The 120,849-nt window shown below is 34.3% G+C and overlaps 6 protein-coding genes, 1 non-coding gene and 2 pseudogenes across 7 annotated transcripts; 5 read left to right on the top strand and 4 right to left on the bottom strand.

Moving 5' to 3' along the window:
• Nucleotides 1–13,414: 13,414 nt before the first annotated feature.
• Nucleotides 13,415–21,386, bottom strand: LOC131619101 (uncharacterized). Its single transcript, XM_058890239.1, has 13 exons — nt 21,299–21,386; nt 21,152–21,208; nt 20,940–21,035; nt 19,897–20,768; nt 19,616–19,799; nt 16,853–19,516; nt 14,873–14,960; nt 14,569–14,818; nt 14,191–14,268; nt 13,983–14,092; nt 13,765–13,846; nt 13,596–13,660; nt 13,415–13,478 (listed from the first exon to the last, which is right to left on the bottom strand). The coding sequence occupies exons 1-13, from the start codon at nt 21,384–21,386 to the stop codon at nt 13,415–13,417; spliced, it is 4,698 nt and encodes a 1,565-aa protein (XP_058746222.1).
• A 1,952-nt stretch (nt 21,387–23,338) lies between these two features.
• On the top strand, nt 23,339–29,429 carry LOC131619100 (uncharacterized). Its single transcript, XM_058890238.1, has 14 exons — nt 23,339–23,426; nt 23,517–23,573; nt 23,700–23,795; nt 23,967–24,838; nt 24,936–25,119; nt 25,219–26,026; nt 26,120–27,970; nt 28,025–28,221; nt 28,405–28,484; nt 28,575–28,652; nt 28,752–28,861; nt 28,998–29,079; nt 29,184–29,248; nt 29,366–29,429. Exons 1-14 carry the CDS (start codon nt 23,339–23,341, stop codon nt 29,427–29,429), a joined length of 4,632 nt encoding a protein of 1,543 aa, XP_058746221.1.
• Nucleotides 29,430–46,604: 17,175 nt separating this feature from the next.
• LOC131619099 (uncharacterized) lies at nt 46,605–47,180 on the top strand. Its single transcript, XM_058890237.1, has one exon. The coding sequence runs from the start codon at nt 46,605–46,607 to the stop codon at nt 47,178–47,180; it is 576 nt and encodes a 191-aa protein (XP_058746220.1).
• Nucleotides 47,181–51,103: 3,923 nt separating this feature from the next.
• LOC131620597 (uncharacterized) lies at nt 51,104–54,824 on the top strand. Its single transcript, XM_058891727.1, has 4 exons — nt 51,104–51,250; nt 51,339–51,397; nt 53,188–54,121; nt 54,323–54,824. The coding sequence occupies exons 3-4, from the start codon at nt 53,861–53,863 to the stop codon at nt 54,725–54,727; spliced, it is 666 nt and encodes a 221-aa protein (XP_058747710.1). The 5' UTR covers nt 51,104–51,250; nt 51,339–51,397; nt 53,188–53,860; the 3' UTR covers nt 54,728–54,824.
• Nucleotides 54,825–55,085: 261 nt separating this feature from the next.
• Nucleotides 55,086–57,329, bottom strand: LOC131619097 (uncharacterized; annotated as a pseudogene).
• On the top strand, nt 57,175–59,477 carry LOC131619096 (TPR repeat-containing thioredoxin TTL4-like; annotated as a pseudogene).
• A 5,805-nt stretch (nt 59,478–65,282) lies between these two features.
• Nucleotides 65,283–65,389, bottom strand: LOC131621165 (small nucleolar RNA R71). The gene has a single exon (XR_009289493.1). It is a non-coding gene; the product is annotated as a small nucleolar RNA R71 (small nucleolar RNA).
• Nucleotides 65,390–73,862: 8,473 nt separating this feature from the next.
• Nucleotides 73,863–75,146, top strand: LOC131619095 (uncharacterized). Its single transcript, XM_058890236.1, has 2 exons — nt 73,863–73,966; nt 74,774–75,146. Exons 1-2 carry the CDS (start codon nt 73,863–73,865, stop codon nt 75,144–75,146), a joined length of 477 nt encoding a protein of 158 aa, XP_058746219.1.
• Nucleotides 75,147–108,399: 33,253 nt separating this feature from the next.
• Nucleotides 108,400–108,831, bottom strand: LOC131619094 (uncharacterized). Its single transcript, XM_058890235.1, has one exon. It carries the CDS (start codon nt 108,829–108,831, stop codon nt 108,400–108,402), a length of 432 nt encoding a protein of 143 aa, XP_058746218.1.
• Between the last annotated feature and the right edge of the window lie 12,018 nt (nt 108,832–120,849).

Raw genomic sequence — 120,849 nt, 5'->3', positions numbered from 1 at the left:
ATATCTTCCAAAGATAGCTCAGAGATAATCAACACATATATCTAAATTCTGATACTTAGTTTCGGATATCTTCCAAAGATGGTTCAGATATAATCAAGACAAAGATTTAATTCTGATACTTAATTTTGGATTTCTTCCAGAGATAGTTCAGATATAATCAAGACAAAGATTCAATTCTGATACTTAATTTTGGATATCTTCCAAAGATAGTTCAGAGATAATCAAGACAGAGATTTAATTTTGACACTTAATTTTGGATATCTTCCAAAGATAGTTCAGAGATAATCAAGACAGAGATTTAATTTTGACACTTAATTTTGGATATCTTCCAAAGATAGTTCAGAGATAATCAAGATAGAGATTTAATTGTGACAATTATTTCGAAGATAGTTCAGAGATAATCAAGACGACGATTTAGTTCTGATATTTAGTTTCGAGTATCCTCCATGAATAGTTCAAATGACTTAGATCTAAATTCAATCACTATGAACAGTGCTGACACGATCAATCTCCAATAAACTTTCTCTCAAGGCCTGGATGGCATCTTTAATCCCATCTCCTACAAAGGTCCCTACTTCAGCGAGGGCCAATTTCTGGGTATTCTAGTGTTCAATCCTCTTCTACCTTCAGATTCCAACAGGCACACACGCCAGTCTACATCTTCAGGTTTAAGAAGATTGAACAGGGGCAGCTGTCATACCCCAAAAATTGCCCTCCAGATTTTTTTAAGCGTGCAAATAGTAATGAAGTCCATTAAACTTAAATTGATCCAGGCCCATGACCTCTAAACCCACCTTGCAATAGCTACATTATTTATTTTATTTGTTTTGGATTTTATTTGTTTAAATACAAATTAAATAAAAAATAAATAAATCAAATAAATATACATTAAAGAGGGAGAGAGGCGCATGATTTGATTTATTTAATCAAATATTTATTTTAAAAGGCCAAAGAAGATGATTGGAGCTGATTGGGATAATTGGATACAAAATCAGAAAATTTTGATAAAATGTTAAAATCTCTTTCAATCATATTTTCAATCTCCATAATTGCAAGGATTTGGACCAAGAATAGTTAACCTAATGGACTCCAATATATAACCGTAACAGAGGACGAATTTACAGAGGATTTTGGTGGCAGAACTCTGTGAAAAACAAGAAAAAAAACGTGAAGAAAAAGCATACTGAATTCCAAGCCGAGTCAAATCGTTCCAAGCATCAAACAAGATTCTTGGGCGTTTTCTGAAGCCAACCGGATCAATATCAACGGTCAGAGCTTTCCGGATTGACTCATTCAACCCTCACGGTTTGCAATTTTTATAATTTTTCGATTACGGTCTTTTATGCATCATAAACGAATTCTGGTTATGTGTTTATGTTCAGGTTAATGTTTAGATCGTGTCTTTGTGTTTAATTTGATTCTTGTTGCGATTAGAGTGATTCGCTATTATTAGGGTTCATGACCTTTGATTTGGGAACCGTAAATAGGAACAAAATTAACCAAAATTAATAGCCTCATCATGTTCAGGAGGTAGTTTCTACTCGATTTATGTGTTCAATTGGAATTTATCTGGAATATATGGCGAGTTTGATGATTGCAGGTTTTTAGTTAGTCATGAAAACCGTGGGTATAAGCATCCACGTTATGCAGAAAAAAGGCCATGAAGAAGATGACTCCTTGGCTACTGCGCGCGAGTTCATTTTTTTTTATTGTTGTTTTAATTTGATTGTTTCATTATAATATTTGCGAAGTACATGTTAAGCAACGAAACGCATCTGGCTTGATGGCAAGTGGGAAGCGCTAGTAACCTTAAGGGAACGGGTTCGATCCCCAGTCTTCACGTTCCCTGTTATTATTTTTCTATCAAGGGCATGACTCGAAGATCCAACGCTCCTCATTGATCAGCGCACACGGTACTCCTCACATATCCACCGTTGGATCAACACCTACTTCAGATCTGACGACCAGGAGGGCGCAAGTCCATCATGTTCCATCAGCATTCAACCACACATAAGCAAAGCTGAGTTCTTGCTTTTATTTTTTAATTTTTATTACTCTTATTTGTTTTTTTACATAATTACTTTTAAATTGTTTTTTTTTTGTCAAAAAGCATATCCTTATTAAAACCAAAAACAATGAAGTACACGCCGATCGCAAGGATCCCGGCTATCCAATAATTCTATTAGTACTCACATCAATGTGAGATCTAATCTTACTTTTAAATTGTTTTTATTATAACTAAATGTAATTTAGGTTTGTAAATTAGTGTTCTATGTTTTTCATATAAAATTTGGTAATTAGTTTTTTTATTATTATTATTGTTAAATTTGATTTAAAATTGGTTTAGATAAATGGGTTTGATAATTAATTTTTTTTATTCTTGCCGATTTAATTAATTAGGCTGAAAACCAATAATTAATTAAATCAATTTGTTATCTTATTTAATTTACGCCCTAATCAGGATTTACAAGGATCCTTCCCACACTGAGAATTTTTCTTTCTTTCTTTGTGCCTTTTCAGGGTTAACCTCAAGGCTACCTCCGACTACGAATCATATCAAATCAAATTAAAAGCTAAGTCATATTTCGTATTTATTTTAAATAATCATTCTATTTTAATTTTGTTTTTTTTTATCAAATTAGGGTTAAAATTTGATTGCCATTGAATTAGCCATACACTCACTGCTTGCTTTTTTTGTCAATTCTCAGATGGTCAAAGTCAATGCTTCATACACGAGGCAAACCTTTTCTCATACTTTTACTTTTGTTGATTAGGGTTAACCTTGTTTATAGTTGAACCGATAATGCACTCACCCCTTTTTCTGTTTATTCTTTCTTTTCAATTTTCAGGGTTTGTCGACCGCCAAAGCTACGTTTTGGTAACCCTAAACCCTAGCCTTGATATTTTTCTTTGTTTATTATTACTTATGTCAAACCCTATTAAGGGATCCGCTGGTTTCATTTCCCCCTTCCCATAATTGTTTATATACTGCGTGGTTAGTAATTTAGGGAGTGCAAATTTAAACTGGATTAGAGTCACTAATTACAAGATAAATAATTGAACTGAACCACATGATTGTTGCACACACACTCTTTTGGGGTAACCTCTCTGTTGCCTTGTTGCCTTGTTGCATGTTGCCTTTGTGTTTTTTGCAGAATAAGCCATGTCCCTCGAATACGAGGATACCTCAGCCATGCTGCCTCGATAACTAAAGGTCATACGACCCTAAATGATGCTGCCTTCGATACACAAATATGACCTCGACCCTCGGAAGTTGCCTACGGAAAAAGGCTGAGGTATCTTCTGGCTGCCTACGAAAAAGGCTATTCTGGTCTTTCCCTCAGACTACCTGCCTCTCTATGGCATGGGTCAGTCTTATGGCGAACGACTCTACGACGACCCTTTAACCTCCAAATGAAAGGCTTCCTGCCCTCTTATGGCAAGGATAGACCCTTTCACCTCTAAAAGGCTAAAAGAACAGATTCTCAAAATTATAAGGTAAATTGCCCTTAATTGCTTTGCCTTGCTCTAAAAAACATTTTCAATATTCTTTCTCATAATTCTTCAATATGGCTACGCTCATTTACGAGCTAAAACCCGTATTCACTTCTTCTACATTTCTGAAATAAAAAAGAGCAAAGCAAATTAAGAGCCCATGGAAAACCATGGATGCAAAGGGTGCCTTACACCTTCCCTTTGCATAAATTACCCCCCGAACTTAGATTTCTTTAAAAGGTTTTTTCTGTTTCTTTTAGCCTTTCTGAATTTGTTTGGATAAAATAAAAGTCGGTGGCGACTCATGCTTAACCGCGACATTTCGATATAAAAAGTCAGTTCACCGTATTACACTTAGCATTCGAAGGGACTATCACCATTTTATCGAGGGACGAGATCATATTTATCGTAGGTGTAACTCGGTGAACTGACTTTTATTTTTAATCGCAAACAATGTTGTGGTGAGCAAGATTCGCCACCGACTTTTATTTTGTCCAATGTTAGGAAAGGTAAAAAGTACAGAAAAAGACCTTTTTGAAAGAAAACGGGCTCGGGGGGTAAGTTATGAAAAGGGAAGGTGGAAGCACCCTTTTCATCCGTAGTTATCTACGGGCTCTTAACTTGCTTAGCTCATGTTTGTTTGTTTTTGAGTTGAAAATGAGTATAAGGACTTTAGCGTAAATGCGTAGCCTTAGTTTTTTTGAAAGAATATTGAAAAGATGTTTTTATTGAGCTAGGCAGTTTAAGAGCACTACCCTAATTGATTGGTCTTTTTTCTGTAATTTTTAAAGTTCCCAGGACTATCCATACTATATAGAAGTAGGTAGTCCTTGTTTTATTGGACGTGCGGGTCATCGAAGGGTCATCGAGGTCGTTTTAAAGGCAACAGGTAGAGATACCTTTAGCAAATTCGAAGGGACAATCATCTTTCGTTAGGCAACCATTCGAGGGACGAGATCATGTATTTATAGGCAACATCGAGGGACCATGATCTTTGATGATTTTTAATCGAGGGACTTTTGCTAATAGGTACCTCTATATTTCGAGGGACGCGACCTTATTTTCGAAGGCAACCGAGAGAGGCGTACCCTAAGGGTGAGTGCGTGCAAGTGTGTTGTATTCGATTATATTTATCTTGTTTTTAATGTGAGCTAACGATTTATTTATCTTTTCATACACACCCTATTTAGCATACATCTAAGCAGTATATAATAAAAGTACAAAAATTAAAAATGCGGAAAAATAAAGAGATTCACTATAATATTTACATTTGTCCTAGGTACATTCTAATATCTGAATAAATAAAAAAAAAAAACACGCGCCATACAAGGGTTTTTAGAGATGAGAGAAGAAATCGGGAGAAGTTTTAAAAAAAATTGTTAAGTAAAGTTAATTTTAAATAAATTTGATTCTAAATTAACCTTAATTAATTATAGATGTCTAAATTTTAAGATGTTTTAGAAATATACTAAATAACCAAAATTTTGTTAATTAATGAATGACTAAATTAATTTAAATCCTAAATTAAACTAATATTGAAATTTAAAAAAAAAAAACCTACAAATTTAAAAGACATAGATAAAATAAATCAAATTCTAAAAACTAAGAAAATATTACTCTCTTTTTGTTTTTATGTTTTTTTTTCATTATTATTATTATTATTATTAATGGGGTTAGTTGTCAATTAGTATTTTTTTATTTAATTAAAACAAATAATTTTGGAGAGAAGTTGAAAAACAAAAAATAAAAAAAAGGTTGAGGGATCCCTGGATCGAACCCAGGTCCCTTTAGTCGCTGGTGTGTGTGTGTTACCATTCCTACTGAGTTGGTTTGCTGCAATACCAATGCAAATTAATTATTAAGTACAGATGCCTATTCAAAAAAAAATTATTAAGTACAGACTAAAACATTAAGTGAGAATGGTCAAACTGGGACCCACGGCTGCGCGCGGAACCAATCAGCGATGGGGAGAGGGGTTGAATTCGCTGACCCACCAATGAGGGACGGATGCACGTGGTCAAAGAAGACATATTACTATTCATCATCTTCTTCAGATTTCCTGCGGATTTGGCCGCGGAATCTGTTGCGTTTTTTGCTGCGAATAAACCTTTGAATCTTAAAACCTGCAAAAACAACATCAACACGAATAGAAAACAACCCAGATCTAATTAAAATCTCCTCCTGAATTCAAATTTGAGGTTATTTTTATCTTTTGGGCACCGTAACTATGGATTCGATCGGTCTTAAAGGTTGAGCCCTAACCATGGCCAACGCCGATTTGGGTTCTAAACTCCCCATGTTTTACGTTTAACCTGCTGTATCAAACCTCATGAACACAATAAAACTATTAGTTTCCATTAACACCTAATAATGATAAAGAAACAAAAATTTTCACCATGGATGAAGAACAAGTTCATGATTCATGCGTTCTAAATGTTTTAAAGCATGTAATTTGATTGATACATATCCTTTGATACCTGAATAGGATTTTAGGATGATTGATTCGGCTTGAGAATGGATGCACCAAGGATCACGATTTGCACTTCTTTTTTGATTTTTTGTAAGCTTTAGAGGGCTCTTGGAGGCTAGGGTTTCGTGTCTCATGAGGCTGCAAACTTATGAATATATAGTAGCACATTAGGGTTGAGAAGAATTTGGAAAGAATCAATTGACTTTGATTACAAATAATTTGCTTTGATTTTTTGTGCAAAACTTTCTTTTTTAAGTCCAATTCTAATTCTTGCATCTTTTCCACGATTCAATGGCCCTTAGATGGAGTTGGATTTGATTTGGATGAGTGAGAATATTCCATGGTATTTTCCAAGATTTTATTTGATATTTTTTTGAATTTTAAATGAATAAATTCAATAAATAAAAGAATAAAATCATGAATAAATATATATGGAATTTCTTTATGGGTCCCAACATGACTTTTAGCTTGATTTAAAAAAATAAAAAATAAACACATGAATTTTTTATCATTTAAATATGATTTTATTTGGTTTTATTTGAATTTAAATGAATAAATTCAAACTAAAAGAAATAAAAATCATAAAATAAAGATAAATATATTTATGGGCCTATTATAAGCTTTGAATCATGTGTGACATAAAATCATGGGCCCATTACTTAAAAGTATGAAATTTGTCAATTGAGGCATTATGCACTTTTCAAATTTCGCCTAACTTGCGCTACTCATATCTTCTTCAATTTTTATCCTATGAAGGTGTTCTTGTACATTTTAGAAAGCTCGAAGAGTCTTCTAAAAGACCCTTTTGGTTTCACCTTCATTGAGTTTACCAAGCTCATTTACCATCCTTTGAGAAAAAACGTCTTTTTGTTGACTTTCAAAGGGACCTGTAATGTATTAGCTTGTATCATCCAACTGGTGCATTTCTTGACTTCAGACCCAACATCAAAGTTGTAGAAAATGAAATTTCCTTGAGAATAGGCTTTGGTTGGGCAATTTTTGATGAACCATGTAAGAGTTATGATCGGTCAAAGTTCCGTTGACTTTCCTTTTAAAACCCTAATTTAGTAACCTCTTCCTTTGATGATTTTTGACCTTTTTCTTGATGAATCATGATCAAATTTTGATCAAATGATGAATATGACATAGAAATGTTGATGTTGCCCAAAAATCAGGAGTTTTGACTGAATTTTGACCATAATTGACTTCTAGGTCAACTAGTCAATTATTGATCGTTCGGGCGTTTGAATGGACAATCCTGTGGATCAAGTCTCAAAATTTGTCATGAGAGTCCTTTGAGACATATGAGAGGCCATGGTGCCCATTTGGGGTCTCAGCCTTTGATTATCTTTGAGAAAGAATCAAACCCTAGTTGGAGGATAGTTGATTAGGAGAGGATGTCTTTGAACATTGTTCCTTGATTTGACTTATGAATAGGAGAAATAGTATGGACAAATTTTGGGGTATAATAGTAGGCAACTCGAAGGGACTATGATCTTTTATCGGAGGGACATGGCGATTTTGAATCGAAGGCAGCAAGCTAAGGTATCCCTATATCCGAGGGACTTGAGTATTTTTTATCGAGAAGGCAGCATAAGAGTGGTTACCTTAAAGGTGTGTGTAGCAATCACGTGATTTAATTCGATAATATTTATCTTATAATTACAGTTATTCTAAATTAATTACAGGCTTGCACTCCCTAGGATTATTAACCACAACAATTAATATTATACAGAAATTAAAGGCAGAGATTATAAGTTCCTACGCTATTACAATAAACACCTGTGAGCAGAAAAATAAAGGCGGAAGAGGCAGAAAAGTTAAACTAAACTATTACAAAAACCTTGCAAGCCTATACACATTTTCTAAAAATTAAAATAAATAGTAAAAGAAAAATTTAAAAGTAAATAATTAAAATTAAAGGTACAAATTTAAATAAAGGCAAAAATTTAAATAAATGCAGAAATTTAAATAAAGGCAAAAATTAAATAAATAAACGAGTTTTACCCCAAGGCTGAGAATTAGCACAAACATGCGACAATCATAGAATATGAGGTGAAAAGAGAATGCGCGTTTGAAGAAATTTAATGATTGAAGGCAAATGAGGTGTTCATGGTGATAAATCCTAAATCTTTAAAGGTTAGCCTAAAATTAGCTTAAGGCGAAATAAACTATAACCTAAAAATGAAAACAGGGTTAAAAAATAACAAACTTCAAAATAAATTAATTAGCCTAAACATTTATTAAAATAAACCTAAATTAAATTACAAACCTAAATTAAACATTTAACTAATTTACTAAACCTAAATTAATTAATTTGTTTTTATTATAAATGATTTTTGTTTTATTAAAAAAAAGATATGTAATTAGTTTTTTTTTTAAAAGAGAAAAAAAAAAGGAATAAAAAAGTTATATAAATAAATAAAAAATAGAAAAACCTGGGCGCTAGGGATTCAGTATGGTGCTCCATTGAGGGTGCATGGTGGACCTCCATCCTTGCGCGCGTTGGATCTCGTGGTGGCAGGATTTGATGGTAGCAAGCTGAGGGGGCGCATCGTAGGTACGTGCAGGCGTATGTACCAGATCTGAAGGTGAATCAAATGTTAAAAATTAATGTCATGACCAGGGTTCGAACCCAGGTCTGCAAGATGATTGGACTCCCACCTGCTAACTGTGCTACGATTTCAAAGTCATTAGATAATGAACAAAAAATTAAATATTTTAAACATGGTCAGCAGATTTCAAATTCAACGCTAGTCAACTCATGCCCACTTTCACTTGCGTAAGCCAATTGCAACGCATCCACATGCCACGCAATTAGTCAATAATTCAGAGTTACTGTTCATCACCCCTTTCAAATTACCTGCGGATTTAGTTGGAGGCCTTGCTGCGGATTTTCCTGCGATAAATCCTTCGAGATTTAAAGCCTGCAAAAACAAGATCAAACAAAACAACTAAACATTCAGATCAGCTAAAAACCGTGCCCTGAGCAAGAATACAACATCCATTTGATCTAAAAACCATGGGAAGCATGAGCCTGATCCCATTCTTGACTTATGCCCTAATCATGTCATCACCTTGTTTACGCACCAAAATTCGTCCAAGACGATTCCAACATGTTCTAAACATCAATAGGAATTCACATGTATGGTTAGTTTTAATTAAAACACAGTAAAGCATGAGATACAAGAATCCAAGAAAGTATATGAATATGTGAAACCTCGTGTGCACCGTATGAATGTCATGGAAGCCTAATAACGGATCATACTTATCCTATATTACCCGTAGAAGAGGTTAGGATGGTCATTCAGACTTGGAAAGAGCTAGAACCATGAAAACGAACTCCTCCATTATCCCATGGTTTTTTTGAAGCTTGAAACCCTAATTCTTTTTCCCTTTTTTTCGTTCTCCCCCTGGCTGCAATGTTTGTGTGAATATATATGAGTAGATTAGGGTTAGTAACTTAGGAAATAATCCATGATTGGCATGAGCAAATATTTGATTGAGAAATCATGCAAAAACATGCTATTTTGGCTTAATTTATATCTTTTTATCTCTCCACGAAATTCCCATGATTTGATCACCATGTAGTTCTCAATATTTGATAGAAATATAATTCCATTCAAATCTTTGATTATTTTCATTATTTTATTCAAATTAAATTGAATTTAAGTGATTAAATTCAAAATAAAAATAAAAGAATAATAAAAATGAATGTAAGGTCCGATGGGTCATGGATGGGCTTAAGATGATGTTAGAACAAAAAGAAATCAAGCCCACTTAGAAGAAGAATCATTTTGGACCATATTTCTCTTTGTACACCTCTTGAAAATTGCTCAACTTGCACATCTTGTAACTTTTTCAATTTTCCATATTTTTTAGTGTTATTGGACTTTTTAGAAAGCTTGAAGAGTCCTCTAACCATAATTTTTTGTCTCATGTCAAAATCTTTCTTGATGCTCAATATATGTCCTTTTGAAAAAATTGACTTTTGGTTGACTTTTCAAAAGACCTATAATGTTTTGACTTGTATCTCTTTAGCGGAAGCATTTTTTGACCTCGGGCCCAACATCAAAGTTGTAGAGAATTAAATTTCCTTGAGAATGAGCTCTGGTTGGGGAATTTATGAGAAAGTATGAGAGAGATATGATCAGTCAAAGTTGGGTTGACTTTCTCCTTAAAACCCTAATTTAGCAACTTATCCTTTTGTGGATTTTTGATCTTTTCTGGATGGATCATGATCAACCTTTGATCAAATTATGAATATAACATTAGAATGTTGATTTTGACCAAAAATTAGAAGTTTTGACTGTACATTGACCATAGTTGACTTCTAGGTCAAACTAGTCGACTGTTGATCATTTAAGCAATTGATTGATCAATCTTGTGAACCAGCACTTGAAAGTTGAGGTGGGGATCCTTTGAATCATATGAGAGGCCATGGGATCCATTTGAGGCATCAGAAGTTGATTTCTCCTTGAGAAGAACAAAACCCTAGTTCAGAGTTATTGTTTAGGAGAGTGTGCATTCAGTTAAGTCTCAAGCCTTTGATATTCAAATGAGCTTGAGTATGAAAATGTGATGGGAAAATTTTGGGGTATGACAGTATGCTTGGTAGCTTGGTTATTTGTGTGTTATTTCCTTTGAGTGTGCTTGATTCGGATCCTAGTCCATGTTTGTTTTGTAATTTAATATGTTCATTTACTGTTTTGTATGCATTTGTTTGATATTCTGTATGTGTCACCGTTGTGCATCATTGTTGTCCCATACCCTATTTTGCGCTTCCATTGCGCGTTTTGCATTTCTTTTTCCATCATTTGTTTCTATTTGGCCTCATAATGCAATTGTGCAACTTTGCTTGTGTTTCTTTTATTTTTTAATGATGTGTGCTAGTTTGTGCAAGGGACATTAAGTGAGATTTTCGATCGACGCGCTTTGCTCCGTGTTCCTCTTTATTTGCGGAACACGACGATGTTCTCTTTATTCCGATTCTCTCGTCTCACCCATTGAGACGTGGCATATATACTTGTTTGTTGCATGTCTGTATTGTGACTTCTTTTACAGGTGTATCACTCGAACGTGTTACCACACACTCTGATTCCAACGCGCGATTTATTTTCGTGTTGTCATTGCACTTTGTTGATGATATGCCATCTACCACATATTTGACACGTTTTGTTGCTTGATGCTAGCTTGCACGCGGATCTCAGGGTTTCTTTTGCTTATCTTATTCACGGATTACTATCTGTTTGGTATTGATTCTTGTTCCCTTTTATTCTCTTTCCCATATCATCAAATGCAATGAGAAGTAGGTTAGACATTCATTTTTCATTTTAAAAAATTGTATTTAAGTATTTAAATTTATATTCCCTCCTACGTGAGACTAAAATGAATCCTTTCAAAATCATTTCCATACTAGATCTTGCTTGTGCTCATTTATTGTCCATTTGATGTCAATAAACAATTCCAATTTTAAGTCCAAGTTAACATCATACCAAGATTTACAATAAACTATAACATAAGAAAATCTTTCTCCCATATAGCTTCTATGAACTAAAATGGATAGCCACACTTATTAACTATATATATATATATATATATATATATATATATATATATATATATATATATATATATATATATATTTTGTTTAATTATTTTAATCTAGGCGCATTTTTTAATGCATAGGTTTCACTTGAACATAAGAAAGATATACTCAAAGAATATGTAATGTAAGTTAAGCAAAAGAGAAATATTTCTAACTTAAAGGTGAATGTGGGAGACATATCATCCTACAAGTCACACAATTTCAATAATTTATATTTCATTTTAAATTTGAGTTGCATTTAATTTAAGTTTAGTAGTATAAATACTGATCTTGCTTTGTTTGCGAGTTTGAAGGGGAAGGGACGAAAAGATTTTGGAAAATAGGAAGAATTGAGTGAAAAGAATAGAAAGATTTTGAGTATGAGAGTTTTGGAGGGTTTGATTTTATGAATAACACCAAAAACCCCCCTAAAAGGGGGGAACTCAAAGATTGTATTGAAGGAGGGTTTTGGAGGACTTACATAAAATTTTCAAATAACTTTTAGGTTGTTATAGTGTTCTGAAAATTATTAATTTAGTAATGATAACGACTCTTTTATCATTCTAAACTAAATCATTATTTTCAAAAAATGTCAAATATTTTTCTATTTTTTAAAGTTGTCGTTTTCGAAAGTCTTTCCCTCTCCCCCTTCCAAACTCGCAAACATAGCCTAAGTTCTAGTTTAATAGAGAACTCATTTTTGAGAGTGTAAAAGAATTATAACTGAATTTTTTATTTGAAAGTTTGTTACTCAATTTTCTCTCTTCTTTCTCTACATTCATCTTCATGTTCGTCTTCAATCTTTTGCACCATCAACGTTTACACCAACAACGTGCTTGGCCCCTCTAAATTGTTTTTTGTCCTGTCATCTAAAAAAGTTTTTCTCGCGTAGAAATTAAAAGTTGTAAAATTAGGAGCGTCGTGGGGAAGAAAAACCTCTAAGATAAAGAAGTCTTTTCATACAATTTAATATTAGATATGAATTTGAGAATCGGTTGAATACTGTTTGGAAGTTTTATGAAAAATATTTTTTATTTATAATAGTAAAATTAAATTAAAATGTTCAAGTTATCTTAACAAAATAATGTATATTATTATGTATAAAATAATGTATAACTTTAAATGAAATCGAAGTAAAAAATATAATTATGTAAATAAGCAAACATATGTATCTTATAAAAATAAAAAGTTAATAATTTTTAATTGATTATAATTTTAACAGAAAATAAGAATTTATGTATTATATGATTTTATCATTAATTGAATAAAAACGTATATTATATAAAATCAACATCGACATTCCTTTGAAATTAATAAATTCACTTTAACTGGAGTTAAGTCACCATTAAAATCAGATTCATTCTCTTCACATGCGGATATCAAATGCTACATAAGAAAATAAAGAGAAGATCGAAAGAAAATAATAATAACTAGCGTTCAAACGGGCACTCCCGTGCCCGTTTGTCCGCTTTTTTAATGCGCACAGCAGTGAAAAATAAATGTCTGTACATCTTTTAAAGAGGTATTTATATTGTACGACACACTTAAAACAAATTAATAGTTAGACACAACATAAATGGCTTCGTTGCAAATTGTGTTATGAGCCATATCTTTTTCCTATATGACCTTAGGACACTAATTCAATAACACATGTATATTCCGAAGTTTGAGTTATACGAATGACCAAAAATAATTAATATATAGACAATATTAGTAGAAGTAAACAAATTTCAGATACCATTGAATGTATGATCTCTAAACATGCTAATAATATTCTTTGACTTTGAAAATGGGAAACAAACACATGTATTAAATAGTATCCAAAGACCGGTGCATACATTGCACCATAATATCGCTTGTAATCAATGACGCTCCTTATGAGGAAGGCCGAACATGAATTCTTCGTGGGAAGAATTATCTTTTTGCCTGCAATTTATTTCCACAGTAATGTGTAAAAACGTAAGACCCCAACATTATAATCTTTTAGAGAAAAAAGACAGTGTAGTATTAATACTAATTAGTGTAATATAGTATTTTTCATACCTTGAAAATAGTCGAATCAATTCTTCATACACCCCTTTATCAATGAAATCTTGAGTTTTAAAAAACTACAAATACATCACGAAATATATGATCAAGAAACTAATACATTTAAAACATGTTACTCGTAATGTATCATTTGGTTTAGTATAAAACATAAATAATATAATACCTGAAGAATAGAGATGTTTTGTTTTAGTGTAGATTTGGTAGAACAACAACTCTTTTCGATGCTTGAATTACATGGATTCTTGCTAAAAAACAGTGAAATAATTAACTTAAATAATATCCATGGTTTTATATCCAGAGATAAACTAATAAATAAACATTAAATCAATGACTCCAAAAATATGTTAGGACTAAAAAGTTGTAAATGTATAATATCAATACCTCTCCATCCTTTGAGATAATATTTCTCTTTTCACCATTTTCCAAAGTTGTGTTTTATCTGTTATGACGGTGGAGCACCAACCGAGAGAGTAAATCTGCAGACGTTTTACCTGTTTTAATAAGGATGATAAAAGTATTAGTGAAATGGTGATGAAAAATGCAACAAATAGTTTTTTTACATTTACTTTGCATAAACATGTAAATACACCTTATTATCGGGTTTGTCGATGGAAGAAATAGTTTGTTCGTCCTTCCATGTGCTCCATTTAGCTTCAAAGTGTCCCATCTAAAATTTATTGCACAATAATAGTGAGAGGAACAATGACCCAGTTGACATAATACAATGACATTAGAAAAATGATTCGGTATTACATACTTTTGTGTTGTAGTGAGGTTCAACATTCTTCTGTCTCAACTCCTTACATAATTGGAAGATTTCATTGTATTTTAGCTTGCCTGTATAGGAAACCAAAGGATAATTTTAGAGTAAGTCATTAGCAAGAAATATAAAATACTCAATCGTATTTACTGTAAAAAAATCAACGAAATAATGGAAATGAATTTTTATATTGTAGTTAGTAAATACCTGCGGGTGCGATAAAAGAATTTGTTTAAAGACTACATTTTTTGTATATTCACCATCTTCTCCCTGTAATTTTCCCTCTCTGATCAAAACTTTTGTCGTAGTCTGTGAGACACCTCTGGATAAAGCCACATATAACTGTCCATGACTGAAAACATGTCGTGGAAGATATATTCCAACATTTGCAATGGTTTGTCCTTGTGCCTTATTTATTGTGATTGCAAAACTTAGTCGTACAGGAAACTGCTTTCTACTTAGCACAAAAGGCAACCCATCACTTGCAGACGTTTTTATTTTAATTCTTGGCAAGAAAGCTCGTTTTCCTGCATTGCTTCCTGTCAAGATTTCCACATCCAACAGGTTCATAAATAAACCACGACATAATAACCGCGTCCAAGGTTGTCAAACTCGCGAGTCTACTCAAACTCGTAAAAGGTCCATAGACTCGACTCGCAGACTCGACTCGCAAACTCGTACGAGTCTATGGAAAATTAAAAATGACTTTAAAAAACTTGTAAGTGTTACATATATGACGCGCTCCTACATTTTTACACTTGTAATACCTAATATATGCATATACATATATATATATATATATATATATATATATATATATATATATATATATATATATATATATATATATATATATATATATATATATATATATATATATATATATATATATATATATATATATATATATATATATATATAGAGGAGGGATCAAATTACACCCGAAGAGTTACACCACGAGTTACACTCGTTCAATAACTACATCTCGAAATAATATTTTTTAAATTCAACCGTTGGATTGAAACATAATATCATATAGATCATTCCTATAAAGTTTGAGCTTAATCTATAATGATTTACTATGTCATTGAATAACATCAAAATTAACGTTATATGAAAGCTCATTTTGACGTTAATCTTTGGATATCTTGATGATATAGTAAATCATTATAGATTAAGCTCAAACTTTATAGGTATGATCTATATGATATTATGTTTCAATCCAACGGTTGAATTTAAAAAATATTATTTCGAGATGTAGTTATTGAACGAGTGTAACTCGTGGTGTAACTCTTCGGGTGTAATTTGATCCCTCCTCATATATATATATATATATATATATATATATATATATATATATATATATATATATATATATATATATATATATATATATATATATATATATAACACCAATTAACATTAAAAGTTTAATTTCATACTCTATAACAAATTTCTTAGCAAAAAAACTCGATAATAAAACAAATAAAATAACACAGTATGTAGTTAAAGACTTAAAGTACTAATATCTTCTTAATTGGCAACTATATAAAGCAGAAAAAATCATAAAAAAGATATGCTAATGGCTTCAGTCATCGAAAGCTCCAGTGAAATCATCACCATCTTATTCATCGGAATCTTGAGTATCATCATCAAACTCTACCCAGATGAAACAACTTCTTCATCATTAACCAATGTTGGATTGTTTGAAGTTCCACTACACAACATTAGTAACAACAACATCAGCTTAAACAATATTGCTAACAATAACATCATCTTGTTTAACATAAACTTCTGTTTCCACATTTTATTCATCAGGATCTTCAGTTATCAATTCATCATCTGAATGAATATCTTAAAATGAAAGAACAAGGCTCTTTACTTTTCCTTTTCTACTTTTCAAATTCATATTGCATATGACATAAACAAAATTATTTATCTTTTTTATGCAACATATCTTTTCTCTTTGAATGAACTTGCAAAGTAAATATTAATTCAACTCAATGTTTCTAAACAAAATAAAAATCAGGTCTATAAACAAACAAATAACAATTCATTATCATTTCAAAGGAATTTCAATTTCGTTCACAATCAGAGCAGCTACAAGTTAAACTTTGAACACGAATTGAAAACCTCTTTAATTCTAGAGTCATATCTCCATAGAAATCTCATATTAGAGACTAGAAGAGAGATATACTTTCTAATTCTCGTACAAGCAAAACAAAATAAGGGTTTTTTAAAAAATAAAATAAAATCTTTTGGGAAATTTAGGCCTTTATTGGTTTAAAAAACAAAATTAAAATATTTTATAGACTCGTAAACTCATGATAGACTCACGAGTTTATACGAGTTTGTGCGAGTCTACCCGAGTCTACTTGAGTCTATCAAAAATTGATTCTATGTGCGAGTCTACTCGTTTACGCTTCCTAAACTCGTAAACTCGTACGAGTTTACGAGTCTACCCGCGAGTTTGACAACCATGACCGCGTCCCATTACACAGTCCATATCTAGGATCTAGATTTCGCAGCAACATCAATGGTGCACCCTTTTTTATTTTTAGAATATGTGGTGGCAAACTACCCTGTGCAATTGAATTTAAAAATTCTTGCTGGTATAAATTATGAGTATCCCCCTCAACCTCGTCAAACGACAACAACTCATGCTCTTCTCCTGGAAACTGATCGATGATTATATCATTCAATTTTTGAACCTCGTCATTTGTTGGTGTCAAAATAGCTCTCTGTACCATATAAGGGGCATCCCATCCATGCAATTCTAATTCAGGGAAAATATGTTGGATAAGTACTTGTATAGAGTGTTCACCCTCCCACGGGATTGCAATTTGTGAAGGCAACCTCACCATGTCATCTGGTTTGGTAGGTTCAACACCATCACCAATGCGAATAAGAAATTCTGCAAACTCTTGGTCATGGAGTGACCGCATATTCTGACGCAACCGCAAAATCTTGGTATGAGCCCATAAATGAGACTGAACAATACACGCCGAAATCATTTGTGCCTTAGTACCTTTCTTTACAACAGGAAGAACTTGACGAAAATCTCCCCCCATGATCATAACCTTTCCACCAAATGGAGCATTGTTGCTACAAACATCTTGCAATGATCGATTTAAGGCTTCTAAACAATTTTTGTTTATCATTGGGGCCTCATCCCAAATTATTGCAGCTGCCACTCTAATGAGGTTTGCAAGATCTTTTTGCTTTTGTATACCACAGATGGAACCCGGCTGTATCTCGATAGGTATCTTAAATCGAGAGTGTGCAGTCCTACCACCGGGTAATAGTGTTGCAGCTATGCCGGATGATGCAGTTGCTAAAACAATTTCTCCTCTATTTCGTAAAGTTGCCATCAACGTTCTATAAAGGAATGTTTTACCTGTTCCACCTGGGCCATCAACAAAAAATATCCCACTGTATTTTTGGTCAATGACATTCATGATGGTTTTGAACGCAATCATCTGGTCATTATTTAATTTAGCAACAGATTCAATATCTTCATTTGGGATATCAACCGCTAACTCCTCTTGTATGACACCTGGGTTTAAATTCTCCTCCATTGCTTCAGGGGATAATGATGGGAGATCATAATCTTCAATTTTTTTGCCATGTTGGCCTAAGAGTTCATTCAAATCCTTCAACAACATATTAGTCAAGACTAATTCCACACCATTGTTCATTGCTTGATAATCCTCTGTCATATGTGTAAAAAACTCATTCCAAAGACTTCTAACATCAGTAGGTTCGCAAAATATTAGAATCGTCACGAATAACCTCCTTAAAGCATACGGCATTCGAAGACTCGCAACCTCAACCAAACAATCACGAATACTATGATCAGTCTCCAATAATCCTCGGTCCTCGGCTGACTTTTTAAATGTATTAAATGGGATGCCATTATTTGTAAGAAGATATTCCCAACTGGTTGGACATCTGACATGAGATAACAATAATCGCAAGTAGAACTTATCCCCCTCCGAAGGTGATACTGTATAGATTCTTCCAATAACTTTTCTCGTTGATCGCCTGCGATGCCATTCCTTGCCCCTACTGTTCCAACAGTAGTGCTCTGGTATCTCTCTATATAGATAACTCCTTGCCTCCGGATCTCTTTGATTTAGCGCAAAGAATTGTGTGAGCATTGTGTTGGAGTTGCGTTCATTATTTAAGACGTATGCAATTCTTTGATGTTCATAAAAGCGCACTTGATGGCGTTCTGGCAAGTGGATCTGTAGTCTTTCAACAGAAGGATATAATCGATAAAGAGTGAATCGGAAAATTCTCCATATTGCCTCGGGAGCACAAATCCATCTCGCATCAACATATTGCTGGACTTCGTCCATGTATGATCCTTTGTGAACCTCCATAGACACACGATCAGGGCCCTTGTACACATATTTGTATAGATACTTGATACTTTTAATACTACTGCAAACCTCTACATTGATGTGACAGTCATATTTTAACAGTAACCAAGGGTTATAAGGAACCACCCATCTATTATCAATAGACCTATCTCTACCTATAGATATAGGTTCGTCAAACCTTCTCCTATACTCTGGATATGAGTCAGTGCCTTGGCGTGTTTCATCACAAAATTGTTTGGGATACCTTTTTTTACATTGGCCATCTTTCATACATGGAGATCTTTGATTGAGTACGCCGCAAGGACCGTGGATCATATGTTTTACAACTACTTCATGCAACTGTGGTTCACATTCTAATTTAGGTATTTCAGTTCTAACCACGCTATCGTAATCTTTTGGGTCACGCAACTTGTCGTTACTTTCCAAGACCAACAACATATGCACATGCGGCAATCCTCGTTTTTGAAATTCAGTGACATACATGTAACTTTTAACCTTTCCTAAGACTCCTTTGTTAATGACATCATCCTTCAATTGCTCGAATTTAGCACGAAATATTCTCGTTAGTAAATCTGGGCGATCTTGTGGTGTTTGAAAAGGTAGAAGTTCTGATGTTATCTCACACCAAGAAGGATTGCACGTCATGGTCAAAAAAATATCTGGTTTACCGCTATTAAGTACAATAGCCATGCCATCTTCGTAACGTTGTGTCATGTCTCGGCGACCTCCAATAAATGATGATGGTAATATTGTTCTTTTTCCAATATTTTCTACGATGGTTAATGTAATGCGTTAAATTTAGGATATATGATTGGTTGTGATTAAACAAACAAAGAATTATCAATCTATAACTAAATACTAATGTGTACCTGCATTAGTTTCACCAACATGCAAAGCATCTTGTAAACCTTGGTACACTTCAGCACGTATATTTGACTGGTGTTCTCGAATCCACCTTAACCTCCCTGATTCAATTTTGACATAATTGTCTACGATATATTGTTGTAATAGTCGACCCGCATTTAACAACATTGATTGATCGCTTGGACGAATCTACGGGGGATTAGACAACATGTCGATAGTAAACCATATGTTTTTCAAATTATATTTATGCCATTATAATATGTAGTAAAAAATAACTTAAATGTACCTGAAGCATGTAGCTGTAATACGCTCGACATGACACTCTTCGCCCATTACAATTTGCCGTGTTAACATCCCAACCATGCGTCCCAAATGGAAACAATATAGGATACTGCAAGGGATCATAATATCCTTTTGTTTCTTGTACTTTCTTTAGATTTCCATCATGGCGAATGACATTAATGTCCCTTCCATATGCCATAGATTCAGTATCACCTCCAACAATAATTGCAGCGACTTGTTCCGCAGATGGAAGATTATATTGAGGGTGATTACTTGGACGCTCTTTGAGTATGAGGCTACAGTCACTGATATTTGGAAGTAAGGACAGTTGTTTGAACCTAATTACGAAAGGATTATACTGATGGAGCAAACGTTGTAGTTTTTGAACCACAGATTCATCTAGTTGTGGATTTTCCCGCATTCTATAATGTAGCTCGTTATCTGTGTCATAGATGTATAACTGTAGGAAGCGTGGCCTGTCACCCTCATTGGGATAGAAACTTCCGATGTTATGGTAAAAAGCTCCTTGAGCACGAAATGTATATATACCACGACCAGATGCAAGAATAGATTCATCGACGTGAACACCAATCGAAGTGAAAGATAAGACATAGTTGTAACTTCGAATATGCTGCCTAAAATGTTTTCCTTCTGCTGAACCATCCAAAAATAGTTCTTGAAATTCTGTAGGAGCATCAACCCTTGGAAACGATACTTTCCCACCAGAACAACATGTGTCACGTGATTCGTGGTGAAACAGTCTTGCGTTGCAACGTCTACAGGTAGTTGGATTAGGCAACCGAGATTTTGCCATCACCATGTTATTTTTGAAATTTCGAGCAATATTATATCTTGCTCGAAAAGGATGTCGCGAGGCTACATGAAGCGGATAGATATTGATTACTGAATATTATGTAAAATCTAAAATACAAATAAGAACTCAACGCACAGTGCATCAACATACAAATTTAATAGCGTATAATTTTCAATTTCACATCTCTTGAATGTAAGCGACATTTATTTGAGGGAGAAAGTTAATGAACATACATTGAGGATGACACGATGAGGCATTGTTTTCTCTTCCTTCCATATTAACATTCGATGTTGCTACATCCTCCAAAGATCCATCAACATGCATATCATCTGGTAAGAAAAAGATAAAATGTTCATATTTATGTATGTATATATATATATATATATATATATATATATATATGTTAAATTATTTATAGTATCTTTAAAACAATAACCCATTATACCTGTACTACCAGACTGAGTGTTGTTGATAGATTGATGGGGTGTTACGAACGTACGACCTGTGGGGTTACACACATACATTAAACATCAAATTAACAATCATGTTGTATAATTTTATGACAAAAATATTTATATTGATCACTACCAACCAAGTGCAACATCATTAACATGTGTAATTCTACTCGGGCCGGCTTCATGGTCATGAGTGCCTTGAAAGTGTGAACTTGGAAAAGTCATATTTGTCAAATTTTGCAATGGAACTCTCGATCGACTGGTTATAGTGTGTAATGTTTGAGGATGCTTCTCTTGTTCTTGTCGTCGCCTATAATTTTCCCGTCGTCTTAATAAATGATTTTCTCTTTGTGTGCTGTCCATAATTTGTTTTCTTTTGCGTTCATTTTCCGCCCTTCGTGCCCGTTGATGTTGACTTGATACTTGACGGGTATCATTCTCCATTTTGAGGATATAGCTGCCAAAACACTCACACGTAATTTAAAAGTAATTAATTACATTGATCACATTTGAAAAATAATATCAAATATAAAAAACTATATACTGTGTGTCTTAAAAATGTATTGTCGAAAAAAAAATAGGCGCAAAATCAGAGGACATTGAAGAAATAAATGACGATGTCATGCATGCATCAAAAAGATAATTAATGTATTAGAGATGGTAAACAGTATTCTTTTATGATATATATACAATACTTACATGCTTGTTACAAATTTTAGTAAAAAATTCAAACCCCTGAATTTTAGTGGATTTATTACTGCAATTGTAGATAGAGGTGATGAGATCATATGTGTTGCATTCTTATCAGGTTTTATAAGCAGTACGCAATATCTGGTAAGAATAAAAGATATGTGTTGCAATTGTATTCCTGTAGTCTAATATATTAAAAAGGACAATAAGGTTGCAATTGTACCCCCGAAAGGAATATTTAGAACATGCGCATTTAAAGATTTTTGTCATTTTTTTGGCATTTCTTCTCTTTTCTATTTATTCATTAGAACCACTCTTTCATACACACTGAAAAATGTCAAACACTCACCTACATTATTATACTACATACCTTTCTCTTTGTAAGTTGCATTATTATACTACAGTCACCAATCACAAATAAATGCATGTGATTTACTCACATATATGAGTTAATTCATACCAAACCAAACCATAGGAACCAAACCATCAGTATTCTTTTATGAGTCATTTTATGCTGACTCATAAAAGAATACTGATGGTTTGGTTCCTATGGTTTGGTTTGGTATGAATTAACTCATATATGTGAGTAAATCACATGCATTTATTTGTGATTGGTGACTGTAGTATAATAATGCAACTTACAAAGAGAAAGGTATGTAGTATAATAATGTAGGTGAGTGTTTGACATTTTTCAGTGTGTATGAAAGAGTGGTTCTAATGAATAAATAGAAAAGAGAAGAAATGCCAAAAAAATGACAAAAATCTTTAAATGCGCATGTTCTAAATATTCCTTTCGGGGGTACAATTGCAACCTTATTGTCCTTTTTAATATATTAGACTACAGGAATACAATTGCAACACATATCTTTTATTCTTACCAGATATTGCGTACTGCTTATAAAACCTGATAAGAATGCAACACATATGATCTCATCACCTCTATCTACAATTGCAGTAATAAATCCACTAAAATTCAGGGGTTTGAATTTTTTACTAAAATTTGTAACAAGCATGTAAGTATTGTATATATATCATAAAAGAATACTGTTTACCATCTCTAATACATTAATTATCTTTTTGATGCATGCATGACATCGTCATTTATTTCTTCAATGTCCTCTGATTTTGCGCCTATTTTTTTTTCGACAATACATTTTTAAGACACACAGTATATAGTTTTTTATATTTGATATTATTTTTCAAATGTGATCAATGTAATTAATTACTTTTAAATTACGTGTGAATGTTTTGGCAGCTATATCCTCAAAATGGAGAATGATACCCGTCAAGTATCAAGTCAACATCAACGGGCACGAAGGGCGGAAAATGAACGCAAAAGAAAACAAATTATGGACAGCACACAAAGAGAAAATCATTTATTAAGACGACGGGAAAATTATAGGCGACGACAAGAACAAGAGAAGCAGCCTCAAACATTACACACTATAACCAGTCGATCGAGAGTTCCATTGCAAAATTTGACAAATATGACTTTTCCAAGTTCACACTTTCAAGGCACTCATGACCATGAAGCCGGCCCGAGTAGAATTACACATGTTAATGATGTTGCACTTGGTTGGTAGTGATCAATATAAAGATTTTTGTCATAAAATTATACAACATGATTGTTAATTTGATGTTTAATGTATGTGTGTAACCCCACAGGTCGTACGTTCGTAACACCCCATCAATCTATCAACAACACTCAGTCTGGTAGTACAGGTATAATGGGTTATTGTTTTAAAGATACTATAAATAATTTAACATATATATATATATATATATATATATATATATATATATATATATACATACATAAATATGAACATTTTATCTTTTTCTTACCAGATGATATGCATGTTGATGGATCTTTGGAGGATGTAGCAACATCGAATGTTAATATGGAAGGAAGAGAAAACAATGCCTCATCGTGTCATCCTCAATGTATGTTCATTAACTCTCTCCCTCAAATAAATGTCGCTTACATTCAAGAGATGTGAAATTGAAAATTATACGCTATTAAATTTGTATGTTGATGCACTGTGCGTTGAGTTCTTATTTGTATTTTAGATTTTACATAATATTCAGTAATCAATATCTATCCGCTTCATGTAGCCTCGCGACATCCTTTTCGAGCAAGATATAATATTGCTCGAAATTTCAAAAATAACATGGTGATGGCAAAATCTCGGTTGCCTAATCCAACTACCTGTAGACGTTGCAACGCAAGACTGTTTCACCACGAATCACGTGACACATGTTGTTCTGGTGGGAAAGTATCATTTCCAAGGGTTGATGCTCCTACAGAATTTCAAGAACTATTTTTGGATGGTTCAGCAGAAGGAAAACATTTTAGGCAGCATATTCGAAGTTACAACTATGTCTTCTCTTTCACTTCGATTGGTGTTCACGTCGATGAATCTATTCTTGCATCTGGTCGTGGTATATATACATTTCGTGCTCAAGGAGCTTTTTACCATAACATCGGAAGTTTCTATCCCAATGAGGGTGACAGGCCACGCTTCCTACAGTTATACATCTATGACACAGATAACGAGCTACATTATAGAATGCGGGAAAATCCACAACTAGATGAATCTGTGGTTCAAAAACTACAACGTTTGCTCCATCAGTATAATCCTTTCGTAATTAGGTTCAAACAACTGTCCTTACTTCCAAATATCAGTGACTGTAGCCTCATACTCAAAGAGCGTCCAAGTAATCACCCTCAATATAATCTTCCATCTGCGGAACAAGTCGCTGCAATTATTGTTGGAGGTGATACTGAATCTATGGCATATGGAAGGGACATTAATGTCATTCGCCATGATGGAAATCTAAAGAAAGTACAAGAAACAAAAGGATATTATGATCCCTTGCAGTATCCTATATTGTTTCCATTTGGGACGCATGGTTGGGATGTTAACACAGCAAATTGTAATGGGCGAAGAGTGTCATGTCGAGCGTATTACAGCTACATGCTTCAGGTACATTTAAGTTATTTTTTACTACATATTATAATGGCATAAATATAATTTGAAAAACATATGGTTTACTATCGACATGTTGTCTAATCCCCCGTAGATTCGTCCAAGCGATCAATCAATGTTGTTAAATGCGGGTCGACTATTACAACAATATATCGTAGACAATTATGTCAAAATTGAATCAGGGAGGTTAAGGTGGATTCGAGAACACCAGTCAAATATACGTGCTGAAGTGTACCAAGGTTTACAAGATGCTTTGCATGTTGGTGAAACTAATGCAGGTACACATTAGTATATAGTTATAGATTGATAATTCTTTGTTTGTTTAATCACAACCAATCATATATCCTAAATTTAACGCATTACATTAACCATCGTAGAAAATATTGGAAAAAGAACAATATTACCATCATCATTTATTGGAGGTCGCCGAGACATGACACAACGTTACGAAGATGGCATGGCTATTGTACTTAATAGCGGTAAACCAGATATTTTTTTGACCATGACGTGCAATCCTTCTTGGTGTGAGATAACATCAGAACTTCTACCTTTTCAAACACCACAAGATCGCCCAGATTTACTAACGAGAATATTTCGTGCTAAATTCAAGCAATTGAAGGATGATGTCATTAACAAAGGAGTCTTAGGAAAGGTTAAAAGTTACATGTATGTCACTGAATTTCAAAAACGAGGATTGCCGCATGTGCATATGTTGTTGGTCTTGGAAAGTAACGACAAGTTGCGTGACCCAAAAGATTACGATAGTGTGGTTAGAGCTGAAATACCTAAATTAGAATGTGAACCACAGTTGCATGAAGTAGTTGTAAAACATATGATCCACGGTCCTTGCGGCGTACTCAATCAAAGATCTCCATGTATGAAAGATGGCCATTGTAAAAAAAGGTATCCCAAACAATTTTGTGATGAAACACGCCAAGGCACTGACTCATATCCAGAGTATAGGAGAAGGTTTGACGAACCTATATCTATAGGTAGAGATAGGTCTATTGATAATAGATGGGTGGTTCCTTATAACCCTTGGTTACTGTTAAAATATGACTGTCACATCAATGTAGAGGTTTGCAGTAGTATTAAAAGTATCAAGTATCTATACAAATATGTGTACAAGGGCCCTGATCGTGTGTCTATGGAGGTTCACAAAGGATCATACATGGACGAAGTCCAGTAATATGTTGATGCGAGATGGATTTGTGCTCCCGAGGCAATATGGAGAATTTTCCGATTCACTCTTTATCGATTATATGCTTCTGTTGAAAGACTACAGATCCACTTGCCAGAACGCCATCAAGTGCACTTTTATGAACATCAAAGAATTGCAGACGTCTTAAATAATGAACGCAACTCCAAAACAATGCTCACACAATTCTTTGCGCTAAATCAAAGAGATCCGGAGGCAAGGAGTTATCTATATAGAGAGATACCAGAGCACTACTGTTGGAACAGTAGGGGCAAGGAATGGCATCGCAGGCGATCAACGAGAAAAGTTATTGGAAGAATCTATACAGTATCACCTTCGGAGGGGGATAAGTTCTACTTGCGGTTATTGTTATCTCATGTCAGAGGTCCAACCAGTTGGGAATATCTTCTTACAAATAATGGCATCCCATTTAATACATTTAAAAAGTCAGCCGAGGATCGAGGATTATTGGAGACTGATCATAGTATTCGTGATTGTTTGGTTGAGGCTGCGAGTCTTCGAATGCCGTATGCTTTAAGGAGGTTATTCGTGACGATTCTAATATTTTGCGAACCTACTTATGTTAGAAGTCTTTGGAATGAGTTTTTTACACATATGACAGAGGATTATCAAGCAATGAACAATGGTGTGGAATTAGTCTTGACTAATATGTTGTTGAAGGATTTGAATGAACTCTTAGGCCAACATGGCAAAAAAATTGAAGATTATGATCTCCCATCATTATCCCCTGAAGCAATGGAGGAGAATTTAAACCCAAGTGTCATACAAGAGGAGTTAGCGGTTGATATCCCAAATGAAGATATTGAATCTGTTGCTAAATTAAATAATGACCAGATGATTGCGTTCAAAACCATCATGAATGTCATTGACCAAAAATACAGTGGGATATTTTTTGTTGATGGCCCAGGTGGAACAGGTAAAACATTCCTTTATAGAACGTTGATGGCAACTTTACGAAATAGAGGAGAAATTGTTTTAGCAACTGCATCATCCGGCATAGCTGCAACACTATTACCCAGTGGTAGGACTGCACACTCTCGATTTAAGATACCTATCGAGATACAACCGGGTTCCATCTGTGGTATACAAAAGCAAAAAGATCTTGCAAACCTCATTAGAGTGGCAGCTGCAATAATTTGGGATGAGGCCCCAATGATAAACAAAAATTGTTTAGAAGCCTTAAATCGATCATTGCAAGATGTTTGTAGCAACAATGCTCCATTTGGTGGAAAGGTTATGATCATGGGGGGAGATTTTCGTCAAGTTCTTCCTGTTGTAAAGAAAGGTACTAAGGCACAAATGATTTCGGCGTGTATTGTTCAGTCTCATTTATGGGCTCATACCAAGATTTTGCGGTTGCGTCAGAATATGCGGTCACTCCATGACCAAGAGTTTGCAGAATTTCTTATTCGCATTGGTGATGGTGTTGAACCTACCAAACCAGATGACATGGTGAGGTTGCCTTCACAAATTGCAATCCCGTGGGAGGGTGAACACTCTATACAAGTACTTATCCAACATATTTTCCCTGAATTAGAATTGCATGGATGCGATGCCCCTTATATGGTACAGAGAGCTATTTTGACACCAACAAATGACGAGGTTCAAAAATTGAATGATATAATCATCGATCAGTTTCCAGGAGAAGAGCATGAGTTGTTGTCGTTTGACGAGGTTGAGGGGGATACTCATAATTTATACCAGCAAGAATTTTTAAATTCAATTGCACAGAGTAGTTTGCCACCACATATTCTAAAAATAAAAAAGGGTGCACCATTGATGTTGCTGCGAAATCTAGATCCTAGATATGGACTGTGTAATGGGACGCGGTTATTATGTCGTGGTTTATTTATGAACCTGTTGGATGTGGAAATCTTGACAGGAAGCAATGCAGGAAAACGAGCTTTCTTGCCAAGAATTAAAATAAAAACGTCTGCAAGTGATGGGTTGCCTTTTGTGCTAAGTAGAAAGCAGTTTCCTGTACGACTAAGTTTTGCAATCACAATAAATAAGGCACAAGGACAAACCATTCCTAATGTTGGAATATATCTTCCACGACATGTTTTCAGTCATGGACATTTATATGTGGCTTTATCCAGAGGTGTCTCACAGACTACGACAAAAGTTTTGATCAGAGAGGGAAAATTACAGGGAGAAGATGGTGAATATACAAAAAATGTAGTCTTTAAACAAATTCTTTTATCGCACCCGCAGGTATTTACTAACTACAATATAAAAATTCATTTCCATTATTTCGTTGATTTTTTTACAGTAAATACGATTGAGTATTTTATATTTCTTGCTAATGACTTACTCTAAAATTATCCTTTGGTTTCCTATACAGGCAAGCTAAAATACAGTGAAATCTTCCAATTATGTAAGGAGTTGAGACAGAAGAATGTTGAACCTCACCACAACACAAAAGTATGTAATACCGAATCATTTTTCTAATGTCATTGTATTATGTCAACTGGGTCATTGTTCCTCTCACTATTATTGTGCAATAAATTTTAGATGGGACACTTTGAAGCTAAATGGAGCACATGGAAGGACGAACAAACTATTTCTTCCATCGACAAACCCGACAATAAGGTGTATTTACATGTTTATGCAAAGTAAATGTAAAAAAAACTATTTGTTGCATTTTTCATCACCATTTCACTAATACTTTTATCATCCTTATTAAAACAGGTAAAACGTCTGCAGATTTACTCTCTCGGTTGGTGCTCCACCGTCATAACAGATAAAACACAACTTTGGAAAATGGTGAAAAGAGAAATATTATCTCAAAGGATGGAGAGGTATTGATATTATACATTTACAACTTTTTAGTCCTAACATATTTTTGGAGTCATTGATTTAATGTTTATTTATTAGTTTATCTCTGGATATAAAACCATGGATATTATTTAAGTTAATTATTTCACTGTTTTTTAGCAAGAATCCATGTAATTCAAGCATCGAAAAGAGTTGTTGTTCTACCAAATCTACACTAAAACAAAACATCTCTATTATTCAGGTATTACATTATTTATGTTTTATACTAAACCAAATGATACATTACGAGTAACATGTTTTAAATGTATTAGTTTCTTGATCATATATTTCGTGATGTATTTGTAGTTTTTTAAAACTCAGGATTTCATTGATAAAGGGGTGTATGAAGAATTGATTCGACTATTTTCAAGGTATGAAAAATACTATATTACACTAATTAGTATTAATACTACACTGTCTTTTTTCTCTAAAAGATTATAATGTTGGGGTCTTACGTTTTTACTCATTACTGTGGAAATAAATTGCAGGCAAAAAGATAATTCTTCCCACGAAGAATTCATGTTCGGCCTTCCTCATAAGGAGCGTCATTGATTACAAGCGATATTATGGTGCAATGTATGCACCGGTCTTTGGATACTATTTAATACATGTGTTTGTTTCCCATTTTCAAAGTCAAACAATATTATTAGCATGTTTAGAGATCATACATTCAATGGTATCTGAAATTTGTTTACTTCTACTAATATTGTCTATATATTAATTATTTTTGGTCATTCGTATAACTCAAACTTCGGAATATACATGTGTTATTGAATTAGTGTCCTAAGGTCATATAGGAAAAAGATATGGCTCATAACACAATTTGCAACGAAGCCATTTATGTTGTGTCTAACTATTAATTTGTTTTAAGTGTGTCGTACAATATAAATACCTCTTTAAAAGATGTACAAACATTTATTTTTCACTGCTGTGCGCATTAAAAAAGCGGACAAACGGGCACGGGAGTGCCCGTTTGAACGCTAGTAATAATAATAATAATAATAATAATAATAATAATAATAATAATAATAATAATAATAATAATAATAATAATAATAATAATAATAATAATAATAATAATAATAATAATAATAATAATAATAATAATAATAATAATAATAATAATAATAATAATAATAATAATAATAATAATAATAATAATAATAATAATAATAATAATAATAATAATAATAATAATAATAATAATAATAATAATAATAATAATAATAATAATAATAATAATAATAATAATAATAATAATAATAATAATAATAATAATAATAATAATAATAATAATAATAATAATAATAATAATAATAATAATAATAATAATAATAATAATAATAATAATAATAATAATAATAATAATAATAATAATAATAATAATAATAATAATAATAATAATAATAATAATAATAATAATAATAATAATAATAATAATAATAATAATAATAATAATAATAATAATAATAATAATAATAATAATAATAATAATAATAATAATAAAGAGAAGATTAACAATATAAACGGTATTAACTTAAAAAAAAAAAGAAGCATAATTAAATGATTACTTGTTTACTTACCGCTGATAAATCAACATTTTCCTCGCTGCTTATAAGTAACCTTTGCAGCTTGCAATTTAGACTCAATATTATAAAATACGTCAATATAAAATATATTTGCAACAACAACATTAGTTTAGTTGGAAAAACCTTAATTATAAATATAAATATTATTTACTATAACTATTATTATTTTCTATAATAGTTATTATTACTATAATTAATATTATTTCTAACTGAGATATTATTATTGTTAATATTATTTCCACTTTATTTTAATATTATTTATTATTTATTATTATTCTTTACTTTTTTTTATAATTGAAATTTTTTATTATTTCTATAAATATAAATATTATTTTTTTATAATAATTATTTTCTTGACTAATATATATTGTATTATTATTTTCTATAATAATTAATTCGTTGACTAAAACTGCATATTTTAATATTATTAAATATTTTTATTAATATAAGGTTTTTAATATTATATACTATTTTATTAATATTTTTTTGACTAAAGTTGTATTTTTTTTTCTAAAATAAATAATAATTGAGTGGAATGTATATCGAATATATACCAGTTAGCTTCTTTTTCGGTGTTGTGTTGTTTGATTTGGTTATTTTTACGTGGTTAGAAACAGATTAGTGTAATAACGTTTTGTAGTATTTCAAGTACGTCTTGTACTTGAAAGAACTTTTGTTTTTGTTTGTTCGTAATATGTCTTTTAAGTATAAAATGAAAATAATTAATAGGGTTAAATATGTTACTGGTCCCTATAAATATGGTCATTTTCATTTTTATTCCTTATAAAAAATTTCTTTAAAGATTGATCCTACAAAAATTTTCATCTCCCTGTTAGCTGAAGATTTCGTTTAGAAAGAAATGTCCTTCGAAGGTCTGAAATTCGAAGGGGGTGGTTACTGATGACCATCTTTGAAGATAGAGAATGGCTACTGATGGCCATGCTTTGAGAATGATGTTTAAGTTGAAACAAAGATAGTAAGCACCGAAGCTAAATTCGATAAGAATGGTCTTTGGGACTTAGACGTTTTTGCGAAATTTGCGAAGTACTGAAGCTTAGCGTGTTTCGTGGCGTTCTCAATTATAATTATGTTGCCACGCGTCGAAGGAGGATTCAGGCGGGATGATTTGAATTTCGAAACAGTTTGTGTAACCGCACGAAGACAGATGGCATCCCTGAATTTTCTGCGAGCAACGTGGCATTAGATTAGTATAGGACCGTTAGGGTCGAAATTAGTATAAATAAGGATCTTAATGTTAGGATTTCGTGTGTTCATTTTGTACAAATCACTCACATATTGCTCAAGTATCAAGTGTTAAGAGAAAGAGTTCGCTGAGAAATGTACGTATGACACCAACACCAATTTAAATACATGTGTATTTTCCTTTATTCAAGTATCTTTCGATATTATTACGCTTTCTTTTATTTTCTGTCATTTACATTTCTGCACTCTTTATTTTCATGTCATTTATCTTCGAAGCACTTTACTTTTCTGCACTTTAAGATTCTTGCACTTTTACAGTTTTGTCTTATATTTTATCTTTAAATTACTTTTCGCTGATGTTATATTTACGTGTATAACAAGGTGATTGCTAATCTTTATTTGTTTGATCAAGTATTTCTTATTTCGAGACACGCCAATCACAGACATAATTTGAATCATCATGAATAACAACCTATTTGACTATGTCCTAGGATCAATCTAGTCGATCCTGCGAGAAACCAAATCATATTTAATATAGTTTGGAAGACTAGCGGTTGTTTACCGGAAATCACCGTAAACAAATTGGCACGCCCAGTGGGACAGTGTCAAACAGATTGTTATTAATCGATTGTTTTGTTTTGTCTAGAAAATATCAAGACCTTGTATGAACCTTAGGAACGGTAAATTAACAAACAGTGCACAACCAATTCCCAAACGAAGGTACAACAAGAGAATGGTCGCTACGGCCAGTGCAGGGGGAAATCAAGATCCCCCACAAGGGTCAGGAACCGGAGCGGCAAATTCCACGCATGTTTCGACTTCTACTCAAGGAGCGCAAGAGATACCGGGTCCGACTGGGTCAAGACCCATGGATAGTTCCCAGGCTATACCTGAAAATAATACATCAACGACAGGGACTAATCCAATTTCAATATCAACTACCGCGCCCTCATCTTCGAATGCTGGAAATCAGTTATTTACCCCAGGGTCATCCGCGTTCGAATGGAGAACAAACAGTCAATATAGCATGCCAAATCCATATATGACAGGTACACGGGGGGCAGGACCCACATATACCACAAATCCCACAGCATTTTCGCCAAATGTTGGTTCAGTAGGACGAAGCGCACAAAACACTGGTTTCTCCGCCCAAATACCTAATTTTACGACAAGCAATCAAGCAGCATTCCGACAAGAGATGGACGCAAGTAATCACGATATGTTAGGAACCCTGGCCCGAGAATTATTGTCAATCTTGCATCCACTAGCAATTAATATCTCTAATGCTAGTCGAGAGAATGTGGAAACTTTTAAAAAAATATCCTCTCAAATGAATCAGATGGTAGACTTCATGGGTGTTCCACAACCCAAACGGAGAAATAACCAATCCTCCTATCGAGAAGGAGAACCCGTTCTAGAACGTATCCAAAATGCGGTGCCTCCGCTTGGTGCAACCACTACTGGCGTGACTCCTCCGTCTGGTGCAACCACTGCTGGCGTAATCCCTCCACAGAGAACAACGACGGTCGAAAGGAATCAGATAATAGATTTGGAGCCTTCGAATCGAAGAACTATCCCCGTTCGGCAAGAGTTTGAGGAGGAAAGGCCCAGATTAAGGGTAGTAGGTAGGGACGAACACCCAGACGAAGTAGTTCAGAGAGTCAGAAGAGAAAACTTAGCCACAGAAAATAATCTAACTGCCATGATAGAGAGAGTTATGGCCAATAATGGCCTCAGTACTGGACTTCGACGTCCAAATTATACATCTCCCATAGCGGATTATATCATGCAAACAGAGTTGCCAAGGGGCACCAAAGTGCCAAAATTTGCTAAGTTTTCAGGGGACACGAATGAATCAACAGTAGAACATATTTCCAGGTATCTGACAGAAGCCGGAGACTTAGCAGGGAATGAGGATTTAAGGATTAAATACTTCCCTAGTTCACCGACAAAAAATGCGTTTGTTTGGTTTACTACTTTACCTCCAAATTCTATAGATGCATGGGCCCACTTGGAGAGATTATTCCATGAACAATTTTACATGGGTCAAACCAAGATAAGTTTGAAAGAACTGGCTAGCATCAAGAGGAAATTCTCGGAGTCTATTGACGATTACTTAAATAGGTTCCGTTTGTTGAAATCAAGATGCTTCACGACTGTCCCAGAGCATGAATTAGTCGAAATGACTGCACGTGGCCTAGATTATTCAATTCGAAAGAAATTGGATACTCAATACCTGAGAGATATGGCCCAGTTGGCAGATAGAGTTCGACAAGTCGAACGGTTGAAAGCAGAAAAGGCCAGGGCTAATAAGAGTTATAAGAAGGAAAGAGTAGCATACGTCGAAGCAGACGAAGTTGATGGCGAACCCTTCGAAGACTCATGCGACATGGAAGAGGTCAAAATAGATCTCGCCGAGTTAAAAGAAGCGCCACCCTATGCTTGCAAATTGCTCACCCCTTCTAATGGAAGGAATCCAGTAGATAATGATAAAAGTGATAGATTTCCCAAGAAAACTTATACGTTTGATGAAGAAGTTGCAAAAGAAGCAGTTGAATAGGGAAGAAAGTGTGGAAGAATATGAGGAATTTAAGCTTGACCTTTGCTCTGTATCAGTACTACTTTTTCCTACTGATAATGTTGTTAGTGTTGGTGACATGGATGCTGATGGTTTTGAGGTGAAGAATTTGATTGTTCTTGATGGAACTTTTTCCGCTCGCAGCAATTCCACAATAATAACACTTTCATCAGTGAATAAGCGCAACGGAGGAGGAATAAGCATCCGATTAAACAGTTTAGAAAAACTTCAAATTGCTTTTATTGCCCTTATTCCTACTTAAGAGGGTTGTTGGTTATTCTCAACAACTGCAGTTTGGACAATGATGACGGTGTTGGAATATTGCGCGCTGCACCACTTGCACACTAGTAGGTAACTATTTATGTTGACATATCTTGCTTGATGCCATTAAACAATAATGTTCTAAATTGTGTTTTCATATTTTCTATGCCAAAGTCAATGTCTCTAGTTCATCACTGAGTCTAACATTATTTATGCTGTGAACTTTCCAGATAAGCATAAACATGACGCCGGCTGGAGCTTACAGTAAAGATGGGTTGGCATAAGTTACAGAAGCTATAACAATTCATTTGAAAAAGAAGCCAAAAATTAATAAAACCTAATCCTCTTTTATTTTGATTTTCATTTAATTATAATTGAATGGTATTAAGTGTGTTAATTTTGGCAGTTATACAGTCATCTATCATTTTTGCCACATCATCAATTCATTCAAAGCCCAGTCAGCAAATATGGTAAAAGGGTTTGGTAAATTCAGGTTTTGGGTTTTATAAGGGGCGTTTGCTAAAAAAAATATTCAAAGGGGCCAAACCAAAACTCGTTATATTGGCAGGGGGTGAAGTATATTAAACCTTTTTTTATGACTTATCTTTTTTTTTTTTACTAATTATGACATATCTTTTAAAAAATGTAAATGGGTGTATTTGTTTAGAAAGAAAAAAAAGAAAATAGTGTAAAATATATGTGTGCGAGTTTGGAGGGGAGGGTAGCGCTGGCAATTCGGGCTACTCTGTCCACTTTGGACCGATCCATGATGGGCTCGGACTTTTGACGGGCCGAGTTTAAAGCTTGAAATTTAAACGGACTAAAATTAAGTTATCCAAGCCCGACCCTTCACGGGTTTCGGTTATTCGGGCCGACCCGGATTATATTTAATACTTATTTTTTAAATTAAAAAATTGATATACCATATAATAAAAACTAGGGTTAATGGTCATTTGCCCCATGCAATATATGTGTGTTTTGATTTACTCCATTTAAAAAAATTAAAAATTTCCTTGAAATATTAAAATTCTAAGTCTTTTGCCTCCCAAATGGCAAAATTACTTTGGTAAAAAAAAATTAATTTACCACCCTAGTTTTTACAAGTTTAGGGGATACGCCAAAATTAAAGAGGTATTTAAAACCAAATTAAAGAAGGTAAATCAAAACACACCTATATTGCAGGAGGTAAATCACTATTAACCCTAAAAACTAATATATATATATATATATATATATATATATATATATATATATATATATATATATATATATATATATATATATATATATATATATATATATATTGAGTATTAAAAATAATATATTTTAACTACATACATAATATCTAAAATAAACCATCATATAAATATACCATTTCAATCAAATAATTAAGATTCAAATATAAAGAAATACTCACCCTATTTAATTTAAAAATTAAACTTCAATAAAATTAATTTGTAAACTATAATTTATTAATTATAAAATATAGAAAAGAATTAACTTAATACTTAAAGGTAATCAAATGGATATTGCATCTATATAAATTATTTATTTAATTGAGATTGGTGTGAGTGTATTTAAAAAATTAACGACATTAAGTATGTTAAAATATATGTTTAAAAAAATTAAATTAAATAAGCTGACTATCTGCAACCTTGTCGGGCTAGCCCATGACGGGCTTGGGCTTTTAACGGGCCGAGCTTAAAAGTCTGGATAATAAACGGGCTCAAATATTTTTGTTCAAGCCTGGAATATTTTACGGGCTTTCGGACCGGCCCGGATAGTAAGTTCCGTTTTGCCGGCTCTAGGGGAGGAGAAGGCTTCCGAAAACGAAAAATTTAAAAATATTTTAATATTTGATATTTTATTAAAAAATAATTTTGTTTAGAATGATAAAAGAGTCATTATTAATATTAAATTAATAATTTTTAGAATACTATAATAATCTAAAAGATATTTGAAATTTTATGTAAGCCCTTCAAAATCCCCCAAATCCTTCGATATAATTTTGAGTTCTTCTATTTTAGGGAGTTTTTAGTGTTATTAATAAAATTAAACCCTCCTACTCAAAATCTTTCTATTCTTTTCATTTAATCCTTCCTATTTTCTAAAGTTTTTTCCTCTCTTCCCCTCCAAACTCGCAAACAAAGTTAAAGTTCAATATTTATACTACCAAACTTAAATGCAACTCAAATTTAAAAGGAAATGTAAATTATTAAAACTGTGTGACTTATAGAATGAAATGTAAATTGCTTGTTGTTGATGCTTGTTGTTGTTAATTGATTCAAAAGTGGTGAAGTGCTTTGTTGCTTGAATTAGATTGTTGAATGAACATAATTGTGGTCTAATAATTGTTGACAAATGATAATCAATGTCGAATAGTGTTCATAATTGTTGTGTAATTGCTTGGTTTCATGAGTAACGTTTTTGTGTCGCTTAACTTGAAAATGCCTTAATTTCTTAACTGTGACGAGTTTTTGAGAATGTGATTAATGTAACTTGAGTATGTTGATGATTCCAGAGCCATTGGTGAACTTTTTAGATGATTTTAGGAGTAATTTTTCCTACTGTTTCACTACTGCCACCCGACGAAATCAGCCAAAAAGTCCCACTTCTGGGCGGAATTAATTCAAACCGAATACGTTTTTAAGTCCATTGGCACGGTTCCGTTCAACCATGCGATTTTTGTTCAATTCTGAGCCGGTAATTTTTTACGCTTATTTTCTGATTTCGCATTTTTTAGTCTGATTATCTTGTGTCTTGTGTTTAGACTTTTGTTCGATTTGTATGCTTGGTAGCTTGGTTAATTGTGTGCTATTTCCTTTGAGTGTGCTTGATTCGGATCCTAGTCCATGTTTGTTTTGTAATTTAATATGTTCATTTAACGTTTTGTATGCATTTGGTTTGATATTATGTATGTGTTACCGTTGTGCATCATTGTTGTCCCATACCCTATTTTGCGTTTCCATTGCGCGTTTTGAATTTCTTTTTCCATCATTTGTTTCTATTTTGTCTCCTAATGCAATTGTGCAACTTCGGTTGCGTTTCTTTTATTTTTAATTATGTGTGCTAGTTTGTGCAAGGGACATTAAGTGAGATTTCCGATTGATGCGCTTTGCTCCGTGTTCCTCTTTATTTGCGGAACACGACGATGTTCTCTTTATTCTGATTCTCTCGTCTCACCCGTTGAGACGTGGCATATATACTTGTTTGTTGCATGTCTGTGTTATGACTTCTTTTACAGGTGTATGACTCGAACGTGTTGCCACACACTCTGATTCCAACGCGCGGTTTATTTTCGTGCTGTCATTGCGCTTTGTTGATGATATGCCGTCTAATAGATATTTGACACGTTTTGTTGCTTGATGCTAGCTTGCACGCATATATCTGGGTTTCTTTTGCTTATCTTATTCACGGATTACTATCTGTTTGGTACTGATTCTTGTTCCCTTTTATTCTCTTTCCCGCATCATCAAATGCAATGAGAAGTAGGTTAGATATTCATTTTTCATTTTAAAAAATTGTATTTAAGTATTTAAATTTGTATTCCCTCCTATGTGAGACTAAAATGAATCCTTTCAAATTCATTTTCATACTAGTTCTTACTTTTGCTCATTTATTGTCCATTTGATGTCAATAAACAATTCCAATTTTAACTCCAAGTTAACATCATACCAAGATTTACAATAGATTATAACATAAGAAAATATTTCTCCCATATGGCTTCTATGAACTAAAATGGATAGCCACACTTATTAACTATATATATTGTTTAATTATTTTAATCTAGGCGCATGTTTAATGCATAGTTTTCACTTGAACATAAGAAAGATATACTCAAAGAATATGTAATGTAAGTTAAGCAAAAGAGAAATATTTCTAACTTAGAGGTGAATGTGGGAGACATATCATCCTACAAGTTGGAGACATATCATCCTACAAGTCACACAGTTTCAATAATTTGCATTTCATTTTAAATTTGAGTTGCATTTAAGTTTGTTAGTATAAATATTGAACTTGCTTTGTTTGCGAGTTTGAAGGGGAAGAGACGGAAAAACTTTGGAAAATAGAAAGGATTGAGTGAAAAGAATAGAAAGATTTTGAGTATGAGGGTTTTAGAGGGTTTGATTTTATTAATAACAACAAAAACTCCCTAAAATGGGGGAACTCAAAAACTGTATTAAAGGATGGTTTTGGAGGACTTACATAAAATTTTCAAATATCTTTTAGGTTGTTATAGTGTTCTGAAAATTATTAATTTAGTAATGATAACGACTCTTTTATCATTCTAAACTAAATCGTTTTTTTTTTCAAAAAATGTTAAATATATTTCTATTTTTTAAAGTTGTCATTTTCGGAAGTCTTTCTCTCTCCCCTCCTCCAAACTCGCAAACATAGCCTAAGTTCCAGTTTAATAGAGAACTCATTTTTGAGAGTGTAAAAAAATTGTAACTGAAAGTTTATTACTCAATTTTCTCTCTTCTTTCTCTTCATTCATCTTCTTGGTCATCTTCAAACGTTTGCACCAAAAACGTGCATGGCTCCTCTAAATTATTTTTTGTCCTGTCATCTAAAAAAGTCTTTCTCGCATAGAAATTAAAAGTTGGAAAATTAAGAGCGTCGTTGGAAAGAAAAATCTCTAAGATAAAGAAGTCTTTTCATACAATTTAAAATTATATATGAATTTGAGAATCGGTTGAATACTGTTTGGAAGTTTTATGACAAATATTTTTTATTTATAAAAGTAAAATTAAATTAAAATGTTCAAGTCATCTTAACAATATAAAATAATGTATATTATTATGTATAAAATAATGTATAACTTTAAATGAAATCGAAGTAAAAAATATAATTATGTAAATAAGCAAACATATATATCTTATAAAAATAAAAAGTAATAATTTTTAATAATTTTAACAGAAAATAAAAATTTATGTATTATATGATTTTATCATTAATTGAATAAAAATGTATATTATATAAAATCAACATCGACATTCCTTGAAATTAATAAATTCACTTTAACTGGAGTTAAGTCACCATTAAAATCATATTCATTCTCTTCACACGCAGATATCAAATGCTACATAAGAAAATAAAGAGAAGATCGAAAGAAAAGGGATCATCAACCATTGTCTTAGTTTTGCAGTTAACAATGCTACTCCTCTTTACACTGCCAATATGCAGCCTCCCCACTTCGCCCTGTCATATCTCAAATCACATGCATTTGTTAATTTTTTTTAGTTTATGTGTTTGATTGAGGGCATCAGTTATCCTAACTTCCTTCGAAGCAGTTATTACGAAATTACCAAAACATGATGCAGTTAATAATGGAAAAAAACCAACATTAAAAACTTTGAGTGCATACAAGATAAGGTGAAAAATACCAACATTAAAGCTAAACTAAACACAATTTGGTTGGCCTTAATATGGTGTCTACTCTTATATGATGATTAACAACCTAACATAATTGATGACTTATAATAAAGAAACAAAAGGAAAATTGAAAACCAATTAGTTCCTAACTATGTAAATTTCGAGAATGAAAAACAGATGGTTAAAGAGATTGATGATGGGAATGAGAAAGAATAAATTTCTGTAAGAAGGAATAATGTATAGAGATGAAATGATGCAGTTACCCATTTTTTTGTCTTTAGTTTTTAAATTTTGGTAACTAAATTCTATCCATATCTAATGACTAAGTGGTTGTGCAGTTAGAGAGGACTTTTTGGAAATAACAATAGTTTTTTAAGGTTAAAATAGTAAAGAAAATAGGTCAGCCCAAAATTGTCTATCCCCTTTATATATTGTTATAGATATATATTGTTATAGATAATTAATATTATTTCTAACTGAGATATTATTATACTTAATATTATTCCCACTTTATTTTAATATTATTTATTATTTATTATTATTTACTTTTTTTTATAATTAATTAGTTGACTAAACTGTATACGCATATTTTAATATTATTAAATATTTTTATTAATATAAGATTTTTAATATTATATACTATTTTATTAATATTTTTCTGACTAAAGTTATATTTTTTTCTAAAATAAATAATAATTGAGTGGAATGTATATCGAATATATATCAGTTAGCTTCTTTTTCGGTGTCGTGTTGTTCAGTTTTGTTATTTTAATGTGGTTAAAAATAGATTAGTATAATAACGTTTTGTAGTCTTTCAAATACGTCTTGTACTTGAAATATTTGAAAGAACTTCTTTTTGTTCGTAATATGTCTTTTAGTTTTTTCAAATATTTTCTAATCTATTAATTCTCATAAGTATGTGTTAAAATAAATTATATTTTCAATCTAATCTATTAATTTTCAAAAATTTAAAATTAATGATAGATATTAATAAATTATTAAGTATAAAATGAAAATAATTAATAGGGTTAAATATGTTATTGATCCTTATAAATATGGTCATTTTCATTTTTATTCCTTATAAAAAATTTCTTTAAAGATTGATCCTACAAAAAATTTCATATCTCTCACGTTAAATCTCATAATCTACCTGCATATCTATCATATAAGAAAATCCATTGTTCTTAAAAAACCAATTTTGTCCTTCTTTGCATTTTAACTTGCCACGTGGCTAGCCTCTTCAGCAGGCTTTCAAAATTTGCCTTTTGCATTCCTACTTTTTCTATGCTTCTATACCTTTCTGCAAAACTACTTTTTCTTTTCTTTTCTTTTTTTATCAAAAACAGCAAATCTTTTTTCCATCATTTCCGATCAAATGACTACCTAGCAACTATCTACCTACTTTACTTGCATTTTTTGTTTTCCTTGCTTCCATACAAACCATTTGTTCTTTTCATACAACTAAAGCTACTTCATCTCTCTCTCTCTCTCTTCAATATCCCACCCAAATCTCTCTCTCTCTTCAATATCCCACCCAAATACTTCTTACCTTCTGTACTCATCTTCCATTTCTCCTCCACCGAAAATCTCCCTCCGTCTCTCTACCATGGCCAGACCATTCGAAAGAATCTCCTCCACCGAAATCTAACATTTTTCTACTTTTTCTTTCTTCTCCCTCAGATCAAGCATTCTTCTTGCAACTTCAGCTCAAAATTCCTCTTTTTCTTCTTCCGTATTCCTTTTTTTTATGTTACTTTTTAAGAGAAGGACATGTTTAATCTTATGGGTTTGATAGATCTGTTAATTTACCTTTTGTTAAATTTCTTCTTCTTCTTTCATGTATGTTTTAGGTCCAAATTAAAGAGAAGCATGCCCTCAATCTGAACAATAAAGGTAGATTATTTCATTGTTTCTTTCCTTTCTTCTCTATCTCATATCACTTGATCATTAATTTTATTTTTTATTTTTTAGTTTTTATCTTTTATCATTGTCTCATTTGTTTCCTTTGGGTTCATATACTTGGTATTTTTTCCACAGCCTCCCTGATTAAAATATAATTTTCATATATTATCGATTTTTGCAGATTTATAATTAGGAGGAACAAAATCTTCCAAATTTAAAATGAGACTATATAAAATTTCATGATGGTACTTTCAGATATGTTTTCATTTAATACTACTTTTAATTTGCTTATTTTTCATATCATTTGCTATTTGCATGTTTTTTTTAAGTTGTTGAGACATAACTATGAATGTTTTCTTAGAAATCTAAAGAATATGCAGATAAATATTTCTTTTCTTTCTATTTTATTTTAAAATTATTTTATTTTATTTTTTATTTCATTAATTTAATTCCATCAATATTAATTTACAAAGTTATTATTCTCGGTTTGTTCAACATTGTTCCTCTAAAAAATTTACATCATTTTTAGAACATAAAAATTGTAAGTTTTGATTTCGTCATTGATGACTATTTAAATTTTATTTTATTTATTTCAGTGTTTTAGGTTTGCTATTAACATGATTAAAATAATTTGAGGTATATTGCTTCTCTCTTTTTCTTGACTAAGATTGATTAATGCATTTATATGAATTTTTATATTTAAAATGATTGTAATTTTTTACTTTATGGATAATGCTTTATATAATCTAATGATTTATTTTATTCATCAATTTTATTGAAATTGCAGTAGTTGAAACTTATTGTAAAATGAAATTTGTTGTATTCTATTCGTAATAAAGTAAAAAAAATCATATGTTAGTGTTCACTCTAACACGTAGTAATGTCTTGGCAATGATGTTCACTGAAGCAATGATATTTTTTACTTTTTCTTTATCTTATCTCGATTCCTATTAGATTTTCTTTTACATGTAGCTTTGCACATACTATTAGGCCAGTACTTGCCATTAGAACTGTGTAAACCTGCAAAAATCACATCATACATTTTATCTTCACTATTATAGTACTAATTTATGATCTTGAACAGACAAATACTCAAAAGCAATCTACAAATGGCCAATAAAGAGCGGCAATCTGAAAATGGCCAATAAAGAGCGGACATAAGGTGAGGTGGCAGGGATGAAGATAAGGTTGGAAAGAGTTTTTTATTGGAAATCTTAGACTATGTACAATGGTTACATTATTCAACACCCTACTTTTTCACTTTTTATCTTCCACATCATCTTCTCTCTCTTCCACCTAATAATTCAACACCTATTCAATTTTTTTTCACTACAATGGTTTTGTTTAATAAAATTCAACACCCTACCCCACATCATATTCTTATTTTCTTTTAAAGTTTTGTTTTTATGATTATATATTAATATCTATTATCAATTAAAATTAAATTAAAATAATTAATATTTAAACTTTTTTTTTTAAAATTTAATAATTTATTTATTTTTTCTAATTTTCTATTCTTAATTTTTTTTCTTGCAAGTAATAAATAAGAGATGTAAAAATAGTTATTTTTTAAAAAAATAAAATTATAAAGGGTTATTGTTGGGTGTTAAAAGGGTTATTGTTGGGATCCATTTCACTACAAGGATGTTTAGAGCTACAAATAATGATTTTTTTAAGGCTAAATAGAAAAAAAATTGAGAGAAAAAAGTGAATTTTTTTTATGAGTCCAAATCAAATGAACCAAGTCTCTATTTATAGAGGAAAAAAATAATGAATTTTGATAAAAATAAAAATAAATAAAAAATTTATTTACTATGAAATAATTAATTTTAAATGATTAAAAGAAAATAAAATCTAAATAATCACAACAACCAATAAAATTGTGTAAAGTGTTGCATGTGGCCCCACTTTTTTCTCATTCAACATGTTAAATCTTTTCAACACCAATTAATCCACATCACATTAAACACCTCATTCAACAAACCATTGTAGACATTCAACTATTGAATAATTTTTTCAACACCCCATTGTAAATGGTCTTATAAAGAGGCTAAGGCTGCAACAATGTAGTAATGTGCTAGCAATGATGATGGTGCATGTCAGATACTTATTGAAACTATATAAACTGTGTAGACCCTTGAGAAGGGAAAACAAAACTTTGCCTAAGTGAAAAATTTATCATAGTATATTTTTCTATAATTAAGATCGTAAATATTTACAAGAGTATTTTTAACTCTTTTATTTTGAAGTTAATTTTTATTAAAAGTTACATAAACTATTGATAAATTTTAGAGACGACTTAAATATTAATTTTATAAATTAATAATAATTATTTATTTATTGCATGCATATATATTTCATTTTTTGAGTTTTTTTCTTCAATCTACTCAATAATACCAAAAGATTAAGTGATTTTATAAATTATTAAGTAATAAAGTTTCTCAAATAATTATTAAAAAATTATAATTTTGATTTATTATACAATTAAAATATCTTCTCTATGTATTAATTAAGGTATTGATTTTGTAAAACATCTTAAAAAGCAATTTTTTATATTAGGATAACGACCCAGGTGGCAATATATATTACAAATAAAAAAGTACTTTTTATTAGGTTAGATATAAATTAACATAGACTATTTAAATGAATTTATTCTTACAAGAAAGTGTAAACCAAAGTGTGGCTCCTCTACATCTTGCCATTTGAAAATAAATGCCATTTTCTTTTCAAAAGGATTACTAACATCTCATTTAAAAATATAATCGGTTGATAAATACAGAATAAAAGTGAGTTATTATTTGGTCCAAATATAATTAATAATATTAAATTTTAAAAGGAATGATAAGATCTTAATATTATTTTATACCATTTATAATATCCAATAATAATTACAATAATTATCATTTTGTATAATTGATGTAAATATAAAAAATACACGGGTCATACATATTTAAACGTGCTTTAAGAATATTTTATGAATTGATATATTGTCATATTATTTTTGAAGTTAAAAAGAAAATAAAGGTTTAATTTTAAAAATATTGTAAAAAGAATAGTAAGATAGTTCTATTTTTAATACAAAATCAAATCAAAGTCTCTCATAATAACTTCAACATTTTTTATATGATAAATTTAAAAATTGGTATGTATAAATGAATTACATGAACTTCAATATATTGATATAAAATTATAGTTTACTTTATAATAAAATTAATTTTTTTTCTATAAATATATAGTAAAACGGTAAACTTCAATTAATGGAATTAGCATATAGTTAATTTGTAATATTATAGTAATTATTTGATATTAATACATTAAAGTCTATTTATTATGAAATAATTTATGAAAAATATTGTAAATATGCTTTATTAGAAATAAATTTCATGTGATACTGTTATATTGATACTTAACTTTTTTTTTTCTTTTGTTAGATTAAATTATGGGAATAAAACAACGTATTGCATATTAAAATGTTTTTTTTTTAAATTATGAGAATATATTTTAACTAAGTTTAATATAAATCTCACATGTTTTTTTTAATACTAAGTTTTAAAGAAAAAATAATATATAAAATAATCGTACAAATATTAAGAGTGATTAGACAAGGTCTCTCGGGTCTAGTGCGGAAATCGGTCGACATTGGCCGGTTTAAAGGTGTGGTGATGAATGGGAGGTGTGCGGTGGATATTCTTCAATTCGCGGATGACACTTTAATAGTAGGTGAAGGGAATTGGAACCAAGTAGGGGCTATTAAAATAGTTTTGAAGGCTTTCGAAATGGCTTCGGGTCTTGGCATCAATTACCATAAAAGCAAGTTGATAGGGATAAATGTGACGAGTAATTTCTTAGAAGCGGCCGCTTTTGTGCTTTCTTGTATAGTGGAAGATAGTTCGTTTTCTTTTCTTGGTATTAATGTTGGGTGCAATCCAAGGAAGTAGGCTTCTTGGTTACCTCTCTTGGTGAAGATGAAAAAGCGTCTTGCGGGGTGGAAGAATCGTTTCCTTAGTTTGGGGGGAAGATTGACTTTATTGAGATCTATTCTTGGATCCCTTGCGATTTTCACTATGTCTTTTTATAAGATGCCTTCTAGGGTGGTGAAGGAGATTTCTAGTTTGCAAAGTAATTTTCTTTGGAGAGGGGCGGTGGAGGATAACAAAAGATGTATTCATTGGGTTAGTTGGAAGAATGTGTGTCTTCCAATTGAATGGGGTGGTCTCAGCTTGAAGAACATCTCGGATTTTAATATGGCTCTTCTTAACAAATGGAGGTGGAGAATACTAAAGGGAGGTGATTCACTTTGGATTAACTTGTTGAAAGCTCGCTATGGGGACATCGCTATGAATTGTTTTTGTGGAGGTATGTCTTTATCTCAATCTTCTCTTCATCCCTCTTCTTTAACTTCCTCTACTTCTTCTTCTTCTTTTTGGTGGAAAGATTTAATTTCTATTGGTGATTTAGAGAGAGATGATTCCTTGCCCGATCAGTGTGTTTTTAAAGTGGTTAATGGGTTTTCTACACCCTTTTGGGAATCAAAGTGGAGGAATAATATGTGCTTGAGTGAGGAGTTTCCGGCTTTATTCTCCTTCTCGGATTTGAAAAAGGTGTCGGTGGCGGGTATGGGTGGTTGGAAAAATGGCAATTGGGAATGGGGAAATTGCAGTATTTTGGATACACATTGATAGCCAACATTTGAGATCGACTTTGGCTCTTTTTCGGAGCTCAATTGTTGGAGGCGGTCCTACTAGCATAGAGAATGATGAGGTTAGGTGGAGGGCTTCGGGGGAAGGCATTTTTTCCGTGGCTTCTTGCTATAGTCTTATGGCTAGGAAGCGTATACCGTGTGGGCCTTTTGAGAAGTTCAATGAAGTTTTATCTTTATGTTGGAAGATAGATGTTCCTTTCAAAATCAAGACGTTTGGTTGGAGGTTTTTTGTGAATAGACTTCCTTTCAAGGATTTACTATCGGTTAGAGGTATAGTGTTACCACCGGATAATTTAAGGTGTGTTTTTTGCGGTATTGATCCGGAAAATCGCGATCACTCTTTTTTGAAATATAAAGGTGTGGAGGTGGTGTGGAGAGATATCTCTTCTTGGATTGGGAAGCCTTGGAGGGTAATGGATGAAGAGTGCAAAGCTTGTTTCATGGATTGGTATTCTTTTTGTAAAAAGAAAAAAGTGAAAGTGAACAAATTAGGTGTAGTGTGGATAACTACTATGTGGATTCTTTGGATTAGTAGGAACGGTATATGCTTTCGGAACGAAGTTTGGGATGTGAATAATACATTGTGGAAGATTAAATCTTTGTTGTGGAAATGGTCTTTTTTTGGAGAAATTACTCACCCCATTAGTAGCTTTTACGAGTTTAACAAGGATCCGTTGTTATTCCTATCGTAAGTCTAATTGGTTTTGTAATTTCCTTTTGGCCGGTTTTTTCCGCTATATTGTGTAATCGGATATTGAGAACGTTTAGTTCTCCGTTTTATTGAATCTTGCTTACACACAAAAAAAAAATTCTATATGAACCAAAATATTAAGTGTGATTGGACAAATATATTAAGTGTTATGTATCTTCCCAATACAATTTTCTCTAACCTCATACTCAACCTTTTCAATCAAAATATTTTAATTAATTAAATTCAAATATTTTTACTACTTTAACTTCTACAACTTATGAGGACAATAATTAATGATTGTTTTTAATTTTTTTTATCATTCACTATTGTAATAGTCATTTAATGAGTTTGATAATAAGTGATTTTAAGACCAATAATTTTTGTGACAGAATAAACTTAGCCAAAATTCTTATTTAAGTAAATGATTTTATAATAGATTATTTTTAATAAATATTTTTTACAATTTTGGATTTTAAAAATAAAATAATATATAAGAAAATTTATGCTTATAAAATGAAATTAATAATATTTTTTATGGTGAAGTCTCATTTTAGTCCCTCACAAAAACTGCAGAGGTCAGATTAGTCCCTAAGAAAAAAAAGTCCCTATTAAATCCCTTACAAAATTTAACCAAGCCATGTTAGTCCCTTAACTAATATTTTTTTTTTAAAATTGGTTTTTTTCCTACTTTTGAACCGTGACTGGACTGCTAATAAAGACTCATTTTAGTCCCTCACAAAAAAGGAAGAGTCCAAATTAGTCCCTAAGAAAAAAAGTCTATATTTAATCCCTTACAAAATTTAATCAAGTCATGTTAGTCCCTCTTTTAGTTTTTTTCTTCAAATTGATTTTTTTTTAAATTTTGACTGGACTCCTATTTTACGACTGTTGAATTGAAATTATTTATGAAGGAATTGTAGATAAATCATCGCGATACCACGACGTTCTTTTCTTTGTTTAGTTTATTATCAGGCTTATGTATGGGTGACTATGGTTTTTGTTGTTATGTATTATTGTGTATTAGGTGTCGTTATTGTTTTAGATGTTAATGATCTTTTAGGAAGATTTAGTTTTGTTACTAAGGTGATTTAGGATAATTTATTGCTTTTGTAAATAATAGTTGTGGAGAAAATAATACACATGGTATGTTGGAAGAGAATTGGTTTATACCATATCACTTAGACTTTGATGATAACAAAGTATTTAATGAACAATTACGTACACTAACATATGTTCAAGTTTGCAGGATCATTAGTCAAAGAATTTACCGGACTCTGACTCTGATAGGAACATATGAAGAGAAGCTTGAGACTCAGATTATGAAAGATCAGAATATAAGGACTCAAATTCTGAATGATAAGATTTTAATGTGTCACATCTAGGGAACCCAACTTCTGATGGAAACTTAGACTCTGAAGACCATGTGCAAATGAACTCAACCCCTCACAGTACTCAATTTCTGAAAGCAGGTCTAAAAGAGGGACTAACATGACTCGATTAAATTTTGCAGTCTTCAATTTTTTGGAAAAAATTATATTATAATGTTATCCATATAATAAAGGTTATAATGTGACGCGAATGATGACATTGGAGAGAATGCACGCGAAATTGAAGTACTGAAGTCTTTGCGAAGTAAAAAAGAGTTAAAAATCATGTTAGTAATTAAAAATAAAAACAAAATTTTATATTAAAAAAATGTACATCTAATATTAAAAAAAATGTACATCTGAAACGGAACATGAAGTTATTGATCAAAATATTGATTACTAATGAGACATGAAATTACTGATCAAAATATTTTTTTAACGGGACATGAAGTTACTTAATGTTGATTATTTATTTTCCAAATAATAATTATTAATTTTAATTAAAAAAATGTACTTCTAATATTAAAAAAATAAATCTGAAACGGGACATAAAGTTATTGATCAAAATATTGATTACTAACGGGACATGAAATTATTATATTGATTATTAACGAGACATGAAGTTACTGATCAAAATGTTTTTTTAACGGGACATGAAGTTACTTAATGTTGATTATTTATTTTCCAAATAATGATTATTAATTTTAATTAAAAAATTTTATATTAAAAAAATGTATATCTAATATTAAAAAATAATAATAATTAATATCTCAAACGAAACATGAAGTTATTGATCAAAATATTGATTATTAATGGGACATAAAGTTAGTGATCTATATATATTTTTTTTATTAATTATACCTTTAATTATTATTTTTTCACGGATAATCAGACATTTTTTTATTAAAAAAAAATATGAAACAAATGCGCGTCCCGTACCAGAACCCGTGCGAACGCACATGTTTGTTACTAGTAGTGCAATATGTTGACAGCCATCTTGCACTCTTTTCTATCTCTCTATCTAATTTTCTAACCTTGAAAACCCTACATCCAATTATTTCTGTGGAAAATCTCAATCTTATATCAGCTACCACCTCATTCAACCTCATGCTGGAATTGTATTTCAACTTGTCTACAATTACACTAGCAACCCAATCAGCATTCGCATTTTTATTGTAAAATTTTCTTCCACATTTGTGTTTGTGAAACAAAGTTTTAATTATAAAAGTTGTAGACCTCAGAACTCTGCTGCAAAGGACAGTGTAGCTACACTTCTTATTCTCCTTACAAACAACCTTGCACCTACTCCCATCATTCTTTACAAACTTTACCTCTCTACCATTCAACATATTATGCTCCAAAATGGTCTTCTTACACGGTGACAGTGATGAGAATTCTAGCCCAACCTTGAATGTGAAATTCTTAGTAAGTGTTTACTCCTCATTAAACCTAACAACTACAGGCCTGTCCCCACAATTTTCCTCTTCTGTCCCACTATCAAATTCATATGTCATATGTTTTTTTTCTATTACATGTTCCCTATCCATCTCTGCAGTAGTTAACCTTATAGGTGCTTTACTTGGAACATTCCCTTCAACATTCACTTCAACATTCTCCCTTCTAGGATTAGATTCAACATTCTCCATTGTAACAGTTGCTTCAACATTCTCCCTTTAACCCTTCATCCAAATGGTCTTCATCAAAGTCGTACATCCTCTCTTCTTCACTATCATCAAAGTGTATGTCACTCATACTGTCCTTATCACTCTCACAATCACTTGCCTCAACATCATGACCCTTTTGTTTCCCATTAGCCTCTCCATGTATGTCATTTCACCTGTTGAAAGTCTTACCTCCATATATATTTCACTATCACAGTTTTTCTACTCAACTTGTGTAGATAACATTAATGTAACAAAATCATTTGTAAATGGTTTCAAATCATTTTCAAGAATACTATCTTCATTTTTTCACCACATTTTCATTTGATCACAATTAAAGGTTGAGTCAAATGCCTTCAGTATGTCAATTGCTTTAAAGTATGACCAGTAATCAGAATCTTGCTCTTTGACTGCGTATACTTCTCCCATCGTACCTCAGATCTGGATCCTTTATAAAACGACCCTTGGTATAAAATAACACCTTAAATGACCACATTTTCTTGTAAAAGGCAGGTATTTCATAGGGTAAATATGACATTACTTATTAAAAGCTAAATACAAAACCGTAAATTGCAGTTAGACAAACTATGTGGGACAAATCAAAAGTGGAACATATGTAAATAGATGAAAAATTTAACAAATGCAAAAATTCAACAACCAAGACAAATTGTTAACCGATTTAGGGACCAACCTGAGACCATAGCTTTCGCAGGCACCTTAGAACTAAGGGACCACCACTATTTGTTTTGTTGGAGAAGAGAAATGAGGGACCAACTTCAAACTATTAGGGTTTTGCGTTTTGAGGACTTCTTAATTTAGAAACATGTAACAAATGGTCACTAATTGATTTTACGCATACACTTAATTAAAGTTTATACCCAATAAAAAAAATTAAAAATGAAAGGACCAATAACATGCTAACCGTAACAAATATTCAGATTTTAGCGAATATATCAAAAACCTTTCGCGTTAACGCTTCAGCGTTTCGCTTCAAGAAATCGTTGAAAGAATGAAATCGTTCTAGGTTTCGAAATCAATATCAGGTTCGATTTCCTCTCTCCCGATCTTCGTTTGGATTCGTCTTTTGGATTAGTCTTTTCAATTCGTTTTTTCAATTCGTCTTTGCATTAGGTGTTTTGTGCTCTAAGAAGTCCAAGCTTGCCGGGTTAGATTTTGGACCTTCGTACCAGGTATTCTTCAGTTTCCTATCAGTTTCTATTTTGCTAATTGTTATTGTTTTTTGCTGATGATCATGATCATGTGTTTGCGAAACTTAGATTTGATTAAGTGTCAAGCTGAACAAATATTGAGTATTGGTTGAGATGGATAATGCCTAAACTAAACCGAACATGTGAATATGTGTTAGGGCAGATATAATTCTTTCTCTATGTGAGTCTTTAATTTCCGTCTTCGATCCGTTGAATTGTGGTGTTGTAGTTTTGTTTGTATGGCTTTGAACTTTACATTTTATGTGTTCTAAGATGATCATGATCATGATGGTGTGTTTGCGAAACTTAGATTTGATTAAGTGTCAAGCTGAACAAATATTGAGTATTGGTTGAGATGGATAATGCCTAAACTAAACCGAACATGTGAATATGTGTTAGGGCAGATATAATTTTTTCTCTATGTGAGTCTTTAATTTCCGTCTTCGATCCTTTGAATTGTGGTGTTGTAGTTTTGTTTGTATGGCTTTGAACTTTACATTTCATGTGTTCTAAGATGATCATGATCATGATGGTGTGTTTGCGAAACTTAGATTTGATTATGTGTCAAGCTGAACTAAAATTGAGTATTGATGAAAAATGTAAACTAAACCGAACGTGTAAGTATGTGTAAATTGAGTATAATTCTTTCTCTCTTTGAGTCTTTCTTTAATTTCCGTCTTCGATCCGTTGAATTGTGGTGTTGTAGTTTTGTTTGTATGGCTTTGAACTTTACATTTTATGTTTTCTAAGATGATCATGATCATGATGGTGTGTTTGCGAAACTTAGATTTGATTAAGTGTCAAGCTGAACAAATATTGAGTATTGGTTGAGATGGATAATGCCTAAACTAAACCGAACATGTGAATATGTGTTAGGGCAGATATAATTCTTTCTCTATGTGAGTCTTTAATTTCCGTCTTCGATCCGTTGAATTGTGGTGTTGTAGTTTTGTTTGTATGGCTTTGAACTTTACCTGTTTTGTGTTCTAAGATGATCATGATCATGATTGTGTGTTTTCGAAACTTAGTTTTGATTATGTGTCAAGCTGAACAAATATTGAGTATTGGTTGAGATGGATAATGCCTATACTAAACCGAACGTGTGAATATGTGTTAGGGCAGATATAATTCTTTCTCTATGTGAGTCTTTCTTTAATTTCCGTCTTTGATCCGTTGAATTGTGATGTTGTAGTTTTGTTTGTATGGCTTTGAACTTTACCTGTTTTGTGTTGTAAGAATCTGAATAAGTAGCTGAATTATGTTGTGTTCTAATATGTTACTTGTAATTATTTTAGGTTTAGAACATGTATAGAATCTACAGATGTAGTTTTGAGTTGACATAAAGTTTTGCTTTAGTTAGCTGATTTGCATTTAATCATATTGAACTTCAAAGAATGTAATTGTTTCATGTACATTATTATATGATGTCATTCACTTCTTATATACGGTATTCTTTGCCGGTGACAGTTGAAAATTGACAACAGAACGTGTAAGTGTGTGTTAGGGCAGGTATAACCTGTTCTCTCTTTGAGTCTTACTTTAATTTCAATCTTCGATCCGGTGAACTGTGGTGTTGTAGTTTTGTTTTTATGGCTTTAAACTTTACCTATTTTGTATTTGAAGCATCTCAATTGCAGTCATTCAGTTCAGAATTGTGTTCTAGTTTTGTAATTCATTTGTTTTATTTTTTTGCAATTTGTTGATTTCAGTTATTTATTCATATAAATATATTCGAACTTTTAGTGATATGCTTAAGTGTAATCAATTTGCAGGAACAATGACGTCAAGACATGCTCTAACTGTCAATGATAAAAAATTATGGATGAAGTGCGCTGGTAACATACCCTTTGATCTCTCGATCAACGCGTTGTATATTACTTACCAGAAGGAGATGCGGACAATGCTGGGAGATCCGAAGACCAGGAATTGAAAGATCGCTTAAGAAGCACCTATAAAAGCGCCTACCTATGTCAAATTTTATCGATCGAATATCTTGCAGATGCTGAATATGAAGAAGTATTCGCAAAGATACGGTTGAAAGCTGTCGAGGAAGATGAGTATCTTAATCCACTTGATGTTTTTGACAGGGCAGAAGACGATAATGGTTTTTTTGTGAAAACTCTTACCGACAATGATATTAACAAAGCCTTATATTTGCCAAAATCGACTTCGGGTGAGAACGGTGTTTTTCCTTCGTATGAAGCAAACTCAGAGTTGTCTCAGGACATTGTGCTAATTGATTTTGACGATAAACGTTGGAAACTTACCCATATCTCTCAGAAGGCAAAAGACTGTTTTGGGCTTGGAGCTGGATGGATCAAATTTGTTAAAGATAAAAAATTAACTTTAGGAGATACTGTCATTTTCAAAAAGAACTCTAATCCCTCAACAGTATCGGTTGCCTTCCAAAGGAAAGATTGTCCTTCTGCCAGAAAATATGGCTACATGATAGAAGATTACAGTTTGGAAGGATGTATTGTATCCCATGCAAGGAGTGCAGAAGCTAAAGAGGAGTTTACAGTCGTATACTTTCCGCATTGGATAGAGTTTTTAGTGCATCCGAATGTTTCATTTAGCTCAAAGGGGAAACTTGCTAAAAACATGAGGGTTAAGAAGTCAAATCCCCAAGGTACCGGCCGTAATTGTGTAGGCGGTTATTTGCAAATTCTTGGCGAAGCAAATGACCTTACATGGTCAATGTCAAAGGTATGTGATTTTTGTTTTCCTGCGCTTTGATCAGTTTTTTATTCCCTGTAGCAATGAGGCTGAACTGTAGGAAACAAAATTATTCTTTAATATGAATGCCTTTTCTGCTTTAGGTTCATAAGTTTTTTATTCCCTGTAGCAATGAGGCTGAACTGTAGGAAATAGAGTTATGCTTTGATATGAATGCCTTTTCTGTTTTAGGTTCATTGGGATGGCGAATGCATCGCATCGTGGGTCAACCATTGGCAGATCCAACCACTCGATGATCCGATTCCGGGAAGATTGAAGCATCGCATACCCAAACTTCGCCCTCGCAGATCAAACCCTTCGAAAAAAGCTCCAACACTGGAAACTTCATCCAACACTGAAGATGTGATCCCTGAATCTAACACTGGAGATGTGATCCCGATCCCTGAATCTAACACTGGAAATGGGATCCCTAACCCTGAATCCAACACTGGAGATAGGATCACTGAATCTGAATCCAACACTAGAGATGGGATCACTAAATCCAACACTAGAGATGGAGATGGGATCACTAAATCCAACACTGGAGATGGAGATGGGATCACTGAATCTGAATCCAACAGTGGAGATGGGATTTAACCTCTATGCTGATGCTAAATTTGGATAGCCAGAACTTATAGCACATTATCATTTTGTTGATACTAAATTGAGAAATGTCGCCAAAACTTATAGCATACTATCATTTTGTTAATGCTAATTTAGAAAAGTAGCCAAAACTTATAGCACATTATCATAGAAAAGATTAATTCTGGTACAATTTTTATGTTACCTTTTCAAGCCCATCCATTAAAACACGACACATTCCAAGTCGTCTATTTTGAAATTGGTAGTGATTAGAAGAACTTCAGCTATCTTGTCTCCAAATGTCTTACAAAATGATATGACAAGTTAAAGAAATGCAATCACAGAGTTATGCAAAACCTACTACTTGATTCGATTCTAAGTAGTCGCAATCCTATACTCACCTTATAGTAGCCACACTGACTAGTTCTTCATTCCTCTCAAGAAGTACATACAATATAGAAACCCTGGAATTTCAAAGGGTCCGTAGTACATATATAAAGGTCCGGATCGGTGCGAATATAACAATAATGTAGCATAACTTAAAGATAAAATATCATGATCATGGACAATGTATACATGTGAACAAACCCATTAGTGAAAGAAAGGACTCATAGATGTACATAATCCACACATTTAAATGAAACAAATACTGATAAAAACGAAGGGGCTTTGAGGTGCATATATAGTTGAAATCTCAAACCCTACACTGATGCTTTTGCATGCCAAAACCAAAATTGAACGATATATTTCACAAGAGCTAAAATACTCTTCAAAAACATTGGCTCAGTATTTGTGTTGCCATCCATATAGGCATAGATTTTTCGCAATAAGCTGGAAGAGAAGAAATTTGTAGTAAAACATTCAACCGAAAGTGCAACGCTGAATTTGCTGTAACTCTCTGCCTGCCACTAGATCATTTTCAGCATTGTCAACACCACAACTCTCAGAATTGACACACTGAAAGCAAGTAAGAAAATATCCATCCTCTTTCTCTTCAATTTTGTTTTGGCCGCAAATCCCGCAACGGCATGATGGACAAAACCAATTACCATCGGGGATGCCCTACACATGCAGAATGAAACTAGTTAATACGGCATTGAAGTTGTGAATCGAAGGAGTTACATCATCATGGACATAAAAATGAAAGCAAATATAGCAACATGATAGAACTTAATAAGCATGATTGAAAAGGAAACTGGTTAATAATCTAACTCCAAATTAAGACACTTGCACTGGTCGCATAAAATAAGTTCACCACCATAGTTACAAACAGATGTTGTCATTTTCGCCTTCAAACAGATTACTGCATGGTTTCTCTTTGGTTTCCCTTGACCTATGATCATGCATTACTTCCCTCATGCAATCTAACAGTGACCTACCATCCTTCAAAAAGATACATGCCGAAGGCCTGCAGTTACTTCTTCCACCAGCATGGTTGGAAAGCGGCGGAGTCCATTATACATTCTGACAACATTTGCACCTAATTCCTCGCGAACGTAGATGAGTTTCTGCCTTCTGTTTCCCAGTAATAGATCTTGTATCTTGGCAACACAACGTCGCAATCTATTAACTAAGACACAATATTTTGAGGCTTTTGATGTGACAAACCCAAAACCTTCTGCACCCTTTTGCTTGATCTTAGCACCCGGGTAAGTTCTTCCTTCTCTTGATCCTTTTGTGCACTAGTCTTTGAAGTCATTGCGCCTTTACGGTTAGGTACTTCCTTCTCTAGATTCTTTTGTGCACTACTCTTTGAAGTCCTTGCGCCTTTACGGTTTCTCCTTGCAGTTGGTGATGAATCATATATAGTTTGTAATTCAGGATCTTCTTAAAGCAATAGAGCATCACCATCAACATGATCTGAGTCAGTCCATTCAGGAATTTTTTCTTTAAGGTATAGCTCGCATGCACCCTGGAGACTTGTACAAATTTGCCCTCCTTCTTCCAGTTGGGTAGTCAAAGATCCATCCTTCTGCTAACAGATGTTTTTTTGCCTTCAATTTCCACTCTCTCTTCTCAGCCGAGTTTCTCTCTAATGTGTACAAGTAATATTTCACGACGGCTTGAGGACAGAATTCTGATCCGAATTGAACTTTAACTGGGGAAGGCTAATTGGTTGGAGGACAAAGATCTAGATCATTGTTCATTTGTGGTGGATCAGAGACCAGATGTGAAAGATTTCTGTCAATCTGGGACAGCACAGAGTTCATGTTGGGATCCTCTTGCAAAACTTTAGTTACTAGAAAAATCCAAGTGTAACACTTCTGACCATGCTTATCCGGCATCGTCTATGTTGAGGACAATTTCCCAACCAAGAAATGCAAGATGTTTCCTTACTTTCGTCTTCAAAGTTTCCCGAACCATCTTGCTCCTACATCCAAGTGCATACTCGTGAATAACTTTAGGACAGAATTCAACTTCAGAAAGTCTCAGAGATTGCCAAATTACGGACTTAGAACGTCTTCGTTTTTTCAAATCTTATCTGATTCATGCTCTTCATGTAATATAATTTGCTTCTCAAAGTCCCCATTCACCAAAGGAGTAATATATAGTATTTGTCTCTTGGACAAGAAACCGTTGACTTCTCAAACCCCTTCGTCTAAAACACACACGTCATCAAGAAAAAGCAAACCAACTTCACAATGGAAACCAAAAACAACAAGGTTGGAAATGAATTATGTTGTGGTTTCATGGAAATAATTTTCAATCTCAAAAGCCCTAGACTAAGAAACTCATTAGTCCAATCCCTACCATTGAAAACTAACAACAATGATCATCTCAAAAATGAATCAAACTTGTCTCCAAAGAAAGTGAAAAGAATCTCCACCATCGCTATACTCACTAACATTCGAACCGTATTTCAGATGCTACTTCAAGAAGCTCGACATCCTCACTGTCCGCGGATAATTCAACCCACATAAGGGTTGAACAAAACTGTAATACGAACGATGATATCAAGCTTCAGATAGAATCAACGCGGAATTCTCCACAACTTGCTAGAATAAGCGCTATTCGCCCTCGCGAAACCAAGAACATGTCCATAGATAAAGACTTTGCTCCCTTGAAACTCACTGGAAACTTGCTAGTGAACACTCCAAGATGAAAAAGTGTTAAACGTTTACCTAAGCATTCAGAGGTAAACTCTATGTCAAGTTTTTACAATAGTAACAATGCGAGAAAAATGGTTATGGGGAATATTTTGAGGAAGAATAGTATTGAACTTGCACAGTTTTTAAGCAAAAGACACAATGGTATAGAACATGAAGTGTCGAAATCAAAAGGAAATGAAGCTTACCAAAAGGGTAATTTTGAAGAGGCTTTGGCTTTGTATGATAAAGCAATTTCTCTTGATTCGAATAAAGCAGCTTATCATTGTAACAAAAGTGCTGCTTTGATTGGATTAGGAAGGTGTCAAGAAGCAGTTCTTGAGTGTGACGAATTGATTTGGTTGGATCCTTCTTATAACAGAGCTCACAATCGGTTGGCAACAATATATTTCAGGTACTTGGTTTTTTCTATATTGATTCTGTCTCACGATCCTTGATATTGAGGATATTCGCGTTCAAATGTGTTCAATGCAACCTAAATCGCGTTAGGATGTTGCTCATTGAATTTCAAATTTTAATGCATATTGGGAGAAGTCGAAAAGGCGCTGGATTGCAACCGATCAACCTCGTGTGTTGATTCTATTCTTGCTTTTCAAGCTCGGGCTCCACAAAATAACATTAACTAATGCATTGAAACTACGAAGTTCAATGAATGGAGTGTTGTATTAAAGGAAACATAGTCTGCATTATTCTTAGGTACTGATTCAGCCCCCCGGGTAAGTTCCTCAATCAAGCATTAGGTTTCACAAAAAATTGTTTTATCTGTGCTAGAATTGATGCTGATTAGAATTGTTTGTATGTGTCTTAGATTTATGCTTTACAAACTGAAGCCTTATTGAAACTCCTAAGATATGAAGAAGCAAATGCTATTTATGAAAAAATGCCAAAATTTTCACTTGACTGGTGTAACAAGATCTTTGGCATGGCTGCTAGTGCTTAAATATTGATTCATGTTTACTTGGCATCCGACAGGTTTGAAAAAATAATTCACCTTTAGATGATTTCTTCATTCATTAGAGTTGTTTATGTTTTTGGAGGTCTTATATAGATTATCAATGTCTAAACCACCGTTTAATATTGTCACAGTTAAATCGTGGTTAAATAACGTCTTTATTTATTTTGCTATGGTTAAACCTCGACTTACCTATACAGTTCCTCTAAAAACTTGAGACGACTCTATATTTTATGAACTTAGTTTGGAGTGAACCTAAGTCGATTGACAAGTTTAAGGAAGTTGTCATAACAGCTCAGAAAGTAGCTAAGGTTGATCCAAGCAACAAGGAAGTTGTCATAACAACTCGGAAAGTAGCTAAGGTGATCCAAGCAACAGAGAGATGATTTCAGTAACATCGGTCAGAGTGAATGGAAACTTACTCTTCAAGGCATCGAAATTCAGCGAAGCATGTGCAGTATATAATGAAGGATTAGATCATATTCCACACAACTCAGTTCTTCTATGCAATCGAGCCGCGTGTCGTTCTAAGCTAGGACAATATGAAAACGCAATTGAAGATTGTGATTCAGCATTTACGCTTCATGTTAGAAAGCTACATCAATAATAAATTCTTCTTGTATTGTACTTTGTTAGAACAACAATCCTTCATGTTATATTTAAGGACTTGTGTTAAAGCTATTGGGCTTTCCTATGACCCACGTTACTTGGCCCATTCTAGTTTTTCATGTTACTCCGTTTATTCCCTTTTAGACAATTTTTTTATAGATCCATTTGAGGGAGAATTCTTACTGAAAACCCCATAATATCTTTGACTTCAGAGATGCATCTCCGAAGTCACTTTTTTTTTCCATATTTTCTCAGAATTTAGAAATACATCTCCGAAATAATTAAAAATGCGAAAATAGGTGCTTTCAAAGATGCATCTCTGAAAAATGCAGCAAATTTTCTTTTTCTTTTCTAAACAATGTTTAGTCCCGTATTATAAATTAATCAACAATGCTTAATGTAAATAATGCTTGATCTAAACAAAATATAACACGCAAATTAGAATAAAATACGAATATTATATATATACAAAAAATAGTTGTACGTAAATGTCAAAATGGTACAACAAAAATACAAAAAAGTCAAGCATAAAACATAAATAGGCAACTGCTACTGAGTATGCCTAACCCTAACTTCCTGGGACCTCATCTGCCTCCTATACGCCGCCACACCGGCCGCGTCACCGACCATCCTCTCCACAATGGCAACTGCCTCTGGACCGCCATGCTCAATGATACCTCGGTCCAATGCATCCCGCTCAAGCATCTCTATCCGCTGGTCATCCTCGACCTGCTGGTTCTCCAAGATCTCATTGTGTCCTGGCCTAGGAGGATCTCCAGGAGCATCGGGTGTCATTAGAGGATGTGACACCCGATAAAACCATGTCACATACCCATCCACACAGTGTCAGCTCTGGGTGGCCACCAAACGCCGATACTCCTCAAGCACCAAATGATGCACCCAATCCTCAAATATAGCAGTGAGCTCCACTCGGGTAACGGTGTCGGGAGCAGCCTCAAATGGAGACCTCGGTATCATCTGCACACGTGCAAACTGCCTCATGCACCGCTCCGGCAGATATCTGGACATGGCGTTGGTCTCACATGCCAACCATCTAGAATATAATGCGATGCGGTCGAATGGGACAACATCATGGTAATCAGTGAACGACGTCCAATGGATATCATCGTCAGCAGTGCGGTCGAGGTACACGCGATATGGGCCCACTCCGTTATTCCCCCTTTGGAGGACGTATCGTGGGACCCTGGGCATGGCGTCAACATTGTAATACGGTGAACTGACTTTATATTTTTAAGCAAGCAAAATGTTGTGGTGAGCAAGAGTCGCCACCGACTTTTATTTTATCCAATTAGGAAAGGTATAAAAGAACAGGAAAGACCTTCTTTGAAAAGAGATTGAGTTCGGGGGGTAGGTTATGAAAAGGGAAGGTGTAAACACCCTTTTCATCCGTAGTTATCTACGGGCTCTTAGTTGCTTAGCTCACTTTGTTTGTTTTGAAATGTTTGTGTCGTGTGTGTTTAGAAAAATGATTTGATTTTGAGAATGTCTAAAAAGACAACGTTAGAAAATGGGGTGTGAAAAGTATTTGTTTTTGTTTGAATTGATTGTGAGCAAGCACTTAAGAGTTCCTACCCTAGTTCGTAAGGTCTTTCCTATTCTAAATACTTTCCTTGAGCGATAGTACTATCCATACCATATAAGGGTAGGTAGTCCTATACATTAGATGTGCGGGTCATCGAAGGGTCATCAGATGGTCTTATAAGGCAACATGTAAGGACGTCTTAGCATTCGAAGGGACGATCATCATTTTATTGTAGGCAACTCGAAGGGACTATGATGACATTAATCGGAGGCGACCTTGCTAAGACATTCCGACGTTCGAGGGACTTTACCATTTAAATCGAGAAAGGCAACCAAGAGGGGAAACCCTAAAGGTGAGTGTGTGCAACAAGTATGTGTGTTATGTTCAGATATTTATCTTTGAGTTAGCGATCTAACGATTGTTTTTAAATCTTGTCATACAATCCTAGTTAGCATACATCTAAGCAATTAAATTTGCAGGAAATTAAAATGCGGAAATTAAATCCTACACTACTAGTACTTTACACCCGTGCGAGGCACGGGTTAAATATTTTCTAAGTAAAAAATCTCATTTTAAAAACACTTATAATTTACAATTTTTATTTATAGTTAGATTACTATTGTATAGATAAAATGTCATTGTTATTAATAATATACATAAAAAATTTACTTAACTAAACTTCTTTGTAAATTATAAAATAATTTGGACATTTTTAATTTATTAATAATTTGTGTAAGTTTTAAAAAAATTAACTCGTTAAATAGTTGTATCAACTGTTGACTTTTCCCCGTTTATAAAATTATTTACAACTTATTCCCGTTTATAAAAATAATTGTATAATCAGTTGACTTTTTCCCGTTTATTAAAATATTTATAACTTATTACAGTTTATAATAATAATAATTGTATCAACAATAAACTTTTTCATGTTTACAAAAATATTTGTAAGTTATTCCCGTTTATATAATTAAATTAATTAATTAATATTTTAAATGTCTTCCATAAAATTAAATTAGAGTATTATCAATTAAATAATAATTAAAACTATAGTATAAATTTTTAAACTACATAAAAGAGTTTAACAAATATGTATTGATATAGGGAAAGCTTGCAGAAGAAGGAAATTAAAAGATAAATAAACATCAAATCTATTCGGAGGACACTGGGTGGCGCAAAGTTATTATAAATAGTAAATAATTATGTTAAAGTAATGATAAAAAATATAGATAAAAAATATACTATTAAAAATAATGAATAAAAATATGTCAATTCGTGCTCGTGATCCAAATATGAATTAATTATATAGTGTAGAATTATTTTATTAATTTTTAACGGGTAATTGTGTTAATTCAATAAAATAATAAAAAATTAAGTAGTCTCGGTCTCTAGGGCATGTCTATTTTAAGTAGTCTCGATCCATAGAAAATGTATAAAATAAATTGAATAAAAAGAATGACAAATTTGTGTTTTTCATAAGAAAGTTGTGTTTTTCATACATCATAATTGTCTCATATCTAAAATATAATACTTATAGCAATTTTTAGTATAAATGCAATTTGCATAGGTATATAATTATGTGTAATTTCAATGAACATATTTCTAATACTAAATTTAAATATTTCATAAATATTAAATTGTATTTTAGTTATAAACTAAAACCCGTTTTAATATGAATGTATTCAATAATAATAATAATAGTAATAATAATAATAATAATAATAATAATAATAATAATATATAATAATATATGTTTTATGTAATAAAATTGTATCATCTCATTCACTGAAACAAAAACAAAAATGTTATATTACATTAGCCTCTAAAATAATTTACTAATACAAATGAAAAATGACTTACGATATTTGAAGATAAAAATCTGAATATAATAAAATATATCAAATTAATTTATTGCTCTTTATTAAATATAGTAAGAGAATATAAATTGTCCAAATTTTACCGTATCAAATTTTATATCGTATATTAGCTTGAAATCCATAAATATTATTAGCATTTTCCTTTAATTATATTGTTTTATTGTGATATTATGCGGGTATTTGCGATATTTCAGGTTTTGCGTTCATATTGAGACTATTTGTGAAAAAGAAAGAAATGGAGCTAAAATCACTACTATTTGTGCCTAAAAGATGAAAAAGGGGTGCTGAAGTAAGAAAGGGGTGCAAAGAAGACCCAATTGTGCAAAGTGCTAGCCCAACCCACGAAGGAATCATTTGTGCGTAGCCCAACTCGTTCCAGCACATGGAGACGCACGTCTCCAACGTCCCTCTGCCACGTCACAAAGCGGAGACGCACGTCTCCAGCTACTCCTGGATTTTCTCCACTTGAGACGCACGTCTCAAGTCGTTCAAAGGGTCTCCCCAAAAAGTGGAGACGCACGTCTCCAAGCCCCAGTCAAGAGAAGCTCCTCTTTTCACGCGTTTCAACTGCAGACCCTCAGCTATAAATAGATGCTGCCACTTCAGTTCAAAGGGTCCGATTTTCTGCTAACGAAGTGCTGCCGAAATCATTCTGCGACCATCATTTATTTTCCTGCCTTCAATTCATTTGCTTTAATTTTCTCACAACAATTTCTACACCGGAGATTGTTGTGAACCTTTTATAAATCTAGCCTTACGTTAGATTTATCTTTTATATTCCTTGTTTTAAATTTCTGCCCGATAATTTCCGAAGAATGATCCAGCCAACCTGTGGTGGAAGTTCGAGTACTTCAAGATTCAATTCAATTCAGATTTATTTTATTTCAGGTTTATTATTTACCGCCTTTATTTATATTGTTATTGCATGATATATTGTATGCCATTTAACATGCCTTTTATTATAAACCAAATGAATTTATGCATGTTTAACCGTATTAATATGTCTGGCTAATAAATTAAGGTATCGGTATGTAAAGTAAGTTAACCGTAGGATCCGAAATAAATTGGCTTAATTATATTTTATTAAATATCACTTGTTTTTGGTTTGTATGTCTAATTTAATTAGTAAGTCTTAAAACCAATAGAGCGAAAGTTTGAGGGGTTAAGACGGTCAAAGGTTAAAATCAATAGAGCAAAAGTTTGAGATCTTTAACTGGATAGTAGACATAAGACATTAGTTTTAAGGATGCCGAAAGCGTATTAAAACTAATTAGAACTTATTTATTTTCAAAAAATGTTTTTATACCCGCGCGGGATGGCGAAAGCGTACGTTAGGAATATTAGCATGTTCCGAGTCAACAGAGCGAAAGTTTGAGATTAGGAGATTTAAATATATAACAACTTCATAAAAAAAGCATTTTATTAATTACGTTGTTTTCAAAAAGCTTTTCTAAAATCTAATGGGATGGCGAAAGCGTACATTACGAGTTAGGACAGTAGTCTAAATCAACAGAGCGAGAGTTTGAGAGGAGGACTTTTAATCAATTGAGTTAATAAAGATTTTTTTAATCGAATTAATACATTAGCCAATGGACCTTCGGATCGCCTAAAGTTAAATGAAATACATACTGATATCCGCCTATTATTATATTTTTTAGAATTCACAATCACTTCCCCTTAGAAACAATCAAAACATTAGTAGCCTTAGCTTTACATAGTAACCTTAGATAACGGTAGATCGATTCATAGTCCCTGTGGATTCGATATCTTTTAAAACTACACGACACGACTGTGCACTTGGAGTCATCAGATTAATAGACACGTAAAGTCGCGATCAAGTTTTTGGCGCCGTTGCCGGGGACTATTTAAGTCGATATCGTAACTCACTGTTACACCGTAGAGACTAGGGCAATTCTTTCCTTTCTTTTTGAACGATTGTATGCCAAATACTCGTTCACAAGGAGGAGATTTAATACAACGAATTAACGAGATCGAACGTTTTATTAACGTCAAACGTCGAGCTCGCAATCTTCCTGAAGTAGCACCAATTCTGATCAATCAGGAATTGATCTTTACTGATTAAATCAATCAAATTTCCCCGAAGTTAGAGATGGTTGTTATTCGTCCTCTTAGAGACTATGCCGCTCCTTCACGCGCTGAACCACACTCAAGTATCGCACCACCTGCGATTAAGGCGAACAATTTCGAACCGAAACTTTCGTTGGTACAAGCTGTTCAACATAACCAATTTTCTGGAAGTCCTGCAGACGATCCCAATCTCCATTTATCCGTGTTCGTGCAATATGCCGACACTGTCAAAGCTAACAACGTTAGTTCCGAAGCTATTCGGTTACGCCTCTTTCCTTTCTCCTTGAGAGATAGAGATAGAGCGTGGCTTCAATCCCTACCTTCTAATTCCATAACTACCTGGGACGAATTGAAGAGAGTATTCTTAGCTAGATATTTTCCGCCTAGCAAAACTGATATGCTAAGAGGTCAAATCAACGGATTTACCCAAAAAGACAACGAATCACTCTTCGAAGCTTGGGAACGATACAAGGACATGCTTAGACTATGCCCTCATCATGGACTCGAACCATGGCTGATCATCCATACTTTCTATGGTGGTCTACTTTATAACACTAAAATGACTATAGATGCCGCCGCTGGCGGAGCATTAATGGACATACCCCATGATGAAGCATACAACCTCATAGAGAACATGGCACAAAACCATTACCAATGGGGTGGAGAACGAGCTACTCTAGAGAAAACCCAAACCAAAGGAGGAATGTACGAAGTAAGTGGTATAGACCGCGTTAACGCTAAAGTAGATGCTTTAACTCAAAAGATCGAAAACTTAACCATCACTCCTTCAGCCACCGCGGCTACTGTAGCACCTAACTGTGAAATTTGTGGATTAACTGGACACGCAGTTGCCGAATGTCAACTCTTGACTGGTATCCCATCTGATCAAGTAAACTACGCTCAAGGAAACCCTTATTCTAACACGTACAACCCTGGATGGAAGAACCACCCAAACTTTTTGTATAAGAACAACAATGCGTTGTACGCGCCTGGACAAGCACCTGCTGTCCCACCTGGCTATCAAAAAGCGCCTGTAGCTGCTCAAAACGCCCCTAGGAAGTCGAACCTAGATATTGTAACAGCCCGAGCCTTCGGCGTTCCCGGCACTGTCACCTCACGATCTTCTCTACCCCCCTCACTAGTAGAGTTTTTGCCTTTCGTGGGAATCGAACCCTGTACCCTGGGGTTCAAGTACATGTTCATTCCATTCCCACTACCAATTGAGCTAGTAGCTCAATTGTTAGTGGGAATGGAATGAACATGTACTTGAACCCCAGGGTACAGGGTTCGATTCCCACGAAAGGCAAAAACTCTACTAGTGAGGGGGTAGAGAAGATCGTGAGGTGACAGTGCCGGGAACGCCGAAGGCTCGGGCTGTTACATAAAAAGGCGCCTTTTTATGTAACAGCCCGAGCCTTCGGCGTTCCCGGCACTATTACCTCATGATCTTCTCTACCCCCCTCACTAGTAGAGTTTTTGCCTTTCATGGGAATCGAACCCTGTACCCTGGGGTTCAAGTACATGTTCATTCCATTCCCACTACCACTTGAGCTACTAGCTCAATTGGTAGTGGGAATGGAATGAACATGTACTTGAACCCCAGGGTACAGGGTTCGATTCCCATGAAAGGCAAAAACTCTACTAGTGAGGGGGGTAGAGAAGATCATGAGGTAATAGTGCCGGGAACGCCGAAGGCTCGGGCTGTTACAGATATCATGATGGAAAACTTTATAGCTTCCCAACAACAAACCAACAAAGACTTCCTTAATCAAAACATCCATAATAGTGAGCAACTAAAACAATTATCAAACAAAGTAGATGCTTTAGCTACACATAACAAAATGTTAGAAACTCAAATTTCACAAGTAGCTCAACAACAAGCACCTACTGCTGCCCCCGCTGGCACGTTCCCAGCTCAACCACAACCTAATCCTAAGGGACATACGAACGTGATAACACTACGAAGTGGAACGGACTACGATGGACCTATCGATCCTAGAACTCAAAACGCACCCATGTCACAACAAGAGCCAAGGGAAACCAAAAAGACATCAACTGATGACCAAACTACTAAGACCAATGAGAACAACACCGAAGTGGAACCTGAAAAAGAAAAACCTTACGTTCCACCACCACCTTATAAGCCACCAATTCCTTACCCTCAGAGATTAGCTAAATCCAAAACCGAAGCGCAATTTAAAAAATTTGTAGAACTTCTGAAACAATTAAACATAACCATACCTTTCACAGAAGCTATAACTCAGATGCCTTCGTACGCAAAATTCTTGAAAGAAATTCTGTTAAACAAAAAGAAACTCGAGGATAACGAAACTGTAACACTTACCGCTGAATGTAGCGCTATCATCCAAAATAACATGCCTCCCAAACTAAAAGATCCTGGTAGTTTTTCCATATCCTGCGTAATAGGAAAGACTATTATAGAAAAAGCCTTGTGCGACTTAGGAGCTAGTGTTAGTTTGATGCCTCTTTCAACCTGTAAGAAACTAAATCTGGGTGAGCTTAAGGCAACGAGAATGTCTCTTCAACTAGCTGACCGTTCAGTTAAATACCTTGTAGGAATGTTAGAAAATATCCTTGTGCGTGTAGGCCAATTCTACATCCCAACTGACTTCATCATAATGGATATCCAAGAAGACTCTAACATCCCGATCATATTAGGAAGACCATTCTTAGCAACTGCTGGTGCAATTATAGACGTTAAACGAGGAAAGCTTACCTTTGAAGTCGGAGAAGAGAAAATTGAATTCATTCTTTCCCAATTCCTAAAAGCACCTTCTATAATTGACACATGCTGCTCAGCCGACATAATCGATGAGTGTGTAGATGAAATAAAATCCGAACCACATAAGGAAACCGAGACCCTAAGAATTCATATAACGCCTATTTTTTAAGATGACAACTGGCGTGGGGAATATCAAGAGAACCACCTGAGTGAATGTTTAGCATTAACTCTTGATCCTATACCTGGACCTAAGAAACCTGCTATAGAACTTAAAACACTACCCATCGACCTTAGGTACGAATTCCTAGACGAAGAACTTAACCGACCAGTCATAATTAACGCCAGTTTAGGACAAACCGAGACTGAAAAACTGCTCACTGTCCTAAGAAAATACCCAACCGCTCTAGGATATAACATATCAGATCTGAAAGGAATAAGTCCTTCCCTCTGTATGCATCGCATTATGCTCGAAGAAGATTGCAAAACCTCTAGGGAGCATCAAAGACGAATAAACCCCATTATGAGCGATGTGGTTAAAAAGGAAATTCAAAAACTGTTAGAAGCCGGAATCATATATCCAATATCCGATAGTAAATGGGTTAGTCCTGTTTATGTCGTACCTAAGAAATGAGGAGTTACTGTAATCACTAACGCAAAAGGAGAATATGTAGCACAACGTACCCAAACTGGATGGAGAATGTGCATTGACTATAGGAAGTTAAACAAAGCTACTCGCAAAGATCACTTCCCTTTACCATTCATAGATCAAATGCTCGAACGCCTAGCTAAACATTCACATTTCTGTTATTTGGATGGATACTCCGGATTTTCCCAAATTCCTATTCACCCTGACGACCAAGAAAAGACCACGTTTACATGTCCTTATGGTACGTTCGCTTATAGACGAATGCCTTTCGGACTTTGCAATGCACCCGCAACCTTCCAGAGATGCATGATGGCAATATTTGCCGATTTCCTCGATGGAATAATGGAGGTCTTTATGGACGATTTCTCTGTCTGTGGAGGAAGTTTTGAAACATGCCTAGAAAACCTTAAATTGGTACTCAAACGATGTGTAAGCGTTAACCTAGTACTTAATAGGGAAAATGCCATTTCATGGTTCGACAAGGAATCGTACTTGGACACATCGTATCCGATAGAGGAATCGAAGTAGATAAAGCAAAAATCGAAATCATTGAAAACCTTCAACCTCCCAAAATAGTTAGAGAAATAAGAAGCTTTCTAGGACACGCTGGTTTTTACCGACGTTTTATTAAGGATTTCTCTAAAATAACCAAGCCCTTATCTGAATTACTAATGAAAGATGCCGAATTCATCTTTGACGACAAATGCGCCGAAGCATTCCGAACGCTTAAATAAGCATTAATCTTTGCGCCGATTATGCAACCTCCCGACTAGAGTGAACCTTTCGAAATAATGTGCGACGCAAGCGATTATGCTGTAGGAGCCGTTCTAGGGCAAAGAAAAGATAAGAAACTACATGTCATATACTATGCGAGTAGAACCCTAGACGAAGCTCAAATGAACTACGCCACGACAGAAAAGGAACTATTAGCTGTCGTATTCGCGTTGGATAAGTTCCACTCCTACTTGGTAGGAGCCAAAATAATCATATACACTGACCACGCCTCTATTAAGTACCTCTTAACCAAGAAAGACGCCAAGCCTAGATTGTTAAGATGGATCCTTTTATTACAAGAATTTGACTTAGAAATTAAAGATAAAAAGGTAACTGAAAATTTCGTAGCAGATGTTAGGAGTGATTTAATGGTAAATTCATGTGTTAATATAAGTAATTTCTGGTCTAAACTAATGCAAATTGTGATAGATCCATAGGGTTTTAATGAGAATGGAACCGAAAAGGTTTAGTTCATGTGTAAAGAAAATCGAATCACTTGTGGGTAGAGGTGTCTATTTATGGGGTCAATTAATTTGAGCCCCAGCCCCATAATAATGGGGCCTAAAAAAAATTTAAAAATAATAGGCCCTTAAACACATAGGGCTCAAACTTAAAAGGCCCCAAAATTTAAAAGAGGGCCATTAGGCCCCAAATCAAATAAAATTAAAATTTTAATTTAAAAAATAAAATAATAAAAAATTCAAAAAATAATAACTTTTAAACAAAATAAATATATTAAAAATTATAAATAAATAAAAAGTTTTTAATTTTTTTTTTTTAAAAAAAAATTAAAAAATTGCACTACAGAAATTCTAAAACTAAAAAAACAACTATTTAGAAAAAATTAATAGATTATCCTAAAGTGGCCGTTGTCGCAACTTGTAAAACAAATTTGTATTATCCTAAAGTGTGTATGATAAAAATCAAATTTTGTTAAAGATCATAAAATAATAATTATTTTTAGTACAAACATGCAGTTATTATTAATAGATTAATTATATAAAAACATTTTATATTAAATTTATACAAATTCAAGTATGTGGGAATAGTTCATCTGATATTTATTGGTTGTCATAAATAGATACGAACAGTTGGTACAACATTCAACCATTGCATTTTTGTAATAGTTTTTCGTATTGTACTAATATAAATTAATTATATAAATTAACAACTATAGACTATATGAATTGTATATTTAATTTACGGGTGGTGATATTTATAGTAAAAAATAAAACATCAACCTTATTTAATTTGCATATCTGTGTAGGACCTAAATTCACAAATTGGCTTAAATTGAATTCAAAATATATTCATAAAATTTTGAAATTTCTAAAACTGCATTTAATTTTAAAAAAATTCAAAAAATTACAACACTTGTTTAAAAAATTCGATAGTTAAATCCGGTATGTTAAATTTATTTTTTAAAAAACCGGCCAAAATTCTTTTCAAACTTTGTAAAATACACTATCAAATTTTTCATTTGTAGTATCATATTTTTCGTGAGTATGCAATATAAATTGAGGGGTGGCACCACAAACTTTGTAAAAACTATTTAGATAGATGGACTAAACTAATCAATACTTTTAAATTAAAGAACGAAATTTATATTTTGTAAATTTAAAGAAATAAATCGACTGATTTTTTACAACTTCAGAAGACTGAATTGCATATTTTGTAAAATAAATGCAACCATACTATCAAACTGAACAAATGAAAATAAATAAAGAACACATAGCAAAATAAATGCAAGATTACAAGAGTAATAATCTATATTGGAACTAGAAATGAAATTTTTGAAACAAAATAAGGCCCCTCAATAGGGCCCAAAAATAACACATTAATTAAGGGGCCTAAAATTTTAGGGCCTAAAAAATTTCTCATTAACAAAGGGCTTAATAAAGTAGGGCTTTAGTGGGGCTAAAAAATTGGGACTTTGAAAAATTGGGCTTATTTGACAGCTCTACTTGTGGGTATTACTGATGCAGGTTTAGAGCTGAAAAGGAGCTTTACAAGAACATGAGGAAGAGAGAAAGCTAGAAGTTTCAAAGGCAAAGCAAAAAGACAAAGTTTGACAAAGGCGCGCCGCGAGATTTCTAGCTGGAGCCGCGAAAAAGCTTCTGTTTTGTGTCGCGCCGCGGCCGCGACGTTAAAAGCCCAAAACTTATAAATAAAAGCCCTAGCTTCCAAGTGAAAGGCAGATCTTTTGTGAGCGAAATTAGGAGAGCATTCTGAGTTTGCAGTCAAGAACAACAATTGAAGGCCAATTCTTTACCAATCGAAGACATTCCATTGATGAAGATGAATCCCTCCATTAATTCTTGTGTGTTCTTCATGTCTATGGAGAGCTAAATTCCCCTTGTTGAGTTTAAGGTAGTAGTTAACCTATGAATATACAATGCCATTAATTATTTCCTATGAACAATTGTTTGAATTTATTATCAATAAGAAACCTTATTTTTAATTTACACCATTGTTGAATCTTTGATCGAAAGAAAGGATTTTAACTTTTGCCCTAGGTTACTATATTGATTCAATCTCAATTTACAGATATGGAATTGTGATTGAGTTTTCATAATTATTGTTCCTTATTACTATTATCGATATTGATATTTAGAGAGATCGAATCTCGTACCGGTAAAAGTTTATCTAATTTGATTTGCAGACATGGAATCATATTTGAGGATAAGCGAAGATAGTAATTCAAATGATTGTTCAATTGTGAATTAATTGATAAGTTGTATAGGAATAGGTTGATGAACCCTAAAGCTCAACATACTTCCTTAATCGTTAACAAACGTTCATTATTTGCATTTAAATTATTGTTTAAATTTGATAGTATCATAATCACAAAACAAATCCGATTACTCTTTCTAACTCAAAATAATTAACTATAGAACGGCAGTGATATTAACCAATCCCTATGGATACGATATATTACCGAAAATATTTACCCACAAATACTTTCAACAGCAGATCATCTCTCTCGACTCGAAAATCTGAAACCCGAACAAATACCAATCGATGACGATTTCCCTTACGAAAGACTTATCGCTCAGTTGGAAGCTAACGAAATAGAACCATACCATCCAACCATTGAATCCAACAACTTCGTAGAAGTAGCTTTAGCCCACTCCGCCACACCTTGGTATGCGGACTTCGTAAATTACCTAGCTGTTGGTGTACTTCCCCCTGATCTAAGCTACCAACAGAAGAAGAAATTCTTCCATGACCTCAAACACTACTATTGGGACGACCCCCTCCTTTTCAAAAGAGATCCCGATGGAATCTTTAGACGTTGTGTACCTGAGGAAGAAATAGGAAGTATAATAACACATTGTCATTCAGCACCATGTGGAGGACATCATAACACATCTAGAACCTGCGCCAAAATCCTCCAATCTAGACTCTTTTGGCCCAACCTATGGAAAGAAGTTTACTTTACCGTATTAAATTGTGATAGATGCCAACTAACCGAAAATATCTCGAGACGTGACGAAATGCCTCAAAAGGGCATCCTAGAAGTAGAAATATTTGACGTCTGGGGAGTAGACTTTATGGGTCCGTTTCCATCATCATTCGGAAATAAATATATACTCGTAGTTGTCGATTACGTTTCAAAGTGGATAGAAGCTATCGCTTCTCCTACAAATGACACACGAGTAGTGATCAAACTTTTCAAAAACGTTATCTTTCTTAGGTTTGGTGTACCAAGACTGGTAATTAGCGATGGTGGGTCTCATTTCATTTCAAGAATCCTTGAAAAACTCCTTTGAAAATATAGAGTAAATCATCGAATAGCTACACCATACCATCCACAAACAAGCGGACAAGTAGAAGTATCTAACCGAGAAATAAAGAAAATATTGGAGAAAACTGTTTCTATATCTAGAAAGGATTAGTCATCCAAGTTAAATGAAGCTTTATGGGCTGATAGAACAGCTTTCAAAACTCCAATTGGAATCACCCCATTCAAACTCGTTTATGGAAAATCATGCCACCTTCCGGTAGAATTATAACATAAAGCCTATTGGGCCATTAAGAATTTAAATTAAAATTACACTACTGCTGGTGAAAAACGACTTCTAGACATAAACGAATTAGACAAACTTAGACAAGACACTTACGAAAACGCCAAAATCTATAAAGAAAGAACGAAAAAATGGCATGACAAGCGTATATCTAGGAAAAAATTTAGCATAGGCGATAAAGTACTATTATTTAATTCTAGACTGAAATTATTTCCTGGAAAGTTATGATCTAGATGGTCTGGTCCTTTCGAAATCACTAACATATTTCCGAGCGGAGCGATAGAAATCAAAGGAGAAACCGTCAAACCTTTTGTCGTAAATGGGCAACGTCTCAAGTATTACCATCATCTCAAACACGATGAAAACATTCAGATTTTTAAACTTGACGAGTTGCCCGCTCATTCAGAAAAATGATCTTTATTTTAAATCGTCGAGCTTACGACATAAAACAAAGCGCTTGGAGGGAGACAACCCACAAATTTTTATTTTTTTATTTAAAATATTGTATTCTATTTTTGAATTATTTTAATTTCCTATTTTTTGTTTTTATGCTTTTTTTTCTATATATTATAATAATTACTATAATTATAACCACTATTTTAAATCGTAAAAATCTCTCCTTTTTATAATTATAATTATTATTGTAACTTGTTACACTTTTAATTTTAATTTTCTCTTTATTTTTCCTTTTAAACAACACTAGCCTAGTTCTAACTTAATTTTCATATTTTTCAACTTGTAGGCTTACTTAACTACTAACTCATCAAGATGCAAGAAGTTGACAATATGGAAGTTGTGTTCCGTGGTAGAGCGCAAGAAGCGAGATATGCTAAGCTAGCTGAGAGGCAAATGGATTTGACTCGCTATCCTCACCACCCGACTATGGAAAGGTTAGGTATCGCAGAAAGCGTCATGCACTTGCTGAACCAAATCGGTTGGACCGGTTCTCACCTGTTCCGCAAGTTTAGTACCTACCGAAAGCTCACTCTGGAATTCTTGAGCTCTTTGACTTATCTACCTAACTGTGGACAAGGATTGAGGAAAGGAGTTATCCTCTTTCGACTCTTTGGATTAGAATATCAGTTTTGTATCCGTGATTTTGCTGAAATGTTGGAAATCCCTCATGGATCGGATGCATACACCACAGTCCTTGAAGAAAGTCTTGCCTACTGGGAGTTGGAAAGATTCTGGGGTAAGATTACTAGTAACGATAACCCTGAAGAGCATGAGTTTCAATCCGAGAACATTCATAACCCTGCTTTCAGATACCTGCATAAGATCATCGCTCACTACATCTTCGGTAAACCCGAAAATGTCACTGAAGTTTCTAGAGAAGAGTTATTCATCATGTTCTGCACCTCTCAGAATCGTCCGGTCAACGCTATCGCATTTATGCTAGCAAACTTCGAGCGCATCACACAAGACGAAGTTTCACCTATTCTGATCGGCGGATTTGTTACTATGATTGCAAGTGCTATAGGTCTGAGACAACCACTGATTAGATTGACACCTCTCGGTTCCTACAACTCTATGAACATTCGCTTTTGCTTTAATCAAGGTATCATTGGTAACCTTGGACCTGATCAGTTTGATTTACTCATTGATAATAAATTACTAGATCAGTTCACCTTACCGAATCCAAGGACAAGTGTGCACAACCCTGCTAACTGGCTTTACTATGATCAAATCCCTGAAAGAGAGTCATCTCCAGAAACACCACAAGATTATGAACATTTAGATGATGACATGTATGTAGCAAAACAAGACTCTGAATGTGACACTCCTCCTGGATACTATGAATATGGACATATACTCGAAGATGATCATGTGCCTGAATATGAACCTATGCCTGAAGACGAACCCATTCCTGAATATGAGCCTCTACCTGAAGACGAACTCATTCCTGAGTATGAGCCTGAGACTCCTACTGGTTCACAAGAAATTCAATCTGAAGACATGACTGACGTCGAGCCTGAACAACAACAACCTACTGCATCCGCTGAATCAGTGGCCCCAAGAAATGCTCCTCCAAGGATCGAGCATGCTCCTAATCAGAACACGCATGGGTAAGCCATCGATGCACTGCAACACGAAGTACAACATGTGCACAACGAGTTACACACTCTGCAAATGCACTTCTTCAATTTCATCGACACCGTCAATGCTCAATTCGACGAAGTCTTCAAACACATTTATTCTAATGTGCACAACAACAGACGTGGCTAGATGTTAACTTTTAGGATATTAGATTTTATTTCTAATTTTAGCAATTTCCAATTCCTAGTTTAGAATTTAATTTTTTGCATGTTTACATTCTACTTCTATCAACACTCAGTACCAGTTTTAATCTGAAATGCATTATTTATATTAATTTACTACTACTGTGTTATACTGCGCTGCTATTAACTGCTATATATTCCTGAACGCATATAATATATTCAGCTTGGTTACCATTATTTTTGTTGTTTATAGTATTAAAATATGACACTGTTCTGAACTATTTATCACACTATATTGTACCTGTCAGAACCTGTCCAGACCAGCACATGCGTGAAAACCACTCCCTAGGCTAAGGAGACGCACATCTCCACCCCTGTGGGACCACCCATCTGCATGTTACAGACAGGAGACGCACGTCTCCATATCCTGTCCCCCAGCAGACTGCCTGCCTGAGACGCGCGTCTCCCAAGGGTAGCAGCTGCTCTGCTTCGTTGACCACACAGAGGCATCAATTCTCCCTCTAAGAATTTTGAATTTTGAATTTCAAAATTCTTCATTCAATATTCTTCCTTCTCCCCATAATTTCTTCCATTTAAACACCATAAACCACATTCATCTTCCATCACCACCTCTTTAACTCTACATCATTTCCCATTTCTCCATTCCATTCAAAATTCAAACACCACCATAAATCCCTATCAATTCTATATTTACTCCACCATTTTCAAACCTCACTATAAAACCACACCACCACCACTCTTTTTCTTCACAACCTCCAAACCATTTTTCTATTCTTCTATTTCTCCACATTATCTCCTTCCAAACACACGATGCCTCCGCGTTCAATCATCCGAAGTGTACGCCCTGAGAGACCTCCTCCCAACCTTGAACACATTATCTTTCGAGAGGAAGACGACAATGCTCAAAGAACCAAATACCTCGCTTTCTATGAATGTTCGGTTGTCCCCACGAAATTCGTGAACATCGAATGTCTAGAAACTCTGGGTCTAATAGATGGTGTCACCCGTGTGCTCACAAAATCTAGCCTACACCATATTTGTATTGAACCCGTACCCACTTATGAGCCGCTCGTCTTAGAGTTCTTAAGCTCTTTCCATTACGACACTCCTTCTAATCAACCACTTTTAACCGGTAACATCCAATTTCGGATGTTTAACCGTGAATTTATTTTGGATCAAGAAACAGTTGCTACGTAGTTGCATTTTAATAATGCACCAAATGCTCACCGCACAATCTTTCAAGAACTCAATGGCCGACCTTGGGAGCAACTCGCTTTCGAATTTTGGTTCAATCTAACTGGAGAAATTCCTACCGGTTGGAGGACCTTTCATGCTTCTCATATTCAAAATCCCATTATACGCTATTTTCAACGTGTTTTGGGTCACACTATTTTTGCAAGATCCAACAACCACAAGGTAAACCAAAATGAGTTATTTTTCTTATACTGTGCGCTAAATAATATCTGTTTCAATGCCGCACCATTTATGCACCAACACATCCAAGGCTGCATCAACGCCCCCGCTACAAACCCCTTCCTGTTTGGCGGCATTATTACCACCTTGGCATGTGCCTTAGGTCTCGCTGACGACCTCATCTCCCTCTCTCATCTTATGATGCCTGCTCAGTCCCTCGATCTCACTTACTGTCGTGACTCTCACTTGGTTTCACCCCGTCATGATAGCCGCTATACTCTGGTCATCAACAAAGTTCTAATTCCAAATGTCATCCTGACATGCCCAGAGCAAATCAACATCCGTTACGTTCAGCGTTGGAGGCTTATTAATGAAAATCCTCAAGAAAACTAACCTGAACATCATAATGAGCCAGTGGATGCAATGGAACAAGAGTTCAACCAAGCACAAGCTGATTTCAACTAACCTCCTCAAAACAATCCTCCGCCTATTACTCTCGATGCCATGTATGCTGCAATTCAACGACAAGACCAACTTTTTCAAGCTGTAATACGGTGAACTGACTTTTTATAATCGAAATGTCGCGAATAGCAAGAGTCGCCACCGACTTTTATTTTATCCAAATATCGGAAAGGCTAAAAGAACAGGAAAATACCTTTTAAAAATATCTTGAGTTCGGGGGGTAATTTATGCGAAGGGAAGGTTTAAAAAGCACCCTTTGCATCCATGGTTTTCCATGGGCTCTTAATTGCTTTGCTTGTTTTCGAAACAAAAAGTTTTAGAAATGTAGAAGAAGAAGAAACAAGGACTTTAGCTCGTAAATGAGCGTAGCCTTGAAAGTGTTTAGAAAATAGTAGAAAGATGTTTTTAAACCAGAGCATGCAATTAAGGGCAAATTACCTGGTTAGATGAAAAATATTATTTTAGCCTTTCAGGGTGAAAGGGTCTATCCTTGCCATAAGAGGGCAGGAAGCCTTTCATTTGGAGGTTGAAGGGTCGTCGAGTTATCGTTCGCCATAAGACTGACCCATGCCATAGAGGGGCAGGTAGTCTAAGGGAAGGACCAGAATAGCATTTATTCGTAGGCAACCAAAAGATACCTCAGCCTTTTTTTGTAGGCAACTTCCGAGGGTCGCGGTCATGTTAGTGTATCGAAGGCGGCATCATTAGGGTCGCATGACCTTTATTCATCGAGGCAACATGGCTGAGGTATCCTCATATTCGAGGGACATGGCTATTCTGCAAAAACACACAAGGCAACAGAGAGGTTACCCCCAAAAGTGTGCGTGGGTGCAACAATCACGTGATTAATTCGATTAAATTATCTTGTAATTAGTGAGGCTAATTCAATTCAAGGTTACACTCCCTAAATTACTAACCACGCAGTTTATCATAAAGCAATAACAATAGCAATATGGGGAAGGGGACAATGAAACCAGCGGATCCCTAATAGGGTTTGGCACAAGTAATAAAAGACAAGAAATATCAGGGTTTAGGGTTACCAGTACTCGTAGCTTTGGCAGTCGACGAACCCTGAAAATTGAAAAAGACAGAATAAACAGAGGGAGTGAGTGCATTATTGGTTCGAAGGTAAAAGAGCTAACCCTAAAATAAAAGGAAAAATATTGTAAGGCTAAATAAATAAATAAAGAAAAATAGATACTTAGCTTTGCATTTGATCTGATATGGTTGGCGGGAAGCCTCGGGGTTAACCCTGAAAAATTGGCAAAAACAGACAAACAAGGCAGTGAGTGCAGAAAGAGTCCATTGAATTTCGAGGACAAACCTTAATAACAATTTTATAAGGCAAACAAATATTTAAGCAAAATAATAAAATCGAGACTTAGCTTTGTAATAGGGGAGGTGCATAGTCGGGAGGTGTCCGACAATAATCCTGAAAAGAAATGCACAAAGAAAAATATTTTTCAGTGTATAGCAAATTCTTGTAAATATTAAATCGGGTGAAAACTAAACTGAATAACAATCGAATTTAATTAATTATTGGTCTTCGACTTAATTAATTAAATCGATCAAAAATAAAAAAATATGGATTTTTAAAATATCAAAATATATTTAAATTGATTAACCAAAATTAATTTATGAATTAAAACAATTTAAGTACATTTTAAACTATTATTATTATTATTATTATTTTAATAAAATTGAGGAATCGACACTTATTATTTAAAAAAAGGCTTTTTATGATTTTGTAAGGAAAAAAATATTTATATATATAAATATATAAAAAAGGATTTTATGTAATAATAAAAAAAATAAAAAGAAATTAGAACTTATCTTGATTCAGTGTGGTAGGTGTGTGAAGGTTCACGATGTGCCAGCGGATCCTGGGGCGTTAGATGCGATGTCAGGAAGTTCTGAAGGTTGGTTGTTGAGGGTGCGTCGTAGGCATGCTTTGAGGGCTCACACTGGATCCTTTGTTGAAATTTTGTAAAAAATCATCGTGGTCAATGGGAATCGATCCCATGACTTTGCACTTGCTAAGACGGCGCCGCCCCACTAGGCCAAATGCTCTATGCTGTTAACAATACAAATCAAAACCGTAAAATAACAAAATTAAAATTTAATTCCAAATCAACTTCGCGCCAGCCTGCGTCGTCTTCCCCAACTGAGAATTTCTCAGACTTTTACCAACGGTTTTAGGGACCTCTACCTACGGACCAAAACCATGGCTACAGGACCTGCAAAAACCAAACTACCACAAATCGAAACAAAAATCAACGTGAAAGGTATATTTGAACCAGAAATAATCCCCTGAAGCCAATAGTGCCCATAGATTTACCCAATTTTGCCTGGTTTTAGAGTTCCTAATTTGAAGCATAGAAACCCTAACTATGGCAACATCTCAAACCTGCATCCAAACTCAAATTAAACCATTCAAATACTTGCAGACAACACCATGAACACGATTATGTCTTTAAACATGACCAGTAATGCGTTTATGTAACGGGATTCTCAAAATAAATGAGAACTTCGCATGTTATGTATGCATTTGTCGCGATGCTTTATGTATTATGTATGAACGTGTATGCAATTGTATGAATATGTTTGTGATATGTGAATATGATTTATATTGTCTTGATTGAGAAAATAAATCTCCGTATCCTTGTGATTTTATCGTCCGATCTTGTCTTGAAGATGCTCAACTGGGGATTTATGATTTCTGCTTGGGGACGATCAGTGACTTAATGTTCCCTGATTGGGGATGAAAACATTAATACGCAATGTTGGAGAAGAGCGAAGTGTTGGAGAACCGGTAGTGTTGAAGGTGTAAATTCTGTTGGGGAGTTATGTCCTTGTCGGGACGAGTATGTTTGAAGATATCTTCTTGAGAATTGCTCTGTGGGGATATGATTTTGTGAACCCGGCTCTGTGGGGAGGAATGGATGCCTTGGACATTGCCCCCAGTATCATAGTAACTTACTACTTGATTCAGGGCACGCCACTGAGTATTGATCAAGAGGTTGAACTGGACTTGCATAGATTTGCCCTAGTTAGCAGGAACTTTGGAAAGATTCGCCTCGTGAGGACTTTATGAGATGTTTACTATGGGCGATATGCCCCCAGTAATCGTAGGCTCATGAAAATGTCTCACGTTGATTGGGGAGTAGCATTAGATATACTTGGATGCATGCCCCTGATTGTTCGAGCATCCATGAGAGATTCTCGGAATCTTGACTTGATTGCTCCAGATTGATTGGACAAAACATGTCATGCCCCTTGTATACGTAAGAGGCATGGCTTCTTGGAGTAATTTTGTTTGTCGGGATAACCTTCAGTCATTAGCCATACCCTGTGCAAGTTTATTCTGATGCTAACATTTTGAAATTATGTAGCAGAATATGTTTAATAATGAATTCATGAGATGCAATGCATACGTCTGTCTTGAGTTTTTGAAAAACATTAAAACTAGAGATGTAAAAAACATGACATTTGTAAGAACATGATATTTATAACAACGTGCCGTTTGTAAAAACGTGACATCAACTTGGCATTTATGGTAAACCTTAAGGAGTCAGGATACCCTTTTGGTGACAGTATGCTTTTGAACTAACCATGCTTCAATTAGGACTTTCAAGGGTTGTAACGTGGCTTGGTTCACAGTTTAAGAAACAAAGGATAAAGGCTCAAAATTTGATTGTGCCCACCCCTCTTCGTGATGATCTTCAATCCTAAGCTCAGTTGATTCAGCTTATGCATTCAGGTTCCAAGAGACTTTTGGATTTGCACCTTTGATAATGATGATGGTTCACAAGCGGAGAGAACTTTTGAGATGGCAGTCACTTCTTCCTTTTGGTAGTCACAACTTTGAGTTGTTCAAAAATTTATTGACTTCTTTTTTCATCTTTTTGATATCCCTAACTTTTGCCTGAACTGTCTCTTTTGAGCTTACAGTCAGCGGGACGCCTTGATTTTTGCCTAAGTCTTCTTTTTGATTTTTGACTTAGCAGGCTTTTCTTTGTATATATGTTTCTTCCATTTTTTTTCTTTTTGAAAGATATTGACTGCCTTGATTGATGATTGATGAACCGTCATTGTCTTCTGATTGACATCTCCAACACTTCTTTGATGTGTGCGGATGAACGCTTGTGATTGAAACCTTTGTTGAAAGGTGTACTGAATGATTCTCTTAAAATAGAATGCACAACCAAATTAAACTGAGAACTACCCTGCCCTAGGTTACGATCAAGGGTTTTAATTAGCACAAGAAAGAAACTTCTACTTCTTAGGCTCAAAGGGGTTAACGGGGGATTAACATCCTTATATCTCCACTGTTTAGGAATTGAAACAATGCCTGTACATCGTCAACATAGTCCGTTCAAAAGCATATTGTATAAGGTTGCGGTATCGTTTTCGTCATCCTCCCTCGAAAGGCTTACAACTTAGCAGGAGTTGAATAAACACAAAACATATGCAAAGTAAATACGCAATTTAGAATGAGTGATAACGAAATAATGTATTCAAGACAAACATATGCAATGCACTGATGATAATTATTAAAACAGATAATGTCTATCATGATTTGAATGTTTAAACAAACAGAATAAAATTTTTGCATGAAAGTAAATCTAATGATTAAAAGTTCATCCACTTAGACATTAATCAGTCTTGTCGTGACTAAGCATAGGAGCGGTGATCACCACAGGAGTTCTCGGATGGTTGAATTCAATTTCTCTAACATCGATCATGTCTTGAATCTTGTTTTTCAATGACCAGCAACTATTTGTATCATGACCAGGACTATCAGAGTGATATGCACATCTCACATTAGGATTATAGCTACGAGCAGAAGTACTAGGATTCTTAGGGGGATCCTTTAAAGTGATTAACTGCGAATTCAGTAGGTGTTGTAATGATTGAGCCAATGACATATTGATCTTTGTGAATTGACGCTTAGGTACATCTGAATTGCGTCTTTGTTGCGGAACTGGTGTAGAGATCAAAATTGTCCCCACAGGTTGGTTTTGTTCATTGCGACCTTTCTGATTGTGCTCAGCATTAGTCAGGGGAGGTTCTTCAGATGAGTTGAAGGCAATGATCTTTTCATCAATTAAGTCTTGAATCTTGTGCTTTAATTGCCAACAATCCTTTGTATCATGACCAGGACTATTCGAATGATAAGCACATCTCACATGGTACTTATACCCAGGAGTGGGGTTGGTAGGAAATGAATATGGAGGTAGTAGAGTTATCAAATTCTGATTGAGCAGTTGTTGGAGAACTTGAGACAATGGTATACGTAATGGAGTAAATGACCGCTTAGGCTTGGATCTCTGATTATCTTGACCACCTTGATGCTTATATTGATTCTTCTATTTCTCTATCAAAAGTGCCTTCAATTCTTCTTGCCCCTTGGCCAAGTGAAAAATTATTTTCTGGAACTGGTTATTCTGAGCCTGAAGATTTTTGACTGATTGCTCGAGATTCATGATGCTGAAATAAACAGCGAGGAGGTGAGAAACCTGTGGTAAGAAACCTGTTATGCGATGTTATGAATGCAAATGCAACACTTTCAAGGATCTTTAGGCATTTAGTTAGCAACATTAGAAAATGATTTGACCGCATCCTTATTTGAAGAAATCTGAACTTTGTCTCTGAACGTCTTTCTTTGAGAATCAAGCTCACCATATCGAGTGGGTCATCGCCTCTGATTCGGGACACTTCTGAATTTGAAGATACATGGCTAGAGGAAAATAAATCCTCTTGCCCCTTGATAGGTACTGAGTCTTTGAATTGGAAGGCATGCGGCTTGAGGAAAATAAATCCTCTTGCCCCTTGATTAGGAATTCAGTCCTTGATAAGAGCACCTGAAATAGTGCGCCCTAAATCCCTAAGATCCTTGAAAGGGTCATTTAAATCATGTTATGCTTATGATGTCATGATGTCATGAAGTTATGCAAATGCAGTTCATTAGGCATGGTGTGGGGTAGTAAGGACAAACAAGTCCTTTTAACAAAACCTGCAAGGAAACGAAAGTTAGTAGCAAACACAAACAAGTCACGCAAGTCACACAAGTCACACAATTTTGCCTTATGGTTAGGCTTGCACGTGGTCAAAAGGTATGTACCCTCCTCCTGAAGTTTAGTTGGTTCAAACCTGTCCTATATAAATATCGAGTTCTAGGGAGCTCATATCATTGACCTTTCTCGAAGGCGCTTATCTCAGTTCGGCAATCGAATCGCCAACCGAAAAGGTCCTGAAAGTCCATTCCATATGAGTGTAGCTTCGAGTATCAACCAACTTCGGTCAGAACCAAAGTCGGCCATCTCGCTACTTTCTAATAGGCCAAAGTCAAGTTCGACTAAGGTTCTAAGGGCAAATTAGTGCTTAATGACACCACGCGGTAGCCAAGCATTTCCTCAGGTCGGATCCCAAGGAACACCAGGAAAAACCAATGTGTCACACTAACGATGGCCATCAGATCAACCACATCAGTATGCGCTGTGCAGTCTCCTTGATCTCATGCCATATACCTAGGGTACTCAGATCCAGGTTAGGATCTTTCACACAGCAAAATACCCAAAACAGCCCTGCAAAATTAAAGCAAACAAAGCAAACAATAGAAAACATTTAAGGTGAATCCTAAACTTTTAAGGTAACCCCTCTTTTATCGAAATTAATCCCCAGCAGAGTCGCCAGTTCTGTAATACGGTGAACTGACTTTTTATAATCGAAATGTCGCGGATAGCAAGAGTCGCCACCGACTTTTATTTTATCCAAATATCGGAAAGGCTGAAAGAACAGGAAAATACCTTTTAAAAATATCTTGAGTTCGGGGGGTAATTTATGCGAAGGGAAGGTTTAAAAAGCACCTTTTGCATCCATGGTTTTCCATGGGCTCTTAATTGCTTTGCTCGTTTTCGAAACAAAAAGTTTTAGAAATGTAGAAGAAGAAGAAACAAGGACTTTAGCTCGTAAATGAGCGTAGCCTTGAAAGTGTTTAGAAAATAGTAGAAAGATGTTTTTAAACCAGAGCATGCAATTAAGGGCAAATTACCTGGTTAGATGAAAAATGTTCTTTTAGCCTTTCAGGGTGAAAGGGTCTATCCTTGCCATAAGAGGGCAGGAAGCCTTTCATTTGGAGGTTGAAGGGTCGTCGAGTTATCGTTCGCCATAAGACTGACCAATGCCATAGAGGGGCAGGTAGTCTAAGGGAAGGACCAGAATAGCCTTTATTCGTAGGCAACCAGAAGATACCTCAGCCTTTTTTCGTAGGCAACTTCCGAGGGTCGAGGTCATGTTAGTGTATCGAAGGCAGCATCATTAGGGTCGCATGACCTTTATTCATCGAGGCAACATGGCTGAGGTATCCTCATATTCGAGGGACATGGCTATTCTGCAAAAACACACAAGGCAACAGGCAACAGAGAGGTTACCCCCAAAAGTGTGCGTGGGTGCAACAATCACGTGATTAATTCGATTAAATTATCTTGTAATTAGTGAGGCTAATTCAATTCAAGGTTACACTCCCTAAATTACTAACCACGCAGTTTATCATAAAGCAATAACAATAGCAATATGGGGAATGGGACAATGAAACCAGCGGATCCCTAATAGGGTTTGGCACAAGTAATAAAAGACAAGAAATATCAGGGTTTAGGGTTACCAGTACTCGTAGCTTTGGCAGTCGACGAACCCTGAAAATTGAAAAAGACAGAATAAACAGAGGGAGTGAGTGCATTATTGGTTCGAAGGTAAAAGAACTAACCCTAAAATAAAAGGACAAATATTGTAAGGGTAAATAAATAAATAAAGAAAAACAGATAGTTAGCTTTGCATTTGATCTGATATGGTTGGCGGGAAGTCTCGGGGTTAACCCTGAAAAATTGGCAAAAACAGACAAACAAGGCAGTGAGTGCAGAAAGAGTCCATTGAATTTCGAGGACAAACCTTAATAACAATTTTATAAGGCAAACAAATATTTAAGCAAAATAATAAAATCGAGACTTAGCTTTGTAATAGGGGAGGTGCATAGTCGGAAGGTGTCCGACAATAATCCTGAAAAGAAATGCACAAAGAAAAATATTTTTCAGTGTATAGCAAATTCTTGTAAATATTAAATCGGGTGAAAACTGAACTGAATAACAATCGGATTTAATTAATTATTGGTCTTCGACTTAATTAATTAAATCGATCAAAAATAAAAAATATGGATTTTTAAAATATCAATATATATTTAAATTGATTAACCAAAATTAATTTATGAATTAAAACAATTTAAGTACATTTTAAACTATTATTATTATTTTTTTAATAAAATCGAGGAATCGACACTTATTATTTAAAAAAAGTCTTTTTATGATTTTGTAAGGAAAAAGAAAATATTTATATAAAATTTATATATATAAATATATAAAAAAGGATTTTATGTAATAATAAAAAAAAAGAAAAAGAAATTAGAACTTATCTTGATTCAGTGTGGTAGGTGTGTGAAGATTCACGATGTGCCAGCGGATCCTGGGGCGTTAGATGCGATGTCAGGAAGATCTGAAGGTTGGTTGTTGAGGGTGCGTCGTAGGCATGCTTTGAGGGCTCACACTGGATCCTTTGTTGAAATTTTGTAAAAAATCATCGTGGTCAATGGGAATCGATCCCATGACTCTGCACTTGCTAAGACGACGCCGCCCCACTAGGCCAAATGCTCTATGCTGTTAACAATACAAATCAAAATTGTAAAATAACAAAATTAAAATTTAAATGCGAATCAACTTCGCGCCAGCCTGCGTCGTCTTCCCCAACTGAGAATTTCTCAGACTTTTACCAACGGTTTTAGGGACCTCTACCTACGGACCAAAACCATGGCTACAGGACCTGCAAAAACCAAACTACCACAAATCGAAACAAAAATCAACGTGAAAGGTATATTTGAACCAGAAATAATCCCCTGAAGCCAATAATTCCCATAGTTTTACCCAATTTTGCCTGTTTTTAGAGTTCCTAATTTGAAGCATAGAAACCCTAACTATGGCAACATCTCAAACCTGCATCCAAACTCAAATTAAACCATTCAAATAGCTTGCAGACAACACCATGAACACGATTATGTCTTTAAACATGACCAGTAATGCGTTTATGCATGAATTCGACTGAGAAAAATAATTAATGTAAAACCTGCGCGTATGGATGTGTTTCAGTGTGCTCTGGTTAATGATGAGAGTTGATTCGCGTTCAAGAGGCACCAAGGATGCAATTGGGATGTTTAGATTGTTCTGAATTGAATCAAAAAGTCGGTTTCCTCTCTCCCTTTGTATTCACGTTTTTTCTTCTTCTTGAAATTGTACGAATTCGTTTTTGTGCTTGGAGGCCAGCGAAAATCCTTGTCTTGCTTTGGCACGAATCATTTATATATATAACACCAATTAGGTCAGGCAATTTAGATTCAAATCTCTTCAAATCACAAGATTGGTGTTTGATTTTGGAAAGATCTTGAAAGATATCACAAGTTTCTATTTTGGTGTTCAATAAAGCCAATCAAGCTACCAACCAAATCCCCACATGTTTTTGGTCTCTATAAAGAATTTAAATGAATTTTATATTTTCATCCCATTATTTTTATGATTTATTTAATATTTTTAAATGAATGAAACTCAAATAATTATTAATAAATTCATAAAAATAAAAGGTGGGCTTAGAGATTTCTCTTAAAGTCATGGGCCTGCTTAGAATCCAAATGATAGGCCCAATAGTCACATCTTTTCAAATTACTCAAATTTACTTCTATGTTTCCACTTGATTGACTTTGACTAAATTTCTCGATCTTTAATAGAAGTATAATCTTAATTAACTCTTTGATTATTTTCACCAATTATTTATTTTTAAATTGAATTTTTATGAATGAAAATCCAATATAAAAATGATAATGTTATAAAAATAAAGAAAAGAATAATAGAATGAAGGCATGGGATTATGGGTTTCTAGTGCACTCATGATTATGTTTAGAGATTCAAACTTAGGCCCATTAGCGTAAAAAACTCAAAATTGCTCAATGTATCCTTTGTAATACTCCTCAAAATTGAATTTCCTTGAGCTTTGTTTAGGAGAGTGTCTTGGAGCTTTATGTCTTGGTTTGACTTTGGACAAGAGAAACAGTATGGGCAAATTTTGGGGTATGACACAAGCTATGCAGAAAAATCAAAACGAAACACTAAGGCTAATTCAAGAAATGCAACAAGAGCACCGTGACTACGCTGTCAGGACCGAAGACCGCTACACAGAAATTGCTACCCAATTGAACGATCTCAACGTTCGTGCACATGGCTCTCCTACTGATAGACGTAGCCGTGTTCGTACAAGAGGCGCAAGCAGTTCCCGCAACCGCAACAATGAGGAGTACCAGCTAATGCAATGAGGACACTGCATCATTTAAGTTTGGGGGAGTCGTATTACTCGCTTTAGTATTATTTCCTTTTATTTTATTTCCTTTCCTTGTAATGTTTCTTCTCAAATTCAATAAAGCATATTTATGGAATTTCAAGTCTTATATGTATAATTCCGTGGCTATTACAATTTTTCCATTTTCTTGAGCCATAACAAAAAAATTTACTCCCAAACGATAAACGCATAACCCCACACGTTCGAGAAGTACGAAGCTACTCAAATACTTAACACATAGAAACCACAATAAAGATTCAAGACAATACCCTTATCATCCCGACACTTTAAAACCACCAAGTATGCGTAACCGATTTGAATACCCTTTATACCGAAACCATCGACTTCAATTTTGTAGTAACCCTTATTAGTTTATTCTAGCATTCAGCACCGTCTTAGACACCAACTACGCAGAGAGTCGATGAATATAAGTGTATGATCCATATATTTATAATTATGTGCTTAACCGCTGATAGAAATGTACCTACTAAGTAAGGTGATCCTCACACGATCATTTAACCTAACGGTCACAAATCTCAAATATAAAAACTCATTGTTGATTGGTTCAGAAGTTGCCTGGTACTGAACTTGGTAGGAAGGACTATGGTTCGATTCCCCACAATCTACAAATGAGCGCTAAAGAGTATACCACATAAATGTGCCAGAACTCCATAAGAAGGATCATAGTCACTAACCGGCTACTCTGTAATGTGCGTGTCAAGATAATGGGCTTAATGTGATTGCGCGCGAATGAAAGGGGTAAAACAAGATGAAGAGTCAAGGTCAAGCTATGATGGCATGATTCGGATTGGTATGCATACTGGGAGTTGTCTAGTGTCGCCACTGTAAGTTTATTGCTAGGGTCTACCGCATAAGTTTCGAACAAAAACACTCTGTAGCTAAGTATGACCGAACGACGTGGTGGAAATGTATTTCATTTCACTGTCCTCCTATTTTCTATCTTATTATTTGCTTGAGGACAAGCAAAGGTTCAAGTCTGGGGGAATTTGATAACACGATTTTATATCGTATATTTAGCTTGAAATCCATAATTATTAGCATTTTCCTTTAATTATATTGTTTTATTATGATATTATGCGGGTATTTGCGATATTTCAGGTTTTGCGTTCATATTTAGACTATTTGTGAAAAAGAAAGAAATGGAGCTAAAATCACTACTATTTGTGCCTAAAAGATGAAAAAGGGGAGCTGAAGTAAGAAAGGGTGCAAAGAAGACCCAATTGTGCAAAGTGCTAGCCCAGCCCACGAAGGAATCATTTGTGCGTAGCCCAACTCGTTCCAGCACGTGGAGACGCACGTCTCCAACGTCCCTCTGCCACGTCACAAAGTGGAGACGCACGTCTCCAGCTACTGCTGGATTTTCTCCACTTGAGACGCATGTCTCAAGTCGTTCAAAGGGTCTCCCCAAAAGGTGGAGACTCATGTCTCCAAGCCCCAGTCAAGAGAAGCTCCTCTTTTCACGCGTTTCAACTGCAGACCCTCAGCTATAAATAGAAGTTGCTACTTCAGTTTAAAGGGTCCGATTTTCTGCTAACGAAGTGCTGCCGAAATCATTATGCGGCCATCATTTATTTTCCTGCCTTCAATTCAATTGCTTTAATTTTCTCACAACAATTTCTACACCGGAGATTGTTGTGAACCTTTTATAAATCTAGCCTTACGTTAGATTTATCTTTTATATTCCTTGTTTTAAATTTCTGCCCGATAATTTCCAAAGAACGATCCAGCCAACCTGTGGTGGAAGTTCGAGTACTTCAAGATTCAATTCAATTCAGATTTATTTTATTTCAGGTTTATTATGTACCGCCTTTATTTATATTGTTATTGCATGATATATTGTATGCCATTTAACATGCCTTTTATTATAAACCAAATGAATTTATGCATGTTTAACCGTATTAATATGTTTGGCTAATAAATTAAGGTATCAGTATGTAAAGTAAGTTAACCGTGGGATCCGAAATAAATTGGCTTAATTATATTTTATTAAATATCACTTGTTTTTTGTTTGTATGTCTAATTTAATTAGTAAGTCTTAAAACCAATAGAGCGGAAGTTTGAGGGGTTAAGACGTCAAAGGTTAAAATCAATAGAGCAAAAGTTTGAGATCTTTAACTGGATAGTAGACATAGGACATTAGTTTTAAGGATGGCGAAAGCGTATTAAAACTAATTAGAACTTATTTATTTTCGAAAAATGTTTTTATACCCGCGCGGGATGGCAAAAGCGTACGTTAGGGATATTAGCATGTTCCGAGTCAACAGAGCGAAAGTTTGAGATTAGGAGATTTAAATAGATAACAACTTCATAAAACAAGCATTTTATTAATTACGTATTTTCCAAAAAGATTTTCTAAAATCTAATGGGATGGCGAAAGCGTACATTACGAGTTAGGACAGTAGTATAAATCAACAGAGCGAGAGTTTGAGAGGAGGACTTTTAATCAATTTAGTTAATAAAGATTTTTTATAATTGAATTAATACATTAGCCAATGGACCTTCGGATCGCCTAAACTTAAACGAAATACATACTGATATCCGCCTATTATTATATTTTTTAGAATTCACAATCACTTCCCCTTAGAAACAATCAAAACATTAGTAGCCTTAACTTTACATAGTAACCTTAGATAACGGTAGATCGATTCATAGTCCCTATGGATTCGATATCTTTTAAAACTACACGACACGACTGTGCACTTGCAGTCATCAGATTAATAGACGCGTAAAGTCGCGATCAGCAACATTAGAGATTGAACTTGGTTGCAGCTTAGTTTGAAGAATTTTGACTTTCGTCTTTGAACATCCTTGTATAAGAATCAAGCTCACCATATCCAGTGGGTCATACCCTCTGATTCGGGGTACGTTACTTTTGAGTTTAAAGGCGTATGGCTAAAGGAAAATAAATCTTCTTGCCCCTTGATAGGAACTGTACCTTTGAGTCTGAAGGTATCTGGCTAGAGGAAAACAAATCCTCTTGCCCCTTGTTAGGAATCTGGCTCTTAATGACACCACGCAGCAGCCAAGTGTTTCCTCGAGAAGGATCCCAAGGAACACCAAAACACACCAATGTGTCACACTAACGATAGCCACCATATCAACCACATCAGTATACGCTGTGCAGTCTCCTTGGTCTCATGCCATTTACCTAAGGTACTCAGATCCGGATGTAGGATCTTTCACACAATAACAAACCCAAGCATTTCCCTTTAAAAATAAAGCACACAAACAATTTAAAACATTTATAATGAACTAAGCCCTAAGGTAAACCACTCTTAAAAATAATCCCCAGCAGAGTCGCCAGTTCTGTAACTCGGTGGGAGAACTGACCTTTTAAAAAATAAATGTATAAATGTTTCGCAAACAATGTTGCGGTGAACAAGAGTCGCCACCGACTTTTATTTTATCCAACTTACTTAGGAAAGGTAAAAAGAACAGAAAAAGACCATTTTAAAAAAACTTGGGTTCGAGGGGTAAGTTATGAAAAGGGAAGGTATTAGCACCCTTTTCATCCGTAGTTATCTACGGGCTTTTAGTTTGCTTAGCTCGTTTTGTTTTGTTTGAAAAGCTTGAAAAAGGTATAGTGTGTGTGTGTTTTGAGAAATAGTTTGATTTGATAAATGTACGAAATTAAATAAAATTGCAAATGATAAATGTCCATGAAACTCGAGAGTCTCAGTATCAAGTGGTACCTCGCAATCAACAAAAAAAATGTTAGTACGGATATATACAAAACAATGTATGAGAAATTGTATTAACAATTGATCAAGACCAACTAAAAAGCGTATTAAAGTTTTTAAAAGAAAATAATTTTTTTTTAATATGGAAAATTAAAAATCTGATTAATTTAAATCTATTTTTTGCATTTTTTATTATAGTAAAATTTCAAATTAAAATTTAAAATAAAAGAAACAAAATAGTTAGGCAATTAAAACTAGAATAAAAAATGGGGTGTGATTAGCAAGAAGCAATAAAGCCAGAAAACAGAATGTGCTGGTCAGTGTAGGCCCAAAACTGAAATTGGATTAACCCCAGGAGATGGTACACTCGCAATGGGCGTCGGGTTAGCAATTCAGACTGGGCTTTTAGTAAACGAATATTTGAACCCAACCAAAAAATAAATCCTGATCTTGAGATGGAGCAACCCGGCCCAAACCTATTTCTATCAATTGAGTCAGCTTTTCCTTCTTCCTTGTTGGTTTCACGCTTAGCAGAATAAAGAAATCCAAATATTCTTCAATTCAACATATTCCTCTTCTTCTTAAAGACAAAAACAAAAACAAACAATATGAACCAGTCTATTGAATGTGTTGCAGGTTCAGATTTTGATGCAGAATCGTGAATCAGTCTTGCTCTTGAGTCTTTTAATCTGTAAAAAAAATGAAAGAAACAATGCATTAGTAATTATTAACAACTGCTGCTACTTCCTTTTTGTTGTCCAGTTTTTCAATATGCTTTTCTTTAGATTCTGTTTTTTTATTCCTTTTCTTTAGATTAGATGGATATACTAGTATTCAGATTGAAACAATGGTACACGAGAATCAGAAAGTAAACCAAGTTAGTGTATACATGAATCTGGGCAGGGCCGCCCTTTCACAGGTGCAGCAGGCTCAATAGCTCTGGGCCTCAAATTTTTGAGGGCCCATTTTTTTTGTTAGATATAATTAAAATCAAATTTTAAAAAAAAGTGTTATTTTTCTTCATTCCAAACAAAACGGCAAATGAAAAGACGGCAAAGCAAGAAATCACAAACAAAATGGCAAAGGTTGACGATGCGGCGGTGTCGTGCAATTAGTAAGTTCATTCAAATCAAAATTATTTATCTTCTGTGAATGCTTTGATTATTTTCAATTTTGTAAAAAATAAGATAAAATTAAGGAAAGAATATAGTTAGAAATATGATGGATTAAACAAAATTGTAAGAATAATGAAAGTTATATGTGTTTCTTTTTTCTATGGCTCTATGTTTTCTTTTTCTGGGTTTCTTTTGTTGTTTGTGGATGGGGTTTTTATTTTAGGATTGTAAGAACTTAGAACTCTAAAAACTTATGTGTGAGAGATAGAGAAAAAAAATAAATTGGTTGTGCTGAGATAGTTATCAAAGAAGAGATAAGAAAAGAAGAGGTGGAGTAGAATGGGTAATGTTAAAGTGAGATAGTTATCAAAGAAGAGATAAGAAAATAAGAGGTGGAATAGAATAGGTAGTGTTAAAGAAAGAGTGAAAAAAAAGAGATTAATTTATATTAAAAAATAATTGAAGAGTACAATGGTAGGTAGCTGTCAAACAAATAAAGACTTAAAAACAAGTGTAAAGAACTAAGGATGATTAATATAATAAAAATATCATTGTTGTTCTTATTATTGTGCAGGAACTAGTAACAAACCCGTGCATACGCACGGGTTCTGGTCTGGTACACGTATTTGTTTACCTAATATATTTATTTTAAATAGAATTTTAAAAAAGAAAAAAAATATTTAAATCAATAATAAATTTTTTTATATAAAAACATATAAATCAATAATAAATTTTTTTCCGTATACAAATATTATTTATGGTTAGGTATCCGGTAACAAATTTTTTTATATATAAATATTTAGATCAATAATATATTTTTTCCCGTATACCATATTTGAATAAAAAAATTTCTGGATCATAAATGCTATTTTTCGTATATAAAAAATATTTTGTTCAATAATAAATTTTTTCCCGTATACAAATATTATTTATGGTTAGGTATCGTTTACAAAAATATTTGGATCAATAGTAAATTTTCATATATATAAAAATATTTAGAATAATAATAGATTTTTTCCCGTATACCATTTTCGAATCAAAATTTTTTGGATCATAAATACCATTTTTCGTATATAAAAATATTTGGATCAATCATAGATTTTTTTTCGTATACAAATTTTATTTTATTTTGTTTAGGTAAAGTTAACAAAAATAAATGGTCAATATATTTCATTATTCAATATTTGGATCAATGGTAAAGTTGTTCTCGCTTATACCAATTAGGGGTGTTCATGGGTTGGGTAAACTCAATAAATCCAGTAAAACCCACCCAAACCGATCCAAAAAAGTGGGTTGGGTCGGGTTATTGGGTGAATACGGTTTTCAAAAATGAAAACCCATTCAAAATAATTGGGTTATGGGTAAAACCACACCCAACCCACAAAACCCATGGGTTATTGAGTGACTATATTTTTTCTCTTTTTTTTAATTTGACAAGTGATGACTTTGATGTTTTTAATTTTGCTTGCTTCAATTTCAACTTTTTGAACATCTTTTATTTAGTAAGTAATGATTTTAACTTATTTAGGATGTCACATTTTGATTATTTTGATGCTAATTCTAATAAATTGCAAGTATTTTATGCAGTTCTAGGTTTTACTAATGTAATTTTGATTTTTACAAATATATGTTTACGATAAATTTCATTATACATTTTGACATTTGATGTTAAAAAAAAAACAATAACATGTTAAGCTATTTATTAAGAAAAAAATGTAACATATCATTAATAATTATATAAGGAAAAATAATATTGGGTAGCCCATTACCCAACCCAATCCAACCCATAAATTTGTGGTTTTACCCAAGCCAACCCAATGATATTGTGGGTGGTTATTTTTCCTCACCCAAACCAGTGTACCATGTACGGATTGGGTTATGGTTTTGGCTAAATTCAACCCAAACCGACCCATGAACACCCCTAATACCAATAGTATTTTTCTCTATATATAAAAATATTTTAATCAACAATTTATTTTTTTCTCGTATTAAAATATTATTTTTATTTTGACATTATATACAAATAAAAAATTATTTTATAAGAGAACACAATTTTAAAATATCTGCTCAAACCCGTGTGTACACACAAGTTCTGGTCAGATACATGCATTCGTATACAAATATTATTTTTTTTGTTTTTTGAATTAATAAAAAAGTTACTCCCGTATATAAAAACAATTGAATCACCAATGTATTTATTTCTATATATAAATATTATTTTTATTTTTACAATATTTTTAAAAAATTTGAATCAATAGTTGTTTCTGTTTATAACAATATCATTGTTTATAAAACTTAGTCGTTTTTAAAAGAGATAATAATTTAATATCTATAATTTTTTCCATAAATAAAAGTATTATAATATAACAATATATTGTTTAAGTAAAAATATGTGTTTGAAGACAACAAATAACATGAAACATTTTCATATATAAAAATGTTATAATATAACAATATATTGTTTAACTAAAAATATGTATGTGGAGACAACAAATGACATGTGACTGCTCAAGATTTGACAGGATACGACCAAAGAGTGCACTTGCATTGATATGATATATAGCTATAACTTGTAGTAAATATGGTTAAGTACATCCTAATGCAAGAAAGAAATATAAAAATGAGAGGAAAATATGATGTAATATTGCCATGGTTACTTTATGTAATCTTCCTTTTTAAGTGAGATCATAAGCATGCACATATCATTAAGTTTTAATTTGAACTTTATGTTGTAAAGTATGCATGACAATTTATAGAGCTAGTTGTTTAAGCACATTTCAACTTTAGTTATCCATTAGTTGCAACTACTAAGATGATTGAAGTCTGGTTATAAAAAGAAGATGTATAAAACACTGGTTATAGATCACAGTTTTCATAAAATAATTTAAAGTTCAAGACATAGATATGAAGATGATTGTAGACTGGTTATAACAGCTATCCAATTGTAGTATGGTATTGCAAACTGATCAAATTCAAAAATATTACACTTAAGTTGAATTGCATATTACATTTTACCTTTTTAATAAAACATGCATGTAATGATGGAAAGTAAAAGCTAGCATGAGTAATTGCTGAAGTAAAAGCATACCAGAAGGAGAAAAAAGAGAAGTAGATGAAACATATGTTGAATTTGAATATTATGATTAATTAGAACATAATTTTGAAAGACTAACCCCAAAACCATTCAATGTCATCATGGATAATTCCATTCATAACATGTACATAATTTGGATTATTATTGGTTAATATAAAGATCATAATTTATAATAAGTTCTCATTGTTTCAGTGTCATTAAAATGGTAGCATCATGACTAACATTAGTAATACAAAGACATCCATATATTTATTTTGTCATATGCATATAGGATAGATCCTAGGTACATTAACCATTCAAGTTTTAAAATTAAATATCACATAAATTATTACTTACATATTCTAGTATGCTTCATTAAAAAATAATTAAGATAGTCAGAGAATGTTCTACTACTTGCTCTCTTTTGTCCACATAATCCAACTTTTAAACATGATGGAGTGATCATATCTCCGTTGCTCCCGCTACTACAAGTACTTTGATTGCTCGTTGAGACACAACAGGTGCATGATTTAATCCTAAATCTTTATTGCTGCCAAATAATCAAATGACAGTGTTCACCTAATCTGAAAATTGCTAAAGCCTTTATCTCGGAAACCTAATCAATTCAGCCGAACAATACAAACTCCGAACAACCAACCGAAGAGGAATTATACAAATTCAACCTTGAAACCAGAACTTGAAACTTCACAGTAGGAACCGGAACCAAAAACCAGAGGCCTTTGTTGCAGACACCAACGCTACTCCATCAACAATATGGGCAAGGGAAACAACCAACAATGCTGGAGGCATATGTGCGAAAAGTTAAGCAAATAATATTGGAAAATTCAATTCAGAATGTATTGAGTTTTGAAGTAGCAAACATGAATTGTTTTTCCTTCAAGAGTAATGACTATTTTACAAACAAATGTAGGAGATTGTAACCAATTAGTAACAATTTCAAGCATGAAATTAAAGCATCCCACACAAACTGCAACTATGTAATTTAAAATTGAGAAATGAATAATCCAAATTAAAATTGAGAAAATATACCAAGAAACATACAAGTAGACTTCCATATGCAATTGGTCAAAATGTAGAAACTTGTTGCAAGACATCGAGTAGCCTTCCATCTGCAATTGGTCGGTCACCACTTGCACAGAGGGACCTATAACACAGTTCAAGAGGCTCCATAAACTACAAGAGAAAAAAATTGAAATTTAGACAGTGTCACAAACCAGGTGCAATGGTTCCATAGCTTCATAGAATTTAGAAACTTCACTACATCATATTCCCAAAGAGTGTAGTTTTATTCCACACTTACTGTTTGTATTCAAAATGTTGTAAGTTTTATTTACAAACACATAATTTTATTGTAAGTTTTCTTGAGATAGAAAAATATGATGTTACAGCCAGTAAAATTATGTCAACTCTATCTTAATGGATGAGAAAAGCCTTGTCAACCTGATCAGTAAATTGCATAAGTTAAATCTGCATAAGAAAACAAAAAAAATACCTTCATGGCAGAGAAAAGCCTTGCCACCCCAGATTAATTGTGTCCAATCTTTGCCAACCAAAGGCATGAATTGTCCTAAAACACCAGACCTAAAAGATGAGAAAAATAAGAATTTGAATTTTATTCTCAAACAGGCAGCGACAGACCAATTTCTAGCGTGGGACTGCCCCCTTATAAAATTGTAAGCTATGAGTGTTATTTATCACTTATACGTGGGTTCGTCGCTGTATGAAATTGTAAGTTATGAGTGTTATTTATCACTTCAATTTTACACCAGTTAAGAAAATTGAGGACTCAGAAAGCAAGGAGTAAATCAAGTAAGCTACACAACACTATCCACACACCATTTACAACAACTTGTACACACTATATAAAACTTGTAATACTGTAAGTCCTAAATACATAAGTTGTTCAAACCTGTTCACAATACAGAAGCTGTACAATAACTCAAACAGGAAGTCGTTCGTTTCATGCTGTGTTTGGTGATGCTTTTGCAGTTAATTTTTCGACATTCATTAGTCAACATATGCTCTTCCATTCAGATTTTCTCAAAATTTGGTGCTCCTGAAAGTACAAATTATTTATACTGTTAGCTTTTATTTTGGTACAACATAACCTAGCAAAATAGACTTCCAACTTACACACTTAGTAGTCTAAAGGGAACAAAGGGAACATGAAGGTTGTCTAAAAGAGCCATATAGAGGAGTGTAGTGAACCACTGTCAATAAAAATTCAGAAATTCACAAATGTCAATCACAATGAATCATAATAACTTTTAATATTCTATAATTCATATCACATATGAACTCTTACCTTAACATGATTAAAATGTTCCTCCTATTTTTGCACTTGTTTTAACTCGTCCTCATGCTTTCTTCTTTCTATCTATTTCAAATTAAAAGAAAAATAAAGCAACTTATAAGCAGAGATTTAGATCTCAACTAACTTGATGTAGCAGATACTAAAAAATTAAGGAAAATATACCTCAATTTTCCTTTTCTCTTCAGCCTTACGCCTGGCTTCCTCAATCAAAGCAACATGACAAGCAACTTCATGTCTCTGGTGTATTTGTTTTTCTTCGTTGTCTGCTGCTTCAAGCAGTGTACCATTTAAAACAAATCAAAAAGGTTTATGTAGGAAAACAATTCTAGCAGTGTACATTAGAAACCTCCATAATAGAAACCTGCATACCATAACCAAAGTCTACAACCTAAATGCTAAGAATAAACCCTAAACTATATCGGTATATAATAATTAATGCACAGTTCCCAAGGCAGAGATCACTGTTCAGAAACCACAGCCATGGACAAAGATTAGAAAAACCCTAAAAAACTTTTGTAGTTCATCTTCCAAAACCTGTCAGGAAATGGTTAGAAAAAGAAGAAGAGACCACTGTTCACCAAAAATCGGCCACAAAGAAACAAACAATAAAACCCTAAGATTTTCATTCATCATTTTCCAAAAACCCTTCAGAAATTGTTGCAAAAAGAAGAACTGTTCACACAAACACACAACCATAGCCACAAAGATTATAATCAAAGCCTAAATCTTATCGTCATTTTCCAAGTACATAAAACCCTTCAGAAATTTTTGTAGAAGAAGAAAAAAGACAACAGATTCGTAGATCCAAAAACACAAAGAACAAAAATTAGAAAAATCTCACCAAGAGTTGGGTGGAGAATCAGAGAGAAGAGATCGAGAGAGAGAGAGAGAGAGAGAGAGAGAGAGAGAGAGAGAGAGAGAGAGAGAGAGAGAGTCTGATCGAAGTAGAGAGAGACCGTCGAAGCTTGAGGATGGCCTGCCGTTTGTATGAGATAAGACTGCGCTTTGGAAGACAGAAAACTATTCTCTTGGGACAAGGGGGAAGGGCGGGACTGTTCACCCAAAAAGGTGTTTTGAATTCAAAAAAATTGATATTTTAGTTTACATTTAGTTGTAGTTGAACTAATAAGACAAAAGTAGTTTATAATTTGTACACAAATCAAAGTAACTATCATTGAGTTTAAACTAAAAGTACAAATTGGTTAGAAAAAGTAAATTTTGGACAAAAAATACCCCTCAAATGATGAGGTGGAGGGCAAAGACAAAGGGTTAAATTAGTGTTTTCCAGAGCCATTAATTTTCTTATATTATAGATATGTCTTTTTTGTTTATGCTTGTATGAGTCATTCAATAATTTCAATAGTTTATGATAATTTATAAAATGTTATAAATAAAGAGAAATTTATTGATTTTATCTTAAAAGCTTCAACTATGAAAAAGTAGCTGTCATTTGTGTACACCCTTTATTAAAATTATTGCTTTGCTACAATCTTACAATCTTACTGATAATAAGAATTTTCTAGATATTGAAATGCAAAATATCAAAAACAATAAAATTAAATTAAAAATAATTAATTTTGGTGCTTCTTTTAATTAATATAATTTTATTTGTTTTTTAATTATTAAAATTATAATTTATTTTTTTTTAATTTAGGCTTATCTATTAAATTAAAACAGGGCCTTCGGATAGATTGGGCCGAACCTGAATCTGGGTATGCTTACAGGGACCTTGCAATTAAAACTATTATATACTCTTTATGAATTATATACTTTTATGAATTCAGATTGTAAAAAGGGTAGCATTTGAATTCCGCATGAACACGACATCATGAAAATCAATTGATATATGCATAATACATTAGGCATAAAGTGAGTTTCAGATATTACCACCAATTTTACTGATTGTGTTACTTTTTATAAAAAAAATAAATGATTTGTAGGTTAATGGAATATATACATGGATGATTTTGACCGTGAAAAAAACAATAATAAAAGTGTAGGTTAGGATTTCTTGTGTAATTGTTAGTAAAGATTGTGAACACGGAGAACCATCGGATGTTCATCATTTGGTTGAAAATAAATATCGGATGTTCATCATTTGGTTGAAAATAAATATTGAAAATAAATTAGGGGGCCTCATATGAAAAATCATCGGCCAAAAAGATTGTAAAATCATTTTAAAAAAATCAGACCTCAGGTGTTATCATTGGCCAAAAACTTGAAAAAAACATTTTAAAAAGGGAGGCCTCATAGATTAATCATCGGCCAAAAAAAGGATTTTGAAAAAGTTTATGAAAAATGATTTGCAAAACAAAAAAAGTGAAAACTGGGTTAGTGATTGTTGATGAATGTTAGGAAATTGTTTTGCAAATGTGAGGGTGGAGCGTTCTATTTATATAGTGGAATTAGGTCAAGACCGATCCTAAAAAGGAAATGATCCAACCCAAAAGCCCATGGATCATTTCCAGGTACGTTCAGGTGCAAAAAAGATAAAAATAGTTTTAAAAAGATGGAAATGCACCAAGCAAAAGTTGAACCCGTGACCTCTTGATTGCAAACCTTACTTCTTAACCAACTAAGCTATGTTATTTATTTGAAATAAATAGCCAATTGAAAGTATGTGAAGCATTGGTCAACATTTTTCTATTTATTAAAATATAACAATTTAATAGTAAACTATTATATTTAAAAATAGACTTTAAATTGAATATTTATAAAATTCAGGATGTCAATTTAAATGAATCCAAGATTTTTATAAAACCCAATTTTTAAAATAGTTTTGAATTTTTGAAAAGTGTGGACAAATTTTGGGGTACAACAAACGTACGCAGGATCAATGGCGAAGCCGTGGATGCGGTGGAAGTATGAGATGATCCAGCCCTGAAACAAAAATACGATAATATGTTAAAAATAAAATGAACCATAATTAAATGTAAAATAATCAAAAAGAAACGTATCGTAAGGAGGGTGCAAGATCCAGTCAACTGTCTGGTCCTCCAGTTGGAGGCTTCATTCAGCTTCTAGTATAGGTATACCAAAATAGCTGCTCCCCAGTTCCACTGGTCAATCGTAGTCAGGTCGATAAAGTAGCGGAGATAATTCATGTCAGCGTAGGTTGCACTTTTGTTCACAAAGAGTGTGGTGCCTACCAAGAACATGAACCAACACCGCAGAGCGCAAGCACGGTGATACTCAGTAAAAAGCCTGTCACCCTCCTGCTCGAACTCCGCTGCTGCCACCAAGTGGTTCTCATAAAGATCTTTCAAGCTGGAGAACCGGATATGCGCCCCACTTGTAGCTTGGCACTCATTATCCGCCATGTTTGGGTCCATTCCTAGATAGTCGACCATCCACTCTATCGCCTTGACCCTCTGTATTCGGGAATGGTTCAGTAACCTCCCTCTGATCGGCAGAGGGAGAAGACACTGAACATCGTGTAAGGTGATCGTCAACTCCCCAACAGGAAAGTGGAAAGAAGACGTCTCCTTGTGCCACCGCTCTACAAAAGCCCCCTGCATGACGTGGCTGATAGTACTATATTCGGTCATACATAACCCGCCAAGCCCAGGAACAACTACAACATCATTAAACCAATGGGCCTGTGGCCTAAACAAATCCAAAAAATTTAGCGCATGGTTCACGGGTTTTATGTTCGGCCATTACTGTTACAACAAAAACAAAAACAAAAAATATTGTTAGTTAGACCGTTAGGAAAAAAGTGGAATAAAAACCTAAATAAAATACGGTTAAATTAGAAAGTGTAATTAAAAAAAACTACCTCTCCCTCCCAAACACGTCGAGCGGCGTGGTCGTGGTAGTAAATCAACACGGAAGTGTCCGTAGGCCCTCCCGCGTGGCCCCCTCCTCCGCATCATCCTCCCTGTGCACAAGGTGAACATCGGGTATATCCTTCTCCTTGCGCGCAAGGTGAACATTGGGTATATCCTCCTCCTCCTCTTGTCTCACCTCTTCCTCATCCTCTCGTACCTCCTCCTGACGTGAAGAAGACACCAAAGCCAGTCGACTCCTCGATCCAGATGAGGAACATGAAGGCGCCTCATCCATATAGACAGGTACTCATACTCGACCCCGTCCCTGTGTGGATGCTAGTTCTGCCGCCCGCTCGCGTCGAGCCGATGCAATCTGGGTCTCCCTACCCTGTCTGAGTCGTGCCTGGTTTCCTGACATTTTCTTGAAAACATAGAAAAATGGTAAGACTTTGAAACAATTTAGAAAATAAAAATAAAATCAATTCTAACTACATTTTGAAAGTGCATTTCCGAAACTGATCATGAAGGTGTTTTCAGAAATTCACTTCTGAAAACACTTGCGACTCCATTTTTGCAGAAAACCCGCTTCTTGCCCTAAATGCTTCAAAATTTAGTTTTTTCTATCTAAACACACTCACTAACATATAATAACTTAACCCTGTAACATTTTGCTAATTTTTAAGTTCCCTAATATGATTATCAATCCTAGAGTTGAAGGTTGTGAAACTTACAAATTTGAAGCTTTAAATCTAGCCTTTGAAGTAGCCTTTGAATGTTGTAGAGCAAGTTTAGAGGTTCCCCTTTGTGTAGTAGTAGGAGCAAATGGATGTTGTACTGAATTTTTTTTTGTTTTAGGTTAAAATGAAAAAAGGGGGGAGGTTGTTTTGTTTAAACTTCAAAACGCATGTGTTTTCGGAGATGCGTCTCTGAAATGTTGTTTTCGGAGATGCATCTCCGAAAACACCTTTTTTTTACTTAAAAAAATGATTTCGGGGATGCATCTCGGAAATCATCCCTCTTTATAACTTCGGAGATGCACTTCCGAATTATAGGGGCGTTTTTGGGATTTTGCAGTGGTTCCTAAGAAGGTTGGGGTGGATAAAGCAATTGTCCCCTTGTATTACTTGTAATAGATAACAGTCCTTGAATATAAGAGGAGGGCCACTTGAATTTGAAGGTTAAGGTGAAAACAGATAATTCTGATAATAATGAAATACTTTTTTACTTCTTTCTCCATGTTTTTTCTGCAATTAGTTAACATGGTATTAAGAGAAAACCTCTAATCTAGTGATTCTTTCTTCTTCCCTTCTACTTCAATGGCCAATCCCTACTCTGATTTCTCGACCAACTCGGCGAATCCCTATTACCTTCATCCTAACAAAAATCCGGCTCTCATTCTCGTTTCCCTTCTTCTTTATTCCAAGAACTACCACACATGCTCTCGTTCTATGGAAATTGCCCTAATCTCCAAGAATAAGCAGCATTTCATTGATGGAAGTCTTCCCAAACCACCACCCGCTGATCCCTTTCTTACGCAATGGACACAATGCCACATGATGGTTCTTGCGTGGCTTTTCTGATCCATTGCAAAATCTATCCTTTGGATCCAAACTGCAGGTGTCGTTTAGACGAATATGCGCACGAGTTTCTCACAGAGCGATATATTTCATATCTCTGACATCCAAGAAGATGTTTATCGTTTCAGGCAAGAAACTCTCGCCGTCTTTGATTATTTTACACAACTCAAAGTGTATTAGGATGAACTAGAATCATATTGTCCTCTTCAATATTTTTCATTGATGGAAGTCTTCCCAAACCACCACCCGATGATCCTCTTCTTACGCAATGGACACGATGCCACATGATGGTTCTTGCGTGGCTTTTCTGATCCATTGCAAAATCTATCCTTTGGATCCAAACTGCAGGTGGCGTTTAGACGAATCTACGCACGAGTTTCTCACAGAGCGATATATTTCATATCTCTGACATCCAAGAAGATGTTTATCGTTTCAGGCAAGGAACTCTCGCCGTCTTTGATTACTTTACGCAACTCAAAGTGTATTAGGATGAACTAGAATCATATTGTCCTCTTCAATGTTTTTCGTGTGCTATTCCCTGTACATGTGGTGTGATTTTATCCGTCAGAACCTATCGCTGGCAAGATTATGTGATACGATTTCTAAAGGGCCTTAACGAGAAGTTTGAAAATTCCAGGTCTCAAATTATGATGATGACTCCACTTCCAGACATTGATCGTGCATTTGCTTTGGTAACTCAACAAGAACGTGGGCTAGATCCTTCTGCGGATTTACCCTCTGTAGATTCTACTTCCCCTGTTTCTGTTTTGTAGGTTAATTCCACTCCTTCTCGGGGCAATGAAAAGTCATGGAACCCTAACTACAAGGGTAGAAACCCATATTCAAAACCTAATAGGGTGTGTACTCACTATGGTCGCACCAACCACACGATTGACACATGTTTTATCAAGCATGGCTACCCTCCTGGTTTCAAGAATAAGCTCAAAAATCCATCCTCTGCCAACAATGTTTCTGAACAAGGAGCTTCCTCTACAACAACATCAAGGTATGGATTTACACAGCATCATAACACTCCTTCAATAATAAAAAATCCAGCCTTCCACAAACTTTATCACCAGCACACCTCTTGCCATTACAACAAATTCTGTTGTGCAAAATGGTAAGTCCTCCAATCTCTGGATCCTTGACACAAGAGCCACTGATCACATTACCTATAGTCTTACTTGTTTTATAAGTTATCACCATATTTACCATATATATGTCACTCTCCCAAATGGCTCACACATCACTACTACTGTATCTGGCAGCATAGACCTTTCCACATCCCTCACTCTCCACGATGCTTTATACATACCTAGCTTTAATGTTAACCTTGTATTTTTAGCCAAACTAACCACTGACCTTAATTGTCACCTTTTGTTTCATTCTAGTACCTGCCACATTGTGCAGAATCCTTCCAAGCTAACGATTGGTATTGTTAATCTCCAAAGAGGATTGTATATCCTTGAATCTCACTATCCTCCAGCTCTTTGTAATGCCACTGAAATTGATTCTTATACTTTTTGGCATTCCAAGTTAGGTCATGTATCTGATATAGGTTTAAAATCTATTTGAATTTTTTTCCTTTCTTCAATTGTAAGCCAACAATGGCTCCTTGTGATTCTTGCCACAATTCTAAACAAAAGAGACTTTCCTTTCCTTCTAGCACTACTTCTACTTCTACAACTTTTCAACTTTTACATGCTGACTTATGGGGTGCTTACTCCACTACTTCTATTCTAGGACATAGATATTTTTTAACTCTTGTAGATGATTACACTCGATACACATGGGTTGTTTTTCTTAAAACTAAAGATCAAAAATAAAACTAGCCTAACTGATTTTATAGCATAGAACAAAGTGTGACACAAGATCTAGAAAAGTTATCTTTTTAGGTTACAAAGATGGCACCAAAGGATTTATTCTTTATGACCTATCCACTCACCAACTATTTATTTCCACAAATGTCATCTTTTACGAGTCTATCTTTCCCTTTAAATCCCCTACTACTCCTTCTAAATCCTACCCTAACTAGGGGTGGACAAAATCCAACCACCCACATATAACCGACCGATCCGTTGGAAATTATGAGAAACGGTTCGGACCGGTTCGGTTCACGGTTTTGTTCGGAAAGTAACAAAGGGTTACAGTGGGTTTGTTTGGTCGGAACCGGATGTTGGTTTTGAACCCATCGGAACCCGAACCGAACCGATCAAATTACATATTTATAATTTATTATTATTATTATTATTATTATTATTATTATTATATATGACTAGGGTTTGAGTTTGCAGGCATATATATTCTACTTTTTTCATTCTTCATATCACAAACAGCGCCGCTTCCACCCCTCTCAGTCTCTCTTTCACTGTTCATCAATGGGTAATACACCACCACCTTCCTCTTTTATCGTTTCCCTCACCACCACCAAATTCCTCTTTTATCATTTCCCTCACCACCACCATCATCGTCCCTTACGCTCACAATCTTTTCCACTCTCACACTTACTTCACTTAGTTTTAAAACCCAAACTCTAACTCTAAATTCTTGAAAAAATATCACAGTGAAAATCAAAAGGTAATATTTCCTAACTGAAAACCCTTTATTCCTCTCTGATGTTGTTTGTTCTGTGGAAGGTTTATGCTTTATGTAATTTTAGTATACTGCTAGAAATGATTTGTGGTTTTATTTATATTTTGGTGTATTATCTGACTTTTGGAGGTTCTTAATGGGTTTATTGTGATTTGTGAGATGGTTAAGTTACTATTATTCAGAGGTTTAATACTATTTTTAGTTTTTTCTTTGTGGAAGTTCTTAATGGTTTTGTTGTGTTTGATTGTGAAACAGGACTAGAGGATTATAAAGGAGTGTGACAGTTGAGTTTATTATATCTTTGAACATTCTTGATACTGCTTTTAGATAGAAACAAGTTCTTTATTTTATTTTAATTCATGCTTGTATTTGATTTAGTTAATGTTTTTTTAGATGTTTGTTGTGGTTGACTCAACTTGACTTGATTATAGGTGACCTTGGTGGCTAAATATAGATGCAAGTGAGAAACTGTGAGTTTGTTGGAGATCTGAAACTTGCTTCTTTGTTCATGGAAAATTGGCTCTGATTAGAAGGCTTGTATCTATTACAACATTGGTAACAGGAGTGGTAAAATATGTTTTTTTATTATATTGAGTTTCTTTCATGTTTTTTTATTATATTGAGTTTCTTTCCCTAACTTCATCATATGTTTTTCTAAATGAAGGGCTTTGGAACAATCAAAAGTATGGATCTGTGACAATGGAGTTGTGAAGGAGCAAAATCATTGTAAACTATCTCTTATATTTCTTTTTACTTTGTTTCATCCTCATTTGCAATTTTTAATTTAGTTTTATATATCCATTAAAGTTTGAGAATTTTTTTTGGTTGGTTGTTGCAGGAAGCTAAAGAGATTTGTTTTAATTTTTTTGATTTTCTCTTATTTTGGCAGGTGAAAATATAATATTGTAGAACAATTTGTTTTTTATTATCTGAGAATACTTTTCTGGCTGCAAATAGGACTAAAAGTTGGTTATCTTTGAGCATTTTATTTTTACATCAGTAGTAGGTATATTTCAGACCGAAATTATTCTACTGTAAAGTTTTTTGTATTCTTTGTTTATTATCATGTTCATAGAATGCATGAATGGAGAGTTTCTACTGCTTGTTTATTATATAGTACTTTTCTATATTTTGTTTCCCTAATTGTGTTGCTCAGGTAAATATAACCTTTCTCTATAATTATGCTACTACATCAAAGAATCATGTCTCAAGCTGAGGAAATCATCATAAGCAATTACCCTGATTGTGAGATTCAAGTAAATATTTTATATTTCGCAAAATATTGTTTTTGTTAGTGAATGATTTATGAGAATTAATGAGTTTTAATGTTTGGGAGTCAAATCAAATATTATCATTTATTTAATATAAATTTATCATAAATAGAATTGTATTTTTTACTAAACCATTAACAGAATTATAATTATTGTTATTATTAATCTGTTATTTTTATAACTTTTGAATTTTATCATTAATATTGATTATTTACTCTATTAATTATAATTAATAATAAAATTAATTGTTTTTGGTCTAAATCATTTTTACTATGTTTTATTTAGTTATCTACAATATCTATCTTTTGTTAATTATTATCCTTAAATTTTTTATGATAGGTATTGCTGACAAGTTGCATGAATCCGTTGGACAATATGACTGATTCCATTTTTAAATGTTATAAATTGTAATAAAATTATTTTTTATTAAAGGTGAATTCTTATCCATCCAACTCAAAAAGTTGGGTAAGGTTACCTCCTATGTAAAATGCCTTGAATACAACAATCAATTGTAATATTTAATAAATAATTAATTGTGTTAAAATTAGAATTTTTTTTTTAAAAACCATGTATTAAAAAAAATTTACGCAAATAACCACGTTTCGGGAAAAATTACGCAAATAACCAGGTTTCAGAAAATGCATACATGAAGGCGCCATCTCAAATGGCGTGACCCCTTTTTTTTACACCTAGGCGCCATATGAGATGGCACACTAAGTACAACAAGCCATGTCATATGGCGCCTCCATTCATTTTTTAGGAGGAGGAGTCATCTCATATGGCTCCTCCTTGTATCTGTCTCATCTATAAATAATACCTCATTTCTCCACCATTCCTCACACTTTCTCACTAAATCATCTCATTTCTCCCAAATTTTATCATTATGGCTTCTGAGATTTTCACAAGAGATGGGTATGTATTTTTCTCGGTCGTTAAACCGCCGATTAAAATGAAAATTTGGAACATCCATTCCATGGAGCGTCTAAAGAGAGAGTTGAAACGCTGGCTAGATGACGACATCCCAACAGGCGAAGAAATTAGAAGAATCCAGAGAAGAAGAACTGCCATATCACTTGCGACTGGAACGTCTCGTACTTGGTTAGAGGAAGTTGAAAGAGACAGAGACGTAATGATGATGATGCACGGTTCTGATGACATTGTTTTGGTGCTTGTTATATCTTAGATAACTTGTCGTGTTGTTGGCGTTTTTTTGTATCCGTTGTATGTGTTGTTTTTAAGTCATTATGTCATTTAATTTCTAACAATGATTGTGTTGTAACAAATGTTTCTTAATGAAAAGAAGACATGTTTAGATCTTAAAAGAAGTGTGCATACAAAATTCAATTCTAAGAACCACTTGCATGATTAGGACAATTTTTTTTATTGTGTCCGACTTGGCGACATAAACCACACTTTCTTTCTAGCTTATCGAGCTCGTCCATTTCAGTCGTGATACGCTTGCTTTTGGGACGACCCTTTTTATTTCTCCGCATTTGGTCGTTGTGCCAAACAATTTCCCCCTCGTACGCAGGCCAATAATCCTCTTTTGCTACCACTGCAAAGCCATTGTTGTATACGTGGAGCAAGGTCTCAGACTTGTAAATGGGAGACAGGAGTGCTAATGCATCCAAGTGAGAATGAGCACATGCTGCAATTACATGGGAGCAAGGCATACGAAATGCCTGAAACTTGTCGCAATCGCACCAACGTTCTTCTAGTAGAACCCTATACTCTTGTCTTGGTAGCCCTTCGCCGTGGTCGATTGTCTCTCTGACCATGAAATTATGGTTTTGTTTAGAATCCCGAAAGATTTCGATGTCGTCGACACGGTTGTCCGTCTCCCGATCCTATTATCATACCATATTTAATACAAGCGGGTTTTGGACATGTGATAAACATTTCAAACACAACAATTGACACGAAGTTCATACTTGCACTGTTAGAAAGATGGAGACCAGAAACACACACGTTTCATCTCCCCATTGGTGAATGTACCGTCACCTTAGAAGATGTTTACATGCTGTTGGGTCTTCCCATTGACGGTAACGAGGTGAATGGTCCTGTTCAACTACCCAATAGTCTATGTGAGGAATTGTTAGGCAAAGATATGTTAGGTGAAGGTGATGCGAGGGGACAAGGTATTTTTCTTACTCAACTTAGGGATCATTATGATAGTCTTCTATTGAATGACAATTCAACCGAGGAAGAAAAAATAAAAAAAGCTAGAAATTACATTATGTTGATGTTTGGTTGCTTCTTATTTCCCGAAAGTACGGGCAATAGTGTCAATATGTTGTATTTACCATTGCTTCGAGATTTTAACCAAACAAGAGAGTATAGTTAGGGTTCCACTGTTTTAGCCTTTCTATACGCTTCATTATGTAAGTGTGCAAGAAAAAACGCTTGTACTTTCTATGGATGCGCCCTCTTGCTACAAGTATGGGGTTGGTGGAGATTAGACTCTCTTAACCCCATAAACGACATGATATTCATCTTCCCCTACGCAACAAAGTAAGTCCAAATCGCTATCTATTTCATATTAACTGATGATAAATATTTGTAAATAACTTAATAAAACTCTTTGTTTTAGGTTTTGCGTAACGGGCATGAATTACACAAAGAATCCTCGGCGACATCTATCCACGTATCGAAATCTTTTGGATCACCTTGGGGAAGGCGATGTATGTATTACGTATACAATTTTCTTATTTTACTTTATTTATCTTTTATCTTTGAATTAATTTAACTTTATATGCAGTTTATTTGGAGACCATATTTGGGTTTGGAGCATCAACCCAACCAAGAGGATATGGAAATTTGGACTGCAAAAACCGCAATCATACGGTTCAACGTTGTGGAGATGCACCAGAGCGACCGAGTTAAAATGCAGTTCGGCATGCTTCAAGATATTCCGTCTGACCCAACTTGTTTGGATCCTTGGCATCAAAAAAGGGTCGACGGTCAGTGGGATATTGTTCACTGGCAAAATTTTGCACCGGAATTTTGTAGGATGTGGAGGAGACGTGCCCGACATGTGTTGTTGTTTCCTATTTTCCCCGATGAGCATCCTATGCAACACACACGTCAATATATGTCATGGTACATAATGGTTACTAACCCTGAGATGTTTGTGGCTGAGCCGAGGTATTTGGTCGACCCACGCACACGTTGGGCATCGACATCAAATCAACAACAACAATACCAACCAACACACACCACCCAACAAGTAAACCAACAAGAATACCAACAACCGTTCACCACCCAACAACAATACCAACACCAAACCTCCCATCAAACACAACGGCGACGTAGATTCACAAGCACCCAACCCCAATACACCGACATGCCCCACACACAACCACAATACCAAGAACAAAGACAATACTTTCGAAGCGACGGTGCGGGCCCTTCATCATACCCTAGCCCAGACATGGGCATGCATGAACAATATTCCCCAACCGACCCCACCTACAGCCAACCATCACACCATACTAGCCAACAAACTTATATGTATCAAACTCCACAAAATCCAATTCCAAGTTACCCAACTTTTTCGGATGAGCAATGTTATCGTGTTCGCGTTGATCCCACCCCCCCACCGATGCGACAAAATTTTGACAATATGGGTCAACGATTATTTGCAAGCGGGACTTCGGAAGATTTTGATCTGACGGATTACATGGACCCTGAACGCATTGATTTCACGGGGCCCTCAACTCAACCACAACATGAAGGTCCTAGAGTGCAACAACGAACTAGGCGATCTCGCAATAGTCGTTTTCAAAATCCGAACGATAATTAAATTTTATGTAATTCTATTCCTATTATATTATGTAATCGTTTTATCTTAATGGAAATCTTTGTCGTCTTTATTCAAGTGTCTATTTTCAAATACTTAAGGAAACAAAAAAAAAAACATAAAGCACCAAGGCGCCATATGAGATGGCTTGTTGCAGAAAAGCTGCACAGAGGAGCCAACTCATATGGCGCCTCCCTTAGTAGGAGCCATTTCATATGGCGCCTCCCTTCATTTGGTACAATGGTGGCGCCATCTCATATGGCGCCTTGGTGTTAACGTATTCTGAAACCTGGTTATTTGCGTAATTTTTCCCGAAACGTTGTTATTTGCGTAATTTTTTTTTAATACATGGTTATTTAAAAAAAAAATTCTTAAAATTAAATGGCATCATATGATTGGTTGAATGTTGTAGAGAAGTTGTCCCCTTTATTAAAATATACACTGACTGTTGGATGGACAATTTATTTCTTTTATGTTTATCTAAAATGTTTCAAAATAGCCTTGGACAAATATTTACTAGTACTTTTTATCTAAATAATCAATATCTTTTATCTTAAAATTTAATTAATTTTCCATTTCTAAACTTAAAATAAAATTTTTAGAAATAAATCTACTGAATTTTTATTTGGACTCAATTTTAAATAGGTCCAATTGCAATGAAGTCCGAAATTAACCGACATGGTTACCCGAATCCGATTTAATCCGAATCCGAAAAAACCGATTGCTGATTTGGTCGGAATTGGGCTTAAAAATGACATCCGAGGGTTGGGCCGGATTGAGATTTTGGGCCCGAACCCGAACCGGCCCGAACCCATGTCCACCCCTAATGTCCCTAACCATTCCAACCATACTGTGCATCTGGATGACATTGCGTTTTCAGATAACCATTCACCCTAAAATCTGCATAACACATACTCTGCTACTGTCACAGAACCCGATACCATCCTCTCTCCTCCCACAAATAATAAAACCCTTTATACTCCTCCTAACCTAATGGATATTGACCTAAATCCACCAGTTAATGAGCCTACTGCCCCCTCATCAGAAATTGTACCTTCACCTGCTCCCACTGACCCTGATAGCACCCAATTCACCATCCCTACCCTTGTCAATCCTACTACACAACCTTCATTACCCACTAGACAATCCACTCGTCCCTCTAACCCTCATCTTAACTTTCAGATTACCGTTGTCTCCAAACCACAACCATATCCTCTACCAATTCCTCAAATAAATATCCTATTCTTCTTTATCCTCTATGCTCTATACTGTCTTATTCTAACTGCACCCCTGCCTACAAAAGTTCAGTTGTGCCATCTCCTCCAATCTTAAACCTAAAACCTTTACACAAGCCAGGAAACTTGATTGTTAGGTTACTTCTCTTGTTTGAATTAATTTTGATTTTTAGCTTTTAAAACACTTTTAACAAACTGCTTTTTTGAAAAGAAAAAAAATTAAAAATTCATTTGGTAATCACAATTTTAGAAACTGTTTTATAGAATAGAAAATTTAAAAACTTGTTCGATAGATTGATTTTCCAAATATTGTTTAAATAATAAAAATTTATATTAAATTATAGAGATATATTCTTATTTATAAAATTAACAATTTTTTCAAAAAAAAAATAGTACTTTCATTACTACAAAATACTCCGCTGAAAGTTCTAGAACATCTTTAAAATGAGTTTGTTTTTAATCTAATCTATAATATAAGAAAATTAATGGTTGTGGAAAAATCGAAAATACCCTTATTTGATTTTTTGCCACCACATTAAAATTATGGTTTTTTGGTCTTTGTACCATAAAGTTCTTAATTTTATTATTAAAATAATACAACTTTTATATTTTATCAAACTTATAAAATTTCTCTCTCTTCTCTACTTTTTTTCTCTTTCATCACTTTTTCACTTCTTTCTTCCACAAAATTTTTTTTATCATCTATAATATAAGAAAATTAATGGTTGTGGAAAAATCGAAAATACCCTTATTTGATTTTTTGCCACCACATTAAAATTATGGTTTTTTGGTCTTCGTACCATAAAGTTCTTAATTTTATTATTAAAATAATACAACTTTTATATTTTATCAAACTTATAAAATTTCTCTCTCTTCTCTACTTTTTTTCTCTTTCATCACTTTTTCACTTCTTTCTTCCACAAAATTTTTTTTATCATCTATAATATAAGAAAATTAATGGTTGTGGAAAAATCGAAAATACCCTTATTTGATTTTTTGCCACTACATTAAAATTATGGTTTTTTGGTCTTTGTACCATAAAGTTCTTAATTTTATTATTAAAATAATACAACTTTTATATTTTATCAAACTTATAAAATTTCTCTCTCTTCTCTACTTTTTTTCTCTTTCATCACTTTTTCACTTCTTTCTTCCACAAATTTTTTTTATCATCTATAATATAAGAAAATTAATGGTTGTGGAAAAATCGAAAATACCCTTATTTGATTTTTTGCCACCACATTAAAATTATGGTTTTTTGGTCTTTGTACCATAAAGTTCTTAATTTTATTATTAAAATAATACAACTTTTATATTTTATCAAACTTATAAAATTTCTCTCTCTTCTCTACTTTTTTTCTCTTTCATCACTTTTTCACTTCTTTCTTCCACAAATTTTTTTTTATCATCTATAATATAAGAAAATTAATGGTTGTGGAAAAATCGAAAATACCCTTATTTGATTTTTTGCCACCACATTAAAATTATGGTTTTTTGGTCTTTGTACCATAAAGTTCTTAATTTTATTATTAAAATAATACAACTTTTATATTTTATCAAACTTATAAAATTTCTCTCTCTTCTCTACTTTTTTTCTCTTTCATCACTTTTTCACTTCTTTCTTCCACAATTTTTTTTTATCATCTATAATATAAGAAAATTAATGGTTGTGGAAAAATCGAAAATACCCTTATTTGATTTTTTGCCACCACATTAAAATTATGGTTTTTTGGTCTTCGTACCATAAAGTTCTTAATTTTATTATTAAAATAATACAACTTTCATATTTTATCAAACTTATAAAATTTCTCTCTCTTCTCTACTTTTTTTCTCTTTCATCACTTTTTCACTTCTTTCTTCCACAAATTTTTTTTTATCATTGATATATATATATTTTTATATACAAAAAATGGTATTTATAATCGAAATATTTTTTAATAAAAAATGATATACAAGAAAAATTTATTCAAAAAATTTATTATTAATCTAAATATTTTTGTAAATGATACCTAAATAAAAATAATATTTGTATACGGAAAAAATCTATTATTTACAAAAAAATGGTATTTATAATTCAAATATTTTTTATTCAAAAATGATATACGGGAAAAAATCTACTATTGATCTAAATATTTTTATATACGAAATTTACTATTGATCTAAATATTTTTGTAAATGATCCCTAAACAAAAATGAAGTTTGTATACGGAAAAAAATCTATTATTGATATAAATATTTTTATATACGAAAAATGTTATTTATGATCCAAATTTTTTTTGTTCAAAAATGGAACAGGCCAAAAAATCTATTATTAATCTAAATATTTTATATACGAAAATTTGATATTGATCCAAATATTTTTGTAAATGACATCTAAACAAAAATAATATTTATATAAGAAAAAAATATATTATCTACGAAAAATGGTTATTATGAACCAAATATTTTATTCCAAAATAAATAGTATACGGGGAAAATAATCTACTATTGATCTAAATATGTTTATATACGAAATTTACTATTGATCCAATTTTTTTTTGTAAATGATACCTAAACAAAAAAGAGATATGTATACGGGAAACAAATCTATTATTGATCTAATTAATTTTATATACGAGAAATGGAATTTATGATCAAATATTTTTTATTCAAAATGATATACGGAAAAAAATCTATTATTAATATAAATACTTTTTTATACGACAATTTCTACTAAATGTATATAATCAACTTGTCTTCAATAATACACAGCGGAAAGATAACGTCTGACGAGGTCTTCCTGCCATTTGCTTGTCCATAGTCTTCAAAGCAATCCTTCAAATAATCCGACTACTTTTAACCTGTTCCTGAAAAATAATAAGATGATTGGGGTGAGATTACTAAATCTCAGTGAGTTCCCCTATCTTACGGGTTCGCTCGGTTCTACAATGTGCATGCAAACAAACAGATTCACCGAGAATCCAGGTTTCCTCACGGTCAGGTACAAGTACAAACAAGGATAGACCACCATTGGAAGTCCCATAACTATCCAATGAGGCAGCAACAATAATCACAAGCCAAGTACAAACAGATATGCAGACCCGTACCCATGTACGAGGAATCCAGGAGTAAGTTTACTTGCCTGCTACATAGACTACGCATCCGCACCCTCGATGAGTTACCTCTCATGCCTAATTGTCGAGAGACTTGTACATGCACATCGCAAGTGAAACGAATATTCCTATGTGGTTTATCCGCGACGAGTTACAGCGGTGATTTGCCTATATGGCATCACGGCCCCGTCAATCACTATACGCAGATGTGATCGCTACAGTGTACAAAACGCCATCAAGACTACATGAGCTCACCGGGCGAAAGCCTAGTGATATGGTCTACATGACATCACTAGAGGTGAGTTTACTGAGAAGTGCATCCTATATGGTACCACTACCTCACCATACCAAGCACGCAGATGTTTACCTGCTAGAGGAACGCCATAGAAGACCCTCTCAGCGCATCGCAATGGTAGCTCAGGTGCGTAAGACATACCAAGATCACACAGCAAGGTATCCCAGACCACACAGCAAGGCACGAACTAAAGATCACACAGCAATAGTCGTGGTCTTAAGCGATTTATCATCTATTAGCCAGGCCTACTCCGATTCAAGCATACACACATCACCGAGATCACACAGCACGGTATAAGCCATCACACAGGCAATCACATCCGAATGTTCAACCGGAACAAACGGGAAACAAATGCATAACTATGCATAACATTACATGTGATTTATAACTCATCCAACATGCATATCGACGTCATAATCATAATGTAATCGTGCATTTAATCATCATAGAAACACATATTTACTCAAACAATTCCATGATAATTCTCAATCCAAAACAAGAGGCTTTCGGTTCCCAATTCGGAACGAAACTGCACTCAATAGGGAAAATTATCAATTCTGTATCAGACTAGTTCGCTACAGCGAACTTCTGTTCGCTACAGCGAACTCAAACAGAAGCTAAACTTCTTCAAATCCAGGTCAGTTCGCTACAGCGAACTCCCAGCGAAGCCCCGATTCGCTACAGCGAAGGAAAGTTCGCTACAGCGAATAAATCAATTCAACTCCCAGGTTTATTCGCTACACCATTCGCTACAGCGAACCATTCGCTACAGCGAATGAAAGTTCGCTGCAGCGAACTCTGCAAAATCAGCAAAATGCAGAAACGCATTTGGGATCCCCAAGCCCCAAATTTCTACATGCAACCATTGATGATCGAATAATAAGCTATAGTAAACATGCATACACTCATTAGGATAACATTATACAACCTAATAGTTAGGGTAACATCCTAGTCTAAGTTCAACCCAAGGATAACATCTCATTGACATAAACTCAAGGCTAAATTGTGCATATTCTAAAACCAAGCAACACCTAATCATGTGCCATAATTTATATCTGCTTCAAAATCATGTTATCTAAGCAATATCACATAGAGAACTGAAAGACCTTTCCAACGCTTCTGACGGCGCCCCGTTTCGAGTTGTAGAACTCAAGTTATGGTCGTTTTAGTGAAACACAAAAGTGCAGTCTGCAGACATTCGCTGCAGCGAACACAGAGTTCGCTGTAGCGAACCTGACAGTGCAGAATACGAATTTTGGTTCTAACAGTCATCCTTTGCATCTCAATCCATCCCAAATCAAACCCTAACATACAATTTCGACCCAAGGCTTATACTAATCATCCAAAGCATAAGGAAGCATCATAAGAACACATTTATATGAATTGATCAAGCATGCAACATGTTATTCTCAACTAAACCCTTGACATGCATAAATCCCAATTTCCTACCCAAGGTTCCTATCTAATGGAACTCACCTCATCCCATGAATATTCTGAGTTGAAGAGGTTGAGAGGATGATAATGGTGCTCTGAAGGTTCTCCTTTGATCAATACTCTAACACCAAAAGTGTCAAACCCGTATGCATGTTGTTCCTAAAATCAGCATCAGCTCTTCATCTTCAAACACGTTTTTCTCCATGATAAAGAACATGCAAGAGGCGATCCATGTATGCAAATTGTAGAGAAATTCGTAAGCTTTCCAACGGGACCAGAATCAGCTCAATCGGAGTTATGAGCAGAGAGATATTACCTTTTTAGTGGAGGCTGTCCCTAGGTGCGAAAATGGAGGAAGTGAACATGAATGCTTGAAGCTAGCTCTCTCTTTCTTGCTCTTAAGCCCTTCCAATAAGTGATTATCCCACAAGACATAAATTTATTCCACCAAACATGTCTTAAGGACCATGCAACAAGGTCTTATGTCTAAATTACCCTTTAACTAAGTGGTAATTACAACAATGCCACTTAGTTCATTTCCAACTAACTCCATTAGTTCCATTATGGTTTTTGCACTTAAGAAGGATTACCCTAATGCCACTCTTCATTACTCTACTAATATCGCATAATCATGCTTAGACCAATATGGGATATTACATTCTCCCCCCCTTAAATAGAATTCGCCCTCGAATTCCTTCCAATCGCCATGATAACAAGCTTCTCGCATCTTCTACCAACGAGGGGATGAATGTTCCTTACATTCCTCTCTTGGATAAACCTCACGATTTCCATTAAAAGTCATCCCATCCAAGAAACACAACTCCTCTATACACCTGTGTCCAAACACTCTTGATTGGGATCGTAGTCCACACACAACATATCTCTTATGATACTCCACATCAACATACTTCAGAACGATCCTTCCAAGGTTCACAACTTTACTTCTTCACACAAAGTCTTCATAGCTACAATATTCTTGGTAATTCCTCTGGTTGGATATTCCTCGCCCTCAATATTCACCAAGTTCAGCCTTGCTTAACATCTTCCAATGATTTCCTACTCTTGCCCTTGGTTTCTGGAAGCACTGCCATTCTAAGAAATCTTACCAAAACTTTCCTTCAATGACGATATCCCAGATTCACTTCCAAACAAATCCTTCATTCAGTCTTAGGCCAAATTACTGCCACTGAAATCCATAAGGGAGTAGAATCCCACAACTACAACCTTAATATCCGACAATTTCCCTTACATTTCCATTGACAACGGTTGAATCCTAACAGCGGTCCTACAACCATCGCCCAAGTTTTCACGCACGCTCATAAGTGCACAAGGCATATCCTCGATGGGTATTTGTCAAGCAACATCCTTTACCTGACTTCATCATTTCAATGGTCACTATGCCCACAAGCTCGACCGTCGACCAGGGGATAACTAATCACACATCAATCATGAAGCCTTCTCTAAGTCGGTCCATCAATATTACCTCTCAAGATTATGGTGGATCACCGAGAGATAGAAACAAACGAAATATTGCTCTAGAGAGTTCTCTTAGGAAGATATCTCCATTCCAATACAAAATCTTTCAAGTAGTCCGTCCATACCCACTACATACTCATCTGATTCTGCCCATCCGTTGCGCTACTCTGATCTCCATCGGTCACACACTTCTTGAGAATCCTCTTATTCACGCTTTGTCCGTAGTCTACTTAGTTCCATTACTATTATGATGTAATAGTTTCTTCTCGACATCCGTCTAAATACAACACATGTCAGAACCTTAAACATACTCATCGTCCACTACTCCTCGTGGTTGAGTAATGCCCAAAAGTCAAGTCACTAACTCCTTCATTATTATAGATTAGGTCCGCTTGAGCACAACTTGGTTCACATGCTTCGGTTCAAGAACTCCCAAAGTCAAATATTTTCTCTGATTACGAGTTTGCCTTATCTTACCGACTCCCACATCTTACAGCTGCCACGATAACTCTCCCCAGCCATTCAACTCCACACGGTTGGTGTGACAATACTTCTAATAACTCACGCGACCTGACTTATGTAATAATCTCTTCTCATTAGCGCTTAAATCACGTAGTCGTCTAATGCCCCTTCGTCTCTGAAGCTGGCACAAAGCTGACTTCTTCGGTTGCGTTATCCCAATGCAACATTTCTAACTGCAAAGGTTTAGTCACAAAATAAGAGATCATACTCCGTGCCTCAGACATCTCCCTTTGAAATTCCGCGACGCTCCCAAAACCAATGTGCCTCTACTTATCCAAGTTCGGCATTGTCCACGTTACTGAGGATCTACCAATACTCCTCTAGGTGTATCCCACATCGAGCTAATCCAAGATACACTTCATCCACTCTGGAAGTGTTCACCAAGGTTAGAGAATAGCCACACATCGTGTTATCCAGGATACATTGTTCACACATATATCAAATCTCGAACACTTAAGCGCAAAGGTTCACCAATCTGACAAATCAAGGAACACGCACGATGTAGAAACCTAAAATTCTCATGTGACCACGACCACCCAAGGTTTCCTCATAAGCGTAGCGTTAGAATCTAATCCATCTCATTGTCACCCGTTCGCATAATCCTGAATCATCGAGCACGACATATGGATCCTTATCCCTCCTACCTTATGAGAATTTCGGGTCCGTGTCTCATGAGTACCAAATCAGGATCCTACCTCGAGTTCCAGATTAACAAGGTCTCATATCTGTTGGAAAAGATGACTCACGCATCTCACACACAACAACTGTGGCGTCATACCTATCTGATAGTACTAACATGGTGGTCCAACTCCGAGGCCATGCATTCAAGTAACTTACCCAGTAGCGTATAACGATCTCCACTCGTATCCTATCGCCACGACTGATGATAACTAGACAGGTCTCCCATTAGGGTCATTGTTCCTCAAGTTTTTCCAGTCAAACCCCCTTAGGGTGCTGAAACCTAAGATTGTTACACGTTCAGGGTTAACTTCCTTTAAACGCAACAAGCTAGATCTGACTTGATAAGATTTCAGTTCGAGTTCATATGTCGGGTGTGTACTCAGTCACACAGGGCACACACAGGAGAATCCTTAAAGATAACTTACACCATATAAGAATACCATGGTTATAACGGCAATCACAAAAATAAGTCCAGCCCGTCAATGTTGCAAATAACCACTAGTTCAATCCACCTAAGTACCCAACATCTAGCGTAGTTCTACGACTTCACGCTGGTTAGATGAATCACAACTAGTAGGAAACATGGATCACGGCACTCTGCATTTTCATTCATTCAGATGCCTCCTAGCGTAGTTCTAGGACTCACGCATTTCAGAATGAGCATGAATATGCAGTAGCTCCTTCCACCAGAACAGACATCTAGGAAATTTGCCCAATTGGAGGTCACCACTTCAACTTGTTCGATCAACTACCTACTACTTGGGGTACACCAGAACGAGTTGCAGTGTAGCTCCTTATCTATACAAATACTTCCCAAGCCAGATTGACTAAAGATCCAATATCTCTGTCCAAACTCCCATAAGTCTTCCATTCAACCGTTTCTCCATCCATGTATACTAATGACACCATGATCGAGCAACAATTTCCTAAGCTGGGCTTTATCACAAAATTCCCTTACTTTATTACTACCCAGTCGCTTTTTGAATTGCCCCCATCACTACAAGAATCCAGAGAAGGGCCACTCCGTCCAATCAAAATCTTAGAACTTCCAATCATCTCAAACCTTACTACGATAGTTGGGTTGTCCAAGGTTCCTCGACAAACACTCCTCTTATGGAGGACATTCTCAGCATCCCTTCTACTCAACTGGCTCTGACTGCTTCAACTCGAGTCGTTTCGGATCTTACGCATCCTCGTAGTGGCTCTACCACGATCTTATCTATCGCATATACAGTCAGTGAGCTGGCCAGGCTCAATGAATG

This window comes from Vicia villosa, linkage group LG7, assembly GCF_029867415.1.
Source record: "Vicia villosa cultivar HV-30 ecotype Madison, WI linkage group LG7, Vvil1.0, whole genome shotgun sequence".
Taxonomy (NCBI): domain Eukaryota; kingdom Viridiplantae; phylum Streptophyta; class Magnoliopsida; order Fabales; family Fabaceae; genus Vicia; species Vicia villosa.
This window is presented reverse-complemented; position numbering and strand designations above follow the sequence as displayed.

Bases quoted from the DNA above. Each gene is read 5' to 3' on its own strand.
- LOC131619094 (XM_058890235.1), bottom strand. From the start codon at position 108,831: ATGGTCAGAGAGACAATCGACCACGGCGAAGGGCTACCAAGACAAGAG.
- LOC131619099 (XM_058890237.1), top strand. From the start codon at position 46,605: ATGGCTAGGAAGCGTATACCGTGTGGGCCTTTTGAGAAGTTCAATGAA.
- LOC131619101 (XM_058890239.1), bottom strand. From the start codon at position 21,386: ATGACTTTTCCAAGTTCACACTTTCAAGGCACTCATGACCATGAAGCC. The intron at 14,819-14,872 runs GCCAAGAATTAA...TTTTGTGCTAAG, and splicing joins GCAGGAAAACGAGCTTTCTT to TAGAAAGCAGTTTCCTGTAC. The intron at 14,269-14,568 runs GTATTTACTAAC...AATAAATTTTAG, and splicing joins TTCTTTTATCGCACCCGCAG to ATGGGACACTTTGAAGCTAA.
- LOC131619095 (XM_058890236.1), top strand. From the start codon at position 73,863: ATGGAAGTTGTGTTCCGTGGTAGAGCGCAAGAAGCGAGATATGCTAAG. The intron at 73,967-74,773 runs GTTAGGTATCGC...AATCCCTGAAAG, and splicing joins CACCACCCGACTATGGAAAG to AGAGTCATCTCCAGAAACAC.
- LOC131620597 (XM_058891727.1), top strand. From the start codon at position 53,861: ATGATAGAAGATTACAGTTTGGAAGGATGTATTGTATCCCATGCAAGG. The intron at 54,122-54,322 runs GTATGTGATTTT...TTTCTGTTTTAG, and splicing joins TTACATGGTCAATGTCAAAG to GTTCATTGGGATGGCGAATG.
- LOC131619100 (XM_058890238.1), top strand. From the start codon at position 23,339: ATGACTTTTCCAAGTTCACACTTTCAAGGCACTCATGACCATGAAGCC. The intron at 24,839-24,935 runs GTACATTTAAGT...AATCCCCCGTAG, and splicing joins ATTACAGCTACATGCTTCAG to ATTCGTCCAAGCGATCAATC. The intron at 28,862-28,997 runs GTATTGATATTA...ACTGTTTTTTAG, and splicing joins TTATCTCAAAGGATGGAGAG to CAAGAATCCATGTAATTCAA.